The following is a 103,914-nucleotide window of genomic DNA, read 5'->3' on the forward strand; positions in this document are numbered from 1 at the left end:
AGAACAAAACAAAAAGAAGGACGTAAGGGACATTTTTCAAGGTGTTTAGATATGAAAATTTGGTCTTCAACATTGCTAAAATATGACACACTTCTTAGAGCCAGATCCTCAATGAAGTTATAATGTTTTATGCCATTTCAGGATCTGGCCTTTAATATCTACCATAATTTATATTTTATATATACGCAACTCTATCATTTAAAAAAAATCTTCCAATATTTATATAGCACATATGAAATCCTGGCCCCACGGAAGTCAATAGGATTTTTGCCACTAACTTCAAGAGAGCCAGGGGATTTAACCCATAGAGTTTTACAATCATCATGCACATTTCCATATTAAAAACACAGAGGGACAGATCTCGATCTGTTGGCTTCAAGGGACCTACATTGATATAGAACAGCAGAGGATCAGGCCAAGAATGTTTTTATTTCGATAAATCCAGTTTAAAGTGGAAGCTACATCAACACAAGTAGCAATTCTGCTCCTTCCACTTTGCTGTCATTACGAGATGATATTTTAATTTGTAAATCACAGCCCAGAGTAATCTTGATTGTGTGGTTTAAAACCACAGATGATCGTTTACAAAAAAACAACTGAAAAAATGAGTTCTCCTGTTCTTTAAATGTTAAATATCCCCAACCCAGTTTTAAATCATCTTGTTTTATTGGCCATTGTCAGGTTTCACAGAAATGTTGTAGCTTAAACAGGCTAAACAGAAAAGAGAAACATTTAGCATGGCTAGATGGGTGCATTCCTTTGCAAAATGTTAAGTGCAGAACATTTCAATGAAGCGGACTTAAGAGTGTATTTTTACAAGTGTTTTTTTTTAGCTCACCATCATAGATACTGTACGGGAACTAGGAAGGATTTGGAAATATTTGCAATTCTTTTGCTTAGTGCTGGGGCCTTGGGTAGGATAAAACGTTCTCTGGTATACTTGAGAACAGCAGGCCAGCAAAGAAGAGGTACACCAAACAATGAAGAGCAATGGCTGTGCAAACATTCCCCAACTCACAGTTTTCAAACTTCCCAACTGTGAAACAAGTGTCAACCTTTGGTAATAATGAAACCAAAATAGCAACAAGATAGAAAAAGAAAAAAAGGTATATTTTGCAAACCAAGCGACTGAAGCGTTCATTTTATAAAATCAAGACTTATTCTGCATAACCCTGTCGAGCGTGTTGGGATGCTATGCGGGAGGTTGAGGTTTTGAAGCAACTTTGGGGGATCTTCCTTTGTAGGTCAGAGGTAATAGGGCAGGTTTTGATGGCAGTAACACTAGTATAAATCCAGAGTAACTCCAGTGAAGAGAGGTAAAAAATGCATGTGAAATCCATACTTGCTCCATTGACTCTGAATTTACATGATGGTAACTGAGATCAGAATGATGTCCATTGTCTTTGATCTGTGGGGTGAAATGGATGCCAGTTACATGATCGATGTCCATTGTTCACGGATGGTTTAAAAAAAGAAGTCAGACACAACCTTGGCTGTGCCCTCTCTCCTTGCTCTTTACAAATGGGGAACTGAAGCACAGGGTGGATCAAGTGACTTGCCCAAAGTCACATAGGAACTGAATCCAGGTCTCTCTAATCTGAGTCCCTTACCTTAGACCATCCTTCCTAGCCTTCTGGCTGCTCTAAGCAGAATTTCTAACTTTCTACGGATATCACAGACATACAAAAATTTGCATTACAGTAATTAAAGTGAGTGCAAGTTTCTAAGAGCTACAAATTGAACTGAAGCAGGGACAAAGGGAATTGTGGGTGCAGGGATCAGTATGCACAATATGTAGCATTTCTGGGAGAAAAATGAAGTTTTTCCTTTAAAATAATAGGTGTGAAGTGCTTGCTTGAGACAAGATTGCATCTTCTGCATCTGGGGGAATATGTTTTCTATTTTTGGCATGAAACCATCTCAATTAATGTAGTTTAGGACGATTTCCAGCTTTGTGGCAAGCAAAAAATGGAATGGGTACAATTTATTTGCACAGATAATTTGTGGAGTGCAATGAGGTGAGCAAATAGTCATAAATTTAATCAAAGACTCTTGGCTCTGGCCTGTCTTCTTATACTTCCACTGCTTATAATTCCCTTCCCCTACAATTTGCACTGAGATTCCACCCCCAATTGCAATCTGCACACCTCTCCTCTACAGAAAAGAGTAAACTGTTCTGAATAAACAACAACTCCTAGCCTCTATTGCTAAAATGTAAGCGGCTTCCCAAAACTAGGATAACTTAAAGCTGACCATGATGAAAGTGTTCAAAGGTCTGTTATGCCCTGATCCTAGACCTCAGATTTATGTGCCTGTGACGGTAATCCCAGAGTTTAGTAATATCTCTTCCCAATAAATGTATATATGAAAGAGAGAAGTTTTAAATTAGTAATAGCTGAAGAAGAAGTGGAAGCTTTAAAAATCAGGGTATGGCCCTTTAATCAATTTATACGCGCACATTTAGGCACAGAATAATACCTGTAATACTATATTTAAAGCTCTGATGCATTACATTTAAATAAAATAAGAGCTACACACGGATAATTTTTCTAAAGCAAGAAGCTCAAAAAAGTGACACTTTAGGATAACAGACTGGTTAACTCTACAAGTTTTTTTAATCTAGGAAATTGACCGACCCAAATTTTTATTATCCTGACCAACTCAAATGGACAAATATGAATTAATTATCTTAAAATTCAGAGAACAGTCCAATTTGGCTGAATGATATACTCAACACAACAGAAATAGTCTGATGTGTCATTTCTAACTACTGAAGCTCATTTTTTTTGGTAGGTGTCAAAAAAATTTACGAACTAGATGGAAGTAGAACTCAGGTTTCCTGGCTATTATCCAAATTTTTTATGTAAATTAGATATATAGAATATATATTTTAAAAAGAGCACAGCTTTTATTATACTAACTATAAGGACTGGTAAATTCTTAATCTCTTTTCCTTAACCCTGCAAATATCATTTGCAAACAGCAAGTAGACCCAGAAGCCAATTTTTCTGTCTATTTCAAACATTAAAATAAAACTTAGGCTCATTGGCTTGTCACCTGAAAGCATAGGTGAAGAAGGCTGCTTAAAAGATTAATGTTCAAACCCTAGCACTGCTGATGAGTATTAAATAGACAGCTTCCAGATCACAGATATGCTGGCATTTGATTTTAAGAGGGAAGGAAAAGCCACACCACTCTCTATTGTTCCCTTAAAACAAAAGTCTCAGAGTTCACAAGCAACATTTTAGTCAGTTTCAGAGCAGGAAAGACCTTCAACAAATCATCTCAGCCATTTACTAACAGGTGTTAAGAACTATTCTGACTATTTTAGGAGAACGGGCTATTAAAAATATCATTCACTTACACATACTAAAATATATACTTTATAACAGCTATTATTTGAAAACTATGTGCAAATTCATGTTGCACATTAGAAAGCTAAAGTCTATTTTGTTGGGGTTTTTTCCTCTTATCAGACTTAAACCTTGTGATTAGAGTATTGGGCATGATGCAAATACCACTGAAGTCAACAAGAGTCCATCCAATCCATGTAAAGAAATCTAATTATGCCATTTACCATGATAATTGATAGTGAAGAAACGAAGGATATTTACTCGCCTGAAAAAACTTGCTTGAAGCAAACAGAATTTTGTATTATAGTATCATTGTTGGAAGAGAAGACTAGTACTGATTGCTAATGAAGGCCGAGATCCTCCAAACACACGCGTGAGTTAATTACCATATAAGTTGCCCTACAATGTTCTGATTCAAAGCCCACTGAAATCAACGGAAAGACTCCCATTGACTTTAAAGACCTTTGGATCAGGCCCTAAGTGTATAAAGTTACCCAGGAGCACAAGTATTTGCAGAATTAGGAATCTTATCCTATTCACAGAGGAGTTGCAAAAACATGAAAGGAAAACCATTCATTTGACAGAAATAGTTGACATTTAATGGTTGCAAGTTAGAGTCACAAATATTACTTACAGTCTACTCTCTAAAATACAAATGGAAACACTAATTAGAAAAACTCCTGCATGCTAATTTTATATAGGCACATTCGTGGTTTGACATCGTTATGTAACATTTCTATATGACCTCACACAGTTCATTTCCTAAAAGTTTTTCCACACAATTGTGCTCTTCAAATAAGGCATAAATAGCTAGTTTTAAGAAACAGACTTGATTTGCACAAAAACAAACAGCCCTGTGTTTTCAAAATATATTAAATGTGTTTTAAATGCTTTCATCGTAAAATAAGAAAAATAATTCTTTTATGACTTGCAGAAACAAAAATCAAGTTTTTAAACATTCTATTAAAAACAGAGGGCGTAAAAAAAAGGAAAGTTGCAATTGTTCTTCCCCAAATGATTTTGATGTTGTTACAGGATACAGTGCAAAAGAATATCAGTAATATCACAATGTAATACTGGTCCTTCAAAAACGGACTCTTAAAATTGTTGCTCACTGCTTAAAATTGCCTAGGCCCAATCTATTCATAATAGTCAACAGACAAAGCTTAAGGATGTTATTGCTCACACAAAACAAAAAGAAATAAAGGGACCAAGATATCATTACAATTTTTCTTGATTCAGCACAAGGCATTTCTGCTTCATCTTACAAAGCATATTATGCTTCAGAACTCTTCATATGCTACTGGAAGACGAGGAAAAAAAAAATCTACTAATATTTTTTCGCCCGTAAAAACGTTAGAAAGTAAAACTAGAGTGTGAATCTGTTGGGTTTTTGGTTTGGTTAAAATGCATATGTCAGCTCTACTTGAGTTGTGCTACCTTGGTTTGTATCAGCTATCTGTAAAAGCTGATTGAATGAGATTCCTTTCATCATACAGGCACTGCTGTCTTTGCTACAGTAATAGAGGCACACTTTGACAGACAGGACAGCTTCAGATGACAGGCAGCTACTGGGTAACTGCAAGGAGATGAGAGGTTGATGGGAAATGTCCTCAATTTCTCCAGATGGATTCTGTCCCTGAAGTAGCCACTCATTACCTGGAAAAGAAAAGCGTGCTGTCACTGCCTTTTATACACAAAGTTAAATCTCACAAGGCATCGATTTGTGCATGATTTTAGCTTTAGGACAACATATCATATTTTCTTACATGCAACAGTAGTGGAAACTTCCCTGGATTCTCCCATTCTGCTAGAAAATTGAAAATGAATTCACAAATACCTTTTATTGTATAAAGCTTGGATTGAAACATGTGGGTGCACCTGACTGTCTTAGGAATGCGCAAAGAATCTGCAATATGCTTTGTAAGCTGATATTCAAATTTCCCTGTTAAGTTAACAGGAAGCTGTGCACATATATCAGAGACCTAATACTCAAGATAAGATGACTGAATGCCCCTAAAGTACATAAAAATTTTCTTATGAAACATTTTCAAATAAAAGTGTTGGCTTTATAAACGGTTTACTGGAAGTTAATGTTTAGGCTGGCTGAGACCTGAAATTCCTGTGTGTTTAAATATTTAAAAGTATATAACAATATAGACATGCAAAATGAGAATATGGCTAACTTGCTGCTCCAACTTATGTCTTGCCATAAGTGAGATGGATGAAGTATTCTTTTGACATTTTTCATAAAATAACTACAACTTCAAAACAAAACCTGTTGGATTTATGAGCTTAAAATGACTGCTTACATTCTACATTTTTACTAACCCTCAAACTATATGGAATATGAATACAGCTCTGTAACATCTACTAAAAATATATCAGTCCCCTTAGTTCAAAAAATTAAACACTGTCCAATTCAGTGTTGCAGATGAGTGAAGATAATTTAAAGGGCCAAAAATTGTCTTTAGATTTTGTACGTGCAATCCACTGCAGGAACAAATGTAATCTGGACCTTTGAAAAACTGGCCTCAGAAATGGAAAAATAAGATTAAACAATTACATTGTTAACTTTTTAAAAATTTCCCTTTTTCTGTTTAGTGATGAACAGACTGGTAAGCCTTTCAATATACTTTTCTGGCACAAAGGGTGAGGAGTTCACCTAATTATATGTAGACTACAGCTTTTTCTGAGGGCATCGCTTATTCTCTAGACACCTGGAGATTACCAGTGGGTAGTTGTGCTATTTTTTAAAACATCTAGGAAAAAAAAAGGTTCCTGGTTAAGTGCACAATGATCATGAACTCACTTTTCGAGAATGGCAATATGGCGTTCATTTAAGTACAGAGCAATGTTTTCTGAGTACAATAGTCTATGCTGACAGTTTAATTTAGGCCCATAGTAACCCTAGTTTGGGTATGGTAACAATGGGTGATTTTTATGAAGGGGGATGGTAGAGGTTTAAGGCTTCTAGTAGAACTTTTTAAACCCACATTTTTTTCTACCGTTAAAGTACTTGTGTAATTTATAAATTCAACACTCAAAAGAATCCTAGAGATGGGAGAGATGTTAAGGGTGGGGAATGAAAAAAGAGCAAAGACCCAGCACTAAGAAGGCATATGTGCATTAGCTTCCAAAATTCTAGAAGATATAGGGAGAAGCATGTGTTATTAAAGGAATGCAGAGAGAGAAACATATCTAGGCATAGACTTGGCACTCTCAATTAGGGGGTAACATGACAGTTCTTCTGATGGAAAATGCTGGCTGGTATTCACCTGAAGGATGTAACATTAGATAAGAAGACACTACTAGTTCCTTCTTCCTTAAGATGCTCACACACCAGTTTCCCAGTTAATTGTGAAGATTCTTTTATTTCAACTGCCACTGCAAGCTGTGCCCAGCAAAACCAATCAATGAGGAGCATTTGTGCCATTCTTAGATTAGTCCAACATATGGCCTTTGTTATGAATAAAAGTCGAACATACTAACAACTGGCAAAGAGACAGAAATGATATCAAGGGATACTTTACATATGTTTCGGAGGATATACTTTTTAGTTTTCTTTGTATTGTGCCTGTAATAAAAACATCCACCCATTTTCAGATGTATAGTTAAGTTAATTCTGGGTGAGATGAGCTTCTTAATTTTTCAAACTTTCAGGCTAATGGGTACATAATTTTCCTTTAGCAATATTTTTCAGATACATTAGAAATGACAATGAGATGGAAAATGTACCGTATTTAGTAGAAAAAGGCATACATGTAGGAAACTACTAGTGTCTGAGCCAGGCCTTAGCATGAACAACTGTATTGCACTACACATCATGAATGTACATAAAACATTTTAATACACTCTTCTATGGTGCTTATAAAATGGAATATAAATATAATAACTGAGCACCTAGGAGACAATGAGCTTACATTCACAGTACTGTTGTGAAGCAAGGAAGTATTATTATCCGTCCCATTTTACAGATAGGCAACTGAGGCACAGAGAGATTACACAGGAAGTCAGTAGAACGGCCAGTAACAGAATCCAGTTCACACAATTTTAACTGTGTTTTTGCCTTGCTCTGTATGTGTGTGTATGTAGTATGGTGAATCAGGTTCAAATTTTGGCTTAACTTAAAAATAAGTTCTCACTCAGGATAAAATGCGACTTCCTTCAATGGTGTACATCAGCTTTCCTGCTAAAATTTTTTAGTAGCTCTAGCTATCAGCCTCCCAAAAGACAGATGATGAGGGTGGAGCAGCCCATCCCCAGAAGACGACGGGAGGGCAACCATCTAAAGAACATAAAGGGGCTGAGATCTGATTGTTGATAATAAACAAAACTTGATATTTTACTTGTCCATCAAATACATTATTCACTCTGGAGGAGTGAGCTAGTAGAACTTTCCAAGGCTGCAATATATGCAGTCTTTCTAAAAATGCAGTCACTTTACCTTCTGCTGTGAGAAACCAGGAACTGGGTGCCTCTTCAGTCAGCTTCGTATTTGCAGGAAGGCTTAACCTTAATAAAAAACGAAGGGTCTGGCCAGGGGTTACAGTCAATGAAGGAAGTTGGATGTTCGGTGCAGATTTAGGCAGCTTGGGGATGTTTGCCATCTTATTGTTTTGGATAAATGGATGATCTACAACATCAAATATTTCAGTGTGCAGGATAGGCAACTGTCAAAGAAATCAAAAGAAATATTAACAAGTATTTCTATTTGAAAGCCTGCTTTATGGTATAAGACTACAGAGCATCTTGCAATTATGAATTCATAGCACCAAAATCCACAGCTGGTGTGTGAACAAGGAATTTGTACTGAAATTAAGATTTATACATTTCAATATATTTACTGTATAGAACTGGAACCCCCTTAGCCAGCATACAGAAATTCTGTGCTGATAGGAGAGGGAAGGGGAAATGCCAAGAGAAATTTTATTTTTTTAAAAAATCCAAAGAATTTACCTTAAAGCAATATTAACACCCCCATCTATTTTTTTGTGATTTTTTGGTCTTCTCTCATTTCAAATTTGAATAATTTCATTACAGATATCAGTTTAATAATAACCCAAGAGTGCTTTCTGTTAACTTGGTAATAACTACCCTGAGATAATAAAATTCTTGGTCATTTGCCTTGCGTACCACCAAGTTTCAGCTCACTTAAAAATTACTTGCTTACAAAATGAGACATAAAAATACAAAAGTGTCACAGCACACTATTACTGAAACATTGCTTATTTTCTCATTTTTACCATATGATTATAAAATAAATCAATTGGAATGTAAATATTATACTTACATTTCAGTGTGATAACTGAGCCAGTTTTTCACTTATAAGCCTTCTCTGAAGTCTAAGCCCCAGGCAATGGGGCTGAAGGAAGTAACTTAGTTTTGTGGGAGCCCCTATGGTGTGGGGTCTTTGGCAACTGCCCTGCTTGCCACTCCCTAATGCTGGCCCTGCACCTGTGACCCCCCTAAACCCATCCCATGACCCTACAGGGGAATGCAACCCCAGGTTGAGAAACACTGATCTAGATGAGCTGACGTATCCCCTGATTGAGAACCACTGTCATACAGGAAGCATTGAACAGTTGGTGTTTAAATATTAAACACATTACAAATATAGATGTTACCAAATACACTTCACAGTTCTGAGGAAGAGAGTTTAGCCTTTGTGTCAGTGTACCTACATGGCAATAGTTACTCAGCTATATATGATGCCATCAACAGACAGAGAAATTCATTCACATCAGTTTTGCCTTATTTCTAATAAGCAAACAAGGTGGAATCCAGTTTTGAAAGGGGCCTTATCTTGACCACTTATTTGTGAAGAAATCAGGAGCACACAAAATTCTGTATTTGCTCATGCAAGATTAAAGGCCATTAAAAAAATAGCTTTCGTGCTAAACATTGTAGCAGTACTGGATTTGGAAAAAATCCAATTTAATAAGACAAACACATATTTACGAGCAATACATGTGTTTATAAGAGAGAGTGGTGAGCTATTTTGCTTCCCCACTGATGGACACATGAAATAAAAACAGCATGCTACCATTCTCAAGGTCTTTGTTGCAAGTGAACTTTGTCGTGCTGTGTTTTGCATTCCTACTGTTCCATATGCCTTTTGCCTTCACTAGAAGTCAGAAAGATAACTGCAGAACTACAGACACTGGCAACTGTACATGTAACAATACCACCAAGAGGGTCTCACCAGCCCTTTCTTTTGGGACTTGATCTGGCAAGCTGCTGAGCAATCTTAACTCATATTAATTCTGTATTAATGTGGTTGTTGATTAGATGATCATCATCTTGCAGGATTGGGCCAACAGAGACTATTTCTTGAGGGCTGAAGTTTCTGTATTCTAACTCTTTCATGCAAGTTTATCAATTTCTTTCTCTATGCACAAGTGTCCTTCCCAAACTCCTAGCAGAGATGGAATATTTATTTTAAGCCTAACAGGATATCCTTAAAGTAGACAGCTTTTCTGTTTGTCAGATTATCACAAATATTACGGGTATACATTTACTGCACTGAATAAATTCATCAACTACGCTATTTTATACCACCCAAAATCACTGTGAGCCGATACAGTAAGAAAAACCTATAGTAGTAATTTACAAAATCTTGTGTCAAAAAGCTTTAGTAAGTTTTACTTGCCACAGAAATAATTTTTGTTTCTAAGTCCAGCACTTTAATTTGATGATTATTTGTGTCAGCAATATAAAGCAGACGGCCATTCTCTTCAACACATAATCCTCCTGGTTCATTGAAAGTCGTCTGCGTAAAGCTGGAACCAACAACATTACTTGCTTCTCCTGTACCTGCCAGTGTAGCACAATTCTTCATTTTGGGATCTACAAACTTAATCTAGGGAAAACAAAATGAAAACTTTGAAAAGTTATCAGAATTATAACAAAATCTTCTGGCTAGTGTTTTCAGGAGACACCAGCAATTTTGGGTACCTTAATTATTGAGTGCCCAACTTGACACCCCATAAAAAAGATAGACTTTCTGAGGGTGGAAGCTTAGCACTTTAAAAACTAAAATGCTTTTAGGTCTCTCAGATTGGATACCTAAAACCTGAGGCACCCAAATTCATTAGTCAGTTTTGAAATTATTGGCCAATTTCCCTTTTCCTGAAAATAAAGCTAGAAATATATATGTAGACATATAAATAGTAAATAAGTTAATCACACTTTTTCTAGAACATGCAACCTAACCAACATTAAAAGTAACCCAACTCATATCTTGCTAATTTAACTACAGTATCAATTTGTAAGTATCTGTGCAAGCACAGGAATTCTAGGAAGTTTATTAATACTAATAATTATTAAATGGATCTCTAATCAATTATCATGAACCTACACATACCTCCACTGTAAAAAGTCACTATGATTCTAAACATACCTTGTGAGCCTTGAGCATACACAATACTAAAAACTGTTTTAATAATTAGTTTACATGTAGATGGGGATTGTTCATACATGTTGTATTTATTATTAAAAGTTGCAAATGTATATGAAAATTTGATATCTTTGGTTTTATTCCCTCACCCTGTGCCTTTTTCAAATGCCACTTGCTTCTTAGGCCCCAATCCTGCAAAGTTTCTACACATGCTTAAGCTTTACATCATGCAAGTTTTAAATTCAATAGGATTACTGAGAGGTTAAAAACATGCTAAGACTTTACAGGATTGGGGACTTGGACTGTTAGATAGATATAGATACGGTCCTAGCCCTGAAAAATCTAATCTATCTATCTATACACACACACACACACACACACACACACACACTTATATAGCACCTAGCACAATAGGGCCTCTGCGTGCTAATGTAATATAAATATTAAACAATAGTAACAATCTGAAAAAAACTGAATAATAAAAAAACTGACTCTTCCTTCCCATTGTATTAGTTTTTCTGCAGCAAGAAATGAAGAACAAGTGACATGCTTCGGTTTGAATGGCAAAGCATTTGAATGTTTGTGTGACAAATGTAGGATGTGATTTAAAAACCTTTTTTTTTTTTTTTTTTTTTAATATTATGGGAGCAGTCAAAGGCCCTAATTAGGAGCTGTGGTAGGAACCATACAAACACACCATCTGTTTTATTTTCATATATTTTGTTTTAATTTAAAATAAATTAGATTAAGAAAAAAAGAAGGACCCCCTGTGAAGTGAATTAAAGAATTTGTAGGTCAAATACAGTTTAAAAAACAAAAATAACCCAACAAAAAACCAAAAAACCTTAACTGTAACATAATTCAGCCACCCAAACTGTTTTAATAATTGGTTTAACTGAAATGCATCTTAAACTAAATTTAAATATAGTTCAACTCTGTTCCCAGTCTAGTATGAGTGGGTTCTTAGTAGGCCAAGATTAATTGCCGTTATCTCACGCCATTAAATCAAAAAAATTAATCGAGATTAAAAATTAATCGATTAATCGCACTTTTAATCAACCTGTTAAACAATAGAATACCAATTGAAATTTATTAAATACATTTGGATGTTTTTCTACATTTTCAAATATATTGATTGAAATTACAACAGTATGCAAAGTGTACAGTGCTCACTTTATATTATTTTTATTACAAATATTTGCACTGTAAAAATGATAAATAGTATTTTTCAATTCACCTCATACTAGTACTGTAGTGCAATCTCTTTATTGTGAAAATGCAACTTACAAATGCAGATTTTTTTTGTTACATAACTGAATTAAAAAAACAAAACAGTGTAAAACTTTAGAGCCTACAAGTCCACTCATCCCTACTTCTTGTTCAGCCAATCACTAAGACAAGTTTGTTTACATTTACAGGACATAATGCTGCCCGCTTCTTATTTACAATGTCACCTGAAAGTGAAAACAGGTGTTTGCATGGCACTTTTGTAGTCTGCACTGCAAGGTATTTACGTGCCAGATATGCTAAACATTCGAATGGCCCTTCATGCTTTGGCCACCATTCCAGAGGACATGGTTCCATGCTGATGATGCTCATTTGAAAAAAGAAAAGTGTTAATTACATTTGTGACTGAACTCCTTGGGGGAGAATTGTATGTCTTCTGCTCTGTTTTACTCACATTCTGCCATATATTTCATGTTATAGCAGTCTCAGATGACGACCCAGCACAAGTTGTTCATTTAAAGAACACTTTCACTGCAGATTTGACAAAACGCAAAGGAGGTACCAATGTAAAATTTCTAAAGATAGCTACAGCACTTGACCCAAAGTTTAAGAATCTGAAGTGCCTTCCAAAATCTGAGAGGGATGAGGTGTGGAGCATGCTTTCAGAAGTCTTAAAAGAGTAACACTCTGATGCGAAAACTACAGAACTGAACCACCAAAAAATAAAATCAACTTCTGCTGGTGGCATCTGACTCAGATGATGAAAATGAATGTGCATCAGATTGTTATTGAGCAGAACCAGTCATCAGCATGGGCGCATGTCCTCTGGAAGGGTGGTTGAAGCATGAAGGGACATATGAATCTTTAGCACATATGGCATGTAAATATCTTGGATGCCAGCTACAACAGTGCCATGCGAACACCTGTTGTCACTTCCAGGTGACATTGTAAACAAGAAGCAGGCAGCATTATCTCCTGCAAATGTAAACAAACTTGGTTGTCAGAGTGATTGGCTGAACAAGAAGTAGGACTGACTGGACTTGTAGGCTCTAAAGTTTTACATTATTTTATTTTTGAGTGTAGTTTTTTTTTTTTATATAATTCTACATTTGTAAGTTCAACTTTCATGATAAAGAGACTGCACTACAGTACTTGTATTAGGTGACCTGTAAAATACTATTTCTTTTGTTTTTTACAGTGCAAATATTTGTAATCAAATATAAATATAAAGTGAGCACTGTACACTTTGTATTCTGTGTTGTAATTGAAATAAATATATTTGAAAATGTAGAAAACATCCAAAAATATTTAAATAAATGGTATTCTATTCTTCTTTAACAGTGCGATTAGATTAATCACGATTAATTTGTTTAATTGCTTGACAGCCCTAGTTCTTAGCAACATGAAAAATAAAAGAAAGCAGAAGGAAGAGATTGAAAGCCATGACTAAAAAACAATGAATGCTAATACTACATCTGTAATTCATAACGTTCGGTATTTAATTTTTGTTGCTATTTTTATTTTCTTTTTTAATTTACAGCACTGACTTAATCATATTGCGTAATTTTAAATAGACCCTCAGTAAATATTTAAAAAACATTAAAATAATGGAATCATAGAATAATCTATTTAACAGCAAAATAAGCAGTAAATACCATTTCAGTCTTGCAGATAATTAAGATGTAGGATAATAAAAATTATACAAACGTATCACTTCAAACAATCATCTGTAGTTTCATTATCACAATTGGAAATGAAAAAGTCACTTTCTTGAAAATTTATGTGCTGGGTACCAGAACTCACTGGTTAAAAGGCATTTTATCTAATTCTATGTAAAATAGGGGAAGGGAGAAAGATTGACTGAGCTTATTTAATCACAGGGTTGTCAAGTCCCTTCAAACTTTCAGCTTTTCAATAGGAGCCTGGGGAACTAGTTGTTTCCCTTCCTAAAGCATGATTTTAGCTATTTATTACTGAAAGATTTATGCCAGAATTCAAAGAAATTAGTCTTGAGTGAACTAAATACATGTCCTAAATGTAGAAAACAAGAAAACAGTCAGCTATGAAGTAGAGTACAGGGCTACAGTTCTAGTTCATGGGTCGGCAATGTAAACTGCAAGAGAGATGTCTGAGTGGGTTATGTAATCACCAGACTCCAAGGATGGAATTACTGCCTCATAATTCAAAATCTGGTGGGTATTTATATTGTTTTTAATACATGTCCCAACTGCTTCTTTCTTCTGTTAACCTCTCATGCTTCCCTGCTGGATGACTTCCCTTCTTTTGGTCTTCATTCAGTGCTCTCTCTCATCATTTAGGTATTTCTAAGACATCTATCAATGTGGTCTCTACATCTGTATGTTGCTGAATGGCATGTTTCCGATAACATATAAAAACGAAGCCTGCCAAATTGCTTTGCTCCTGGCTCTTGCACAGTTTTTAAAAGAACAAATAAATTAAAGTTTGTTTTAAAGTACTGAAGAAAAATACACACCAAATATTTACTTTTCTATTTTTTTAAGAAAAGAGTCTTTTACTTAAATATCTACCACTGCAAACGAGAGAATTATTGAGTAACATTAGGTACTTAACTCTTCAGCTTAAGTGAAAAAAATTAACAAAAAAACCATATAATTTCGGGAATAATTTATTACTATCTAGGATTATTTTATTATGACATACTAAGAATAAATAACCTTAACATGCTTTAAGCAAACTCAGGATTAAAGGCACATCAAGAAAATAATTACTGGATTCAGCATTTTTTGCTAACTTGAGTAACATTTTGCTACTCTTAAATTGTCATTTTTTTATTTAAGGGTACAACTGTTCATGCTAAACAATTGTATGCAGTGTTGTTGTAGCTGTCTTGGTACCAGGATATGAGAGAGACAAGGTGGGTGAGGTAACATCTCTCATTGGACCAACGTCTGTTGGTGTGTAAACTTGAAAGCTGGTCTCTCACCAACAGACGTTGGTCCAATAAAAGATATTACCTCTCAACTTGTCTTTTATGCAAAACAATGTAATTATTAAAAATTATAACCACAGAGGAAGATTTTTTGATAAAAATTTTCTGCTCTTGTACGTGAAAAAATAAATTTCTAATGTAATAAGAATTTTTAATGAGAATTGGATAATTTAATGAATTTTTTTTCCAAAATATAATCCAATGCAGCAGTTAAAAAAATCTAAGCCTTCTACCAAAGACAATTCCTTTGTTTTATGTATCAAATACTATAGTTTCAAAATCTTCTAACAAGCACTCAATCACTTGAAATCTAAACATTAAGGCAGTTTATACACTGGATGAAATCCTTGCCCTAGTGAAGTCAATAGCAAAATATCCACTGACTTCACTAAGACCAGGATTTCACCCTCTATTCATAGAGTCTAACCCTTCTTGAAAGAGATGTAGGGTTAGTCTATAGTAGAAGAGGTTTGTTGGTATAGCTATGCTGGCAAACCATCGTATAGACACAGGTTATACCATAAAAAAGTGCTCTCGACAATACAGTTTATAATGATTCCCTGAGCAAAATAAGCTATACAAACAAAAAGAAGAACAGGAGTACTTGTGGCACCTTAGAGACTAACAAATTTATTAGAGCATAAGCTTTCGTGGACTACAGCCCACTTCTTCGGATGCATATAGAATGGAACATATAATGAGGAGATATATATACACACATACAGAGAGCATAAACAGGTGGGAGTTGTCTTACTAACTCTGAGAGGCCAATTAATTAAGAGAAAAAAAAAAAAAAAAAAAAAAAAACTTTTGAAGTGATAATCAAGCTAGCCGAGTACAGACAGTGTGATAAGAAGTGTGAGAGTACTTACAAGGGGAGATAGTCAACGTTTGTAATGGCTCAGCCATTCCCAGTCCTTATTCAAACCGGAGTTGATTGTGTCTAGTTTGCATATCAATTCTAGCTCTGCAGTCTCTCTTTGGAGTCTGTTTTTGAAGTTTTTCTGTTGTAATATAGCCACCCGCAGGTCTGTCACTGAATGACCAGACAGGTTAAAGTGTTCTCCCACTGGTTTTTGAGTATTTTGATTCCTGATGTCAGATTTGTGTCCATTAATTCTTTTGCGTAGAGACTGTCCGGTTTGGCCAATGTACATGGCAGAGGGGCATTGCTGGCACATGATGGCATAGATCACATTGGTAGATGTGCAGGTGAACGAGCCCCTGATGGTATGGCTGATGTGATTAGGTCCTATGATGATGTCACTTGAATAGATATGTGGACAGAGTTGGCATCGGGGTTTGTTACAAGGATAGGTTCCTGGGTTAGTGGTTTTGTTCAGTGATGTGTGGTTGCTGGTGAGTATTTGCTTTAGGTTGGGGGGTTGTCTGTAAGCGAGGACAGGTCTGTCTCCCAAGATCTGTGAGAGTAAAGGATCATCTTTCAGGATAGGTTGTAGATCTCTGATGATGCGCTGGAGAGGTTTTAGTTGGGGGCTGAAGGTGACAGCTAGTGGTGTTCTGTTATTTTCTTTGTTGGGCCTGTCTTGTAGGAGGTGACTTCTGGGTACCCGTCTGGCTCTGTCAATCTGTTGACAGCATACTAACCCACAGAATCCTCCCTACCAGCACTACAAAAAAAAGGATTCTGCATGGACTCCTCCGGACGGTCGAAACAACAGACTGGATTTCTACATAGATTGCTTCCGTCGACGTGCAAAGGCTGAAATTGTGGAAAAGCAACATCACTTGCCACATAACCTCAGCCATGCTGAACACAACGCTATCTACAGCCTCAGAAACAACCCTGACATCATAATCAAAAAGGCTGACAAAGGAGGTGCTGTCGTCATCATGAATAAATTGGAATATGACCAGGAGGCTGCTAGACAGCTCTCTAACACCACATTCTACAGGCCATTATCCTCTGATCCCACTGAGGATTACCTAAAGAAACTACACCATCTGCTAAAAAAACTCCCTGACAAAGCACAGGAACAAATCCGTACAGACACATGCCTAGAACCCCGACCAGGGGTATTCTATTTGCTACCCAAGATCCATAAACCTGGATATCCTGGACGCCCCATCATCTCAGGCATTGGCACCCTAACATCAGGCTTGTCTGGTTATGTAGACTCTGTCCTAAGACCCTACGCTACCAGCACTCCCAGCTATCTTCGAGACACCACTGACTTCCTGAGGAAACTACAATCCATCGGTGATCTTCCAGAAAACACCATCCTGGCCACTATGGACGTAGAAGCCCTCTACACCAATATTCCACACAAAGATGGACTACAAGCTATCAGGAACAGTATCCCTGATAATGTCACAGCTAACCTGGTGGCTGAACTTTGTGATTTTGTCCTCACCCACAACTATTTCACATTTGGGGACAATATATACCTTCAAGTCAGCGGCACTGCTATGGGTACCCGCATGGCCCCACAATATGCCAACATTTTTATGGCTGACTTAGAACAACGCTTCCTTAGCTCTCGTCCCCTAACGCCCCTACTCTACTTGCGCTACATTGATGACATCTTCATCATCTGGACCCATGGAAAAGAAGCCCTTGAGGAATTTCACCATGATTTCAATAATTTCCATCCCACCATCAACCTCAGCCTAGATCAATCCACACAAGCGGTCCATTTCCTGGACACTACTGTGCTAATAAGCGATGGTCACATCAATACCACCCTATACCGGAAACCTACTGACCGCTACACTTACCTACATGCCTCCAGCTTCCATCCAGGACACACCACACGATCCACTGTCTACAGCCAAGCTCTAAGATATAACCGCATTTGCTCCAATCCCTCGGATAGAGACAAGCACCTACAAGATCTCTATCAAGCATTCTTAAAACTACAATACCCACCTGCTGAAGTGAAAAAACAGATTGACAGAGCCAGACGGGTACCCAGAAGTCACCTCCTACAAGACAGGCCCAACAAAGAAAATAACAGAACACCACTAGCTGTCACCTTCAGCCCCCAACTAAAACCTCTCCAGCGCATCATCAGAGATCTACAACCTATCCTGAAAGATGATCCTTTACTCTCACAGATCTTGGGAGACAGACCTGTCCTCGCTTACAGACAACCCCCCAACCTAAAGCAAATACTCACCAGCAACCACACATCACTGAACAAAACCACTAACCCAGGAACCTATCCTTGTAACAAACCCCGATGCCAACTCTGTCCACATATCTATTCAAGTGACATCATCATAGGACCTAATCACATCAGCCATACCATCAGGGGCTCGTTCACCTGCACATCTACCAATGTGATCTATGCCATCATGTGCCAGCAATGCCCCTCTGCCATGTACATTGGCCAAACCGGACAGTCTCTACGCAAAAGAATTAATGGACACAAATCTGACATCAGGAATCAAAATACTCAAAAACCAGTGGGAGAACACTTTAACCTGTCTGGTCATTCAGTGACAGACCTGCGGGTGGCTATATTACAACAGAAAAACTTCAAAAACAGACTCCAAAGAGAGACTGCAGAGCTAGAATTGATATGCAAACTAGACACAATCAACTCCGGTTTGAATAAGGACTGGGAATGGCTGAGCCATTACAAACGTTGACTATCTCCCCTTGTAAGTACTCTCACACTTCTTATCACACTGTCTGTACTCGGCTAGCTTGATTATCACTTCAAAAGTTTTTTTTTTTTTTTTTTTTTTTTTTTCTCTTAATTAATTGGCCTCTCAGAGTTAGTAAGACAACTCCCACCTGTTTATGCTCTCTGTATGTGTGTATATATATCTCCTCATTATATGTTCCATTCTATATGCATCCGAAGAAGTGGGCTGTAGTCCACGAAAGCTTATGCTCTAATAAATTTGTTAGTCTCTAAGGTGCCACAAGTACTCCTGTTCTTCTTTTTGCGGATACAGACTAACACGGCTGTTACTCTGAAACTATACAAACAAAAGCGCTTTTTTGCCAGTAAAACTGTGTCTACATCAGGATTTTGCCAGTACAGAAAAGTTTGGGGGAGGGTGGAGAATCACAACCCTAACCAACAGAGAGTTGTGTAGACCTGGCCAGGGTAAATAATTTGTTTTAGATGAGTAAATGATCTAATCAATGCAGAATTACAACACTCAGAGAAATAGGGATATAAAACATCTACACATCAAAATCTTTATCTCACCTCATGACTAGCCCATGAATGAGCCAATGAGAGTAACCACCAACCCCTTCTATCTCTCAGAGATATGGGAGGCTATATGGATGACGGCATATCCCCTTTCCAAATTGCTCAAAGCTAAAAAGACCTCTGGGTGTCTGTGACCAAGCATTCCAAATTGCTCTGCTCTTGTTTTGCACCTTTTTGTGTTAATAAAACCAGCCCTGAGGAAAGGGCCTTGGACTGAACTGTTGTTTGGAGCTTTATTTTACCTTCCCCGGCCGGTGTATCTGCCCGTCAGTACACATGTCTAGACACACAGTAAACCAGGTGACCAGATAAAAGTCCAAGATCAAACACAAGGAAAAAAAAAAAAGTATGTAATTTACTTCCTTAGGTATACAAAATACAATTTTATGTTACTGAACCATAGAGACACGCTTTTCTGATGCTAACTGACTCTGATGGTGGTGGTGAAATGAGTTACATAAATACGGTTTTGCATTATATATTACACCGACTTACCTTATGATTATAGGAATCTGCTACATAAAGCAGTTTCCTTTTCTTGTCCCAAGTTACTCCAAGGGGGTGCTGCAGCTTTGCATTTATTCCTGCTTCATCAACATCACCAAAGGCAAACAAATTCTAAAAGAGTGCATTAATTAAATTTGTACAATTAGTTGGTTATGCAATGTTGACATAAGGCAGCAGACAGTGCAAATCACTGTAATTAAATGGAAATTAACTGGCTATTTTTTAAAAAAATGCACTCATGGGAAATGGAGCACTTAGGGGACTGGGTATAGATGTGGAGCCTTTGCATTCTAGGCCACCAATGTGAATCCAGCCCATTTCAATAGCAATCAAAAGTCACTGTCACGCATGGTTATTCAGTGGATTTTGTGAATGAGTTGGTCCATCCTGTTCTTGTTGACCAACAATCTGCATTACAAAACTTGTGCTGGCACACTAAACAGTGAAATTAAGAAATGAAAGAGCCTGGAGACAGAACTACCCTCTTGGCCCTAAAAGTGGTTCCTCCAGATCAGGCTTGAGGAATATTGGTAGGGTGGTGCAGGGAAGATTGAAGTTGTGTGTTAGTCTATTACCAATGGATCTCTCTCTCCTCCTACAAGATGTTTCACTGCTCCATCTTTCAGTGAGATTGTTCGCACGGTGCTGCTCTCACTGTCTGCTACAAAAATACAGTTCCAGGGTTCTTCAGAAGCCAGAGAAAGACCTGAAGGCTGGGCAAAGGCTGCCTTATGGGGGTATGCATTGTTTCGGTTCTCTTCATTCCCACTCCCAGCAAATCGAAGGCAGGTTCCTTTCTTTAAATCACTAAAGAAAAAACAAGTGCCCAGGTTCAAAGACAAATCTGAAATAGTTCAGATAGAATTCTTATATAGTTTCTGTTTGGTAAATATAAGTTACCAAAATAACGGTATTTGAACTGCTTTTATTTTAACTTGTATTTCACCTTGGTTTATAATTAATACTTAAATGATTTAGCATAATGCAAAATAAAACAACATTTAATTATATATATTTATAAGTGTTTTCCAAGAGGATAAGTCTCCTTGAAGTTTTAAGGCTCTTGTTCATCAATAGCTAAATAGCTGTTTCTAATATCTATCATTATAGTGGCATACCTTCCTTTTGGGAGTTTTCCGCATTCCAACATGAGCGCCCAGATTTGATGAGTACCTGCCATGGCTATCCATAGAACATCATCTTCATGGGTCCCTGAAACTTTACCAAACATGAGTATAAATATCATAGAATGGACCTCAGGCAATATTTGCAAAAAGGAAGTACCTTGGTCATGAAAAAAAGTGAATTACTTTCAGTTACTTAGCCGTTATTCTTCTGTAGCTTTACTAGGGGAGAAAAAGTTGTACCTTTTAATCTTTGTTGAAGATACCACTTCTACTAGGGAATGAAGTCAGCAGTCATTCTGATAGTGAATATGCATTTTACTCAGTGTCCCAACAATGATACTGAATAACAAACCAGATAATGGCAAAGACATTGAAGAGCTGAGCTAGTGAGAAAATTGGAAGTGATCATTGAACGCTGCTTTTTGCAGGATTTAGGAGATAAACAGTAAAGAGATATAGCCTCTCACTTATATTTTATATTTATTATTTGTTCATTTAGTTTAGCTTTAAAATCTAAGGCCCCAATCTTGCAAATATGCACAACCTTAAGTTTACTACCATGAGCAGTCTCACTGAAATGAATGGGATCACTCATAGTAGTCAAGGATCAGAGCCAACTGAACTTGGTGCTTTCGGAAGTGCAGATCAATACTGGAGACTGAAATTTGCTATTTTTTCCAAAAGCAGGTCTGGCAAACACAGCCACTGCCCACATTTCCACCCCACTCCCATACCGCTCTGCTAATATGCCTCAGTCCCCACTTACATAATAAGACAAACTTGCTGTTGAGATAAGTGGTTCTTAATTTCCTAATTTTTTAAAACTCGCTTTTACAAAAGGTATATTGTGCCTATCATTTTGCCAAATATTTATATACTATAAAGCTACTGATTATCAACACATTTATAAAATTAGACACAAAATTTGCTCACCTGTTATTTATTTTCCAGTAAAATATGACAAAGATTTAAAGATTAGATTAAATGGATGCACCTCATTTTACAACATATTACATTTCCACCATTAAATCAACACAATGAACTGATTATAAATGCGAGCCATCAAAGGCCTAGAGGAACAGATAAAGAAAAGTACTATCTAAACGCACGTTTCTGTACAAAAAGAACAAAATTGAAAGGACAAAAATTGACCAATATAAGGAATACTGCATTAAAGCACACAATCTATCATCTTCCTAATAAAAGCACTAATCTGCATTGCACATACCTGTCATATATAGCCACATATTGCACTAAGAATTTTTGTTTTTCAAAATCAGTTAGCTATTAAAACATTGCAAATCATACTGATTAACAGACCTTCAAAAGAGCTGAAAAAAAACATTAAATCAAATACCGGAATTCTTACATTTAAAAGTTTTTTAAATTAATTTCAAAGCTCATAATCACTAACACGAACTCACAAATATCCAGTAACTTTGGGTTCCCTCGCTCTGCTCTTGCAGGCATGTTAATAGGGCAACCAGACATTTAGATTCTCTAACTTCAAATTTAAATAATTTATTACCTATATTTCAAATTGCATTGCAGAAAAGTTACATGTCCTAAATTCGGAGAGTTAGACCAGATCAACCTTCCCAAAACAAAACCAACCCAAGAAATCTAGACAATATTTTAAGCCTGCCTGTCACACCTGGAACACCAAATTGTCCTTCCAACTCCAAACCCACTTTTTCATTAAAGGAGAAACTTCCATGTGGCTGGGATTACAGTTGCAACATCAGGGGAGAAAAAATTCTGTATTTTTCCAACTTCAAAAACAGTGTTCTGACACTGGTGAGCCATCCTAAGAATATTCCTGGCCTATACCAAAACCAAAAAAGTAATGCACTCTTAATGCCTTTCCTCTGCGGGATCAAGATACGAGTTTCCAAGACTTTGATCAAAGAGAACGCCACTGAATCTCTCCTGCTCCTCCACATACTCAGCATTTTTATTCAAACAAAAGTTCCAGAAATAAAGTTAACATTCACATCATCTATAAGCTGTTGGTGAGTGGGAAGATCTGCCGAAGAGTTCAAAAACCCAATTATAAACATATTATAACTCACCAGGGGGTACACCAAAGCACAGAGTATTCTTAAGAGAAGTCTGCCTCTGCCATCATCTTTGATCATAGCTTGTTTTTGAGAGTCTTATTTCCTAATTTCTAGTTTCAAGTGGAAGAGGAATATATTGTAATTACTGTAGCATATGAAGGCATCTTAAAAGTAATTTCTACCACTGTTCTATCTAGATCAGTTAACCAGTTGAGAGAGAGAACACAGTCAACACTGAGCAGCCACTATATCATTTAAAAAGCCGGGCTGCTGCAGAATAGAACTTCCAATGTCTATTTTTGCCCTATAATATTTTAATGAGACTGTTGTATGGACAAGTGTACTGTGGCAAGTGGGAATGATTTCTAATAACTACAGCCAAATTTGATAGACAGATCTCACAGGTTCTTTTCACCTAGCTCTGTAAGTGAATTATTGGGATGCCTTAACACCACTGTACTTCAGTTTCTCCATCTGAAAAATGTGTCAGAGTCGATGCAAAACAATTACAGTTTGTGAAGGGCTTAGAGAAGGTGCTTTGTAAAGTGCCACATGCCATTACTAAACAGTACATATGCAATTTTACATTTAGCTCTTGAACCACATTTGAAGTGTCTGATCACAGGCTCTAGAGAATACAGCAGGCAGCAATGATTTAGAGTCATATAGTCTGTTTATATAGCGCGAGATTTCTGGCTTTGGCACAAGCCCTGTGTATGGGGTGGCATGTAGCTCTGCCACCACAGGAGCAGCACAAGGAACAAATTAGGCCTCTAGGGAAGGTTATAATTGGCTGCTGGCTACACCCCCAACACTAGCTCTGTTGTACTGGCTGGTGAATTGATGATGGAGCAAAGGCTCCACCTCTTCCCACTCTCCTCCTCCAGTGTGCATGGGGGAATATCAGATACCGAATATCCACTTCCTACTGCATACTTAGACCCCTGGTCCAGAGAACCTACATGAAGTTGTAAGGGGTTCTTACTCCCCCAGCCCCAGCCCCTGTTCCCTCACATATGGGCTTGTAGTCCAAGTCACAATCTATCCAATAGAAACTGGAAAATATCTAAATCACTGTTCTCACTAATAAAGCAAGGAGAAGACAGGACAAAGGAAAATATATTTTTTGTAGTAAGGACAGCAATTATGCAGCACACAGTATATATACTTTAATTCTTGTTTGTTTTATTTGGTATATTTAGTTAATACCTGTGTAGTAAATCTTTAAACCAGTAGATACATTCCTTAACCTTCCTCAAAGGAGTTTTTCCAAAATGATCTGTAAACAGCATTTAAAAAAATTTCTATATTGTGTACTATCTTCAGTTAGAAAACAGAGAGTGCATCCTGGTGTCCACTACTAGAAACTTGGCTTTGGTCTTTTGTACTGGAACAAACTTGTGAGCATACAAATAATCAGCTTGACTAGTACTTTTCATTATTTCCTTTGTCACTATTTAGTGTGTGCATTTTTAAAGGGGAGCTTTCCCTCACAGCCTATCTTCTTTTGATAGATCCGGCTGGTAAAGATATAATCTTGCACTTGAGACATCAATCTTAATCTATAGTAGCTATATTTGTTCAAGAGAAATTTATTTAAAATTGAAATAAAATTTAATCAAACAGAAATTTAAATATGCCGTCATCTTCTGATCATGTGCAGAACGCCAACAACACACAAACATGAATAAGTTATTCACACTTTCCCCCATCATAATTCCGAGTTACTCACTCTAAAGAGAATATATTTAGGTTGATCAAAGGCTTCAACACAATTAACAAAAATTACATTCCAGTTTTCAGGATATATATATTAATTCCATGGGGGATATCATCTCCTAATTACTTTCTACCTGGAAAGAAGTCAAATGGGATATGGTCAATTCTTGTAATTTGTCAATCTGATACATCAAAGGATTTTAAATACCTTTTGGAAAGAATCAAAATTGTTACCTCTTCTTTTCTATTTTAAAATCAATTGGAAATTTGATACATTTGGAGTCCAGCACAGATAATCCATTAATAATCACTACGCTGTATTCCAGCCTCAAAATGAAAGAAAATATACTATCAGCTCACCTGAGATTCTCTAAGGAAATAGATTTCAGAGTAACAGCCGTGTTAGTCTGTATCCGCAGATACACTACTAAAGCTTATGCTCTAATAAATTTGTTAGTCTCTAAGGTGCCACAAGTACTCCTGTTCTTCTTTCTAAGGAAATATGCTATAGAAATGTGTATTAGTATCTGCTTAACTTCACAGCAATTTTATAGGTTACTATCCTAATACATTATGGTCTAAAGTTTCAAAAGTGAGTCACAATTTTGGTACCTGAAGTTTTGTATTGACAATCATTAGTCACTTTTGAAAATTTAGGATTTTATCATACATTTATATGTGCAATTTACTCTGAAGGATCTCAAAGTATTTTATAAATTATTCAATATCCACTTCATCCATCCAATGAAATACAGCATGCTTTGAGGTGGAAAGTAGCAGCTGTTTCAACATAAAATAGCAACACAACTGAAACTATTTAGAGAAGCAGATGAAGTCACAAGTTCTCAGTACCTGTAATTTACATCTCAAATGAAACACAGGATCTCCAGAAGCACAGAATGGCACTGGTTCAAAACCAACTAAGAGGGAAGAATGCACACAATTACATATAGTATACCTTTACTTAATGTTTTAAGGCTATTCACATGAGCAAAGCTATGCACATGATGAAACATTAGCACAAAAGCACCTATATCACCCATAAGCGCCTTAAGTTTTCCTTGGCGCTAACATCACTGGCTAAGTCTGATTCTGCTTAGCTATCAAGATCTGAAAAAAACGCAGCCCCAAGTGCCATAGCTAAAAGCAGAAATGCGAAAGTTGCATCTTTACCTAGAAAAAAAATACCCTGCTAGGTGACAATACACACTCAGATTACCATTTCAAATGTCCTAAGTGAACTAAACATTTAAGTGAGCATATGAACAACAACTGGGACAACACCATAAAGAACTTTATGAAAAAGAGGAAAAAAATCAAGGTAAAAAAAATGAGGTGTTGAAGTCATAGACTTCAGATGTATTCTTGCAGCAAGACAGAGAGTGGTGATTACAAGATTACAGCATGATGCTTGGGAATTATGAGTATGCCAAGATGCTCTACCAAAATCAGAATGTGGGGTAGGATTTTTAAAAGCACTCAGGATTTCAAAAGCTCCCACAGATTTCAGTGAAAGCAGTTAGGCCAACACTGACAGCTTATGAAAATACATCCTATAAAGTCTAATTCTAATATTGTTCAAATATAGGCATTTCTACTCAATGAAAATTAAACGTTGAAAGGTGGTGTAAAGATAATAAAATCTAAACTTTCTTTTCAAATTATGTGCCTGTAAAGCCCACTAAATGTGTTGCAGAGAAACAAAGAATCAGTATTTATTTGAAGTTTTATTAAATATATGAAATATTGGTATAGAGAAATGTCCTTCTCTCCCCAAAGAATGGAGACAGAACAACTATGAAAAATACGCAACAACTGTAGTCATGCAAGTCAGGCAGTTCTTCCTAGGACAACTATTAGATGCACAACAACAACAAAAGGAAACAGATATGGCAACAGAACAGATGTTTGGATTATGAAAAACAAGAAAAGATCTCTAATCTCAAAATTATCATAGAAAAGCAAAACAATTAACATCAGTCGTAGCATATCCGTGGGTATTTTTAAAAGTAAGTCACTTAGTTTGTTATACAGTGCTCTGACAGATATATTACAAAAGTTTACCCTTCTTACACGAATGACAAAAAGTGTTCTACTTTAAAGAGGAAGCAATTTAGAAAAAACAGCAAAACCAGGAGAGTACATAGAAAGAAGACTGACAAAAGCAGGGAGGAAACCAAATGCTGAACTAGACTTTACTCTCACTGCAGTTAATGTGATAATACCAAGTAATCTTTATAATCCTTGTATGGTGAGGATTTATTTATTTTCAAAGGCTTTATTATAAAATAATTACCCAATAAAAAGAACAAAGTAATTCTTTTACGTTTACACAATTAAACACTACATTCCAATCTATCTTGGAAGGTCTTTTAAATCCAACGTAGTTTCTCCTTATTTGGGAATGCATAGTTTTATCTCTAGTGCTGCTTGTAATATCAAAGTAGAAGTTTTTCTTGTTAATGTGATATACTTGTATTATAAAGATTCACTAACAAATTATAGCTTTTGATGCATTATTTCATGAGACAGCATTTGTTTTGCAAAAGAAGAAAATTATACCAACACAGTTTCAAATTGCACTTTTCTCCAAGTAGATCTCCACTTTACTTCTGGAGTTTCTGGGATCGCCCATTAATCTCTCCTCTATATCCTTACTGTTAAGGTCTATGGCCCTGATCTTGCAAACATTCATGAACATACATACTTAACCTTAAGCATGTGCTACTATTGACTAAATCACTTAGTAAAGTTAAGCACATGAATAAGTGATTGCTGGATTGGGGCCTGTGTCATAACCACATTTTTTTCAGCAAGGAGGACTGGAAAGGATTTACTTTATAACTAGTAAACAACAATTTCTGTCAGAAAGGATCACATTCCCAGGATTGCAGCAAATTTCCAGCCTCCACTGTCCTGGGACTGCATGCCTACTTCCAGTCTGGAGATAAAGAGGCTGGGAATCAAAGCCACGTCTCTTGGATGGAAGCACTAACATTTCCTAACTAGACTGAAGATTGAAAATATTTTCCCCATCTACTAATTTTATCTTTTTTGAAAAACAGAGTAGAAATCTGTCAGTACGCACATCCCTTGCCAACCTATGAGGCAAGAAAGAATAACTTTCATGCAGCAGATCACACTCATGTTTAAGTATATGTAGATAGGAACCACGGGTGAAATCATGGCCCCACTGAAGTCACTGGGAGTTTGGCTGTTAACTTCAATAGGGCCAGGATTTCACCCAACACCTACAAATGACTGGATTATCTCACTGAAGAAAAAAAAAATAGTCCTTAGATCATCCCTCAGCCTGATTCAGATCCAGAGAGAGTAAATCCAAGAAAGATGGTCACAGCTTGAGACTGTACCATTATGAGTAGGTGGGGATTTTGTCCTTTTTGATTTTTTCTTCCCAGTATTTTAGGGGAGTTAAAATTCCTGTGCTTTTTTTGCATGATAAAACAGCTATATCATGTTTTATCATGCAAAAAACATCTGTGTGTGTGAAACAGCACAGTTCTTGGAGTGTTCTTTGTTAGATAACTGCAGCTGCAGAAAGAGCACAAAGCCTTGCTGCATGTACAAAATACAATTCCTTTTCTTAAAGTTCATGGCAAAGTATGGTCACATAGGTGCACATGGCCCGCTGGAGGGGAAAAAAATTAAGACAAATCCTTGACTTGATGAACTTTCAATCAAAGTTAGACATAAAACAGCAAGGAATGTCAAACAAGGGTTGCAGAAGGGACCAGTGAGGATGAAGATTACAACAGGAACAAATAATGCAATATTAATTTTCACTAAAATCTTTACCAGCATAACCAAAGTGCATTAAAAAACAAAACAGAAACCTAACATTGCTTCCTAAAACGTGGAAAGGGTGAAGAGCAGAATCCTTGATTAAGCCCACTATTAACATCAATATGCAGTAGGGTGACCAGATGTCCCGATTTAAATACCTTTAAATACCTTTTGGAAAGACAAAATGTCACCCTAATATGCAGATCTAGCTTAACACTTCAGTGCTCTGATATTACAATGATGGGTACTATAGAAAAATCAAAGATAGGCAGCTAAGTAATCTTACATATCTTGTTTGATACTATTTTAAAAATGTATTAAAATTCTTGAGCAGCAATAATGGTGATTTTCCCCTTAAACTAGATAATTAGTATTCCAAAGAACTTTTATTATCGAAGTAGAACAACAGAAGATGATTTAAAATCTCTTTAGGAGTTGCCAAGCATGTTTATTTTTGGCAGCTATGCATCTGGCATTCACAGTACAGAACAGTGCTTAGGAATCTAATTCACAATCAATTTATTAATGCCCACTGTTTAGGTTTTCTAATCACAGTCTGAATATGATTAACAGAACAAAGTTACTGACTGTGGAAAACAGAATATGCAATCATCATCACATGTACAAATATTATAATATTTTACAAAGTACATTGTGAAATTTGCAGATTGGGAAATATTAAATTTACCTTCTGATATGCTGAAAACTTTGCTAGAACCAATGTTTCATTTTACTATCAGAAACGATCATAAGCATCCGCTTTGTCAAAATTCAGAGAAGTCTAAATTATTAGAAATTACAGCTGTCGAATTAAGTTTTATAAGTTTGTCACTGGAAATTCGCCTTTACAGTTCATTACACTCTATGGAATGAAGTGTTTCCTTGTTATTTCTGGTTTCAGAGTAGCAGCCGTGTTAGTCTGTATCCGCAAAAAGAACAGGAGTACTTGTGGCACCTTAGAGACTAACAAATTTATTAGAGCATAAGCTTTCGTGGACTACAGCCCACTTCTTCGGATGCATATGCATCTAATAAATTTGTTAGTCTCTAAGGTGCCACAAGTACTCCTGTTCTTGTTATTTCTGTTCAAAAGATCTTTTTTCTAGTAAAAGGCAGTTTTGTAATATTAAAACACCTATTTTTTTCTTGTAACATATTTCTATTATGTACATATAAATTATTAATGGAACCTAAGGTATTTTAATAACCCCTTAAACACCAATTTTATCCCCTAAACACCACTCTTTTGGCTTGATAAAGGACAGTAAATAGAAGTTAATAGCTTAAATTGATTGCTGTGCAATTGTTACGAAGCATGCCAGAGTAGCTGACTACTTGACCACACAAAACTTTATCAACTCTGTGCCAAGTCTCTCCTCGATTACTTTCCCTTCTGATGCCTAAATGGAAAAACACTGCCAATTTAGGAATTATTACACTTGCAAGATGGACATGTGAAAGTTCCCATTATATCTATTTATTCTTTCCTTCTGTGAGTTTTGTAAGCAAGGCTGAAGACAGCTGTTCCATACATTCAGATAATATGTACAAGGAAATCACACACTATGAAATCTTTCCAAACAGTGAAAAATTTCCTTGTGCATGGCATGACGTTTTGATGTGACTTTTTTATACCACTTTCTCAAAAGACCTTTTCTCTTTAAGTACTTTTGATATGGGAAATAAAAACCCTGTGTCACCTTCCACTCATTTGCCCAGCCCTGACCTCAACTATCGAGCAATTTTAAATTTTGTTCTCCAAAGTATTTGAAAGAAAGACCCTTAAGTTTTCCTTTACAAATACATATCTGGGAATTTTTGGATCTCATTCACAAATACATCTGTAGCCCCTCCTATTACATTCCAATTATATTTCTATTACAAGATCTTCTATAAATTAGAATACACATTGTGTAATGAGGTCACGAGAAATGTGCGTTTAGAGAGCCTAAAATAGTCAAACTCTGTGATAACAAAGAGCCAAACTTCAGAGCTTTTTCTGTGCTTTGACGATCTGGGAAATCAAGGAGCATCTGTTAAATGGTATTCAATTGTTATCTTATGGAATTATGGGTGAATCATCAAGAATAATTCAGAAAACTGATAGCATCTCCCGCGGAATGCAATTTTTGTAAATAAGCCGTTAACAGAAATATGGAAAAAATCTTACATTCCTTTGCCTTTTAAAGGTTATAGCATTTGTACTTCTTTAATAAAATACCGCAGTTTCATTTAAATTTGATTCACATAAAACTTACAGTGGTTTGAAGAAAGTACAAACTTCCAAGTTGTTTAGTGAAAGTGTGGTCAATACTTGGCGTTTCTATAAATAGATGCAAATCATGTAGTTCAAGACTGGATTTTGGAATCTAAAGCACACAGCTATGTCACTAAGCATGGGTCACAGTTCTGTTCCTTCCAGTAAGAATGCAGCTATCAAGAACATTTCGCACTTAGATCAACTGGGCATTTAAGTATCACTTGCTTTCAACAGCCACTGAATAAAAATAGAAGAGAGCTTCAAAAGTACACACAAATTAATAATACATTTTTAAAGGCATACCCATCCATATGAAAAAAATAGGGTGAAATCCTACTCCATTTAAGACAATGAGAGTTTTGTCATTGACTTCAATGGGGCCAGGATTTAACCCCTGGGGTTCACTGAAGAATTATAAAGCAGACTAAGACAACATCTCAATGGACACAGCAATGAAATCAGAAATAAAAACAGGATTTTATTAACAGTTTTTTGTCTTGTCTTCATAAACTCCCTAACTTAAAAAGATATATTTCTTTCAGTTTTCTTATGGTGACTCAGCAGTCATTTAACCTCTTTGCCTCAGTTTTTGCCAACTGTAAAATGGGTATACAAAAAGCTAACTAACCTCATAGGGATGTTGTGAAGCCCGATAAACAGGACACTGTGATCCTTGATGAAATGTAGTCCAAGTACCAAGTGTTTTGCTTTTCCATGACCATTTTTATGCTTTTAGTGTCTGACTGTGTACAATGCACCTTCCTTCCAGGTCCTGCATAAATCCATCAAGTACTGACACACAGACCATATCGATGATACTAGAATAATACCCATTAGTGTACCCATTTCAATTCATTTTGATTGTCTGATTGTTTGAATGGTTTGTCCCTCTAAATAAAAATTCTGCAGTGTTTTCTAGGATGACCAGACCATTTTCTACACAGCTTTTCACATCTGAATTTAGGAGTCTGCTTCTTGATATATCGCAAAATAACAGCAAGCACATAGAATTTAAACAAATTTCAGAACAAATTTTGTGAAACGCTTTACTCAAAAACCTAAGGCATCAATCTATGATCCATATATTGATACAAGACACCTTTCCTGAATTATCAAGCCACAATTCCACAGTAAGGGCCTGATCCAAAGTCCAAGGGGCCTTGGATCAGACTCTATATCACCGGGAATCCAAACACTGTGAAATGTTATAACTACACACAACCATATACTTCATACCTTTGAAGATGAACATTTTGAAATAGAACTGACCACTAATTGATCTAATGTTGTAAGAGCATCAGTGATATGCCAATATAAACAATGTCTTTTTTTAAACCAATACAAAAGATTTGAAATTGTTTCTGTTCTCCAGTGAAACACACAGGCAATTAACAAAAACCTTAGTATAGAAGTCTTTTAATATACTAATGCATGCTATAAATTATATAAATTTATATAATTATAAATTACTTTATAGAGAAGGATTAATCTCTTAAGACAACAGAGGTGGTTCACTTTTAAGATGTAACCTTTTTCTTTGAGACTTTGAAAAAGGTCAGCACAAGTTGTTTTATATTGTAAGTGTCTAGTGTAATATATACAGAGCTTAAGCATATAAGCCTCTTTTCGCCTGCCTTTCATACCCTGAATATCATGGCTTTTGGCATATAAAGAGAGACTCACAACTGTCTCTTGTTTAAAATCCTATGAAATCTGTATACATATGTACTCTGAAAAAAAAAAAACTCCTTGTGCATCTGGGGCATAGTTAAGTTATGTACATACTAGTTTAAGTTATGTACATCCTACTAAGAGAGGAGAGGGCATGAAGGAAAGTGAAAATGTGTGCTATAGGTAATCTTCATTACATACACTATGCCAGTTAGTAACACAAGTCAAATGAAACAATTCATATATCATCAACCTTGATTTGCTCATGTAACCCCCAGCTCGCCTGCAGATACTTGCTGCACATGCAAATTAGGGACAGTACAATCCCGCTGGCATTTGGACATGCAGAGAAGCAACTTTTGAAAATCCGGTTCTTTATTTCATCCACCAAATCCAGAACACAGACATTAATACATCAATTCCCAATGCACTGTGCACATCAGTTCTGCTTATCTTAACACAGCACACTGAACATCAACAGGACAGCTGAATCTCTGCCTGGAAATGGAACCTCTGTGTTTCTTTGGCCAAGATATTGAAATCTTTCTACAAAATTGTATTTTATATAGCATTACTTGATTTATGAATATATATATATTCTAACATATCAAATCACATATTTTACCACTATTAAAGTGGAGCAGTTTACATTACCTTGTGGTTCCACAAAAGCTTTAGTGTGACACATTTCATCTTATTTCACATTTAAAAATATTATGATTACAATAGTAATATTTTCTGAACACCATATAAAATAAATCTGAACGTCCTTTACATAGATACATTAGTATAAGTGATAGGACTGTAATGCACACAAGCATCTAAACATGCAAATATCCTGCCAACTCTAAACTCAGTAAGAACTGAAGTCATACACATGGCACTCATTACGGGGGACTGGAAATGTAATGCAGATCATCGTCTTTGGATTTTGGTACAAATTTGGCCCAGGCGGGTGATGGATAAAAATTATTATGAGCTGAAAGGCTGTTCAATAGCCTCCATTAAGCAAAATGAGTTTGTGGTCACTGACCAGTTTCTAGAGAATATGTATCTAAAAACATCACAATTGGTACTCAGTCGCTTCAACAGAGACACCAAAAGACTAGATAAGCCTAAAAAGGACTATGTTTTCATCAACAGAGATGGACCTCGAGGTCAGGGTCGAGGTAGAATGTCAGGAAAGCAGGCCCTACTGATGTCCTTGCTGTGTCTGTTCTGTGTATAGCTAGAAGATTTCAGTCTCCAGGGCGGTCTAGTTGGCACTAGACAAGCACTAAACATTTTTTTAAAAGGTAAACAAATAAAAAGAGAGAGTATTGATTTAAGTCTAGTAGACACGCACATAAATGGACAACTGATTGCTAGGACCCAATTCAGTTTGAAAAATCTACACAAGTTCTGAGGTAAGAGCATTTACAAAAACTGGCAACTGTATCAAGAATCAACATGTCATGAAGCTAAATACCATGTAGACCTGATTCTCTACTGCCTTTCATTATGTGCAGTCATTTATATTTGTGAAATGTGAAAGTAAAACGCTATCAAATCAGAAGGTGAAAGGCAGTGGAAAATCAAGCACTATATTTTTAATGTGTCAGATGCCTAGGCTGTTATTCACAATTTCTATTCTTGTCTCTCACAAAGAGCCCATCAGTTAATGCCTCATTTAACAATCAATGCTATCTTTAAAAAACAAAAAATAAACAATTTTGTTGGCACCTAATAGAAATAGAGGCCAGAACCATGAAATAAATTATAAGCAAAATATGCACTTGCCTATTGGATACTTCAAACTGCTCCACTAAGCAGCTTAAGTTACACACTGCACAGTTCGAGCCTGTGCCTATCTGTTTGTCGAAGTTCAGGGTGTCGTATGGTCCCACAAAAGACCAGACCCATATAATCAAGACAATTGGCTACTCATTACATCACGTTCCAGAAATAAAACAGAATGGCATAACCAGTCAGGATAAAGTTCAGAAGACCGCCTCTAGCTACACCACACTTTTCAAGGCAAGGAATTCCTTTCACATTAGTGACTGGACCTTTTGTAGGCAGGTTATTGATGAACCTTAATTATATGGAGAAAACTCTTTGGATAGAAACCACACAGATAAGAAAGATCATGTAGCACTAATACAGGACAGACTAAAAATGCTAATAATACATATGGGTGCAGTTACCTATCATGCTTCCCAATAACCAAGTCCACTGCCGGTACCACTCTCCATTATACAGATTTAAATTCTTTAAATTCACACTAAGATTGTTTTTCTCAGATATCTGACCAAGATTAGTGCTTAGAAAACTTTACTGTCCTGAAAGTATTTGTTCTGGGCCCACCAAAGTACTTCTAATTAGAGATATCAGACTCAACTCATACCATTCATATCACATTCTTGTTTGCCTACACCTTCAAGTTCTGACATTATTTTAGAGGCTTATTTAGAAGAAATGCTGGAGTTAGAAGTCAACTTCTTATACCAACTGAATTCTGAGGTTCCAAACTTTAAGGTGGTATGAAATATTGGTTTCTAATTGTTATGGATCTTGAAATAGCAGCTGCTAAATCATGTTGGAATAGACATTGAGTGAAAAAGTAAAATATTAAATCACAGTTATGTGATGTCAAGCTCAAATGTGTATCAACTGTATTGGGAAAGAAAGTTATATATCCGTGGGAAGCTGAGATATTTTTTCGTCTTACCAGTTGTGTAGAGCTTTCATTTTTAGCCCAGATTAAGAACATAAGAATGGCCATACTGGGTCAGACCAAAAGGTCCATCCAGCCCAGTATCCTGTCTACCGACAGTGGCCAATGCCAGGTGCCCCAGAAGGAGTGAGCCTAACAGGTAATGATCAAGTGATCTCTCTCCTGCCATCCAGCTCCACCCTCTGACAGACACCATTCTTTACCCATCCTGGTGAATCGCCATTAATAGACTTAACCTCCATGAATTTATCCAGTTCTCTTTTAACCCTCTTATTGTCCTAGCCTTCACAACCTCCTCAGGTAAGGAGTTCCACAGGTTGACTGTGCGCTGTGTGAAGAAAAACTTCCTTTTATTTGTTTTAAACCTGCTGCCCATTAATTTCATTTGGCCCCTAGTTCTTATATTACGGGAACAAGTAAATAACTTTTCCTTATTCACTTTCTCCACACTACTCAGGATTTTATATACCTCTATCATACCCCCCCTTAGTCTCCTCTTTTTCAAGCTGAAAAGTCCTAGCCTCTTTAATCTCTCCTCATATGGGACCCGTTCCAAACCCCTAATCATTTTAGTTGCCCTTCTCTGAACCTTTTCTAATGCCAGTATATCTTTTTTGAGATGAGGAGACCACATCTGTACACAGTATTCAAGATGTGGGCATACCATGGATTTATATAAGGGCAATAATATATTCTCCATCCCTTTTTAATGATTCCTAACATCCTGTTTGCTTTTTTGACTGCCGCTGCACACTGCGTGGACGTCTTCAGAGAACTATTCAAGATGACTCAAGATCTGTTTCCTGATTAGTTGTAGCTAAATTAGCCCCCATCATATTGTATAGATGGGGTTATTTTTTCCAATGTGCATTGCTTTACATTTCATTTGCCATTTTGTTGCCCAATCACTTAGTTTTGTGAGATCTTTTTGAAGTTTTTCACAGTCTGCTTTGGTCTTAACGATCGTGAGCAGTTTAGCATCGTCTGCAAACTTTGCCACCTCACTGTTTACTCCTTTCTTCAGATCATTTATGAATAAGTTGAATAGGATTGGTCCTAGGACGGACCCTTGGGGAACACCACTAATTACCCCTCTCCATTCTGAAAATTTACCATTTATTCCTACCCTTTGTTCCCTGTCTTTTAACCAGTTCTCAATCCATGAAAGGATCTTCCCTCTTATCCCATGACAACTTAATTTACATAAGAGCCTTTGGTGAGGGACCTTGTCAAAGGCTTTCTGGAATTCTAAGTACACTATGTCCACTGGCTCCCCCTTGTCCACATGTTTGCTGATCTCTTCAAAGAGCTCTAAGAGATTAGTAAGACATGATTTCCCTTTACAGAAACCCTGTTGACTTTTGTCCAACAATTTATGTTCTTCTATATATCTGACAATTTTATTCTTTACTATGGTTTCAACTAATTTGTCTGGTACGGACGTTAGACTTACCGGTCTGTAATTGCCGGGATCACCTATAGAGCCCCTTTTAAATATTGGCGTTACATTAGCTATCTTCCAGTCGTTGGGTACAGAAGCCAATTTAAAGGGCTTTCTGGATTTACAAACCATAGTTAATACTTCTGCAATTTCTCATTTGAGTTCTTTCAGAACTCTTCAGGACTCCATCTGGTTCCGGTGACTTGTTACGGTTAAGCTTATCGATTAATTCCCAAACCTCCTCTGGTGACACTTCAATCTACAGACAATTCCTCAGATCCGTCACCTACAAAAGTCGGCTCAGGTTTGGGAATCTCCCTAATATCCTCAGCCGTGAAGACTGAAGCAAAGAATTCATTTAGTTTCTCGGCAATGACTTTATCGTCTTTAAGTGCTCCTTTTGTATCTCAATCATCCAGGGTTGTTTAGCAGGCTTCCTGCTTCTGAGGTACTTAAAAAACATTTTGTTATTACCTTTGGAGTTTTTGGCTAGCTATTCTTCAAACTCCATTTTGGCTTTTCTTATTACATTTTTACACTTAATTTGGCAGTATTTATGCTCCTTTCTATTTACCTCACTAGGATCTGACTTTTTAAAAAATGCCTTTTTCATCTCTCACTGCTTCTTTTACATGGTTGTTAAGCCACGGTGGCTCTTTTTCAGTTCTTTTACTGTTTTGTTTAATTTGGGGTATGGTATACATTTAAGTTGGGCCTCTATTATGGTGTCTTTGAAAAGCATCCATACAGCTTGCAGGGATTTCACTCTAGTCACTGTACCTTTTAATTTCCGTTTAACTAACCTCCTCATTTTTGCATAGTTCCCGTTTCTGAAATTAAATGCCACAGTGTTGGGCTGTTGAGATGTTCTTCTCACCACAGGAATGTTAAATGTTATTATATTATCCTCACTGTTTCCAAGCGGTCCTGTTATAGTTACCTCTTGGACCAGACCTGCGCTTCACCTCAGGACTAAATTAAGAGTTGCCTCTTCCCTTGTGGGTTCCTGTACCAGCTGCTCCAAGAAGCAGTCATTTAAAGTATCGAGAAATATTGTCTCTGCATTTTGTCCTGAGGTGACATGTACCCAGTCAATATGGGGATAACTGAAATCCCCTCCACTATTATTGAGTTCTTTATTTTGATAGCCTCTCTAATCTCACTTAGCATTTCATTGTCACTATCACTGTCCTGCTCAGGTGGTCGATAATAGATCCCTATTGTTCATGAAATATCAGACTGAGTCAACTATGGTCCTTCCATTTAGCAATGCTTTTTGTCACGGATCCAGGAATGACCACAGCAAATCCCAAATTAGTGTCATTTTCATTTCCTGAATCCTAATGTTTACAAATGGTTAGAGATCTTTGAATGGCCTATAGTAGGAAGGTGGTACATTAACCTTCTAACACATACACACATTTTAAAAGGTCCTATTAAATTATAGTTGCTGTCTGAGTGATCCTTGTGCAATACAATGGGCTAGTTCAGGGATTGGCAACCTTTGGCATGCAGCCTGCCAGGGTAAGCCCCCGGTGGGCCAGGCTGGTTTGTTTACCTGCCGCGTCCACAGCTTCAGCTAATCGCGGCTCCCACTGGCCGCGGTTCGCTGCTCTAAGCCAATGGTGGCTGTGGGAAGCAGCGTGGGCTGAGGGATGTGCTGGCCACTGCTTCCCGCAGCCCCCATTGGCCTGGAACGGTGAACTACGGCCAGTGGGAGCCGCAATCAGCCGAACCTGCAGATGCTGCAGGTAAACAAACCGGCCCAGCCCGCCAGGGGGCTTACCATAGTGGGCCGCGTGCCAAAGGTTGCCAATCCCTGGGCTAGTGCAAGTGATCATGACTCCCTCTAGTGTCTGATCCCAGGGATTATTCAGCCTACTACAATTCACAAAGTTCTCCTCAGGTAACAGAGTTTTATGTTTTTATGCTAAAAATCATGGATTTGATACCTGCGGGAAACGGTGGAATCTGTGTGTATGAAGCCATCGTTCATTAGGCTCGATTATGAAAACAAATTGATTTTACATCTAAGAATTTAAATGTGCAAAATTTCAAGCTCAATTGATACAATACCTGAACTTCCAAAGATCACATCCCATGGTGAGCTGATGGGCTGCTCCTCTCCTTTTGCTCCACCCTCCTTGTCCGTGCCTTGTATTCCAATGCCTGCTACAGTGTTCACTATCTCTAATTCAAGGTCAATCTAGGAAGGAAAAAAGTAATACATACAATGATTTTATAGGCGGTGATACTGACTTTTTCCTTAGCTAACTGACCTAAATGTCTAAGGATATATCTACACTGGAGCTGGAGATGTAATTTCCCAGTTGAGTAAACACACCCGTGCTAGCTCTCATCAAGCGAGCACACTAAAAATAGAAGTACAGCTGTGGTTTTGTGAGCGATGGAACGGGCTAGCCACTACAAGTATGTGCTTAGGGTTTCAGATCGGACCATTCTCATGGGTGGTTAGCCCAACGCACTGCTCATGCCATGGAGGCTTCACTTCTAGTTTTTAACAAGCTAGTTTGATCAGGGCTAGAGTTGATATGTCTACACAAGTTAGGAATTACAGCTCTAGCTCCAGTGTAGACTTACCCTAAAGCAGAAAGTCTGCTATGTAACAAGTTGCCTACAGACAGAGATGGATTGCCAATTTGATTGTCAGGTATTTTACAAGACAATTAACAACTTTGCTAAAATTAGTAGACTTATTGAAAAGCCTTAATTTATGTTCCATCTACACCAAAATGGTAAATGACCTTTCTGTCATGATTAAGTCAAAGCAACTAAAGAAATACATCAATCGTCTCTAGAAAAGTGCATGGGTAAACAATGGACACCTATGTTAGAATGTTATTTCAAAAGAAAACAATGTGTTTTAAAAAAATTTTATATACACACAAAAACACACCATGTATCATAACGTGCACAAGGCAAATGATTCTCTACAATTTACTTAATAAGATGTGCAACTCAGGCTATATCTACACTACGGATCTTACAGGAGCACAGCTGTACCACTGCAACTATGCCGCTATAAGGTCTCATGTGTAGGAGCTCTCGGCTCTATGCCAGCGGGAGAGACCCGGCCACACCAGCGCTTTGGTTGGTGAAACTTACATCAGTCAGGCGGGTGATTTTTCACACCCCTGAGCGACAAAAGTGCTAGTGTAGACAAAGCTTAATTTATGCCTATTATTATGAAAAAGAATGTTCTGTTTCATTTCTGCCTTCCCAATCCCTTTCTCTCCTCCTGCGTTCATTTTCAATTTTCAGAAAGGATTTTCTGATTCAGTCTTCCTCCAATTTGTCATTAATTAATCCTGATGATTATGTAAAAAAGGAATAAAGAAGAGCCTATTTATATGCAATATAACACCACATCTGTACCAGTAATTCCACTTTTACATTTAAATTTGTCTTTTGCGAGCGTCAAAAACAACTGAAAGCACACAAAAATAGCTTTTAGATTACCTCAGTTCTTTAAAGACTGTACTATCGAGGTACCCCTTTAGAAAAAGGGCAATGGTTAATCATCTAGGAATAACTATGTGCTAAAGCAATACGTTTCTATGGTATGTATAAAATGCTTTCATCAGTAAGATGTCATCTTGTTGCTCCCATGAACTTCAACTCCTGGGTCTTCTGAATCAATTACAGGTCAAATCCAAGATCCAAACCACAAATTTAAGGAAGACTGCATTCACAACAGCATAGCCCTTCATTTAATACCGGGGGGGGGGGGTATTGCACATTTTTCATTAGGAAAGTATTAAATTGCTGTCATTAATAGTTTTAAAGTATTTAAATATAGCAAAAGTGAACATCATTCCTTTAAAAAACAAATTGGGCAAAAATACTGAGGCAAATTATACTCTTAGTTACACAGCAGAATTTGTGAAAAATTTCTTTGATGTCAATTTTCATCTGTACAACTGGGAATAGAATTTGCACTGTTATCCTTTAACTGGCTTTTAAATGAAAATTTTACCTTTCTAATCAGATGGTTTTCTGTATCGGCAACATAAATAATGTTATTCTTTATAGCCACCCCTTGGGGGGAATTGAATGCTGCCTCTGAAAATCTTCCATCTTTTCTCCCACTGTTTGGTCCTAGACATGAAACAAACCAATGAAGAGAATAAGATTTCACATCACAAAAAAGGAAAACAGTAAGCAAGCACATGTACAATTATTTTACAGATTTAAGCATTTTCCAGAAGGTGCTTTTGCAGCTCTGCATACAGTTCAATTATTTTTTAGAACTCTTCTGTATAGTTTCATTTTAGAACCACCTGGCTGTGCAAAAGCAATGACACAATTCAATATCCTGACATTTTTTCTCTCCAGTTCTAGGCATACATGGGTTCTCCGCTCAAGCCACATTCACAATAAAAGTCTTTTATTGCGATTCTAAATTGCTCCTCTTTTCTTGGACTAAGACGACACAATTTCAGAAAATCCATCCCTCAGTATTTTAGTCCTGGTTACATCAAAGCAAATTAGCTGCAAACATTTTAACTTCATTACTTTTATTTACTTCAATTATTTAGTGTTCTGGATAAGCTGCAAAGCAAAGTAATGTTCAGCTAGCAAAAACAGTTCTTGATCAATAATTCTTAGCAACAAAGAGGTATGGAACTGCACGTAAAGGGCAGCACGAAGAATGGATCTAGTTAGCCTTCTAGACAGCACAATAAGGAGAGAGAAGAGCATCATGATCTACATAAAGAACTGTAAACGTAAGTATCATATCTTACAATGAGGGACAGAGTATATTGTAAAATGAATTCGCTGCAGCTGTCACAGGAAGACATTTAGACTTATGGACTATTAAGTTTGCATCACGATCTATGACGCAAATTCTGTTATTTTAACCTCAGTGGATACCAACGCTTATTACTGAATTATAATCTTCGCTACATTGTTTTCTGCCCACAGCTCTTTTACTGAGTCACTAAAATACACAAATTACTATTAACTTTTACATATAAATTGTAAGAGGACAGTTTAGGGTTTACAGATAGCAAATACAGGATGTGACAATGTCAAATTTAATTAGTTATGCAAAATCAAGTTCAAAAAGTACTTGGATGCAAGACCTCTCGGGGACTGCGCAGGATGTGACAAGTGATCTTATTAATTAAATAGATAGTACTCTTCCCTTTGAATCACTAGTGAATGGCTAACCCAACATCATATTAAGGAATACTTTGCTGTTAGAGATGCCATCTTACTGCTCATAAAAATTCACATAACACCTCTGCTGTTGTGGAAGGTGCTAACGCTGGTGTCCTGATTAGATTTTTTACTTGGATAATTATGTTCTGCCTACTTAATCTGCTGTCATTCAACTAATAAGGTTCCTGTTTTAAAAACTGTAGTACTGCTGGCATTATTTTAATAACTGCAACATCCTACAATGAAGCAGGTGTTATTCAATGGCAGATGAATTGAAATAATCCATATATACACATAGAGGGCCTGGTCCAAAACTCACTGATGTCAATAGGAAACTTTCCCTTAACTTTAATGGTTTCGCATCAGACCCATAGCAAAATTTGTCAACAGTGGTTGTCAGTAGGATGGCTTGTAATTGGGCTATTATAACAGGCATACGCTTAATATAGATATGACCAAAAGAACATATGAGATGCAATCACTATTCACTTTTTTTATGTAAGATTATAACAAAAAATGCATATAAGATGTGCAGAAGAATGATCAGGTCTGTGTGGTGAACAAAAGAGAAAGCTGAACACTTTTAAAGAGACATTAAAAATTACCTTTGCTACCCAGGCTATCTTAGCAACTAAATTTAAATATGTAGTTTACATGTCACTTTTGCATTCTTGCTTTGACAATTGTTTCTAGTCAATTTCTAGACTTTTAGGTTCCTATACAACAGTCCAAGGCTTCAATTAATTTGTTGCAGACACTACATGTGATTGTTAAAGAGCAATGCTCCTAGGGAATTCCTAGTTAGCAGCTGGCCCCAGGATTCCACTAATAAGAAAGGGTTCATCAGTACTGCATTGTCAGTGGACTGAGGGAGGTGTTTGTGTCTCGCCTCATCTCCCTGGCTCACCCACTCCTTTGCAGTGGATTCTGTCTTTGTGGTGTCAGGGAAGGAGAGACACAGTACCTGCTCTGTAGATGTACAGCACCATGTACACAAAGCGATCTATAACTAGTCACTGTCTGTGCAGATTCTATACTCTGTTATCTGTACTGCATGTTGAAATTAATATAAAAATGTCAAAATTACTCTAACAATTAGAAACATGAGGCACCTTAAACAAGTGTATTCATGGAGTCTCTCACATAGATTTGTTCTAAAAGTTATTTTACTATCCAAAAAATATTTAAAGGGGAGTTTTAAGCAAAATGCTTAAACAAAATTGTTAAAAAAAAAAAATCAGTAATTATTTTCAAATGTCTACAATATGCTGAGCGCTGAACACAAAGAATGCACAGACTTCTCTGAAGAGCCTATGCTCTAAAATAACATGATTCTGAGAAATTTATGTAAATCTTACCTCCAATGGTGTGTAGGATTTGCCCATTTTTCCTGACAACCAAAATCCTGTGATGTCCGGTATCTGCTATCACGAGTCTATCTCCTGAATTGTCTACAGTCACTTTGCCAGGAAACAGCAAGGGAGAAGAAGGTAGAGAGTCTCTGTACAATTTTATTCCGATTTTGTTATCTGTGATTTGTCCTTTCTCTTTGTAGAACTTTAGAGCAATAGAAGTAAATAAAAATAATTGATCTCTGTGTCCCTCTCCAACAAGAGAAAACAGCATATTTCCACGAGGCCCAAGAATGACCACAGTTGGCCAGCAAGACACTTCCAGCTCATGCCAAAGTGTTGCATCAGCATCATTTACCACAGGGTGGGTAATGTTATATCTAAGAACAGCACCTTTAATGTTATTGAGAACCTTTTCATTTGGAAACTTCGCTGAATGGACACCAACAACAAGAAGACCATCTGAAAGCAAAAATAAAAGAGTCTTGCATTGAAACATGCCTGCATCCGAATAAGAGTTTGAATAAGAGATTAAAAACAAAGTACAGTGCTAAATCACAACATGACTGACTTCATTACAAAGTGAAAGAAGTGCGATATAAGTTAAATAAAATAAAGATCACAGCTGAATACAGTAATGGCTGCACAACCTATCCATTAATACTAAATACTATGGTTTACAAGTAAGACTGCAGTAAAGTTTAGATGCTATTACTTCCCAAGCTGGTTAAGATTTAGTGCATCAAAAATGTTCTCGATTTGCTTGGACCACTTCACAAGTAATAATATGGAGATGCTAATGGTTCCACTGAAATTTAAAATTTTCTCAAGCATTTGTCTCATCAACATATTACTTTTAATTCTACTGCACAGCTTTTCTGCTTTAGAAAAATGCAGTAATGGAAAACTACATTCTAAAACTGGTAATCAAACTTACCACAGAAAGCTGGAACTAGTAAGTAGAATATAAATAATTCTTTTAAAGTTATCATGAAATAATGGGAGATTGAGATACTACAGCATTCAATGTTTCAACAAACATTAGAAGCACATTATAACAAGCCAGATATGAAACTTTTCATGTATTTCATTTTAGGGAGGATTAACAGAGTCATAGAAATCAGCTAAAAAACCCAAACGGCCTCTGATTTTCCCCATAAGAAAAAGAGAGGATAACAGCCTTGATATCCTAAGAGAAAAGGTGCCATATAAGTGAAAAGTATTATTATAATTCAAGTAATGTACACCAGCAGCCACCCTAGGTCATCCATATATAAGATGGAAACAATCAGCTAGTCACCTTCCTCAAGTTCCTTGACTACTTTTTCTCTGCTTTCATAAAATTCAACGCACGTTTTTAATTTCTAGTTAATTTTCATTCGTGACAAAGGTTAAGTTTACTTAATTCTATTATACTTGGCACTTATGGACATTGCTCCTCTCCTGCCAGAAAGTAAGAGAAAGAAGCTTCACTTCTCCTTTTAGTCATCTTCCAAGGAACAAAGCAGAGACAATTTAATTTTCTATTTACCATATTTTGGCAAGGAGAAACCAGAACTGTCTCAGAAGGATTAATCGATATTAGTGTCCAAGATTCATTGTGTACCTTTATTATGTATCATTTCTGTATTCTTTTAAATTGCAGGACACAACTATATATATTACATAAAAGGCACACACAGTCCCACGTTGTTTGTAGTTAGAACAGAAGTGAAAGCACAGTACTATTTGTAGTATTCAGTTTGTAGGACAGTGGTACATCCCAGTTAAGGTTTTATATTTTGTTTTGGGGAGAGATTATGCTGTTATATTAAAGGAATTTAACTGTGTATGTGACAATGATATTTCCTAAACTTTTCTAGCAAAGTCCTAGAGTGCTATTAGCCATAACTATATTTTTATGTTATGCATAAGTAATTCATGAACTCTGTTCTTCCTAACCTTACAGATCTGAGAGGCACAGATCAGATTGTCTGAACCACAATCCCAGACTAAGTTCTGGAATCTGTCTGTTTCCCAGATTGTGCTGCTCACAACTATGATCCCATTTAGTCTCCCATTCCTTTTCTTGAATGGAGCAAAATTACATCAACTAGGCAGTTGTATAAAGCCACTACTTGATAAGAAATCAGAATTTTTAATACAACAGAAAACCTTAGCAAAGCATAATATAGCCAGTGCTTTTCCAAGATCACTCATGCTGCTGGATAGTGTAAGTGTTCTGGAACCATAAATAACATCTGGAATCTCTCAACCTCAGTATCCAAGTACAGTAGACACTTGTTTGCAGCAACACCTTGTAAGAGCAACGGCCGCTTACGAGCAACATTTCCCCATAGAAGACTTTCCCTCCTGTGAATTGTCCACTTGGTAATAGCAACATACCCACCGCATAAGAGCAACATTTGTCACGTTGTGATATCACATCCAAGGAGATTGGGGGACATGTAGGGGCACTGTCCCCCCCAAATTGCATCTTTCCACTCCCCTCCCAACCCTGGCCCTTCAGCGCATCTCCAGGGCACACAACCCCATCCACTTGCCCTGCCTGATAGAGCCCGCGTGGAGAGCATGTGTAGGGAGAGTTTGGGGAGAGGGATTTTTGGGGGGAGAAGGGGAAGCTGGGGTTGGGAGAACAGCAGAGGCACAGCTGGAAGGTTTCCTCCTCCCTTCCTCAGCATCTGGCTTGCAGGCGGCGGGGTATGTGCGTGCTGCTATTTTGCACTGGGGAGTATTGGGAGCTACCGTGCATTGATCTATCCTCTCAAACTTGGTTGCCAGCGGAGGGCTCGGGGTGTGCTGTTTTGCAGTGGAGGATCGGGGAACCCACTACCCCGGGGCACTGTCCATTCTAGGAGCCACTCCCCGCTCCATTGCAGGCTGTGCACAGTACACTCCCCATCCATCCATCCCTCGCCAGAGTGGAGCACAAAGGGTCAAATTCAAGAGAATTGACCATTTTTTGTATTCTTTTCTTCACCTGTCAACTTTTCTTTTTACCATGCATACAGAAAAAGCTTATTACACCAGAGATTCCAGGCACACCACTGTCAATTTGTATTACTCCTTTAGGAGATAGTAGCATTCAGGAAGTTGAGTCTCTCTGTGCTGAGTCTTCAGATTCAAGCCTCTCCTTATCCATACTCCTAGCCATTATAAACAGGAGCAGGGAGAGGGGAAGTGGCAAACGAAGTCACCTCAAGAGCACAGCTACCAACTTTGATTATGAAACAGCTTGCTTCTCAGGTGAATTCTCTGTGGTTCACCAGATGGGACTACTAATCTGAAGGACGTGACTAAATTTGTCTGACTGGGATTATAGCTCGAGAGTATGAAGACCTCCTATAGTGCTTGGGTGGGAGCCATGGATGGGGTGGGGTGGGGGAAAAACAGAAGCTGAAAGGCTTTTGCCCTTCCCGCATCTAGTAAATGAAATTAATAGGCAGCAGGTTTAAAACAAATACAAGGAAGTTCATCAACTTCCATCAGTCAACTTGTGGAACTCCTTACCTGAGGAAGTTGTGAAGGCTAGGACTCTAACAGCTTTTAAACGAGAACTGGATAAATTCATGGTGGTTAAGTCCATTAATGGCTATTAGCCAGGATGGGTAAGGAATGGTGGCCCTAGCCTCTGTTTGTCAGAGGATGGAGATGGATGGCAAGAGAGAGATCACTTGATCATTGCCTGTTAGGTCCACTCCCTCTGGGGCACCTGGCATTGGCCACTGTTGGTAGACAGGATACTGGGCTAGATGGACCTTTGGTCTGACCCGGTACGGCCTTTCTTATGTTCTTATCTCCTCTCTCTCTCCTTGAGAATATATTGTGTAACAATCAAGCATGTTCATGCATGCACAAAACACACAAACACGTTTTTAAACTCTTATACCATTGACAAATCACCAGACCACCCAAAGGCACATTAGCGACCAAGACATCAACTCCCTGCCAAGATTTCAAGTTTCTAGCTTGCATGTTTTTTTTTTTTAAATAATGGAAAAAATATTTTTCATTCTCGAAAATGGTTGAAACTTTTGGCTCAGATTTTAAGAAGTTCTTGAACACTGAACACCTGCCAAAATTTCAGCCTGACAGGTAAAAGGGAAAGTGTTAAGGAAACAAAAACGATCCCTTTGAATAGAAATGTTTATTCAACCTCAATATAGCTGTCACTCTGCTTCTGTATTATGCATTGGTGGTACATCAGGTGGAGTGATAGTAAATAATGAAAAAGAGTACATGGCAGTGGGGAATATTTTGTGAAGTACATGTTTCTGGGTAGGTGGGAGGAGGGAATTTATTGGACTCCACTGACACACATTTTTAAGTTTTGAGTCTGAGTATACTGAAGTCAGTAGGTACGTCAACACTGCAGCTGGGAGCATGCCTCCCTGCCTAGGTAGGCAAACTCTTAGTACGGTAGTTCAAGCAGAGCTAGCACAAGTGTGGATGGTGTAGGGGGCAGTGACTTGGGCTAGCCGCCTCAGTCCAAGCCCACCTGACTGCCAGGGGTTGAACTAGGGTGGCTAGCCCAAGCCACTGCCCTGCAACAACATCCACACAGTTATTTTTAGTGTGCTAGGTAGTGCAGAGCTAGCACATGTCCGTCTACCTGAGTTGGGAGACGTGCTCCCAGCTGCAGTGTTGACATACGCCCATGGGATGCCCCACTGGGTAAGTGTCTAAATGCATGGATCTGATTTCAGAATCAGAGCACCACTCTTCTACTTGCCATTGCAGGATAGTTTTCTTCAAGGGGGATGGATGGATCACTCGATAAGTGCCTGGTTCTGTTCATTCTCCCTCTGAAGCATCTGGCATTGGCCACTGTCAGAAGACAGGTTACTGGGCTGGACAGACCCCCACTGGTCTGATCCAGTATGGCCATTCTTCATATGTTTTCTAGTACGTTGTCCAGTCTTACTTTAAATGTCTCATATAATAGGGTTTCCCACACTTCTCTTAGGTAACTATTCTACAGTACAACAGATCTTACCATTAGGAGTTTTTTCAGCCTAGTTTTTCCTTTTTGTGATTTCAACTACTTACTCCATTATAACCCTTATTGTACCACACTAAACTCTCTCTGACTATTGAACATAGTCTTCAAATATTCATAAATAACTGTGTGTCTGATCAATTCTTCCAGCCAATTTTTAATACAGTGTATGCCTAGGAAACCTTTACAATTAGCCTGTGTATAATTTGTACAGTATGTTATGCAATATGAAACAAATGAAACAAAACAGAAAATAATACAGATAAACTAGGCATTAAATCAAAGTACTGCTCGTTACTGTGTTAAAGTGATTTCTGCAAAGGTGAATGCTTGTGTAGTTGTCAGTTTTTTTAAAAAGCTGTTTGAATAATCACAAATTAAATATAACAATTTTAAGATGTGGAAAAACATGAAAGTGTTTAAAACCACTAAGCAATGAGTGCTTTCAGATAATATCTGAAAACTGACTTTCTGTATACAGCAGTGTAGGTCCAAAGCACTGAAATACGTACGCCAAGGATTAAATCAATCTTTCCTTGTGAAAAAACAAGCTTAGTTTAGACTTTATAATGACAGACTGATTTTTTAAAATCTTCACACAAGTTACGCCAACCTTTCAGCACCTCATATGGAAAATCTCAGAAGAATGTTTCCTTTCCCTTCTGTTATACAGCGTTGACAGAATATCATCATAAATGAAACTGTAAATACACAACATGCCTTGTATTAATAAACTGAATCCTAAAAACAAGTTTTTAAAGACAACTATCGGATTTTCCTTTCAATTTGATTTCTGCAACATACTTCAGAGCCCTCATGTAGTACAATAAAAGAGCTTTGAATTGTTTTGTATTTTAGGTTGTGGTTAAAAAATAATGTTGGACAATAAATTCTCACTCAAACATTGTAATATCTACAAGAAATCTATAGAGTTTCCATTAATAATACTCTCAACAGAATAGCACCTTCATTTTGACAGAAACCAAAATTAGTTACAATTCAATATCAGTAGCAAAAAAAGAGTATTACTAAAGGTGTCTTAGCTGGAATTCTATAGGCTTCCATCCTAGGTCCTTGCCTTTTCTTCCTCTACACTTATATCCTTAACTTATTTGATCAGCTCTTATTGATTCAGCTATCACCTCTACAATAATTATTCTCAAATATTTATCCACCTGTGATCTCTGTCCAGTTCTACATCTCCATCTACCCTCTATGATCACTTTTCTTCGATGTCTTGCCACCACCTTCAATTTAACGAACAAATTCACCAAAGGCATAAATGGGAGCAAGATCAATTAAGTCAATGAAGTTATACCAGCAGTGAATTTGGTCCAGTACGTCTCAAACTGGGGGTCGGGACCCCTTAGGGGGTCGTGAGGTTATTACATGGGGGGTCACGAGCTGTCAGCCTCCATCCCAAACCACGCTTTGCCTCCTGCATTTATAATGGTGTTAAATATATTAAAAAGTGGTTTTAATTTATGGGGGGGAGGGAGGCGCACTCAGAGGTTTGCTGTGTGAAGGGGGGTCACCAGTACAAAAGTTTGAGAACCACTGATCTAAAGGAAGTTACTCTTTTCTCTCAAACTTATTCTTTTCCTCACTTTTCCTGCCAGCAATACCATCCTTCCTGTTACCCACACTCACAACCCTGGTGCAATCTTTGATTGTTCTCCTTCATGTTACCTCTTACATTCATGTCCTTGTCAAATCTTGCCACTCTTTCCTCTATAACATCTCAAATTCATCTTGTCTTCTTTAGTCTTACTGTCAAAATAGCAGTCAATGCCCTTCTATTCTGGCTTGAAAACTGCAACATCTCCCCCTATGGGCTGCCCTGCTCTAGTGCATCTAAAAGAAAGCTGCCAAAATCATCATCTTTTCCTACTGCTCTGACATGGTCTCCTACATTTCTTAATGACAGGTTTCAGAGTAGCAGCCGTGTTAGTCTGTATCCGCAAAAAGAACAGGAGTACTTGTGGCACCTTACAAGTACTCCTGTTCTTTTTACATTTCTTAAGTATCTTTATGTAGAGGAAAAGCGTGAGCCAATAGAGTTCAAGCTTCTCCCTCTTCTCCTCATGTTGAAAGTTTCTACAAAGTGCCTGCACCTCCCCTCCATCTTGGTATCCACTCACTGCTTCAACATACACTCCCACCTAAGCTGCCATCCTAACCATTTCCTTTGTCTCTTCCAACACTTACTCCTGGGGGAATTCTGCATCAAAAAATTAAAAATTCTGCAATATTCTGCACATTTTGTCAAAATAACATTATCTAACCACGCCAGTTTCAATTATTTTGGTAATTTTTTTCATAATACCTGTCAGCAAGTATGTCTGCAAAAACAGACACACAAACCCGCCCCTAGGAGTAGAGAGTTAAAGAAACCCCTATGACAACCCAGTTCCTGCTTCTCTGCCCCCTCCCCGCAGAGCCCAACTGGAGAGCCAGAGACACACACCTCCTCCAGAGCCCAACTGCAAGGTCCCGCCCCCCCCGCCCCAGACACTCACACCCTCTCCCCCCCTACAGAGCCCAACTGCAGCCCCCCCCCACTCTCCCTCCCCCCACAGAGCCCAATTGCAGGGTGGGTCCCTCCCCCCGCCAGCCCACACATTCTCCCCCCAGAAGCGAACTCCAGCCCGCATACACTCTCACCACCTACCCCTACCCCCCAGAGGCCAGTTGCAGGGCCCTCCTCCCCAGCCCAGACACTCATATCCTCTATGCCCCAGAGCCCAGCTGCAAGCTGCCCCCGGCCAAGACACTCACAGATCCTACTCTCCTAGAACTGGGATTACCATATTTTGAGCCTCCAAAAGGAGGACACTCCACGGGGCCCCGGCCCCGCCCCAACTCTGCCCCTTCCCCAAAGTCCACGCCCCAACTCCGCCCCCTCCCCTGCTTCCCGCGAACATTTGATTCGCGGGAAGCCTGAAGCAGGTAAGGGGGGTGTGGAGGAGGAGGCGCGGCCCAGTCTGGCCCCCCCAGCGTCTCCAGCCTGGGTCGGCTCGGGCCCTGGGGTGCCGGCCCCGGGCCCGGCCCCCGGCCGAGCACCCCCGGGCCGCTCAGCACCCCCCCAATCCCCGGGCCGAGCACCCCCGGCCCGCTCAGCACCCCCCGGCGCTCGGCGCCGCCGGCCCCGCCGACCGCCGGCCCCGCATGTCCCGATTTTCCCGGACATGTCCAGCTTTTGGGGATTTCCCCCCGGACGGGGATTTGGAGCCCAAAAAGCCGGACATGTCTGGGAAAATCTGGACGTATGGTAACCCTACTAGAACCCAGGGATCCAGAGGGAGAAACAGCCTGATGCTGGGTCCTGGGTTTGCAGGGAGTTTCCTGCACGCCATGGTTACCTTCCTTCAGGACATGCTGGGAACGGCAACTGCTGGAAACCCTCCCGTTTCCATCCACTCCCCCCGGCCTTGTCTTTTATTTATGAACTGGGGTCTGCCAGGTCCAGCGGCCCTTAGTGGCGGCCAACATCTCTGTGGCCCATTTCTGTGGGGGAAAAAGGAAATTCTGCGTGTACAACATTAATTTCTGCAAAATTCTGCATTGCACAGTGGCACAGAATTCCCCCAAAAGTAAATACTAATTCCAAGTTTTCTTCCCAGCATTCAAAACATCTGGAATTATGGTTAATGTACTTCCAGTTTGCTCCATTTCCTAATTCAAAGATTCTAAGGACCCATTTAGCATGCAAAGCATTAAAGTTCCACTCTTTGTTTAGTATGTTCTGTATTATTTCATAGTGTCTCTATCTTTGAAGCATGGTTCTGTTAACTACTGAGCACATCCCATCCACTCTACAGTGTCATGTTCAATTATGGTGCCATATAAATAATGAGAGAACATAACTGCTCCCCCTTTTTGATGTACTATGAGATATCAAAGGCAATCCCTTCCCTTCTTGCTACAAAAAAAGGAACTCAGCATACAGAAATACAACATGGTTTTCTATCTCCTGTTCAAGGAAAAGTAATTTTCTGCTACAATGCATTTTTTACTGCTACTGCTCACTGGATTTGCTCTGTAAAGATGGCTGCCAAGCTAAAGTTGTTATTTTTGTTACACAATTCCTGCCTTCATATCATTTTAAATTACATAATTTGCTGGTTTTGTGGTAGGAACCTAAGAAAGTTAATTATTTCAATGATTTTTAACCTGCATTGGATTTAAATATATCCTACAATATGTGAGCCGCCCACAGGAGATTTGGTGGTGGGTTTTTTTTTTAAAGCAAATTTAATCTAAATTGTGCACACTATTGTGTGAACTGATGAATGTGTTGCCATTTTAATATACCCCAGATTAAAACCTTGGTTTCAAGGATTATACAAAAGCACAAATTTGGGCCTCTGCCAAACTGTTTCTGAATATTAAAAAGTATTTCTTCTTATAGAAATCCAACAGGCAGTTTCTGGTCTACTGATAACACGAACTAAATATGCCCCAGGGTTTAAAATAACAGACTGAATGCCACTTTGAAAACAGAAATAGTGCTGGTGCAGATACGAGCAAGAACATATCAGATAAAGATCTTGGGTAGCATTTAGTCCAATGGAAAGTGAGCTTTATTATGAGATTTGATGTTTCTGATCATCCTAAAACAACAGCTTCTTGTGTTCAGGCATCTCATGTCACAGCAGCATACTGCTAAAGTTCCATCATTCTGGCATCATACTGTTGTATGCTAAGATGGTACTTGCACCATGCGATCGTAAAATAAATGTTAGAATGTCAAAAAATACTCTGAAGTTAGTGTGCTATACAATAATTAGGAAAAAGATACTCCCATGCATGTTTTATATGGCCATTAAGGCATGTTTCCAGTACGTAGTAAAGCAGAAGGGAAAAGGCAGTGTGCCTTCAAATATCCAAATCATACACTAAGCCACAGAAACACCAAGTATTTTCACTCTTACAAAATAAGGAATGGGAGACAGGTAAATTCAGCTCCTATTTCTTCTCACTCTCATCACCAACCTGCAGCAGCCCTGCCACTCTCGCTGTTCTGTCACCTTTTCCATCCCTTCTCTGAGAACAGCTCTCCTTCCCCTAACCCAATATCCCTAGTCATCACTGCTCCCCTTCAACAGCAAGTTTCTCACATCCGATCTGCCTATCTCAGGAGTGGGCAAACTTTATGGCCCGAGGGCCACATCTGGGAATAGAAATTGTATGGTGGGGGCCATGAATGCTCACAAAATTGGGGTTGGGGGTGCAGGCTCCAGGGTGGGGCCAGAAATTAGGAGTTCAGGGTGCAGGAGGGGACTCTGGGCTGGGGGAATGGGGTGCGGGCTCTGGGATGGTGTATGGGGAGACTTTGGCAAACCAGTAAAGTGTCTGAAACCACTATGGCTTATTGTTAAAGGCAGCCTAGTCAGCAAGCTGTAAATTGGCCATTCAGCAGTCTCAGCTTGACCAAGGCGGGGGGGGAGGGGGAGGAGGCAGTTTTGGGTGCCTCAGAATGGACAGCTTGACCTTCCTGATAAGAATTGTGTTGAAGTTGCTGACACATGCATTTTAAAAGAGCAGGATGTGCCCCAGGAATGTCTATTGGGGACTCAAGGCTGCAAACACTGGAAAAACCCACACCTGGTTAATCAATAATCAGAAGGAACCTCTTGCTTGCCCATTGGAACTGCTTGCTTAACAAGTTTTTTTTAAGGGACATGTCATTCTATTACTAATGTATAAATAAGAGGAAAATTTGAGGTAGTTGGATTCTTTTTGGACTCTCCCTCTGGATACATCTTGCGGTCCCCACCGGCAGACCAAAGCTTTGGCCACCGGAAGTCTGCTGCGGTGTCACTCGAGAGCCACACTCAGCTTTGGTAATTATCAAGGGTTGGGGGTGTTTTATTAAACTGTTGCGGATGTGTGTAAGTGCTTGAGACTAAGTAAAGTTTAGCTTTAAGTGAAAGCACTCTCGTGTTGTCCTCTTTGTGCCAGCCATCTATCGGACAGCCGTGTCTCCCCTGATTTATTTACACCTCGCACAGAGTAAAAGTTACCAAGAGCTTTGGGTTGAAAGAACCCCGAGTAACATTGGGGCGGAGGAGTTTGGGGTGTAGGAGGGTGCTCCAGGCTGGGATCGTGGGATTTGGTGGGCAGGTGGGGGATCAGGGCAGGGAGTGGGGGCATGGGGAGAGGCTCATGGGTGCAGGCTCCCAGTAGCACTTATCTCAAGCGGCTCCCAGAAGCAGCAGCATGTCCCTTCTCCGGCTCCTATGCGGCAGCGTGACCAGACAGCGCTGCGCACTGCCCCATTCGCAGGCACTGCCCCTGCAGCTCCCATTGGAGCGCTAGTGGGGGCCATTGGACCTGGACCATGCCGTGACTTCCAAGAGCCGTTATGCGGTCCCCGACCCTGCGCCCCGCTGGAGCGCCAGAACAGGGCAAGCCCCAGACCTTGCTTCCCAGCGAGAGCTCGCAGGCTGGCTTAAAACAGCCCGCAGGCCATAGTTTGAAACCCCCCTTTCTCCCTCCCCCAGCCTATCTCCTGCAAACCTCTTCAGCAGGGAGACTTCTAGGCATTAAGCCACCTTCTCCCTGTGAGCTGCCTACCCACAGCTATTTTTTGTCATAAGCAGTGGTGGAACCCTACAGCAGGGCAAAGCAGGATAAAGAAGCAGGGCAAAGCACTTGGGCAAATCAGAATTGGAGGTTTTTAGCAGCAGACAAGTCTGACTCTGCCTAAGGGCTGGTGGCATAGGCACCGACTCTGTGGGTGCTCCGGGACTGGAGCACTCATGGGGAAAAAAAAATGGTGCTTGCTGCGCAGCCACTAGCAGCCCCCCCAGTGCCTCCTGCCCACCGGCAGCCCTGCCGATCAGCGCCTCACCCTCCCTTCCAATGCTTCCCGCCCACCACGATTGGCTGTTCTGAGGCACGCAGGAGGGGAGGGAGAGGAACAAGCCGAGGGTGTGCTTGGGGGAGGAGATGGAACAGGGCGGGAAGAGGCAGGGTGGGGATGTGGCCTTGGGGGAAAGGGTGGAGTGGGGGTTGCACCTGCGGCACAGCAGGGGTCGAGCACCCCTCCCCGCCTCTTGCTGGTGGGAAGAAGTACAGACCATTCCCGTACCTACCCTAGCATTTCTGCTCTGCATAGACATGAAAAGATCCCAAATCGCTTTTTGTCAGAACAGAAGTTTCCCACGGTGTCTGGCCAAAACTTTCCCCACCCCTTCTATTGTGAAACAAGTTGTCCACCAGGCTGACCTCCTCCATCATTTCAGTGATGCTGTATGTGTATAGTTTGCAAAGTGGTTTTAGACTCTTAGGCATGTATGGTATTATATCTACATTTCTAAGGTTTTTCTTATACATTGAACATCAGCCTATCGAAGCACTACATTAATACCCTAATCATATCTTAACATTCTTCTTAAAATATTATTTCCATTTTACTGGACATATCTTTTCAGGGGGAATGTTTAAAACGAGTTTAGGAGAAAAGAAGTAGAAACACACTGTACCCTGCATCAAATCTTTTCATTGTTTTTAAAAATCTTTTTGTGTCCAACTCTGACTTTTTGAAGTTGTCTAGAGCTCTTCCTGAACTCCTATTTCAGACCCATTCCCCAATTCCTTAATCCCCAAAGGCCCAATCATTGCATTCAACGATTTGTTTAGCCTGCAGTCAATCTTTAGATTATTTTAGGAACATACTGAAACAGTTTAACTTAAAAAAATATCCCAGGTTTCTGGTGAAAGGTTACTGAAAGAAGAACAGTATGGCCAAAGAAGGCCTTTAAAAAAATTTTTTTTTTCTTCTTTGTGAAGCACACACCTGCTTCCTAAGTTCAAAAGAGCAACACTTGCAGGTGTGCATCGTTAAAGTTTTATTTACTAGAAGAGAAAGCTAAAATGAGATCATATCCAACTCCTGACTCAGGTTTTCCACTAGAAGGTAAAGCGTGAAAGGAGTTGTACCCACCATTTAAGAGCTAGGAGGGCAGTAGTTGAGAGTGGGTGGGTGGCTAGCTGGCTGTAGGGACACAAATGGACTTTAAAACCTCCTGAACTTTAAGTTATATACGCTTTTAAAGCCTAAAAGTATATAGATTTGAAAAACAAAATGTCTGTTACAAAACTTCTATTTTAAAATCAAGCTTTCTTCAGACTTTTTACTGCATTTTTTTTATGTCGTTGAATATTTTATATATGTTGGAATACTAACCTATTTTATTTTTCTTCTTTCTCCAGCCTTATTCTTCTTAACCTTCATCTCCCCAGGTTCACAAACTCTGATGTTTCTCTTGGTCCTTTTCTCCTTATCCAAATGATCGCTAAGTCTTGAGTCCCTTTCCTGTTTAATATCAACACACACACCTTCCTTCACTGTTACACCACTACTAAAACCCTTGTTCTCTGACTTAAGAAATCTCTCACCTTGATTACTGTATTATTGTTTATCTTGTAGTAGCACCTACATTCACAGTAATAGGCACAGTGCTAGGAAAGTTATTATAATCAGAAAAAAAAAAAAAAAAAAAAACAGAAAAATTCCCCAACTTGGCATTCAGCTGAGTGCTAAGGACCCTAGTATGCTAATATAAAGCCATGAATTTAAAATATTAAATATATAATTTTAACAAACAGAATCAATGGTGGAATCATATTGCAAGCAAAATTTAAGGACAAGCAAAGAGCCTATTTGTGATACAAAAGGAAAAGCCTTTTTTCCCCAGTGAGGGAATGAGAAGTTCAAGAGGCTGTGACAGAAAATAAAAAGTGTTTTAAACTTTGACAAATGAGGCTCCAACACCAGGATTTTCAGCAGTGTAAAATATCCAAAAAGACAACAAAGAAAGACGTGGTAGCCACTAAGCCTAAAGCCATGGAAGGCATATATAGCCATCTTGATATGAAGGAGGCTTTAGAAAAATAAGCAGGGTGCCAAAGACCTGCAATAAGAGAACTGAAGGCATCAGTGAGATCAAAGTCACTAAAGATGAAAGTGGCAATATGTTGATCAATGAGAAACAGATTAATGAACAGTAGAGAAATAACTTTGAACCGATTATGAATGAAGAGAATCTAAGAGAAGCATGCCAAATGACTAAATCAAGACAGGATCTGGAGGCACAAGTCATAGGAGTTGCAGAGGCATTGAGCAATATGAAACATGAGAGCTCTCAGCCCCAATAACATACCAGCAGAAGTACACAAGTGCTTGGGGCAAGTAGGTCTGAACATACTGACACAACTGTTTCATAGCATCATGGGGACTGAGAAGATGCCTGAACAAAAATACAAAATTACTACCAATATTTAAGAGAAAAGGCTACATACAAGACCGTGGTAACTACTGCGGCATTAAACTCACGAGCCACATGATGAAGTTCTGGGAAAAAGTTATTGATAATAGACTTCAAAGAGAACTGGAGGTCAGGACAATCAGATTTGCCTCATGTCAGGCAAGTCAACACTGGATACTATCTTTGCAATAAGACTACTTGTGGAAAAATATGAAGAGAAGAGGAAAACCCTGCCCATGCATTCATTGATCTTGAAAAGGCTTAGGACCACGTTCTGAGAGAAAAGTCATCCCAGGGATGCATGAGAATGAAACAGATACATGAAGGCTGTATCAGACTCTTCCAGAACATGTCTGAGGGTGCTGTTACCACAGCGAGAAGACAAAGTAAACAGTTTCTGATAAGAGTCAGGGAACATCAAGACTCGGTACTTAAGCCCTTTTTTATTCACATTGGTGCCTGATGCACTTACAGAAAACATTCAGAGAGCGTGCTTTTTGCAGATGATGGTGCATGCTTTTTGCAGATGATGTAGTGCTCATAGAGGAGAGCAAAGAGGAAGTGGAAGACTGAAAGAATTCAAAAGGGCACTCTTGAAAGAAACGGCATGAAAATCAGCAGAAATGAAAGAGAATATATGGTCTGTTGATCCCATGATACCTTGCAAGAAGACAATGAGACTACGTCTGGGGAGGTCAGGCACTAACAAAGGTACAGCAGTACAAGTACCTAGCTTCAAGAGTACAGGATAATGGTGAACTCAACAACGAACTTATAATAAGCAGAATAGGAAAGGTCTGGACTAAATGGAGAGAAGTGATCTGCAATAAAGAATGCCTATCAATTGAAAAGTCAGTCTACAAGACTCTAATTAGGCCTGCACTTCTGAATGGCTCTGAATGCCCTGAGGAAGAGACAGGAGCAGATCTTGAATACAGTGGAAATGATGGATGCTTGGAGTTACAAGGATGAATCACATTCAGAATGATTAGGGGAAGTGTGAAGGTGGTATCAGTTATAGAAAAGCTTAGATGTTTTAGGCATGTGAAAAGAAGATCAGAAGAATATATAGGAAACAGGGTGTTCAACTTAGGAGTGGAGGGTAACAGAAGAGTTGGAAGACACAAATCTAGATGGATGGATGGATTTCATTCAAAACCATTTGATTAGCTGCAGAGTTTCCAAGGAACTGCTTCAAGACAGACTGGAATGGAGTGGAACTCGAAGAGTCAATGCCATATAGATAAAAGAAGAAAAAAGATATACTATTCACAGAAATACCAGTGCCACCTTACACAGCACTTTTTGCTTAAACCTTTCCTGCCACTCATGAACAGCCCATTTTCTATGTATCAATCACTTCCCCTGTCCCACCTAAAGTTTGCTTCTCTCACAAATTGCGGTTACAGTATTTCCTCACTGGCAACTTCTCCACAATTTCTTGCATCTTAACCACTGTACCAAGTATTGTATTTCTCCAAAATAAGCTATAAACTCTTCAGGGAAGGGAACTTTGCTTTTTAAGTCTTTTTAAAAGGGCTGTGTTTATTACAGTATATAAATAACAGTACTTTATGCAAAACTAGCTAAGTTTTAGTACTCTAACTGAAGTGAACAATGCAATAAAGTTAAATATCAACAAGATAACTAATAAGAGAGGTGCATGGGAGGGTTAAACATAATAAATTATCATAGTTTGTTACAAAGAGTTGAAGAACGAAATTAGTTTCAATCCTTCTCATCTCATCAGAAGAAAATACCTTTCCAATACGTCATAAAGTGTCCACCACAGGTTAGAAGTACTTAGGACCTTGCATAAGAATGCAATTCTCTTCTGACTCATCCTGATGTCAGAAGATCAGAATTTTGCATAAAGATGGAGGGCAATTACTACCCATCTATGTAGCTTGAAAGCTTGTCTCTCCCACCAAACAGAAGTTGGCCCAATAAAAGATAAGATATTACCCGTCTACCCTAGTCAAGAAAGATAGGCAGACTTTATCGCCAACCAGAATTTAAGGAGGAAAAGTTGAAATGCGTCTCTGGATCAAAGAGGAGTAGGAGTGGAGATGAGCCGGTCCTGCAGGAAAAACCATAGGAACAGCCAAACTTGGGGGAAAACTTTAGCTCAGGTTTCTGTTTTGTTGTTATTGCAGTTACTAATAAAACCAAACCCCAGGAAAGGTGTAAGTGTAGATCATACACAACATACGTATACTCTGATCAGAGCAGGTAGGGAACCTCACCTACTTAAAATCAGATTTATTTTTTTTAACCTATCAAGCCTTGAAAGCAAATTCAGCAGATCACATATGTCTAGAAATTCAGGGCCCAATTCTTGCACCCTTATTCAGTAGATCACATATGTCTAGAAATTCAGGGCCCAATTCTTGCACCCTTATTCAGTAGATCACATATGTCTAGAAATTCAGGGCCCAATTCTTGCACCCTTATTCAGTAGATCACATATGTCTAGAAATTCAGGGCCCAATTCTTGCACCCTTACTCAGATTGAGAAGTACCTTATTCTACAAACAGCCCTATTTATGAGAGTAACAGACTTGGACTTTTATGTATTAATATTGCTTTTCTAAATATACAGATGCAACAACTGCCAAATTTAACCCCTTTTAGAAGTGTTGTGGGATTACATACAGTCCTCCTTTTTTTAGGCTACCATAGATTAGAAGGTACTTTTAGACATCACTGAAGTCTTGCCAAGTGTTTAGTAACCAGCAACGAAGTGACTCAGCTACTCCATCTGTGACACTGCCAGGAAATTTTATTCCAAGCAAACTAAAGCGCTGATACCTTTATCACAGTATTTGTGCTCTAACGCATGGAGGTCAGGCAGCAGGTGTATGCAGTTGATGCAGCAGTAGGTGAAGAAATCCAAAACCACCACTTTTCCACAAAGGTCTTGGTACAGAGAAATGGGACCTTCAGTGTTCAGCCACTCTAAATCTGGAATTTAGAAAACAGAGGTACTCAATTAATTAAAGAATGAAAGAACAGATGACAGTGTTCAACATTCTTGGTATACTTCACTAAAATTTAAAACATAACTTTCTATGCAAACAGGAAGGCAAGCCAAAAATCTTACAGATGGTAAACGTGTTGTCATGACCTGTAATTCTTTATAATTAATTATTTAAAAGGAACATTAGAACAGTGTACAGTTAGAAATCTAACTTAGGTTAATGCTAATTCACAGATAAACCTTAGAAACATTTGTTCTGTTCAGAAAATATGATCTGCAAAACTCAACCTCATGAGAAAGTCATATAGATAACATATCTGTATTTACATCAATGCAACGAACAGATATTTATAAATAATTGATGTTAGTAAATTAAAAACAAAGTTCAGCAAGGTACTTAATGTCTTATAAAGATGTAAAATCTCGTACTGAAAGAACATTTCAATAACCTGTGCTATGTTTCTGTTTTTGTTCCCTTTTAAATTAACTGTAACAAAATTAAATGACAGCTATAAATACCTGTTTGCATACTCATTTCCAATAATAAAAGAACTACTATTCCAATAAAAAGTGACTTCCCAATGTCAGATGGGAAGTCAGTAACAAAGCTAGGAATAGAAATCCTATCTCACAATCATATACTTTAAACAGTAGAAAAAACTTCTTCTGAAAATACCAAAGATCAATATATGGGTGGGATTTTCAAAAGAGCTTAAGTGATTTAGGAAAATAAATTCTATTATATTTTTGAATGAGACTTGTGTTCCCAAGCCACTTAGGCACTTCTGAAAATTCCATTTTATGACTGTTTCAACAGACTAGACTCTCCTCAGCCCATAGGCCCGAGGACAATCTTGCTATTGAAGTCAATAGGAGTTACGTCTTTTACTTCACTAAGAGAAGGACTGGGGCTTAGCTACATATTTACAGCACTGGTAACATTAATGGCACTTTTTCACATAAGTTAAGAATAGTCTATTTACACTACTAGACCATCAATTATTAAAAAACCCACAACAGAATAAAATTTATACTTTATGGCATTTCTCCCTTTCTCACTGGAGTTAAAGTATCTTTCATGAACTGGATACAAATATGCAGGAAATAGAAAACATTTGCTATTTATTTGTGCTGCTTTTCAGGCCCTGACAAAAAGCACAGGGGAGCAGGATTTACCTATGAGCAACTAGCCCAAAGTGAGCTTGCACATAAGTGGCAGAACTGAGAATGGAATCCAAGAATCCTAAATCTAGCTAGCAGCTCATATTGCCTCATTAGTCACAAATCAAATGCACTCCCAGGATGGATAATTTCATTTTAACCTATCCAATGCTCCTTTTTCAATTTTATACATTTAGGCCTCAACTCTGCAAACTGCTCCATATGGTAAGGTTGCCAGGCGTCCGGTGCTGGTCGAAAGGGGACCCTGGTGGCTCAGGGCCATTAAAAGTCCTGTCGACGGCGCAGCGGAGATAAGGCAGGCTCCCTGACCAGCTCTGAGTGGCTCCCTGGAAGCAGCTGGCATGTCCCTCCGGGCCCTAGGCGCAAGTATGATCTGAGAAGTGCTGTCCCCGCCCCCAGCGCCAGCTCTGCAGCTCCCATTGGGCAGAAACCGCGGTCAATGGGAGCTGCAGGGGCAGGCAGCGCGCCTCCGCCTAGGGGCTGGACATGCCAGCCGCTTCCAGTAGCGGCACAGAGCCAGGGCAGGCAGGGAGCCTGCCTTAGCCCTGCTGCGTCACCAACTGGAAGCCACCTAAGGTAAGTGCTGCCCAGCCGGAGTCCACACCCTGAATCCTCTCCTGCACCCCAACCCCATACCCCAGATTGGAACCCCCTCCTTGAGCCCGCACCCCAAACACCCCCCCCGCACCCCAACCCCATGCCTCAACCCTAAACCCCCTCCCGCACCCAAACTCCCTCCTAGACCCCACACCCACACCTCAACCATCTGCCCCAGGTCAGAACCCACCCTTGAGCCCACCCCCCCACACACATACCCCAACACCCTGCCCCAGCCCTGAGCTCCATCCCACAGCCAAACTCCCTCCCAGACCCCACACCCCAACCCCCTGCCCCAGATCGAAACCCCCTCCCACACCCAAACTCCCTCCCAGAGCCTGTATCCCATCCCGCACCTTAACCTCCAGCCCACAAACCCCTCCTACACCCTGAACCCCTCATTTCTGGCCCCATCCCAGAGCCTGCACCCCCAGCTGGAGCCCTCACCCCCTCCCGCAACCCAATCCCATGCCCCAGCCCAGTGAAAGTAAGTGAGGGTGGGAAAGAGTGAGCGATGGAGGGAGGGGGGTTAGAGTGAGTGGGGTGCGGGGCAAGGGTGTTTGGTTTTGTGCAATTCAAAAGTTGGCAACCCTACTATACGGGTGGACCCCTCTAATCACAGAAAACCCCACTGAGTCAGTGTGGCTCCGTGTAGGTGAACCCTCTTGCAGTATTTAAGCTCTGATGCATAAAAGGCAGCATGGAAAAAGGTACAGAGGCATACCTGTGAGAACCTGACACTCCAGCATGTGAGGCTGTTATCTCTGACTCGGTAAGTGGGGTGTAAGCAATATAAAAAAAGATCAAAGAGGACAAGTAGGAAGAGGAAGAGTTGTGAACGGTCTTTAAATTGAGAACAAGAACTTGATGCAATGTAACAGGGGAAGCTCAGGAAGGATTCAATGAGGTGGTCACAGTGATCAACAAGGACAAAATATGGGTATGGTATCAGATATACTGGAGACGAAAACAGACAGGTCTTTTCATAAATAATGAAACTGCTAATAAACTTCTTAATTCTTATTTTCTTTTAAAGTAGCCCAGTTCCCAATCTAAGATCTGGGAAAGGCTGGGGATAATCTGTCAAACTGTCTCAACACATACAACAGAGGAAAAACGTGGAAACGGGAGGGAGGGGAAAAACCAACCTAAAATTGGAGCTTAAATTATACAGGACAAAAGTCTCCTCTCAAAGGTGAACAAAAGATGGCTTGACATTTGCTCTCAGTACATGAGAGTTCCCATTGACAATAGTGGTATCTTGAAGATCAAAGTAAAGAATGTTGCTTTAGTTTGGTATTAGATGGATAGGCATGAAGGGGTTTTCATTTAAATACTGTAAATAGAATATTAGGGCACGAATATGACATCAGCCTTTAGGATTTGGGAAAAAACCTGAAGCAGTCCTTAAATCTATTATAGAAAATTAGGAAAGGGATAGAAAATAAGACAGTAAATATATAAATCCATGGTATGCCCACACCTTGAATACGGGGTCCAATACTGGTTGTTCCATCTCAAAAAATATATTAGAATTGGAAAAGGTACAGAGAAGGGTTAAAAAAAAAATCGGGGCATGGATCAGCTTCCACGTGAAGAAAGATTAAAAAGACTAGTACTGTTCAGCTTGGAAAAGAGATGACTAAGATGGGATAGGACAAAAGCCTATAAAATCATGAATGGTGTGGAGAAAGTGTTATTTATCCCTTCATGTAATACAAAATTTCATTGGGTGAACCCTAGTTCAATAGGGAGCAGGTTTAAAATAAACAAAAGGAAGTACTTCATACAAATCCCAGTCAATCAGTGGAACTCTTTGCCGGGAGATATTGTGAATGCCAAAAGTATAATTTGGTAAATTCATGGGGGTAGGTCAATCAATGGCTATTAGCCAAGATGGCTAAGCCTCTGACTGCCAGATGCTGGGACTGGATGGCAGGGGATGGATCACTCGATAATTGTCCTGTTCTGTTCATTCCCCCTGAAACATCTGGCATTGGCCACTGGCAGAAGACAGGATACTGGGCTAGATGGACCCTTGGTCTGACCCAGTAATGCCATTCTTATGTTTTCTATTCAAAATAATAAAAGTCACAGAAGCTCCAACAGTTTCCTGGTTAGCGAACAATACTATTATCTCGCTTTTAATATTATCTTAAGTCAGCCAAAGGATATTTAGGGACCAGCATAGGCAGTTTTGCAAAAGCATCTGAAAAATTACTAGCCCACGTATAAGATCTACTTGCTGATCCTTCCATAATGATGAAAACTCTAATGCAGTGGTTCAGGAGCCAAATTAGCAATCAACGTTACTCAAAAGAGCCACAGTACTGTGAATTCATTGTTTCATTTACTATATAGTAATATTTAAACAGTATAATAGGGAAAATATTTAGTTTTTATATATTATTCTCATAGCAAAATGACTGGCCAAGTATTATTATTTTATCAGCTACAATTGGTTAATAAACATAGTAAAAGCATCCTGACTGGTTAATAACTCAGACTGGTTAATAATTAAATCACACAGTGTTTTAATATTATGTGCTGCAAAGAGCCACTGGAGACACATTAAATAGTCACTTGTGGTTCACAAGCCTCAGTCTGATTATCAGGGCTCTAATGATATTTTACCCAGTTATTAGTACTTGTTACAAACAAATGAACAAGTAAAGATTTGAAGAGATGTTTTAAGATCTGCTGTCTTGCAAACAACCAAGGCTACAATTTTTAATATGTTTCACCACAGTTTGAAAACTTGGAGCTGCTTCCTTTTTGACTGGGATGGCAACTAACACAAAATGGGGCATTTAGGGAGAAGATCAGAGGGGATCCTGGAGAAAAACAATATAACAGATAAGTGTCTTTCTTGCTACAGTATTTAACACTTACTATTTTATTGATACTGAAGATTTAAACTTCAAAGACATGAATCTCACTAAAAACATTTTAATTCCACTGTTTTTTTTACACTTTGTCTCTAAAGATACACAAGTGTCAAAAAAAGGTAAACATTTATTTGAATTAATAAAGAAGTTAGGACAAGTGATTAGAACAAGGGATTTTACACCCAGCCTCCTGGGTTCTGTTCCCACTTAAATGTGAGGATAATTATACTACCTACCCTACTATTTCTTGACTGCTATTAAGTCAAGGACACCGTAAACACACAGGGAGGTGTAGACACATAATGCACCAGATAACAGTACTACTAACCAACCCCCAGCATTAAAAATAATGGGGAAGACCCCTCCCCTCCAAAATCATGAGTGGCTAAAAATAATTTTTAATGGTGTTCTGTTTATTTACCTTTTGACTGGAGCCTTTGAGTCACATTTCTTGCAACCATGAGGGTGAAAATTTTCATACTTTTTTAACAAAAATCTAAGATTCTCAATTAATAACCTGATTCCAGCAGCTAAGGCTTAAAGAAAAACACCAAACATTGAAATACTGACAATAAAATTGCGAGAGATGGCAACACTGAAGGCTGGTGCATTTTTATCTCAAGGCAGTGCCATGGTGTTTGCTTAACTTTTTATTCTTGGAGACTTGTCTTTATTCTACAGCTAGGAAAGTGGAGGCCACAACATTAAGCAAAACTGCTGATGATCAGGAAAAAAAGACAGATAACTAGACGGAGAGAAGAGGGATGAATACTCAGAGTTTCCTGTCATCCAGTCCTGTGCCACTCACGCTCCCATACCACCCGCCTCCTGGAGAATACAGAAAGGAGTGGGGTTAGAACTCAGGGCTTCTTATCACCCAGAGAATGAATCATGGCAACTGATCTTCTTACACCAGCCCAACTCTCTGGGTGCGATTCCTAGGGCCGTGGTGGCAAGTGCCAGAGGCAATTTGGGGGGAAGGGAGGTGACAACACCCCAGAGCTGCATGGCGGTGTCGCGCTATAGTAGGGTGCCACCCCACCGCCTCGCAGTCCGATGGCAGCGGCTTCTCCGTGGCACCAGCCCCCGGCCCGGGGAAGGGCCCAGCCCTCGCCTCTCACCCACCTCCTCCAAAGTCGGGGACCTTGAGGTCCTGCTCCCAGCTGTCCACCTTCCTCAGGTACTGGTAGACCAGGTTGTCCTTCTCCTGAGGGGTGAGGGCGTCCAGCAGGGCATACTCCAGCTGGGTCTGGGCAGGCAGGAGCCCAGGGAGGCCGCCGCCCGCCGCCATGTTGTCTCCCTGCCTGGCCGGCTCTCGAGGAATAGACACTGTTTACTAACCTGCCTTTTTCTCTCAGCATATTCGACACCCACACCTTCCATTACTTCGGACGATCGGAACAACAACAAACGGGGGATTTTTCTTTAAAAAAATCATTAATTTAAAATAATAAAAAGTTCATATATTTTTAAAGCAAAACAAATGTTGAATTTTTGAAAAGATTAAAAACACCCTTCATATTCCCAATAGCATATTCGTCAAACAAGCAACAGAGGGTCCTGTGGCACCTTTGAGACTAACAAAAAATCCAAGCGAGTGGTAGTTTCGGCTCAGCAGATTCGACGCAGCACATTTGGTCAGCCAGTTACTGGGGGGGAAAATGATGGAAGCAACGTGAAAAACGCAAGGATTAAAACGACCTCGAATATTATTATTGAGTCCCCCTTCCCTTTGGGAGAAGCGGAAAGCGGAGCTATACAGTAGAATGGAATGTGCGGCAGCGGATAGGGCGACGCTGCCGGGAGGGAGTGGAAGGTCTGTTGCAGGGGCTGTGGGAGGGGGGACAACCAGGGGTGGGTGCGCGGTTTGGCCCTTCCCGGGACAAGTACCTTGGGGCTTTGGCCCCTGTGGCAGTGGGTCAGGCTGTTCCCGTAGAAGTGGGTCAGGCTGTGGGCGGCGGGGCTGTGCCCAGGGACACCAGACATCCCGCCATCAGGGGCTGGATTAAGATTTATTGGGGCCTTGGGCACCGGAACAGTTGGGTCCCCCACACCCTGGGGGCCCAAGGGGTGCCAGAACTGGGGGAGACCTAAGGGGGCTATGCCCGTCCACTTTTTAACATGGGCGTAGTAGCCTCAGGCAGGCACAGCGCCGTGGTGGCATAGGTGCAGTTTGGGGGGGGGGGGCAACTCTCCCCCCCCCCCCCAGTTGCAAGCCTCGGGCAAAAGGTGACAGGAGGAGCAGTGCCACACGTGGTTGCTGCCTCAGGCACAAAGCACAGACAGCAGCTGGTGTGGGCAGCCTGCCAGCGGGAGCCAGGCACAGGCACTCGGAGCCCAGGTGTGCAATGGCCACTGAGGCCAGGCTAGTAGCAGCAGGAGCCCTCCCTGCCTGTGACCTTTCCGGGGTTCCCCACCTCCTCCTCCAAGGCCAGGCAGGGTCTCCTTTCCCCGCAGAGCTCGTCTACAGGCTCTGGGGTGGGGGCAGGAGCCCCAGCCCCTGGGTCCCACTGGCAACAGCATGCCCAGGGGTGGGTACACCTGCCAAGGGCTGCTCTTGGGCACTCTGGCCCCTGCTCAGACAGGTGGAGGGTCCTGGGCGGCTTTTACCACTTCCTGGCTCCAGCTTCTGGCCTGACCAGGAGGCGGGGCCTTGGAAGGAAGAGGATGAGCAGGGGGCAGGGCCACAGTTCCAGTGCCATGGCCTCCCCTTTCTACCCAGGTTCTGGTGCTCCTGTGGGGGGCCCCCAAATGGCTGAGGCCCTTGGGCCCGTGAGCCTGGGCGTTAATTCACCCCTGATTAGGGGATTTACCTTATATATGCAATGATACACCCCATCCCCCCTCACAAAAAGTAGTGTCCTGATTTTTCACACTTGCTATCTCATCATCCTAGGTATTCCAGACCCCCAGCCTTGGCCCAGATGGGGGATGTCTCCTCCCACTGGGTCAGTTTTCAGCCCTTCCACTGTTGTGCTGGCCGTCTGAGCCCAGAGGTGCCTTTGAGGCAGAAGACTACAAGTGTGATGTGTGAATGGACCAAAGGCAGGGCCTGATCCAAGTCCCCTTAAAGTCAATGGAAGATTTGCCACTGACTGCAGCAGGAGTTGGATCTGCTCCATAAAGTCACTCAGACTTGGGGGGGATAGCTCAGTGGTTTGAGCATTGGCCTGCTAAACCCAGGGTTGTGAGTTCAATCCTTGAGGGGGCCACTTAGGGATCTGGGGCAAAATCAGTACTTGGTCCTGCTAGTGAAGGCAGGGGGCTGGACTCAATGACCTTTCAAGGTCCCTTCCAGTTCTAGGACATGGGATATCTCCATTAATTTAAAAATTTAGTCTGTTGCCTCATACTGCTTTTGTTCTGTGGTCAACCACATACACATTAAAATCTCATTTGTTTTCAAGCTCCCACCTTTCAGGCCCGCAAGGCCCTGGAAGGAATCTCTGTCAGATGTGGATTTGCAACCTCTAACATGGCTTTCCAGAGTCTGTGATTATCTACAGCGCTCCAGTGGAAGAACAGTAACTGCAGCAAATGGCTCCTTCTACAAATAAGTACACCTATGATCCACTTTAATTTGATTTAACAATAGCATTAAACTATACAATCCTCCTCTGAGTTCTTTTAAAACTAGAGCTCATGGCCTTTCAGACCCATCTGTGATAGCTATCCAGTTTGTGGCCCAATGTAACATTTCAAATGGAGTTCAAGTGCCTTTCAGCTTCAGGTCTAGGGAAATTAAAAAAGAAAAGCATTAAAAGAACAATCCCCAGACTTAGGAACATTGAAATACTATTGTGTAAAGCTGAGGAAAATATTTGATGTGTTGCTATTTTGCCATGTCTGAAAATGATGGGTTGGAAGAAGATATTTGGGAGTACAAATCCATTCGGAAACCAAAGTCAGTATATCAAAATAATAATTCAGTGAACATCTCTACATCTGTGCAGAAAGCAAATGATGGGAAGTGCAAATCAAAAGGAAGTGGAGGTAGGAATAATAAAAAAACATTTGAAAACAAGGACCAGTCTAAGAAAACTGAACAGGGACCAAGACAGAAATGTATTCAACCACTTATAAACCCTGACCAGAACTTAAATCTATCTAAAGATGACCATACTGTGCAGTCCCAGGAAAGTGAAACTACGCCAACAAAGCGAAGCAAGACTTGTAACAAAAAACAAACCACACCAAATGCAAGGCCAGTTTATGATGGATACTGCCCAAGCTGCCAGATGCCTTTCTCTTTACTGTTAGCCCAGACACCTCGGTGGCATGTTACTGAATGTTTGGACACTCAAGGATCCACAGAAAAAGGTAAGGCTCTGGTGAGGAGAAATAGCCCATTCAAATAGATTGTAAAGGTTATTCAAAGAAAATTGCTTGAAATTTAGATCAGATTTAGTAGTATAGAACCTCACATCAGTTTGGCATCTGAGAGAAAGTATAGTATGGTTGGAATGACTATTACAATGTTGTTATTAATTGTTTATCAGATCTGGGGCTGTCTGACCTCTTTTTCTGAAGCATTGATCAAGATTGAAGGTCCAATCTTAGAGGTGTTACACTCAACTCTCATTGGGTTGAAATAGGAGTTGAAGGTCTTGAGGGTACTGCTTGTTCAGCATCTCACAGGTTTGAGATCTAAACCACTGACACTTAGGTCTCAATCCATAGTGAATTTTTTGCTTCCTTCTGCCACAGAGCCCCTCTTCTTGGGGTGGGGAGGAACATTGGCCCACGCCGTTTGTCAGATTTTCCAGGATACTTACAAAATTTGGAAGCTGAAATCAAGATTTGAATGCTCGGTCTACCAAAGACTGGCGCTGATATATTTCAAACCTTAGTCTCAGGGCCTGTGTACTTTAGCAACCCTACATTGACTAGGTCTGCTGTGAGAACACAAGAGATCACGGACTTATTTTAGTATGGGAGAGGAGTGGGAGCAAGGGAACTGGGACCCTCTGACATACAGTTCTATGTGATGAGATCCAGTGCTTTCATGGATCCATGGAGACCTTGTAAATCTTCCAGGAACCTAATCTGTGATTTTAATATCTCTCTTTTTGTTTGAAAAACAGGGAGTACACAGCCAGGAAACTTTAACTTAAAGTAAAAACTGCCCCTTTTCTTATATCTTTTTCTTTTATTGAAGGGATGTTTGAAGTCACTGTTGTTTTATGAAAATGGAGCCCTTAGTTTTTCTATAGTTTTAACTGTAGGCAGATATATCTGTCACCTTACTTCCAGCTTTAAAGTAACAGCTGTAGACTCTTGCTGTTTGGCACTGATTTAGCCACTAATCCTAACATTCTCAAAAGGATTAGGCTAGTAAGACATGGACCTCAACATTCTGTGACAATGTTAAACAAAAAAAGAGAGACAGCTACTGACTATTTCATAACGTTGATCATAAAAACACTAATTCCTGTGAATAGTTTCAATAGCATTATAAAAAGTTCATTGTATCCCAGCTGACAACTATGAGGTAGAATGTCAGGTTGCTGTGATTCAGAATAGCTCAGGCCTGGCGCTGGCCTCAGACAACTCTATTTATAAGGGAAAGCTTTTAACATTTATGCCATAACATTAATATAAAATCACTGTCTTTGTTTGTGCTAAAAATGTCTTTTGACAAGATATCAAGAGTGTATTATTCTGTTTATTTCCTTAGAGTGTCCTGATGGTCTACTGTGCACTTCCACCATTCCATCGCACTACAAACGCTATACCCATTTCATACTTGCTACAAGCAGAGCAGGGGATTATTTTGTCAGCTCTTCAACATATAGCCCAGAGAGAAAGTTCACAGGCTCTGATGCTACTAACTCAAGCTGTTTCTCAGGCCTTGTGGATGGAACCTCACAGCATGAGAAACTGACCAGGAATGTAAGAAATGCCTCAAATGAGGATCATACATTGGTGATACAGAGTTCAACACAAGCAAAATCTCCAAATGTAACCAATGTAAATACTCTGTCTTCCACAAACATTCTAAAGCCCCAACAGACTCTTCTACTTACACAGTCTGCAGATGATAATGGCCAGCTTGACTCTTTGGATTTTCCATTTTCTCAAGGAAGCGAAGCTAGTGGAGATCTGGATAGTCAGAATGATTCTAATCAGTTAAAGCTGCTACTTCCAGAAGCTGACTTCAGTGACTGCGAAATTTCCTACTCTCCACTTAATACTGATGAGGAAAATGAAGAGGAAACAGAGGAGGAGGAGGAGGAGGAGGAGAAGAAAGTAAAAAAGAGATTATTTCACACCCAGAACTCTGAAGATGAGAGCACCAAAAATGAGGAATCTAGCTGTATGTTGTTTACTAAATTGGATTGTTCTCCACTTCAGCAAGTACACAGGTATGGCTGCCTTAAGCTAGGTGGTTTCATAATACAAAATGAATCTTGTGAAGAATTGAATGGACTGAGTAGTTTAGATGGTTTTGTTAAGCCTGTTTCTCAGGAGCACATGAACAACATGTTCTCTAATTCAGGAAGTGCTGCTAATCAGTTAAAACACCCACAAGGGGCACTGACTGCACAATCCTCTCTTTCCCTTAATTATGAGATAACTAAGAAGGAATTTGATTGGCCAACATTCAGTGCCTCTGTTTCTAATACAGGTAATTTGGAGCTGAAAGATTTTAATGCTTGCCATTTGGATTATGCAAACTTGGCTGTGGGTGATCCATCATTGTCCTTGAAAGTCAAAGAAGAAGGTGGTAGATCTTTTCTGTCAAAGCAAAGTGAAGTTTCGAAGGAACCTAGTAACTTCCTAATCAATAGAAATAAAATGACTACTAACACAAGTGGAACTACATTATACCAGAAGAGTTCACAGCCAGTAATAGAGGAAGAAGGAAGTCTTCCCAATACAGCGGCTGTACCCCTTCCCAGTACGATCTCTCAAATGCTGCCATCTGTTTCTGTTGCAAATGTGAAAGCCAAATCTATTTCAGCCAAAGAACTGAAACAAATGGACATTGGTGTTTTCTTTGGGTTAAAACCCAAAGCAAAAGAAGAGAACAAAGGAAAGAAACATTTTGGTGAGGGAACACAAGCCTCAAGTCCTATAACTCCCAATGGAAAGAGGCCCAGACAACAAAAGAGAAAAGCTGAAGGATCTGTGGGGGACATAGATGCGGTCACAGAAAGCTCAAATAAAAATGGAGTCTGTGTAGATACAATATCTGGTGTGAAGCGAAGCTGGAGAAAAAGATTTAGAGAATCATCTTCTACCGAAGAAGGAACAAAAAACAAAAAGTGTCCCTTTTATAAGAAGATACCAGGTGAGAAGTAATTGTGACTTTTAATTCTAATGGTTGACTTTAGAACCGTCTAGTGATATAGCTGTTTTCTCATTTTAATACGAGGCTTTTTTATTGTTTCAATGTAAAAAACCTTTTAAGGCCCCAATCCTTTAATGATTTCCACTTGGGTGGACCCCCTTTGAAGTTAGTAGGGATCAAGGCCATAGACATTTACAAGATTACAGCGGCTCATTCTATGAGCGAGCAACAATGAAAAAAGGAAATAATTTTGTAAAAATATAATCTTTTAAAGATACTGCTAGAAAAATAAACTTTTTGACTTAAATTATGTTTTACAGGGCAGGTCACCTAAGGGGGAGATTTTCAAAAGCATCTAAGGGATTTAGGAGCACCTTTGAAAGTGAGACTTATGCTCCTAAATCCTATCTTTTCAAATCTAACAACTAATGTTTGCCTTGTCTAATTCATCACTTGTAACTTTTACATAACTTATTTTGAAGCCATAAGAAAGGTTGGCTAATAGCCATTTATAGAACAAAATGTTTGTCACTCTTGCAGTTACTTTACCGTAGACCAGGTACATTAATTGAGCTTCATTTTGTGTTTAAGGTATAGTATTACACTAGAATGATATTCTCCAGTATTAATTAGTAGCCTTCTTAAAAAATACTTTCTAAAGCTAAAGAAACAGCTCAGAATTTACCAAAATCTCCTCAAATAACTATCCAAAGTATAAAGAAGACTGATCAATAGTTTGAAAAGTTTAAACTTCACAGATTTCAGATCACCAACAAAGGATCATCTTAGTTGTGCTTTTTGATTCTGGAATCCTGGATAAAGATACACGGAAAATGGGAGTTGGGGTAGTAAATGTACTAAGCATGTAGCCTACTGTCTGTGACCTTGATCCACCAACGTGATGCATGCAGGTAGACCCTTAAACTTGTGAGGAGCCCCATGATGTCAGTTAAGTCCTGTGGATCCTCTGCATGTACCAGTCTGCAGGATCGGGCCCCATATCTACAGTATAATTGTCAGTTTCCTTGGCTGCCTGTCTGGCTTTTGTTTTGAACCACATTGGTTGTATGCAAAATATTTCTGATTTTATTTTCTATAATTTTTCAAATAACTTGGAAATGTACTTTTCAAATGGATACATCTTAATGGGTTGAATGGCGGGAGAACAATTATATGAAATTTTTGGTGATTTTTGGAATATATAATCAAATTTTAAAGAAAATGTCTGCCAATAAATTTGATAGGTTTTTTTTTACATTATTGATTTCTCGTTTGCAGAGAATAGAAAAGACTCCTTACATCTGTTTTTATCATGAGAAATAACAACTCATTTAAATATATAATACCAAATCTATGATATATAATCATCAGCAGATAGAGATTTTTTTAAGAACCCAGGTCAATTGCCTGCTAATAGTAGTAACATTTAGCAAGAGTCTTATATGTATGGAACTGGCATGGTGCAAATTGGAAGTGAAATACATAGTCAGTGCTTTGGGAAGCTTGCACTGTGTAAGCATTTCAGAAATGCCATTTTGAATACAGATGTATGTTTACTCAGTTTATTAGGTATAATTGAAATGTAGGATGGCAGATGAACAACAGGTATTGTTGGAGGAATGTGTCAATGTTTGTATTTGAAGAGGAATGTGTCGGGGAGGAATATGTCGATGGCTGTATTTGAAGATTGTTTAGTTTGCTTAGTTATGACTTTAATCAGTGAAGCTATTTCTCTCCTTGCTGTTTGCATAATGCTCATGTCTGCAAGCTGCATTTGTTCTCACATACTCCTTTTTTGTTGAATTCACTATTTTAATGCATTTTCTACTTAAAAGAAAAGAAAATCTGACCAGTAACTGGCTGTAGCTTCTCCATGCATATTAATTGACTTGCTCCTGTTGTATTTATGTTGTAGGAACTGGTTTTACAGTTGATGCATTTCAGTATGGAGAAATCGAAGGCTGCGTAGCCTATTTCCTCACTCATTTCCATTCTGATCATTATACTGGCCTAACAAAAAAATTTACATTTCCAATCTATTGTAATAAGGTAAGATTTCCTAGGGTTACTTGATAATTACCAAATCGGTATGCAACTGTGAACGAAAACCAAAAGAATACAGTGTTCAGATTCTATGGATATAGAACCAGAACCTCTCCTGTGGCAGAGGAGCATTTGGCATGGCTAATTTGGATAAAGGAAGTATCAGGCCGGTATCCCAGAGGCTGCTGTAACTAGCACCAGTTGCTAACAACTCCAAAGAGCTGTTATAGTAGTGATGGATCAGACAGATGTAAGGAAGGCCTTATTAGATCCTCTTTCCTGAGCCAGCCGCAAGGAAGTACGTGAGGGGACTAGAGGTTCTCCCCCTACCCAGGAGTTTCTGTAACCCAGATATAGCAGATGTTATAAGAGGCTGAAGCACAGGCCAGTGTTGGAGCCATAATCTTTTATCATGCACACATTGTGCTCTGTGGCTTTGAGATCCTTCTAAATATTTACAATATAATCTAATCAAATTAAATAATATTTAGAAATTCCACAATGCTTATATCTTTAAAGAATCTTACGCACCATCCCTGTGATAGAAACAAGTATCGATATTGGGATGTGGAGGCATACAGATTACTTTTCCTGCAAGCAGGCAGAAAGTCTGTTGTAGAGTCAGGAGTAGAACTTAGGGGTTTCTGGCTCCAAGTCTCAGGCTCTAAACACCAGAGATGCTACCTCTGTTTGTAATGGTCCTTGCCATAACTCTAGCCATACTGTGTGGTATTTATACTTGGGTTTTTACTTGATGGCACCATTGGAAAAATGACTTTTACAAAATAAAACCTGAGCACAGAAAAAGTGAACTTTGTTCCCATTAATTGTTTTCCCCTGAAATATTTTTCTTTGTCTTTCTACATTAATTATCAGGTAAAGCACATGGGGTTGATGTGGTCCTTTTGTTTGTTGTCTCAGGGTATGTCTACACTAGAAATGTAAGTCGACCTATACTAGGTCGACTTACAGCCACCACAGTAATTACTGCTGTGGTGCATGTCCACGCTATTCTCCTTGGGTTGGGGGTGCGTGTCCTCACCAGGAGCGCTTCCACCGACCTAAGAAGGGCAGTGTGGGGAGCTGAGAGCCCAGTCGCTCTGCTGGCTGCTCCCTACAGGAAGCCTGGGTGCCCCACAGGCTCGTGGGCTCCTGTTAGACTGCCCATCGCTTCTGTTCCCTGTTCCCCACTGGAAGCAGGGGAAGCCTCCTGGGGCTTCTCCCCTCTCTGCCAGGAGCTATGGGAAACTGCCCAGGGCTTCTCGCCCCTGGGGAGCAGGGTCCATCTGCCCCAGCTTTTCAGTCCACTCCCAACTGGGAGGTGGGCAGCCTTGTCAATTTCACGTCTTGGCTCCCACCTGGGAGCAGGGTTGGAAACTGCCAGGGTTTCTTGCCCTGGCTCCCAGCTGGGAGCAGGGTCCATTCTCCTACCCTGAAATTGACAAGACACCAGTGTAAGGGACCCAGTGTCTACACAGGTACTGTCGCCTTGACTACACCGACATAAGCCTTATGCCTCTGGCGGAGGTGGAGTTATGATGTCAATATAGTAGGGTACTTTCATCAGCAGAAGGAAGGCTGTAGCGTAGACACTGACATAATTAGGTCAACATACACTGCTTTATGCCAACCTAACTATGCAGTGTAGACCAGCCCTCAGTACTAAACTCTTTCTCTTTTGCAGATAACTGGCAACTTGGTGAAGAGTAAACTTCGAGTGCAAGAACAGTATGTCCATACATTGCCAATGGATACAGAGTGTATAGTGAATGGAATCAAAGTGGTCCTGCTTGATGCCAATCAGTATGTATCTTTGCAGCTGAATTATATATATCATTTGCAAATAGTGAATGTCAAAGATAAATTATTGTTTAGAAATGGTTTATACCTTCATGATTTTTTGGCTTCAGTGGATCCGGAAGACTAAGGATAATTTTTTTAAAAGTGCTTAAGGAGCATAAATGTTGTTTTCGAAAGTGAGTTAGGGACATAGGAGGGTAAATCTTGGGCCTGCTAGTGAAGTCAGGGGGCTGGACTTGATGACCTTTCAGGGTCCCTTCCAGTTCTATGAGATAGGTACATCTCCATATATTTATTTTATAATCTCATTGAATGCCAATGAGACTTAGTCTTCTAAGTGCCAAAGTTACTTTTAAGAATGGGAATTCGGCTCCTTTGAAAATGTTACCCTAAAAATACTTTGTGCATTTGTAATGAGCTCATCACCAAGATATCTAGATGCTAGTGATACAGAGTGCTTTAATTTTCACATTTCTTTACAGACATTAATCCCGATTGATACTTAGAACACCTCTCTGAAGTAGGTAAGAAACTAGAAGCACAGCAAGATTTAGGACTAGGGTTTCCAAAGTGGTCCAGATTCTGAGTGCTTCAGTTTTAATGCCCAATGTGAGGCGCGCTGGGCCTTATTTTCAGAGATGTTAAGAACTTTACAGTTTGCTGATGACAATGGGAGCTTCAGATAGTGAAAATCAGGCCCACGGGGTCTCAAGCTGGACACAAAAATCATTTGACAGTTTGAAAATTCGGCTCTAAAAAAACCTGATCTTGTTCCCATTGAAATCTTTGGCAAAGCTTTTATTGAATTCAGTGGTGCAGGGCCAGACCTTAACTGCCCAAGGCCATGTAGACAGTTTTTGGTAATGTTAGGATTAGAATTCAGTAGCTCCTGGCTTTCAGTCCTCAGTTCTGATCATTTTGCCTCTTGGCACCTTATTTGTGTATTGGAATAAAAGTCCTCTCTTTTTTAGTATATAAATTTAAATGCAGAACTCTGTTACAGCTGGTTTGAATAATACTTATCTTAGGACTTGTTTATGGTTGAAAGATAAGATTCCTTGCAAGTCCTTTGAAAACGCTTGCTGGGAATGAAAGAAGCCTTGCAGCTTATGTAATTTGGACATTTTTCAGTGTTTTCTTCCCCCTTCATTTTAAAAGGAATATAAACTATAGGTATAAAGTTCAAGTTTTTGGAGCACTTACCATCTCTGTCTTCTAAGCTATGATCTATGGCCAGTGCTTCCTTTTTTTTTTTTTTTTTTTTTTAAACTTCTGTATATGACTCATGTCCAAAATACTCCTATTTTGGCTGCCCAGTCTGAGTGTCTGCCCTGCAAAACAAACTAACTTTGGTGAGGAGCTGCACGAGGAGCAATGGACTCACTGCAATCATAGCAAACAGGGAATGGTACCTACCCAACAATAAATTCTGGATGCAGGATAATGTTTAAAATCTGTAAAGAGAACTTACAAAGCAAATATTGCACCAACTCCGACAGCACTGAAGATGGCGCCTACAATTATTCAATTTCTATTTTTCCTAAATCATAACAATGCCTCTTCTTTCCCCAGTCTGCCATTTCCAATTCATATTGGACCAGAGAGACTGATAAACATAAAAAGATGGGCCTGGGACATCATTTGTGCCACACATGCTGAAAGACTGATCAACACAAGAGGCAGCCCATGCTTTATTAGTTGTTAGGTGCAGTTGTTTTCCCATTGTCCATCTAACCTAAAAATTGTAGCCTATTAATAGGACTTAAACAGGGGTTTATTTTTTGAGCTTCACTGGAATTGGAAAACGTATGAAACTTTGCACTTAAATAGCACTTCGCAACTTCAAAATCCCGTGTAGATATTAATCTCCCAACAGCACTGTGGGCAGTTAATATCCACATTTTTCAGATGGGGAAACTGAGACACGTGAGAGGTGGTGGCTTGTTTATGGTCGTGAGACAAGTAGGTGGCATAGCTAGCATTAGAAAGCAGGAGTTTCTCGGTCTCGATCTGCCAATGCGTGGGCTGATTATCTGTGATTTACCAGGCTTTATCCCCACTACTGCTTGAAAGCAGTGTAGTTTGTGTGGTAATGGATGCCACTTTGGAAGTAAGAATATGTTGTGTTGTTTTTTTTCCCCCTAGTTGTCCAGGTGCCACAATGATCCTTTTTTGCCTTCCCAATGGAACTGTCATGCTACACACTGGGGACTTCAGGGCAGATCCTTCTATGGAGCAATGTCCTCTTCTGATCAGTCGAAAGATTCACACCCTGTACTTGGATACTACGTAAGCTAGTATATCCTTCTTTCCCTGTCCCAACAACAACCATGTGTCCAATAATAGTACTTTATATCTAAAAAAATTAATAATATGAGTGACGTGTTTTGATACTCACTTAACTCAGATGAGTGGGTATGTAAAGAAATAAGGTATTTGTTAAAAGGCTATTTACATAATGTCTGTTGACTTTATATAAATAGGGATATAATCATTCTGTGGCATAAAGGTTTTTGCAGTATTCATTTGAGGTGGCCAAACTAATCATAAGTGGTATTCAATTGTGGGTGCCATTTGGCCCTGTAAAAGCAGAGGTTTATAAAATTGAAACTGGCTTTATACAGGTCAGGCCCTTAATGCAAGAAACAAACATTCAAACAATGCTAAATGTTCGGGTCAGTTGTCCAATTTTTCGTTAGACCTTTCGTTGATTTATCCATATGAAACTGTTTTTCAATAGATAATGACTAATGCCCAGTTGCAATTCTTTTATTTTCTGACCCATATTCTATTACTGTGAATGAATAATGCCTTATATGACAACTATGTGCATGCCAAAAAATAAGACCTATGGATGTAATTAGTATGTGACACAAACATCCAGCTTTATAAAAATAGTACTCAAAAGAGGGAAAGATTTCAGTAGTCATAGTGTCAGATGAGTGAATATTGGCAGTGTTCTTAAATGTGCATATAGAAAAGTGTGCATAGTATAACTTAAAATGTATTTATTGAAAAAGATTAAAGTTTAATCTTTAAAAAATTACCATATGCCACCATGATTTTTAATAAGTAAATAATAAGTTGAATTGATATTGACGAATAACTTATGTCATTGTTGTGTGCAGTTTTTGACAAAGCCTACTTATAAAGTAGGATGCCTCCTGTATTATGCTTTATTACATATTCATATCCAATTTCCATTTATTAGATACTGCAGTCCTGAATATACTTTTCCTTCTCAACAAGAGGTTATCCAGTTTGCTATCAACACTGCCTTTGAGACAGTAACTCTAAACCCACGTACATTGGTCGTCTGTGGAACCTATTCCATTGGAAAAGAAAAGGTCTTTCTAGGTGTGTAAATGGACATATCAAATCAAAATGAATATATTCATCTCTGAATGAATGTAAAATGAGCATTACCTTAAAGTATGCATGAAGGTAGCTTAGGCTCAACATTTAGATTTTGTGGATAGCAAAAGAAAGTATGGCTGTTGATTAATCGCAGTTAACTCTCACGATTTAACTAAAAAAAATTAATTGCGATTAATTGCACTGTTAAACAATAGAATACCAACTGGAATTTAGCAACTATTTTTGGATGTTTTTCTACATTTTCAAATATATTGACTTAAATTACAATACAGAATTCAAAGTGTACAGAGCTCACTTTATATTATTTTTATTACAAATATTTGCATTGTAAAAGTGGTAAACAAAAGAAATAGTATTTTTCAGTTCAACTCATATAAGTACCATAATGCAATCTCTTTATAGTGTAAATGCAACTCACAAATATAGTTTCTCCCCCCCAACTGCACTCAAAAACAAAACAATGTAAAATTTTACAGCCTACAAGTCCACTCAGTCCTACTTCTTGTCAACCAATCGCTAAGACAAACAAGTGTGTTTACATTTGTGGGAGATAATGCTGCCAGCTTCTCATTTACAATATCACCAGAAAGTGATTCTATTATTGTTTAACAGTGCAATTAATCGCGATCAATTTTTTTAATTGCTTGACAGCCCTAAAAGAAAGTACATTTTAAAATTTAATATTAATTTTTTAAAATGTCAATAAGTTTTTAAAATTTCAACTAAAAACAAGTTTTATTGAAACATTTATCTGCCATGTTTGCAAACTTAACCAAACCATGTTGTGCCATTGCATAGAATGCACAAAGTGGCTCCACACAGAAAGTGAAACTAAGCAATCTAATTTATTTAACCATACCAAGTGAAGTGCCAATAGTTTACTTTTTAAAAAAAACAACAACCCAGCATCACTGGTGAGATTATAAAACTTGTTTTCAATTTTAATAATTTCAAGTGCTATTAGTAACACAGTGAAGGAAATGTAATTATTTTTAAACTTCAATTCTATTAACAGTTGTTTCCAAGGGTGATATGTATTTCCCTCTAAAATGGAAGCAAGTCATACAAATGAACAATTTATTAAAAACTTTCCCAGCCATTAACTGCATCTTTCTGCTATTTTCTGTCTTTAAGGAAACCTGTTGTGCCCCAGGCTTAAATCAGCACAGTGATTACCTGACTGTACTTTGTAGAGCAGACAGCCATGCAACATTCGTACTTTTAAAAAGATTTTCAAAGTCATTGGTACTAGAATTTCTCTCACTGAAATTCAGGCCATCATTAACATGGGTTGTTTGTCCCTTCTTCAGAACTGTATCAGGTTCTAGCGTCTTAGAAAGAAATGTCAGTTTGCTCCCTTGAACACCAATATATTATTGAAGAGGTATGATTTGTAACCTATTAATATACTTTTACTACTCCTCTCCCTGCAAATAATTCTGAAGCTACAGTACAGCAATCAGTGTTTGCCAACAGTTATCACAGTTCTCTATATATTTTAGAATATGAAATAGCTTTATTGGCAAGCATGGATTTTTGTAATGGTGATCACTGAATCAGTGAGATGATCAGGAGCATCTCAGAAACAACAATGGAAATCTTTGTTATTTGCAAACTGTCTCTTCATCATGTCTGATCTTTTCCCTTTCACCCTACAGCAATTGCTCAAGTTCTGGGCTCTAAAGTGAGCATGTCCCAAGATAAATACAAAACACTGCAGTGCTTAGAGTCTGCAGCTGTTAATTCCCTCATCACCATGGACTGGAACAATACTTTGCTTCACCTTCTTCCCATGATGCAAATTAATTTTAAGGTAAGTGTAGAAAATATCATCTGCACCTGTTGACTAACTTTAGCTTGGATGATATAACAGCAATAGGGTGTCTTTGGTGCTTTTTGCCACCTGTCAGATCATATTTATTTAGTGATGTTTTGACATATAGCAACACATTGAAAATGAGATGCAATTAAACATTAATAACAGGCTCCAAACATAATGCACAGAAAGTATAATTTCACTCTAATGTAGTGTTCATGGAACAAGATTAGATGAGACTTGTTCAAAGGCTTGCTGTTTGTGGCCTTTTTTGAAGTAGGTTTTATTTAATGATTGCAGCATCTCTCCTATTAACAATTAATAGACTGTGACACTTAGTCCCCGGCTTCTTTTTTTCCATTAATTTGTGTGTTGTAAAAAAGGACTGAAGGGGTTTTCTTCCTCAAACTTCCTCTCTTTTGAGGCAGTTAATAAAGAGATATTGTCAACTTGACAACTAATCAAAATATTTTAATCTTGTGGTTTTTTCTTTTTTTAAAGTCATTTCAGCTATGACACCTGCCCCTGGGTCCACTGCCAGTTTTTATGGCTTTACATTCACATTTCCTCATTTTAGACAGTTTTTCTTTCCTCTATTGCTGTGTGGAAGACCTGCACAAACCGCAGAAGGAAATGGACTATATGAGAAACAGTGAAACTGACACAAAATGTAGTTAAATGAACATCATGATCAAACTGAAGAAGAAATACATTCCCATCTTTCAGTTGTAAGAATATTGGGTGTTACTTGTAACAATAGTAAGTAAAAGGATTTTAGACAGATGTTTTATTTTTTGTTAAATTGACTTTTGCGTACAAGTTTTATACAAGGGAATCAAGTACCATCTGTTTTCCAAAGAGATATTCAAGTTCTATTGGGGGTAATTCATGAGTGTGTGTGAAAGGTAAAAATTCATTCTGCTAAAGGTGCCAGATTGGTAATCTAAAGGATATTTTCTGTCTATAATACAGGTACAGTGATTTAATGTCTTCTGCACTGCCCAGCCTATATACTTAGAGGGAATCTAATTTTCTTTGCCCATTAGTACTTAGCCTCTGTGCTAGACTGCCAAGAATGGTACCTGTCTGGGAGCGGTGGCGGGGTGGGGGTTATGATATGATCTCAGAGGCTTCATTTCAGAAGTATTCATAGATGATGGAAGAGGAAAAACATGTTTTTATTTTAGTTTTATTTTAGTTTTTAAAAGAAGCTTCATTCCCCCTTCTTTTTAAAAGCTAGAATATTGACTCCCATAAAAAGCAGATTAAAGGTGAGTTTATAGGTCTGCGTTGATTTTATCAGAGCATATACGTTGAGGGAGAATGGGAGAACGGGAAAACCGTGCATTTTGGAAGTAGATTTGAAAGTGCAGATCAACAACAGGCAGTCAGCACAGATGGGGGGAGCTCTCTATTTGTTGTTTGCTGATTGAGATACATTGCACCCTTTAATTGTAGGAGAAGTTGGTAAATTCTACATTACGCCATAATGTTAATGTACAGATAGTAAGATATGGAAATTCCCTGAGATTCAGTCAACATGTCATGAAAGATGCATAGTGTATAGACAAATATGTCTAGCCTTTAAATAGGGCAATACTGAAAAAGAAATAAAAACAGAACAATTGGACCATGTTTAAAGGTGATCTAAAACAGAGAGGAAGTGATGAGGATGCTAATCTGGGACTCTGGGGTCCTGGGTTCGATGCCACAGACTGCCAATGTGATCTTGGGCAAGTCACTTAATCTCTCTGTGCCTCATTCTCTATGTAAAATGATGATACTGTTGTCTTACCTCATAGGGGTGTTATACGAATAAATACATTAAGACTGTGAGGTGTTCATACTCCAGTGATGTGGGCTATATAAGTGACTTAGGTAGATAGATAGATAGAAACACACATAGTGTCACAAGTCAGAGGTTCTCAAGCGGGGGTCCATGGCCCTTTGGGGGGATGTGAGCAGGTTTCAGGGGGTCCGCCAAAGTAAACTAGAGAGCAGGGACGGCATTAGGGTCACTGGGGCCCAGGGCAGAAAGCCGAAGTCTGAGCCCCACCACCCAGGGCTGAAGCTGAAGCCTGAGCCCCCGTGGCGTGGGGTGCTGGGCAATTGCCCTGTTTGTTGCCCTCAATGGTGGCCCTGGCTCAGAAAAACAGTTGTTGTGGCATAGGTGGGCTGTGGAGTTTTTATTGCCTGTTGGGGGCTCTTCAGAAAGCGAAAGGTTGAGAGCCCCTGCCATAAGTTACACTGTGGGGTGGAGGGGAAAGGCCAGGGCTGTACAGGAAAGACAACCAACCAGAAAATGTAAGAAAAAACATTTGGAGGGAGAATCTTTTTATCTTTCATCATCCTTTTTAGATGCTCTTCCTGCTAAAATCCCATCCTTCTGTCCCTTTAGTATGCAAGTTACAGACATGTCATTTTATCATTTCTGTCACCTCAGTGTGGCTTCCAGTTACCATTATGAGGATTACTTTTCCCCCCCAAACAAAAGAACCATCTAGATCTGCCAATGTGATAAGTTTTCAGTGAAGCCAGTAGCTGGAGTCGGAGTGTCTGGGTGCCAGTGATGTCGTTAAGATGTATGGAGATCACAAACTCAGTTGAACAGGCGTTAAATGCTTAAGGATGAGCCCATGTAGCATTAACCTGGTGTCTGTTTAGTAAATGTGTGAAACTCAAAAGAATAATATTGTAAACAATAAATCAGCTGGTATCTGATAGTCTGTTTGGATTAGGAATAATAAATGTCATTTTTATATACAGTATACATTTGTTTACCCAGGTGGTTCTTCCTCTTTTATTTTTTTCATGCTCAGCTGAGCAACCTTTGTCCTGAATTGCAGACTCGTTACCTGGGAAATCTGGCTACTTGTATACCCTCATTACTGTCATTTTACAGTCATGTAAAATAAATGGAAACATTTGTACACCACACCGTCATTTTAATCGGTTTTATCCGTGAACCTACACTGTGAGTTATAGAAATATTATCCCAGTTTTACATATGGGGAACTGAGAAACCAGTTGATTTGTCTAAGGTCACACAGGAATTCCCAGTCCAGTCCAATGCCCTATTCACTAGGCCATCCTAGCCCTATATCAGGATTTCTAGGTCTGCCCCACATCTTGTTTTGATATGCATTTTGTTCAGTCCCGAGCCCTATTTAGGGACCAGTCCTGATATTGTTACTCTCCTCCATTGATTTCTGATAACTAAAGCTTTGTGCTAGCTAAGAAACCTACAAAGCCTGTGAAGTCACTAGGGAAATTGTCTCAGTCAGGAGCTCAGGTTCAGCATTTAATTTATGTTTTGAATCCATCTGTGATCTCAAACATCAGCTGGCTTCTAAGAGACACATATCACTATTGCAATTTCTTCTGTATTGCAGCAGTGCCTAGAAGCCCCAGTTATGTACCAGGGCCCCATTGTGCTAGGCACTGTACAGACGCAGAACAAAAAGACTGTCCTGGCTGCAAAGAAGTTACAGTCTTGTCAATTTTAAGGATTGTGCTGCAGTTCTTCTCACTTGGAGGGTTAATGCCTCCCCAATAACCTGCTTCCAGGTAAAGAACTGAAAAAGAAGCTCTAAGAATTAAACAGGTTTTCCATGATTGAAGGTTAGTGTAAGGGGATAGATCATAATAAAATTGTGCAATTCTGAAGAACAGTTCCGTGTTTCCACAGCTGGAGGTTCCCTGGATCAAATCCGGATGGCTTTGGCTTTTATTTCCACTCAGTCAAGTCAGATTTTGCCTCTTCTCAAACTGAATATTTTAAAACTTACCTGGAACAAAGTTATCCATGAGATGGTACTCGGAGTGGGGTAACAAAAATGAGCTCAGTGTTATGAAAGAGTCTTGCATTCACTGACTTCCTTCTTCACTCACAGGTCTTCTGTAGCAATCAGAGTAGGCACATTCACTTCCTTCCAAAATGCCAGCCTCCCAGTAAAATTCCACAGATTTATTAGGAAACATACTTTCTTTTAAATATAATTGTAGGGATAACTGATATTTCTTTTTGATAAATATTCTGATACTTTGTAGCTGCACTGTGCAAGTCATACACACTCATGCGCTCTTCACTTCATTCCTCACAGCCCCTTTTTCTAATCTCAAATTGCTCCCTAGCGTTTTTGCTTTCTCTTGTATATCTTACTTTTTATTCACTCTCCCTGATTCCCAAACTAAAGAATCGGAAGTGTGTGTAAGTTGTGCCTTTTGTACATCTGCTTAATTGCAGATTTCAATTTATTTGGCCTCTGCGCCTTCTTCCCATATTGATTTCCAAGAGTATAATCAAAACAGGTTCTTTTTTTTCATTTTGGAACAAGCTACTTAATTATTTGCCAGTATGTAGTTTAGCTCTCCATGTATGGTTTATAGGTGCTACGTTGATTCAGCAGAGAACCTTACTCATCTAAAGACACTTGGCTAATCATAAAAAAACACAGAAATCCCTCTCCCTTTCTCCTAAACAGTGACCAGAGTTTAAAGATTGTTTTAATATAAGTATCTTCAGCCTAAACCTGAAGCAGACAAATATCACTACTCTAAGGTTCTGTACTAGTTATGATTATGACCTAATAATAATAGGTCAAGTAGCAGGCTGGGCACTAGAAATTTCAGTGGCAGGGCTAAGGATCGAAGTAGACTTCTGTGGCTCCAGTGCATCCCAAACAGGTTCCTGCCATACGCCCTTCCTTGGGCTCCACGCTTGTCAGCTAAGTTCTGTGCTGTGCAGAGGGTGTGTATCCCTCTCCCCAGGGCCGGCTCCAGGCACCAGCTTCTCAAGCAGGTGCTTGGGGCGGCCGCTTCGGAGAGGGGCGGCAGGTCCAGGTATTCGGCAGCAATTCGGCGGACAGTCCCTCACTCCGCCTGGGAGTGAAGGACCTCCCGCCGAATTGCCGCTGCAGATCACGATCGCGGCTTTTGTTTGTTTGTTTTGGCTGCTTGGGGCGGCCAAAACCCTGGAGCCGGCCCTGCCTCTCCCTACCTGGGTTCATTCTTCTTTGTACAGCAGATCTGCACTAATGACCATTACAACATTGAAGGTGGGGGCTGTAATTGCCCCAGTAGAGTGTGTATATATAACTTTTTATCTACAAAGCTTTACATACATTGAATAATAGTTCTCACAAAAAACCCCAAGCTAGACCAGGAAGGACAAGTCACATTGCATCAAAGAGTGTACCAAAGAAACAAACCCAAATCTGGGAAGCAAGCACACCCTTTTTGCCCTATAAATAGCATCCCTGCTTGTTATCCAAGTCAAAGAGCAGAATTCAAATCAATATTCTCTATTTGTAGTTGTTACAGTTACGAAGGCTTTCAGCCTGGTACTGGGTGAGTGTGGTCAAATATTAACTAGTAATTTTGCAGCATTTTCTTGAGACCAGTAGAGGAATCAAAGTTAGATATTAAAATAAAACTATTTACAGACATTATATCAAGTGGAGGCAAGATGCAGGGTACAGGTTCACATTCTGGATGTCCTTTTTCCAAATCCTTTACTGTGCAAAGCTTTGTTTTTGAAAGCAAAGGAAGAATAAAATAGATTAATTGCTCCAGTAATGCAAATGGATTTGCTGTGTGAAAAGAAAGGGCAAACGGATAATTCAAAGAAACTGGTTACTTCAATGGAATGCTTGTTTGACTACAAAAAAATGCTGGGATCATTTAAATACTGATGAATATCTGCTCTTGAATAAGCAAGCTGCATGGAAGTGTTGTCAGGGCTGATTGTAAACTATCCATTTAATCATGTTTGAGCCTTCTCATACCCTATGGGATCCATTTGCACATACTGCTGCTGACTTCAGCAAAATAGTAGATAACAGGCTGTCATGGTGATTGAAGGAGGTTGATTGAGGAGTGAATTATATTTTCCATTTTAGAAGGATGAAGGTTTTGGAGCAATATTGACTGAAGGTCTGAGGAATTTTTTAAAAGCGTATGAATGTTTCTTGTTTAACTCTTTATGAAGAAGCTCTGAAGTTCGCCATGTTCTTGTAGGAAGGAAGCCTTTCTCCCCCCAACCTCCCTAAAAATATTAACATTAAAAGAATTCCCCTTGCATCACAAACATCTGTTTGTAACAGTGAAATCATGAGACCTTTTCCATTTAAATTCATCGTGGAAGAATTTCAAAGAGCACAAGCTTTTCAGGGCAAGGACTGTGTCTTTGTATGTATTCTATCCATGACTTACCACAGTGGAGTGCGACTGTAATATACAGGCATTAGGGTGGGATTTTCAGAAGAGTCTAAGGATACCACATGACAGTTAAAAACCCACAGCTGCTCTGTATCGGCTGCCTCAGGCTCGTGGACTCGGGCTAAGGGGCTGTTAATTACAGGGTAGACGTTTGGGCTGGAGCCCAGGCTCTAGGACCCGGCGAGGTAGGAAGATCTGAGCCCAAACGTCTACAACACAATTAAACAGCCCCTTAGCCCAAGCCCCATGAGCCTGAGTCAGCTAGCACAGGCCAGCCCGTGGGTGTCTTATTGCAGTGTAGACATAACCTACGTGATTTAGAAGCACATTTGACTTTCAATCAGACTGAAAATCCCACCCTTAAAAATTAACAGTATGTACCCAATTAATAAACACATAACAAAATCTGAGAGCAGGCTAATCTCATAATTGTTCTACTGAATTTTAGTTCATCTCTACTGGAACTGCATGTACTGTCCTTGGTTTTTATTAAGACAGGAGGGGCAAGTATAATGCATGTGTATTAATCTTATGAAGAGTTGCAGTAAGAAATGTCAGTCTCTTTACAAATGAATCATGATGGGCAGATATAGTCCTTTTAGGCTTCTGATTGCCATCTTAATGAAACCTAACCTTTTCCACTGTACTAGGTAAATGGAGTCTTTGAAGACTGGCCATAGCTCCCATTACTGAATAAAGAGTGTACTTATTTATTTATGGTCCTTTATTTTCAAATGTGCCTGTCTTGGTAGTTCTGAATATTGCTATCGAGTTTCTACTGGCACCATGGTGCTGCTGGTGAGAGCATTTCACTTCCCTTTCCCCAAACTCTGCAGCATCTGCAGGTTCAGTTATTCTCTTTTCTTTTAAGCAGTCGTTATTTATCTTGTGTTCTTCTTCCTGCTCCTGGCTTGTTGTTAACAGTTCTGAAATCTAAAATCTTGTAGGGCTTTCAAATGGACAAGGTGGATATCTATAGTACACATGTGAAACTGATTTCCTATTTCTGACTTCTCTTTATGCCAATGTAGGATTGAAGATTCCTTACACTTCTTCCTCTCCCTCTCTGATCCTTATTCTTTTGCTATCCCATAAATAAAATTGAAGGCTGCCTCACGCAAATTATGAGACTTTCAGGTCAGATCTTTGGAGTCAGTTGAGTTAAAAGATGAGAAACTATTTCCTCAGGTCATGTTCAGTTTGGTTTTTGGAAGCATGGTCTAGTGGTCTAAGCAAGGGAGGCTCGATACATATCACAGGAAGTGACTTGCTGTGTTGTTTTATGTGGGTCACTTACTCTCTCTGAGCATCAGAGTTCCCATCGGTAACACAGAGCTAATAGTATTTGTTTGCATTTGTAGAGCATTTTGAGGTCCTTAGCTGAAAGGTGCTATTTAAGTATTAAGTATTGATCATAACTGCTTTCTAGCCAGCTGGCATTTAAAACAAAAAAAGGGAAAGTGCCCATTAAAATGTTGTACAAAAATATAGTTTAATTTCCAATGTCCCCCTCTCCAAACCCCAAAACCTTTTAGACGATTGGATCATTGTGGTGGTGATGGTGTTTAATAGTCTTCATGAATGTGCTGTTTTTTATTAACAGGGCTTGCAGAACCACTTAAACAAGTTCTCAGAGAAGTTTGACCAAGTTCTGGCTTTCAGGCCCACTGGATGGACGTACTCCGATTCATGTCACGCTCTGGCAGATATCAAACCTCAGACCAGGGGAAAGATCACCATATATGGTACATGCACTATAAATGGCTCAGTACATTTAGTTCTGTGTGGATTGTTTGCATACATTTTATTCTAGCACCTCTTTCTGTTCATCATATTATCCACTTATTGGTTTCACTTCTGCTAAGAAGCTGAGCAGATAAATGTCTCCAGCATAAGTCTTAAGAATTGACCAGTCTGGAACACTGTAAATGCAGATTTTAAATACTGTTTCCTCTAATGCCCCTCTCTCAAAAAAACAGTTTGATCTAATGGCTTTAAGACAGACACAGACTCCATGGGTAAAACGCTATTCCCATTTAACTCAATAGGAGTTTTGCCAGGGATTTCAACAGAGCCAGGATTTCACTCCATATATGGCTTCATGTGAAAGACCCTGTGCCTGCTGCAGAGCTTCTGTCGGTACCAGCCTGTTTCCTCTGTTCTTATTGGTGCAGTCTCTGGCAAACAATTTATGGATGGAGTTAAATCTCCTAGAAAATCTCTCCTCTTGTCGCTCCACAAAGTAGCTGGGGTCATCGAATTTGCACTAATGATTGACACTGTAGATCGATCCTAGTTAATCCTTCCAATAATGAAGTCTGGATTTTTACTTGATCCTTGGAGTAAAGTTTAAATCTCCATTTAATTAAAATATTCTTTTTAAGTATTTCTTTGTTTCTTGCAAAAATAGTTTTAGTCAGCTAAGCAGACTGCCTGAGGTACCTTTGCATTGTTTTGCTACAGGGATTCCTTACAGTGAACACAGCAGTTACCTAGAAATGAAACGATTTGTCCAGTGGCTCAAGCCACAGAAAATCATCCCCACTGTAAATGTCGGTGACTGGAGAGCCAGAAACATGATGGAGAAGCATTTTAGAGACTGGAAGATGGAGCCTACTCAGCAGAGGGAAGAATGTACGTTCCAAAGGACATGTGCCGGGGGAGGGATTGAACTACCCAGGACTTTTATCTAGCCTTCCTTTTTCTATGAAGCCTCTTTGAGAAGAAACAAGCTGCCATTCTCCTGCAAGAGAGAGTACAGTCATATTCTCCCCCAAGTGAGCCTAACTTTCCTATGTAACCATTAGCCTATTTTCTCCTAGCTTATACTTTCAAAAAAACTGCAAATGTGTCTGACACTGAATAATTTTCCAAAATAACCTGAATTTGCTTTCCACCAAACTATCCAGTAAAACACTTGAGGACTTTCATAAGTTTAAGCACCTAAATAGTCCCATTGACTTCACTAGGACTGCTCAGATGCTTAAAGTTCGGCACATGCTGAAGTGCTGGATTACAGCCTGAGTTTCACTCCTCTTTGCCATCTTTTACTTGCATGACATGGCTTTAGGATGTTGCAGAGCTCAAGGAAAGAAACTGAACCATGATTATTACCAGTGTGTCAGAATTATACACTCTTTCTGATATCCGTCTAATGTCCAGATGTATGACGCTGGCCTTTAAAATGGGGAACAGACCACCCCATTTTACTAAAGGTACAAGAGGACGTTTGAATTAAGGTGGTATTAATCATTTAAAAGGAGGTGGAGTTTTCTGTCATTTCAGTACCAAATCGAGCGTTTCTGAGAAATGACTGAGAGGATGACATCAGTTCATGTGGCACTGTGTAAATTCTGAGGGCAGGTTGTTGCATTGGGAGGGAGAGCTGAGGGGTTGTAACACTAATGTTTTCACATATCTGCAAACTTTACACCGTAACAGAGGACCAGTTTGGGCTGCTACAGTATTGTGCAGTTAGGCACTTTGTAGAAAATAATGAATGTTTATAAAGATACTCCCATCCTTGTGTGTTTTTAACGTTCAATATATGTACATTTTTATAAATCTCTTTTAAATAAAGACTCTAAATTAAGCCTGTTGTTTTTGCTTCAGATAAAGGCCTTCACAATTAAGAGGAAGTGAATGTGAGTAGAGGTTGCAAGGCCAGCCTAACGAGCCTTCTTCATTCAGAATGCCCATTGAAGACACTGTGTGTTACACATGTGCCCTGGGCATGCAGGATTGGTACCGTACTGTAGCGGGGTGGTCACCCACTCCTGCCCGGAAGGGCTTAAAACAGCCCTGTCAGAGGGCTGGGGCAAAGGAAAAGCTACTAGGCTGATGGGGGAAGTAGCTGCAGCTGGGCCACGCATCAATCAGGCCTCAGCTGGCCCTATATAAGAGGCTGGGAGCCAGGAGCTCAGCAGTCTCTCTAGCTGTTGGGGGAGATGGATCTGGCTGCAGGGACCTGAGCAGAATACCTGAGTGGAGCAGGGCTGGGGAAAGGCAGAGGAGCTGGGGAGCTCCAGCCTGGAAAGCCCCAGGCTGCGGCCTAGCAGAAGGCCAACGGGTACTGGGGGTTGCAGAGGGCAGCCCAGGGGTAGGCAAAGGCAGCAGGTCCAAACCCAACCGTGCCTATGATGAATGTCTTTTACACTGCAGTCTGCCCCAGTGAGCGGGCGCTAGATGATGACCGGCAGTAGCCCATGACTGAAGCAAGGTGGGGATTAGAGGGTTGGGGTTCCCCAGAGAGGGAAGACCCTGGGAGAAAGGGGTTCCTGCCAGGAGGCAGCATCCACAGAAAAGGGGCACCAGGGTCCTGGGAGGGACATGGGGCCAGCGGCAAGGCGGATCACCAGTCTGCAGAGGGCGCTCCAAGGTTGGCATTCCCAACAGAGACCAGCAGGAGGCGCCACAGGGGTGAGTCCCGCACTGCTACACATACCCTGGGTCATACAAACATTTATGTATGTTTTTAAGCATGTATTTGGTCCCACTGAAGTCAATGAAACTTCTCAGGTGTTTAAAATTAAGCCATGTGCATATTTGCAGGATCAGGTCCTAAGTCTGCACATATAGGCTGGTCTCTCCTCTGCTAGGGAAGCAAATACTAGAAGGTGGCAATAGTAATATAAGTTTTGCCTGCCAGGTTGTTTTCCTGAATCCTGCACAGTGTTCACGTAGCTTAAGAAGGTGACTGTGGGCTTTCACACCAGTATTTAATTTAAACATCAGAATAAGATTTAATTTCCAGATTCATTGCATATATCTAGAAGAAACAAAAATAAAAAATGCATCATGTATCAAAAAAATCAAGAAAGGGAAAGTCTCTGGTGCATTTTCTTGGGAAAAAATTTTCTTTACTGATCTTTGGAAAAAATTATCAGACACTTTCCTATAGTAGTGAGCTCTGTGTTTTTGATGAGCAAATAGTCTCATAGTTCTCCTTCTCAGGGAAATAATATCCCATATAAGTCTTCTTTTTTTTTTTTTTGAAAAAAGATCTTGTCTACATTACACATTTTTCAATTAGAAGCAATTACATTTAGATGAACTGAAATGTGGCAGTCAGTTACATAATTATATCTACATTAAGCAATTCAAAAATCTGAGATTCTGTCCGGTTTTTCTTTAATGCTGAATGCTAAACACTGGTTAATCTCAATTCATTATGCGAATTTCTCTCATCACAAGAGCTACTTAATACCATGGATTAGAAAAGCTTTGTACAGGCATCAGTCCTTGGATCAGGCCAGGCTGCGTTCAACACAGGAGTGGGAGTCATGAAAAGTGGTTTTCATACTTCACCCTGATATTGGGGCTGATTTGGTTCCTGGCATAATGTAGAGCAGCCTCAGAACGTCTCTAATTTGTGTTGGCTGCAAACAGTCCTTAAGAAGATGTTCCACCAACCAGGAATAACCAGAGCACAGTTGAGCTCACTTCCCTCTGAACATACCACCTACACCTGGGCTAGAAGCAATGCAAATCCGAGACTGAACTGACACACAGACTTTACTGGGACCTTGTCTGGGTGGGGTGGGGGTCGGGGGGGGAGGGATGTGCTAGAGAGTGGGGGCCATGGCCACGCACATGAGAGAGAGAGAGAGAGAGCTAGCTGCCCTAAGTTACACCCGGGGCTTTTTGAGCCCTGGAGCAGCCCAGAATTGGAATGACAACAAAGATGGATTAAAGCTGCTTTTGTCCTCTTCCTCTGGCCTGCACCTTATCTGCTCCCCGTTCTGGAGGTGTGGAACAGACTCTCACCCCCAGCGTTTAGATTGTCAGCTACTTGGGACAGGGATGGTCATCTTATTCTGTGCGTTCACAATTACTAGAAGAAGTGGACTCTGATATTTGACAGGGGCCCCAAGTGCTATTACAGTACAAATAATGTGAAGCTATTTACAATCCAAGCCCCATTTTGCCTCAGAATTTTCAGTTTGTATATTTTCCAGTGTAAAGAGATTAAAAGTATGTTTTGAGTACAGGAAGGAAACAAGATGATATTGGCTGTGATCAGACAAGATTTTCTGTAGCAAACGATGAGAGAGGGCAGGCGAACAAAATAAATTGTAAGCAAAAACTGCTCCAGGATTGGCTAATTTTGTACAGTGTAGTGAGCACACTGAAAGACACAGCCTAATTCACAAGTGTACTTCCGTAATTCTGTTCTCATGGACTGGTGTCCCATGACATTATAGTCTTGTAATTCAGATACTTATAATTTACTATATTTAATAAGGAGCCGAATGTTAAAACTAACTTTCATTATAAATAGCGTATTCACAACACCTTTTGCCTCACACTGGCCCTTCAGTGTACTGCAGGCTATTAGAATTTACTCGCTCTGTAGGTCTCAAATGTCTTACATTGTCCAGAATAAAGGATTTTAAAAAGCTCTTTGAAACTAACCACAAAAATGCTATATCTTGGAAAACACTCGTTGACATAGGCATTAGTTGGCATGAGCCACTTGTAGTTTTCAGCCAGTTAATACTGTTCTGATTTGGAACAGATGTTGGTATTTTCTTCAATCTATAAAGCATTTCTGTATTGGATTCCTCTCTTGTCAGTATGTATCCGGGTCTGTTTTCACTTGCATACTGTCCTGTAGGTGCCCTCTATCTGCACTCATTCCTCTATATTTCTGGTTTATATTTGCACTTCTGCCAACCCTTTTTTACATGTGGTCCTCAACTCTTCAACATTTCATCCACCTTTGTATTTAACAGCATTCCATTTCCCCCTTTTACTTGGCCTTATTCTGGTGGAAAAAATGGCTGTTGAGAGGCCAAGCTCAGGAATAAATTAGTCTTTTTATTCACCTTATTGTAAAGAGAGAGATGATTAATAACAGGAAGTGACTGCTTAGATTACCAGGCAGGACATATAAGCAGCTGTGGAAAATCACTTAACTGAACAAGAACTTTGTGGAAAGATTTGTAATAAGACCTAACCTTCACCTTTCTCTTTTCTAGATTGTGCCCATGGAAAGCTGGCTGATCACAACAGATCAAATTTACGTTGTGCATAAATGTATGATGAAACTTATTTTTGTTCCGAATTCTTATAGCTGCCTTTGCAACCTCACATCAAGATATGCTTGATTCCACAGGGCACCTCCTGACGATCTGGTCCTCAATGGAACAAGTAGCAGGAATGTAGGTGCCAAGTTAGGTGCCTAAATACCTTGAGGATCTGGACTAAAGGCTTCTCGTACAGAGTGGGCCAGAGAATGAGATGGCTGGAGAACCTGTGGATTGGAATAAAGTAACAGGAAGGATTTCACTCTGGTTAGTGGTTGGGAAGTTCTGCCAGCTAAGTACCAAATTTGCCTTCAAAGAGGTTGCACAGGCATAACTAATTGGAACTTAAGTTATGTCTACACTGCAATTAAACACCTGTGGCTAGCCCAGGTCAGCGGACTCAGGCTTGGCTCGGGCTGCGGGGCTGTAATATTGCGGTGTAAACATTCGCATCCTGAGAGCCCCAGCCTGAGCTCGACCATCTATGCTGTAATTTTACCGCCCCGCAGCCGAAGCCCAGCAATCCAGAGTCAGCTGATCCGGGCTAGCTGCGGGTGTTTAATTGCAGTGTAGACATACCGTAGGGAACAACTCCATTGTTGCACATGAAGGAATAGAATTGTGTTCACTCTCTTCGCTGCCGTTGTTTTACAGAAATAGAATTATATAGTTCTCCGTGCATTGAAGAAGTGGGATTTTTACCCACGAAAGCTTATGCCCAAATAAATGTTAGTCTTTATGGTGCCACCAGACTCCTCGTTGTCAAAAAATTCCCAACCAACTCTTCTGTTGAATAAGAAGGTGCCATTTTTGTATTGCCACTTTTCAAACTAGAAATCCACTTTAAATACCAGGGGACAGATTTTGATCTTTGTTACATTACAGCAAGATCAAAGTAATTCCATTGATTTGACTGGAATTACTTCAGATTATACTTTACAGAGAAGAATCCCAAATGTGATTTGAGGGCTGGAAAAAATGCCTTAATGAGAGAGACTTAAAGCTTCATCTTATCAAAGAGAAGCTGAAGAGGTGATGTGGTCTTGGTGTCTAAGTACCTTCACAAGGAGAAGATACTGGGTACTAATGGGATCTTTAATTTAAGGAGAAAAGGCAGAAAAGAACAGCGGGCAGCTGGAGCCATACACACTCCAGTGAGAAATAAGGCCCTAGTTTTTAACAGTGCATGTGATGAACTATTGGAATAAACTTCCAAGGGAAGTGGTTGACTCTCCATCTCTTTTGTGTCTATAAATCCAGCCTGGATGCTTGTCTGGAAGATGCTTTAGTCCAGTGGTCTCCATCCCTTTTATGCACAAGATCACTTTTTGAATTTAAGTGCAACCCAGGATCTACCCTGCCCCGCCCCGCCCCGCTCACTCCATTCCCCCGCTCTATCACTTGCTGTCCCCCCACCCTTACTCACTTTCACCGAGCTGGGGTGGGGGGGGGTGCAGGCTCTGGGATGGGGCCAAGGGGTTCGGAGTGTGGGAGGGGGCTCGGGGCTGAGCCTGGAGCAGGGGGCTGTGGTTCAGGAGAGGGTGGGGGGGACAAGCTCTGGGAGGGAGATTGGGTGCAGGAGGGGGCTCTGGGCTGGGGCAGAGTGTTGGGGTGCAGGAGGGGGTATGGGGTGCTGGCTCTGGGAGAGGGCTTAGGGCTGGGTGTTGGGGTGCGGGCTCCCGCCAGGCAGCACTTACCTCAGTGGCTCCTGGTCGGCGGCACAGCAGGACCCCCGGGGGGGTGGGGCAAGTGGCTCTGCGTGCTGCCCCTCTCTGCAGGCACCACCCCCCGCAGCTCCCATTGGCCACAGTTCCCCGTTCCTGGCCAATGGGAGCTGCGGGGGCAGTGCTTGCAGGCAGGAGCAGCGTACGAACATCGTTGCTCCCTCCCCTGGGGTCATGGGGGTATGTTGGTCGCTTCTGGCCCCAGCATGGGGCCAGGGCAAGCAGGGAGCAAGCCTGTCTCAGCGGCAGCCCCGCTGCACCAGGGACTTTTAGCGACTGGAGATTGCGATCAACTGGGAGAGTCTCCAGGATCGACCAGTCGATCACGATCAATCGGTTGGTGACCACTGCTTTAGTCAAATCCAAGTGACTAAGCTCAATAGAGGGGTGACTGGGTGAAATTCTATGGCCTGTGTTGTACAGGAGGTCAGACTAGATGATCTGACAGTCCTTTTTGGCCTTAAACTCTATGAATGAGTCAAAATCTGTCCTATTTGCTTTATACCAAATAGTTGTCAGATCTTGGAATAAAAAATTTGTGAAAAGCCCAATGGTCCTGTTATCGGATGCTTCTCCAGTTTGTCTGATGGTGGCAAAAGTCAGAGCAAACAGATAGGGGACCTTAACACTGGATTGATCGCTTGCCTAGACTGCTTTTCAAAGCCAACCACTCTAAAGAATCACTATATACCTCCCATCAGGACTCAGTGCTCTGTTTACATATCACTCTCTGATAAGCAGATAAATGAACTAAAAGCAACATTGTTTGGAAAGGGAAAAGAGACAAAAATAATCTCATTCTGCTGAGCAAACAAAGGCTTTCTGTTTGCTGTAAGCTGTGGAAGCCAGATCCTTCACACGGGCCTGTATCCCCGGCACCTTCCACAATAGCCATTGCAAAGGATTCTGGGAAGGGATAACTTAAAGACAACTCTATATAAAAACAGTGGCATGAAACGTGCTCAGAGGCAGATGAATGGGAACAGCTCTGTGCTGAGTACGCGTGAAAAATCTGGCCATAAAACAACAAGAAGCAATAGTTTCATTCGGTTAGGCAAGCGCTCAGATATGAGCAGAAACTTCATTACAATGGGGCAAAGCACCCCATTTACATCTAACCTTATCCATCCTTTCCATCCATCACTGTGTTTTTAGAGAATCTCAGTAGGTTATATTAGTGGTTAATGCTGTATATTTTTGAAAGATACCGTATACATTGAAAGTGGTTTCAAACGCTTCAACCGTTCAAATTGTCTCTGCGGCTAATTACCAAAAATCTCTTTTTGGAGCTGAAGTATATTTACTTGGGTTATGTAAGAGACTTGTTCTGATGCCAAACTAAGGTGCAATTAATGCATTGGCATATTAGTCTGTGTCTATTGAATAATTTTAGCAGCTGTATTCTGACAAAAAGCAGGTGAGTGATAAATTGGGAAGTTTCAGAGTAGCAGCCGTGTTAGTCTGTATCCGCAAAAAGAAGAACAGGAGTACTTGTGGCACCTTAGAGACTAACAAATTTATTAGAGCATAAGCTTTCGTGGACTACAGCCCACTTCCTCGGATGCATATAGAATGGAACATATATTGAGGAGATATATATACACACATACAGAGAGCATAAACAGGTGGGAGTTGTCTTACCAACTCTGAGAGGCCAATTAATTAAGAGGAAAAAAAAAAAAAAAAAACTTTTGAAGTGATAATCAAGCTAGCCCAGTACAGACAGTTTGATAAGAAGTGTGAGAATACTTACAAGGGGAGATAGAATCAATGTTTGTAATGGCTCAGCCATTCCCAGTCCTTATTCAAACCGGAGTTGATTGTGTCTAGTTTGCATATCAATTCTAGCTCAGCAGTCTCTCTTTGGAGTCTATCTCCCCTTGTAAGTATGCTCACCCTTCTTATCAAACTGTCTGTACTGGGCTATCTTGATTATCACTTCAAAAGTTTTTTTTTTTTTTTTCCTCTTAATTAATTGGCCTCTCAGAGTTGGTAAGACAACTCCCACCTGTTTATGCTCTCTGTATGTGTGTATATATATCTCCTCAATATATGTTCCATTCTATATGCATCCGAAGAAGTGGGCTGTAGTCCACGAAAGCTTATGCTCTAATAAATTTGTTAGTCTCTAAGGTGCCACAAATTGGGAAGTATAAAGCAGTGGTTCTCAACCAAGGGTTCAGGGCCCCACGAGCAGATTTCAGGGGGTCTGCCAAGCAGGGCCAGCATTAGACACACTGGGGCCCAGGGCAGAAAGCCAAAGCCCCACTGCATGAAGCTGAAGCCCGGGGCTCTGAGCCCTACCACTTGGGGCTGAAGCTGAAGTCTAAGGCTTGGTCTACACTACCCCCCCTAATTCGAACTAAGGTACGCAACTTCAGCTACGTGAATAACGTAGCTGAAGTCGAAGTACCTTAGTTCGAACTTACCTTGGTCCACACGCGGCAGGCAGGCTCCCCCGTCGACTCCGCGGTACTCCTCTCGCCGAGCTGGAGTACCGCAGTCGACGGCAAGCACTTCCGGGTTCGACTTATCGCGTCCAGACTAGACGCGATAAGTCGAACCCAGAACTTCGATTTCCAGCCGTCGAACTAGCTGGTAAGTGTAGCCAAGGCCTAAGAAATGTAGCTTCATGGGGGGCTCTGTAGCATGGGCCTTGGGCAGTTGCCCTGTTTTCTATCCCCTAATGCCAGTCCAGGCTTTTATATGCAGAAAACAGTTGTTGTGACACAGGTAGAGTTTTTATAACATGGGTGGGGGGATGCGCTAAGAAAGAAAAAGGTTGAGAACCCCTGGCATAAAGAATTCAGTACAAAGCTTTCTCTAACTGCATTCCCAGCCAGATGGAAACAGCTTTAATTTCAGAACCAAACAAATAATGGAGTGCTGTATTTTGGGGATTTGGTTTTACATTTCCAGGTTTTATGGGTGTTTGACATGTACCTGGAGTGATGCAATTTGGAACTGCCTGTATCTTATATTCAGCACTCCAATTGATCACAGTTTTAACAATGGACATTATTAGTGATTTGGAGAAAAAAATGTGACATGGTTGAATGAAACTCAGAGAGAGAATTTAAAGTTGATCATATCAAGAATTTGAAATTGCAGTTCTCGTTCTTATATTTCATCCACTGGTTCTGATTATGAGTTTTCAACTGCAATAGTTCAGTTCTGACCACCAGAAAGTTAAAAAAACTAAGGAATATTTAGGTCAGTGGTTCTCAAACATCACTGCACCGTGACACCCTCCCCCCCCCCTTCTGACAACAAAAATTACTACATGACTCCAAGAGTGGACCGAAGCCCGAGCCCACCCTAGCCTCACCGCCCCAGGGTAGGGGCCGGGGTGCGGGCAAAGCTGAAGCCCAAGGGCCTCTGGACAAGAGGCATGTAACCTTAGCCCCCCTTTCCAGGGCTGAAGCTCGAGGGCTTTGGCCTCGGCCCTAGGCCCCAGCAAGTCTAACATCAGCCTTGGTGACCCCAGTAAAATGGGGTTGTGTCCCACTTCGGGGTCCCGACCCACAATTTGAGAACCCCTGATTTAGGTTGAATAATTGGTATGATAGTGCCTACAGGCCCAATGAAGGTCAGAGCCTCATTGACCTAGGTACCATAAGCACCCAAAATAAGAGAGACTCCTGCCCTTAACATTCTAAATAAATAAGATAAATGAGGAGAAAGAAGTATCCTCATCCCCATTTTAAGGATAGGGCGCTGAGGCACAGAGAGATTAGTCATACAGGGAGTCTGACAGAATCAAGAGCTGCACCCTCAATCTCCAGCCAATGCCTTACCCACAACACCATCCTTCCTTTCAAGAAGAAGGCTGAGCTGTAATTGCTGTTAGGGTGGAACCGTTTTTCAATGACAAGGATAGACACCGCAATGCTTGAGCTGTTTACAGGTATTTCACTGAAGAAAGACGCGTTGGGAGTGATCCTGCAATGGCAGAAGGGTGGGCTAGGTCAGGGGTTCTTAACCTTTTACTTTCCCAGTCTGCTCCCCCCCCTACTCCCAGCATGCTGTAAAGGCCTCCATGGCCCACCTGTGCCACAACAACTGTTTTTCTTCATACCCAGTAGATTAAAAGGCAGGGCTGGCATTAGGAGGTAGCAAGCAGGCCAACTGCCTGTGGTCCCACACCACAGGACACCCTGGAAAGCTGAGTTGCTCAGGCTTTGGCTTCAGCCCCACGCAGCTTGGGCTTCAGTTTTCTGCCCTGAGCTCCAGGGAGTCTAATGCTGGCCCTGCTCTCCGGTTTATTTTCACGGACCCCCTGAAACTTGCTCATGGCCCCCCAGGGAGCCCCGGACCCCTAGTTGAGAACTGCTGGGCTAGGTGACCTCGAATGCCTTTTCTGTTTCTACTGCCTGTTATTCTCGGAGCCTTTGCCCAGCGTTACACAATGGCACCTTGTTATCGAGTCTCTGGTGAGTACTTTGGCAGCCAAGACGCTTTTCCACTCAGTCACATCTGCATACGTTGCAGTGTCATGGAGCTGATAGAAACTGGCACAAACAAGCTTCTAATAGGCACTTACGTAAAACAAATAATTTTTTTTTTAAAAACCCAAGGTGCTTTTCCTCTTTGGCTTTTGGATTGAACTTGGTTTTTCCCTACGTGCAGCATGGGTGGTAAGGATGCAGGAGAGAAAATTATTCCAGTGCAGGGGATCCACAAGTTAGTACTTAGTTCTTTTAATGCATAGATGTCAAAGGGCTTTACAAAGGTAGGTTTTGCATTATTAACTCATTGTACAGATGGGGAAATGGAGAGGCAGAGAGGTGAAGGGAGTTATCCAATGTCAATCATTGGCAAAGCCCAGAATAAAATAGAGCCCACTCCTACAACTCTTATTCATCCAAATCTAGGATCGGAGCCTTAGACTACTCTTAAAGAACCTGTCGTAGGGTGGAATGGCCCTTTAAGAGAATTGGACTTAGTCGCACCTGTGACTAATTAATTGCCTCCCAGGTGATGGGTTTGATTTCTTTTGTTGGTGCTTACATAACCATTACGTCACAAAGGGAGGAGGAAATAGAAACATCAGCTAGCAGAACCTGGGGTTTTGGAAAGACCTGTTGAGCTGAGCAAGTGGCTACAGAAAGTGGAGGTGGAGAAAGACTTGTTTTGATTTCCATTGACATTTGAACAGTGATGTTTCAATAAACCAGGCCCCAAGAAGGAATGTTATTTCTCTTGCAAGCATCTGGATGCAGTTTTTAGAGGAAACCGAGACTGGGGCATAGTCCAATGCTAAATTGGCTATTACCCTGCCGTGGAGCCCAGTCCTCAAAGACACTAAATATCCTCCGCTTCTATTGATTTCAGCAGAATGCTCTGAGGGCCAGATTTGTAAAGGTATTTAGGTGCCTGAAGATGCAGCCAGGCATCCCAGATGATTTTCAAAATTGCCTAGGTGCCTAACTCCCATTGAAATCAGTGAGACAACTTGCAGAGTAAGAGTGTCACAATTGGTCCCTAAATCAGCTGATCTGACTCGTAAAAGCCTTCCAAAGTCGGAATCCAGTCGGTTACAGTATTGCCGTGGATTGGTGTGGACCACGTTTGATTTCTCTGGACTGTTCTCCCTGGGACTTGCCATTTCCTAGTCATCTGGAGCGGGGGATAATTCAGGGCAGGTGTTTGGTGCCAGTGGGATGCTTGAAGTGCGCATGAAGTGCCTGCCTCATGGGTTGAGTGAGGCTTTAGCTGGCAATTAGGCGCAGCACACACGGACTCCTGCTGCCTCCCGTCCTTCCCAGCCGCCCACCTGCCTGTCTGCACGCAGTGAAAACAGTGATTTAAAGGAGCTGAGTTGTGGGAAGTACAATTTAATCGTTCTCATTTTTAAATCACTCCCCTCCCTCGTCATCTCCTAGCAGGCGGTTTCCAAGGAGCAGCTCCCCCAGCAGCAGTGTAGGCTCAATGCAGCGACCCTTCCAGTGCAACGTCTCGCCTTGACGTGAATTGGTCCCGTCTAGCTTTTGAGATGAGACTCGCTGATGGGATTTAGTGCCCTGGGGCACAATTCCCCAGGAACTAGCCTGCTGGGCTAGATCCTGAGTTGGTATCAAAGCCTTGCTGATTTACACCAGCTAAGGATCTAGCCAGTGTAGGCTAAGGGACAGAGTGCACCTGCCATGTTTCACCTGGGAGGCCATTCTTATGGCCAAGATAGGAATGCCTGGACTGAGAGTATCCATCGTGGAAAACTCTTTGTCTCTTGCAGTCCATTCAGGCAATCCTTCAGAGCATTACCCTGCCTGAAAAAATCCATACCGCCGGCCTGGAAAGAAAGCCCTGTTTGAAAACACTCATCTGCTCCTCTAAAGTGAGCTAGGGTAAGGCCAGTCTCCAAGTCAATTCCCATCTGCTCTGCCTTCTTTACAATGAGTGCCTGGAGCACAACTAGAGAGTGTGATGTTGTGTTTAGGAAACCGAAAGCACACTGCAATGTACTGAAAAATATTGCTTTGTTAAACACAAAGAGGAAACCGCCTCAGCGGTGGGGGTAAAGAATATTCCACTGAGCAGGGCTTTCAAGCACATGCACAGAACCCACCGTTCTCACCGAGTCATGGCAGAGGTTCTGGGGTGCTGACGGCAGAAACCACGTATTTGAGTTGTTACTATGTCAAGGCAGCAGGGGGGGGAGGGCGTGCGGGGCTGCACCCCTAGTCCCAGCACCTGTGAGGCCTGGACAGCCTTGGGCTTCTCCAAAGTCATAGGCAGGTTTTCTTCAAAGGCCATCACTGAAATAGCCCTGCAGTTTAGCTGAGGCAGAGTCTAACTGAGAGTTACTGCTGTATTTTGTAGTGCCAGCAGTAATTTTGCAAAAGAGCACGCTCACCCCCATAGATGCCTGCAGCCGTGTCTTGGCCAGTCTGAGTGCTGTTAACAGTTCAGGCATGGATACAAATGAAGTTCCCACCTATGGGAGCTGTGAGTTCTCAGCACCTCAGGCCCTTAAATATGTTAATCCTCTGTAGACCCACCCATATGCTTGTCTGCTTTCTACCCGCCTTGCATTTATTTTCTGTTAATAAATGTTGATTGTGTTTCTAAACCTATTGTCAATCACCATGAACTGAGAATGCTCTGGGCAAAAGCAAGGTATCTGTAAAATATGTTTCAGCCTCTCAGTAGCACCAAAGGGGAATCTGCAGTGAAACAGCTGTTTCGGGGAGACTGACTGCCCAAGGCTTTTCAACGACTCTTACTATTATTCGCTTTGTGTGGGCACTGAACGTGGCAGGCTTGTGAAATCCGGCTGAATATGTTAACAGTCCCTGATTTACACACCAAACACATTCAAAGCCAGCAGGCCACCAAATAAATGGACAGCTGTGCTCCAATCTATTTCTGCGATAGTCATTCGCCGCTTTATTTATCTCCCCTGTGTCATATATCAACCTGCAGCAGAGCGCACTCTCTCATTCCCGAATGAAATCAAAAAGAGCCTGGAACAACTTGGGTGACCACAGCATGTTTGCTTAGCTCTGAAACGTACGTAGCCAGTGAACAATCCAAACCAAGTTGCTTCTTTCTATTGCTAGCTCATTTTTTCTTAAATCTTCTGAGCAATACTTACGGCACCAGTAGAGTGTTACGTGCAAACCAGAACCCCGTCCAAAGGCAGATGGTGTTTTAAGAAGCAGCTGAATGCCCAGAAGAGAGTCCGGAAAAAGAAAACGAGGA

At 40.2% G+C, this 103,914-nt stretch overlaps 2 protein-coding genes across 2 annotated transcripts; one reads left to right on the forward strand and one right to left on the reverse strand.

Moving 5' to 3' along the window:
- Positions 1-3,929: 3,929 nt before the first annotated feature.
- NHLRC2 (NHL repeat containing 2) lies at positions 3,930-66,317 on the reverse strand. The gene is made up of 11 exons (XM_054033544.1): positions 66,034-66,317; positions 60,073-60,225; positions 42,994-43,449; positions 40,446-40,567; positions 38,525-38,654; positions 20,769-20,868; positions 20,226-20,457; positions 19,639-19,761; positions 10,006-10,215; positions 7,801-8,026; positions 3,930-5,012 (listed from the first exon to the last, which is right to left on the reverse strand). The coding sequence occupies exons 1-11, from the start codon at positions 66,197-66,199 to the stop codon at positions 4,756-4,758; spliced, it is 2,175 nt and encodes a 724-aa protein (XP_053889519.1). The 5' UTR covers positions 66,200-66,317; the 3' UTR covers positions 3,930-4,755.
- Positions 66,318-66,647: 330 nt separating this feature from the next.
- DCLRE1A (DNA cross-link repair 1A) lies at positions 66,648-91,050 on the forward strand. The gene is made up of 10 exons (XM_054033543.1): positions 66,648-66,724; positions 68,316-69,228; positions 70,586-72,202; positions 74,118-74,251; positions 75,930-76,048; positions 78,191-78,334; positions 79,257-79,402; positions 81,082-81,236; positions 89,062-89,203; positions 89,922-91,050. The coding sequence occupies exons 2-10, from the start codon at positions 68,733-68,735 to the stop codon at positions 90,149-90,151; spliced, it is 3,183 nt and encodes a 1,060-aa protein (XP_053889518.1). The 5' UTR covers positions 66,648-66,724; positions 68,316-68,732; the 3' UTR covers positions 90,152-91,050.
- Positions 91,051-103,914: the final 12,864 nt, after the last annotated feature.

This window comes from Malaclemys terrapin, chromosome 7 (genome assembly GCF_027887155.1).
Source record: "Malaclemys terrapin pileata isolate rMalTer1 chromosome 7, rMalTer1.hap1, whole genome shotgun sequence".
In the NCBI taxonomy this organism is placed as follows: Eukaryota; Metazoa; Chordata; order Testudines; family Emydidae; genus Malaclemys; species Malaclemys terrapin.

Coding starts and splice junctions, on each gene's coding strand:
- NHLRC2 (XM_054033544.1), bottom strand. CDS start 66,199: ATGGCGGCGGGCGGCGGCCTCCCTGGGCTCCTGCCTGCCCAGACCCAG. Junction 38,655..40,445: donor AAAACCATCTGATTAGAAAG/GTAAAATTTTCA, acceptor TTTCCTTCCTAG/ATTGACCTTGAATTAGAGAT. Junction 5,013..7,800: donor CTGGTTTCTCACAGCAGAAG/GTAAAGTGACTG, acceptor TTTCTTTTCCAG/GTAATGAGTGGCTACTTCAG.
- DCLRE1A (XM_054033543.1), top strand. CDS start 68,733: ATGTGTTGCTATTTTGCCATGTCTGAAAATGATGGGTTGGAAGAAGAT. Junction 76,049..78,190: donor GTCCTGCTTGATGCCAATCA/GTATGTATCTTT, acceptor TTTTCCCCCTAG/TTGTCCAGGTGCCACAATGA. Junction 79,403..81,081: donor AAAAGAAAAGGTCTTTCTAG/GTGTGTAAATGG, acceptor TTCACCCTACAG/CAATTGCTCAAGTTCTGGGC.